Source organism: Apus apus, chromosome 9, assembly GCF_020740795.1.
Source record: "Apus apus isolate bApuApu2 chromosome 9, bApuApu2.pri.cur, whole genome shotgun sequence".
NCBI lineage: Eukaryota > Metazoa > Chordata > Aves > Apodiformes > Apodidae > Apus > Apus apus.
In genome coordinates, this window is record NC_067290.1 from 4,880,901 (window position 1) to 4,991,799 (window position 110,899).

Genomic DNA, 110,899 nt, shown 5'->3' on the forward strand with positions numbered 1-110,899 from the left:
CTCCAGAGAAGGAGACTCCACAACCTCTCTGGGCAGCCTGTTCCAGTGCTCTGTCACTCTCACAGAAAAGAAGTTTTTTCTGATGTTTACGTGGAACTTCCTGTGCTCCAGTTTGCATCCATTGCCCCTTGTCCTGTCACTGGACATCACTGAACAAAGCCTGGCTCTGTCCTCCTGACACTCACCCTTTACATATTTGTAAACACTGATGAGGTTGCCCCTCAGTCTCCCCCAAGCTCAAGAGACCCAGCTCCCTCAGCCTTTCCTCATCAGGGAGATGTTCCACTCCCTTCATCATCTCTGTGGCTCTGCGCTGGACTCTTTCAAGCAGTTCTCGGTCCTTTTTGAACTGAGGGGCCCAGAACTGGACCCAATATTCCAGATGTGGCCTCACCAGGGCAGAACAGAGGGGGAGGAGAACCTCTCTTGACCTACTAACCACACCTCTGTGTGGAGAAAGGATTGAGAACAGCCCTGAGGAGAAGGACTTGGGGGTGTCAAGGTGATTAAAAGCCCAACGTGAGCTGGCGACGTGCACTTGTAGCCCAGAAAACCAACCCTGTCCCGGGCAGCAGGGCCAGGGAGGGGATTCTGCCCCTCTACTCCGCTCTGGTGAGACTCCCACCTGGAGATCTGTGCCCAGTTCTGCAGCCCCCAAGACAGGCAGGACACGGAGCTGTTGGAGAGGGTCCAGAGGAGGCCCCGGAGATGCTGGGAGGGCTGGAGCAGCTCTGCTCTAGAGACAGGCTGGGAGAGTTGGGGGGTTCAGCCTGGAGGACAGAAGGCTCCAGGGAGACCTTAGAGCACCTTCCAGTGCCTGAAGGGGCTCCAGGAAAGCTGGGGAGGGGCTTGGGACAAGGGCAGGGAGGGATGGGATGAGAGGGAAGGGTTTTAAACTGGAAGAGGGAGGTTGAGGTGAGACATGAGGGGGGAATTCTGGAGTGTGAGGGTGGTGAGACCCTGGCCCAGGTTGCCCAGGGAAGCTGTGGCTGCCCCATCCCTGGCAGTGTTGAAGGGCAGGTTGGATGGGGCTGGGAGCAGCCTGGGCTGGCGGGAGGTGTCCCTGCCCGTGCAGGGGATGGATCGGGATCAGCTTTGCGGCCCCTCCCGCCATGACACCCCCCTTCCCCCCCCTCCCCAACCCCGCACTGCGCACGCGCAGCCCCCCCCCGCAGACCTCCGGGCCGACAGGGGGCGCTGGCCGGCGGAAGCGCGCCGCCGTTTCCGCCGGTCGCGGCTGAGTCAGCGGGCCGCGCCGCCGCCTGCCCCGCACCCGCCCCGCACCCGCCGCTGCCCCGGCCCGGCCCGGCCCGCGCGATGCCGCTGGAGAACCTGGAGGAGGAGGGGCTGCCCAAGAACCCCGACCTCCGCATCGCTCAGCTCCGCTTCCTCCTCAGCCTGCGGCCCCGCGCCCCCGACCCCGCCGCGCGCGACGAGCTGATGGCGGCCGTGCGGCTCCACAGTGAGCGCGGCCTGGCCCGGGGGGTGCGGGGCTCGGCCCGCCCCGGGGACGCGGGCTGGCTCTGCCTGGCTGTCTGGGGGGAGCTGGGCTGGCTGTCGGCGTTGCTGAGCCGCGGGGCGGGGGGGGGGACACGGGCAAGGGGGGGGGGGCTCCGGGACGGGGGGGACGTGACAGCGCGGGGGGCTCGTCCCCAGCTTGTCAGGGCCTGCTGGTGTGGGAAAGGGCGGGAGCTGAGCAGCAGGGGCCACGGGAGCCGGAGGCGGGGAGATAGGAAGGAAGGTGCTTGTGGGAGAGGTGCGGAGAGAGCAGGGAGAGAACAGAGTCAGCAAAAAGCAGCGTGACAGGCGAGGGCTGCTGCTGCAGGGCTCTGCCGTGTCTGGGTGGGGAAGGGATCTGATCACAGAAGGGGCTCGGTCGTGCTGCCCTTCGGTGCTCTGCTCCAGAAACACTGACATACCGGCTGCAGGCGGTGGCAGAAACCCTTCTGCTCCTCTTTCAGACATGGCCCCCTATTATGAAGCACTCTGCAAGTCTCTGGAGTGGCAGGTGGACACGGAGCTGCTGAGCAAAATGAAGAAAGCCAATGAGGAAGAGCTGAAACGTCTTGACAACGAGTTGGAGGATGCGGAAAAGATCTTGGGAGAGAGTGAAATCAGGGATGCAATGATGGCCAAAGCTGAGTACCTGTGCAGGATTGGGGACAAGGTTGGTTCATGGTGGAGGTTTTATGGACTCAGTCAGTGTTCTGTAACCCTCTGAGCTGGACAGGGTCCTGTCAGCACTGGGTGACTTACAGTGTGTTTTCCCTGTGGCACAACTCAGCCATGGGTGGGAGGTGGGGGAGGGTGTGACTGAAAATTAAATTATCTCTAAAACCCCAAAACAACAGGCAGGCCTTAAAAGAAAATATTTTTCTTGAAAAGGGAAAAAGCCGTTTTCCATTTGCAGGTGTTGTTTCTCACATACCTTGTTGTGTCTTTGCCCTTCTCTAAGCTATTTACACAGGGCAGCTTCATTTCATGTGGCCCTTAGAATTAAAAGCTGTATGAAAATGGGCTTTTTTAGCTGGATCGAACCTGTGGTCCTGTAAGATTATTCGGAATCCATGATGCTGAATTGCTGTGGGAAACTTAACATAAGTCACAACCACCAGTGGCAGACAGGGCGAGGACATTTCTTTGAAAAGACTCCAGGTGCTTTGAGCAGTCTCACAGCAGGAAACCCTGTCTTAGCAGGAAGGAGCTCTGACTGCTTTTCGCAAGACCTACGACAAAACTGTGGCCCTGGGACATCGCCTGGATATTGTGTTCTACCTGCTAAGGATTGGCTTGTTTTACATGGATAACGACCTCATCACACGGAACATTGAGAAGGCAAAGAGGTACTGCTGGGGTGGGGTTGTCTCAGTGCACTCGGGCACTTCTGAGACAAGCTGTAACAAAAGAAAGGGAAGATAAATAGCTTGTTGTCAAGACCTGGTTGAGATAGAACCCCAGGGTGATGGGTGGGTGTTAGCTTGTGCTGCAGAGCCTCCTGGTGCTGGTTTGTTTGGTTTGTTGTGAGGGGGAAGAGAAAAGAAAGGTTAAAATTGTGTGTCAGCTGTTTTCTAGAAGTTGACTTCATTTCAGTTGCTAGCCCACCCCTTGCTCTCACTTCCTGCTCTGTAGCTGTTGGAGGCGAAATAACTTGGGGGGGGATTAGATTGTACAAGACACAGAATCCAGCTGCTGTCAGTGGTACCCAGCTGGCTCTCTGAAGTGCCAGGGCTTTTCCTCTGGGGGCAAGAGCCCAGCATCAGCCTGAAGTGCTTTGCTGCAGCCACCCTTCCCTCCCTCCTGCTGCTGCTGTTCCCATGCTCTCAGCATCTTGGACTGCAGTGGTTCCTGTAGCATGGCTGCATTTCCAGTCTCTGCTGGTGCCATGAGACTCCAAGGCAGAGGGTCTTCCCAGTTACCGTGTTCCTTGGGCAAGGATTTTTTGTGATGCCTTCTCAGCAGGTTTTCTTTTGGCCTGTCCTCCTGCTTGTACCCACATCCATTTTGTGTTGATACAATTCCTGAAGAGTGGCAGCTCCTGTATTTTTCCCTATGCTGCTGGCTGGGCAGCTTTGATCTTAGCAGCCAAGGCAGTGGAAACATGTTGCCACACCTGAGATTGACAGTCATATTTGTGTGCACATCTCAAAAGGCTGCTGTCACAACTTCAGAGGCTGTAAACATTCCCTTCCAGTTGAAACTTGCCCTGTGCCAAACCTCTGGCCTCTCCTGTCCCAGGGAAGCCACTTTCCTACCCCGACAGGTGTACAAAGCCTCAACTGTTTCAGCAGCTGTACCCAAAATCATTCTCCAATCACACAGCTGATCTGCTCTGCTTCTTTCATGTAACTCACCATGTGACACGTGTACATGAGTAAGTATTTCTTCCTGTTCTGTTTGAAGTCTAATAGAAGAAGGAGGAGACTGGGACAGGAGAAACCGTCTCAAGGTGTACCAGGGCCTGTACTGCGTGGCTATCCGAGACTTCAAGCAGGCTGCAGAGCTCTTCCTTGACACAGTCTCCACCTTCACATCCTATGAACTCATGGATTACAAAACCTTTGTCACATACACGGTCTATGTCAGCATGATCGCGTTAGACAGGCCAGACCTGAGGGAAAAGGTAAGGAGAGCAGCTGGACACACGGGTCCTGACACACACAGCTCTTCTTCAACCTGTATCTCCAGGCAGAAAGTGAGGGTATTTCTTAGAATCATCGAGTGGTTTGGGTTGGAAGGGACCTTAAAGATCATCTAGATCCAACCCCCCTGCATGGGCAGGGACACCTCCCACCAGCCCAGGTTGCTCCAAGCCCCATCCAACCTGCCCTTCAACACTGCCAGGGATGGGGCAGCCACAGCTTCCCTGGGCAACTTGGGCCAGTGTCTCGCCACCCTCACACTAAAGAATTTCCTCCTCATGTCTCAGCTAAATCTCCCCTCTTGCAGTTTTTGATCCATGTCCTCTTGCCACAAGCCCTTGTCCCAAGCCCCTCCCCAGCTTTCCTGCGGCCCTGCCAGGTCCTGGAAGGCCACTGTGAGGCCCTTCTGGAGCCTTCTCATTTCCAGGCTGAACAGCCCCAGCTCTCTCAACCTGTCCTCATAGGAGAGGTGCTCCAGCCCTTCATTTAAACACGTTGTGTTTGTTTTCAGGTGATTAAAGGAGCAGAGATCCTGGAAGTGTTACACAGTTTGCCAGCTGTACGACAGTACCTCTTTTCTCTTTACGAATGCCGTTATTCAGCCTTTTTCCAGTCATTAGGTAAGGCTGGTTTTTCCTACAACACTATTTCAGGTGCTTCAGTTACTTGTTTCAGGTCATGCACAAGTTCTGTGGAGTAGCTACAGTCTAGAACTACAGCTGCTTTATGCAGAAGAAAAAAATAAATAAACAGTGACCTAAAAGTTGCTGCTGTTTGATTTTTAAAACAAACCAACCAACCTTTGCAGACACAGGGAGCTTTTTGAAAAGTTCCATCTGATTAGGGAGAAAAGCATTTGCAAATGGAGCACTGTCCCACCTGAACAGCCAGGTCAGGTGGGAAAGCTTTGAGAGGTTTTATGTTTGAAAGAAGTTATAAGACTTGTAGTCTAAAGACTCTGAAATCTCAGCCCGTAAAAGAAATTACACGGAAGGTTTCTGTTGATTTTACCATTGGCTTTCTGCTCTGCTTTCTGTGTAAAAGGGTAACACTGAAGAAAAGCTCTTCAGAAAACTCATTCTCACCAGCTCTCTGACTGCTTGTTTTCCTTCTGTGAGACACGGAAGGCAGGAAAAGAAAGAATTTAGACAAAGCAAAAAGGAACCCTTCATTTTGTGGAAGGACCAGGCCTGACGACATTAGGAGCTAAGGGCAACACTTTCCCATTTGCTTTATTTATCACTACCTGAGAACAAAACCTGTTAGGAGAAAAAGTCACTTCAGTACCTGGAAATCCTTGTAACTAATTTAAGAGCTACTACCAGAAAGTTACTCATATTTACTTGCCCAGCTTAAGGTAACAAAGTCTCTTCAAGCAGTTACATGCCAAGTGCTGCTCGCTGCCCCACACCACATTGCTCTTGCGTGACAGCACTTGCCCTCAAGTGGGGGTGGTCCCTCTGCAGTGGAGGGGAGAGGAGCTCAGCCCCCAAGAGGAGGATTCTGTGCTGACCAAGGGGTCACAGCAGCTTTGCCACCACGTCGTTTGCCCGTTGCTGCTGCTTCTGGCTCTGGAGCAGAGACAGAATTCCTTTCCTACACTGAAGTATGCACTACAGTGTAGTTACGTTCACACTGATGACTTATTAACTGGTGTTATGTGTTTTATTTACACAACTGATATTTGATGTTTCTTAGAGGTGACTGACTCATTCTCTTTTATTTTCTCCCCAGCTATTGTAGAGCAGGAGATGAAGAAGGACTGGCTGTTTGCACCCCACTACCGGTACTACGTGCGGGAGATGCGAATCCACGCCTACAGCCAGCTCCTGGAGTCCTACAGGTCACTGACACTAGGATACATGGCAGAAGCGTTTGGAGTTGGTGTAGAATTCATAGATCAGTAAGTTTATTTGGCTTTTTAAGTTCATAAACATCTCACTTTATACCTTTTAATAACTTATAATGATCCCGTTATGAATTAAAAAAAAATCTTCCTTCTACTTCGATTCTAAACGTGCCGAGTTACGTTCCTGTGGAAGGGCTTGGCTGAATTGAAAGGAACCTCATGTTTCAGGAAAGAAAAGAATTTTATTGCAATCTCTCATGACAAATGTTGCAGTATTTCTTTCTAAGTATTTATTTCTAAGTATTTCTTTCATTTCTAAATGCCAATTAGTCTTTTACTAAGAACTTCGTTCTTTTATTGACCTCCACTTAAGCTGTGAGGACTTGGTTCACAACTGTGTGAAAACAACTGCTACAGCTTTGGGGATCTGCACATTTTATGTACCCTACAAGTCTCCTGATTTAGTTTGGCTTGCTTTCTGCTACGTGGACAGGATCTCTTTCTTTTTCAAATCAAATATAAGCTACAGCCTCAATTTGCAATTATTTTCTAGTTTAAAACAAACAGATTTAGATAACGATGAGAACTAATGTAAGTGAGAAACTGACTTTTACTCAATGGACATGAAACATTTGGTTTCAGATGCCTTCACAAGGGTCATTCTTCTTTTATAGAGAACTTTCAGATTTTCTGTCATAGTAGTGTTACAGAATTAGGAATTCTGCTTGAAATACTCAGAAATGCATGAACAGGTATTTCAAGATAAACCAAATACCATTCAATTGAAAGGTAAATTATTTAAAATCATACTAATTCTTATGCTTCCCAGCAATTTATTACTAGTTGTAACCTGGTTTACTGTTGATCAGAAGAATAATTCCTTCTGCCATCAGTAATTGCTATAGACCACCAGCTGATTAAGCAAATTTATTTTAAAAAAAGCAGCATCTTTAGAGCTACTAGAGTAGGGAACATTCCTAATGAATTGACTGGCATGAAGATCTTTACCTTGGGATAAATTCTGAATGGGCACAGTACACAAGTGCTGCCTGTGAATTGGAAGAGTAGCTGGTGCTGAGCCCTGTGATAAATTTCACTCATTCAAGTGTGACACTTTGGCCCAAGAGGAAGAGTATTCAGATGGGCAAGAGTTATTATTTTTATGGGTAAAGAAGTTCAGTGTGGTGACACTGTTGTTTTGGAAGAGCAGTTTCAGTGCTGCTGGCTCTGCAAGTCCTTGGTGAAACATGATTTAACCAACTTTTTTTCCTTTCTTTACTTAGGGAGCTTTCAAGATTTATTGCAGCTGGGAGATTGCACTGCAAAATAGACAAAGTAAATGAGATTGTAGAAACCAACAGGTATGTTTATCAATTCCTAGAAGCAGTTTCTGACAGCCCAGCTGCATCCAGTGCATTCTGATGGCACTTACTGCAGATATGTAAGTGGCTTGCTGCAAGACATTTTCTCAGTTCTAAACCTTTTCTTTTTTTCCTTCCACAATTCCTAGGCCTGATAGCAAGAATTGGCAGTACCAAGAAACCATCAAGAAAGGAGATTTGCTGCTAAACAGAGTTCAGAAACTTTCCAGAGTAATTAATATGTAATTTTTTTAATGCGAGGGAATGCAAAATTTAGATGTTTAAAACATTTTGGAAGTAACCTATAAATATATTGTATAACTTGGTATACTGTAGGTAAAAAAATGACTAGAGAGAGGTAGTGTTTTTACTTTCCACTTCATTATGTACACAATGTTCTGTTTTGGTGTATGGATCCCAGTTCATTTATTAAATGTATGATACAGTTGGTGATCTCTTGTAACAACCTTTGTTCCTGTACTTGACTGTGCATACAGTGTTCAATATTTAATAGCAAAGCAGGGTCAAGATCTGTGAACAGAGAGAACTGAGGCAATTCTGTGCTTGCTTTTTTAATGCTTCTGTATTTGAATCAAAAGGGACACAAAGCAGTTGGCACGATAGTGAAGTAGCCAAAAATTGTGCACTGTCCAGAGGATGAAGCTCTTGTTGTGAGAGGATTACATCTTAGGGGAGGAGGAATAAGGATGCAAATGACTGTGGTGAAACAATAATATAACTGTGAAAACTGTAAGGGCTGTAACTTGGGGAACACCTTTAGCTCTCTTGAAGCAATGTTTTCACTAGCTGTTAAAGTCAGCACCTTAGCAAAGCACTACGTCTGTAGGTGTTTCTTCTGTTAGATTTGCAGATGTCACAGTGGTGGTAGGAACAGCAGAAGATACTATTGCAGTTTGACACAGCTGATCAAATGCTGTAGGGGGTTGCTTTCTTCACAGCTGCTGAGGAAGAACTATTTCAAGGAGGCTGCTGCCATAGTGATGACACATGGTTTCTGGCTGCAGCAGAGCCCGTGGCAGCAGCTGTTTGCCCTGCTGGCTGGGCCTGAGGTTTCTTTTTTCCTCCCAAAGAAAGTCTGTGACTTAGTCCTGTGAGCTGCTTGATGCCCCTGCACTGAGCAACAGAATCCATTTACTGTCTGTGACTTTAATGCTTGAAGTGACACCAACAGGTAGATGTCCCCACAGGATGATCCTGACATTTGGAAGCTACTGTGCTCAGCTAGGGCAGTGTGGAATTTCACATGTCCCCTCTTCTTACTGGGAGATCATGGAGGATCTCCTGCCTCTCAGTCACTGCCACCTGCCCCAGGTTAGACTCCTCAGCTGCAGTGCTGAGGGCCCATTAATAGTCTCTGTTGAACTGTTCTGAAACCCAAACTACAACCTAAGGATTCTTGGGTTTCTTTTACTAAAAGCTGGTTTGGTTTTCAGATCTTTTTTTTTTCTTTTCCTCATCAAGTAGGTATTTAGCTAGAGTTTAAAGACTTAAATTTCAGACAGTTCTGATTAAAAGAAAATCCTGATCTTCACTTTAGTATAGTGAGAGTAATAAGAGAACTCTAGTTAGTTTACCATGTGGTTAGTTATTGGTTCCATATATTGTGTGTTCCCACACATTTAACTTCTTACAAAGCTTTCATTAAATTTAGGCCAATATTCAGACTTTTCAGCCCTGCAATAATCTCTCTGGTTTTTGAGATCTGTTCCATATCAGATCGAGCACAGCTAGTTAGGAAGAATTTAGTTCTGGTTGCCTTTTGGTAACATCTTTTCTACCTTCCATACCTGCACATGCCAAGCCTGTCAGAAGGCCCCACTACAGCCAGTGTGGGCTTCACTGAACTGAGAGATTTCATTCCTGGTGCACAGATGAATTTCCCTTTCCAACATATTTGCATTTGAACTGCCCTTAATTACCTGTATCAAAACTTCATTAAATAAATCTCAGTATTTCCTATCTAGTTTATGCATCACCAAACATATTTTGAACTGTAAGTTGAAGGAATAGAAGCTTACTTGAGAAAACCAGGCTAACCAGGCTTCATTCACTCCAGAGAAATCTGCCTGCTCTTCTAGTGTAGGTAAGAGCAACATTAAAAACAAACCAGAAATGTCTACTTTGTATGGAAAATAAAAGGTTATCTAAAGATTGTTTGCTGGAGGGTATTTGCAGAGCTTTCACTTTTTTGCTCTAACCATCTCTTTCATCCTGTGAGAGCCAAACATTTCAGAATCCTGTGCTCTTAGAAAACAATGTTCAAAAGAGAAGTGCACACACCCCAGCAGAGTGAAGACCCCAACTTGCCTTGCTCCTTTCCTGATCTCAGCCTGTGTCCCACGGAGGAGGACTGGACAAACCTGCAGAGCTTCTTGACAAAGCTTTTTGGACCAAGACCCGGTAGGAAAGAGTCACAGCAATTTTACCTGGAGCTTGAAGGCCTTGTGCAGCTGTTTGGCGTCTCAGCCATGCCAAAGAGTGGGATGAAACTGGATGGTTTTAGACAAAAGCAGCACCTCCTGAAATCCACAGCTGGATGCACAAGGACAGCCAGAGCAGCTGTTTTCTGTGATCTCCTGAAAATAAGAAAAAAAGCAATCTGGTACATAAGTCTTTTTCCAAAGAAGGGTCCAGGGTGGTCAGGCCTGGAGCCTACCCAGGGCATTTTTTCTGTTCTATCTTAACTGCCTACTTCCAATTTCCATGTCAAATCAGCAGCAGTAGGATTTCTGGTTCCTTAAAACCCTGGAGTAACTTGAAGTTAACTTCCAGTGTCTTGTGACCACATTAGTTTTACCTTTGGTTAATTTCATCTCATGGTTTAACTGATGGTGAGTGGCACCCCAGTCAGCCCTTCATGCCTCAACTTGACACCTTTCCATGGATTTATAGTCCACATGCCAAAGTTGTACATTCTCTCTTGTAACTTAAGCTTGTGCAGTTCCTTGAGCTAATGCCATTCTCCAGTTTCACTTTGGAAAGCTGACTCCATCCTAGCACCAAGGGAACCAGAATCAGAGCCACGTTTCAAGGTGCAGCCACAGCATGGAGACCTTTCCCCCTTGCTCTGCAGGACCTGCACTGCTCTTCAGCTGTGGGAGGGCAGGAGAGCAAATGGGGTGTTGTGGGGTTCTGTCCATCAAGCTGTGCTACAAAATGGTTGAAAATCTAGTTTCTGTGCAAACACTCTTTGGCTCACCTGTCTCTGCTGGCCTGGCAAAGGCTCCTTTTCTTCTCTCACAGAACAGTTTAAGGTCTAGCCTTGCAGACAAGACACAGGGCACTTGGTTTTGAAAAAGGTCACCTGCTGTGGACAGGGACACAGGTGAAGGGAGCTCAACTGCAAGATGGAAGACAAAGAAAACTTCAGCACTGTCTTGGAGAGCAGCAAGGCACTGGCCCTGCTGCTGCTGAAGAAAGCTTTTGTACCCATTTGGCTGCAGATGTCAATGCCCATCATTCCCCATGGGCTTGGACAAGGCTTTTTGACTGGATTTTTCAGGCCAGTTTTCATCCTTTGTCAATAAAGTTTGACTCCAGGTTTGTTTGAACAACTTCAGAAAAAGGTCTTCTAGATGCCCCTAAAGTTTGATGGGCCAGAAATAAACAAAACCCAAACAAGCATATGCCACTTTTCCATGACAAAGATCCCACGCTGCTTGTTAGGAACAAATCCAGCAACTAATGCAGTTCTTAGCCAAAAAGCCCTGAGAAAAGCATTCAGTCAAATTCAGAGTCCCAGGGTGGATCCTACAAGCCACGTGTGTTTGATTATTCGTCGCAGCAGAACGTGATAATAACGAACCAGCAAGAATTTGCATTTCAATCAAGCCAATTGCAAACCCTGGTATTGGTTGGTTCAGTAGTTGGCACAAGCAGGAGCAGCCACTAGGAGCTTCAGCCTGCAAAGGCACCAGGTGCCAGGGCTGTAGGCAGCGAGGGCACAGGGCCAGCTGTGCACCCTGCCTCCACAGCTGCATGAGCTGCGGGTGCAGGAGCAGGATTTAGGGGTTTTTCTACCAAAGGCATGATGTAGCCTTTGAGCCCAACAAGCCCCCACCAGAACCTTTGGGTTGAAGGGACACACCGCTGGCTGCCATTTGTAATGCAAAGGGCATCAACAACACGTGCCTGTGCACGGAACCATCCACAGAGAACCTCCAACATCTGGAGTTGCATTGCAGGCACCATCGGGCTCAAAATCCCATACTGGCTCTTCCCAAATACAAACTGGAGCATTTTCCTACAAGTGGCATGAGAGAAACTGCTGTCTCTCCATCTCTCTAGCCAGTCAGTGCTCACTGGGTCAGCAGGTGTCTGTCATGACAAATGCCTTTACTGAATGGATGGAGTCACGGGGAGAAGCGAGAGCCCCCCCAGCAGCTCTGCTCTCTGTCCTGAGCAGGGGTCCTGGCCCCACACCCCAGGGTGCCAGCAACAGTGACACAGCCAAGGGGAAAGGGAGGACACTCCCAACCTGCAGAGCTCTGAGGTACCTCAAAGAACTCAGGGTTATGTGGAATAAATGCACCCATTTCCCCTCTTTCTTTAGATACAGACCCTCTTTTAAATGCACTGAAATGACAGAATCACAGAATGGTTCAGGTTGGCAGGGACCTTAAAGATCATCCAGTTCCAACGTCCCTGCATGGGCAGGGATGGGGCTTCCACAAATTCCCTGGGCAACCTGTTCCAGTCTCTCCACCCTCACTAAGGAATTTCTCCCTAACATCTAACCTAAATCTCCCCTCTTCCCATTTAAAACCCCTCATCCTACTACTTCATGCCCTTGTAAAAAGTCCCTCCCCAGCTTTCCTGCTGCAGCCCCTTGGGGTACTGGAAGGGCCACTACAAGGTCTCCAATGCAGAGCCAACCCTTCCATTTTGAAGCAAACAGCCCCGAGACACAAACTTGCCTGCATGTGATGGCCAGCAGAGCTCTGCTCCTCTCTCCTGCACGCTCCGTGCTGCAGCCACTTGTACAGCCCAGCACAACCAACTCCAGTGCCAACAGCTTGCAGGGTGGAGCAGAAATTAGAAGTTCCTGCTAGGAAAGAAAGGGATTTGCAGGAAGGTGAGACAAAAAAATCAAAACGTTCAGTCAACACAAAAGGTAAATGTATGAAAGTCAGAAGTTCTCATTCCAAAAAGGCAAAGCAGAACCTGCTTGCTGCCTGACCTCCTATTTATATCTTGCAGTATTTCTTCCAAGTACTAAGGAAAAGTTTGTTCTTACTGAGGAGAAGAAAAGGTGAAAGAGAGAATAAAGGAAGCATTGCCATGGATGTAACTATGAACTCCTTTCCCACTAACAGGAGTTTTACCAGTTTTACAACCTGCTCCTCAGAAGTCAGACACCACACACCAGTCCTGAGTCAGCTACAGAGAAAAGCCTGCAAGGGTATTTCTTTAACCTGTTGAATTCACACTCTGGATCTTTAAGCAGTGAAAAAATGGAACATGCTTTTTTTTTTAATTAAAAAAAAAAGGAAACATGATCATTTTAACACCCTGCATTTGAGGCTGGAAAAGCTGCCTCCCATGATTCCATCTAGAAGACAATAAAGTGTGAAACCTTAATGAACAACATGTTCTTTGCATGGGAAAAACTCTGCAGGGTTGACACAGGCACCTCTCAAAAGCAGGTATCAAAAACCTGGCAGTACATAAAGATGGGACCCTACCAGGCTGAATGAAGCCCCTCTGGTGATGCTGAGGTTCAGGGACACAATTTGAGCACATCCAATTCTCTGAAATCAGTTCACATAGGCACCGATACAGATAATGTTTTCCTTTAATGGTGAATGATTTTATAATGAAGCAGAAACATATAATGTATTCCATGCAACCAACCTCATTTATTGAAAAGTCCTAATTTTTATTGCCTTGTTTAGTAACATGTTTGTTCAACAAACTAACCTTTTTCATGAAGCAAAGCACAACTTTTTCTTATAAATAGTATAAATTATTTTATTTACAGAAACTTGTTACAAAACAAATAGACTATATATTTATTTTTTTCTTTTAAATATCCAAAGTAATTTTTTCTATCCCATGACATTTGTTCATGTACTATACAGCAGCCAACACAGAGTTCAGCTGATCAGATGCTCTCGATTATGTATACAAATTATCAAACTATTCACACATTTTTACACAGGAGATTGCTTTTAGAACCAGGCTCAACACCAAGCAAGATGCTTTCAAGGCCTACATTCACATTGACATTATGTAGTGCTCATTTGAAAATTATCTTTTAAAACGTAAAATATCTTACACAAAAGGTAAAAATGATTCTTTTTCTGCTGAACAGTGAAACATTTAAGAATCTTCCTAAGCCCAATTCCCTCCTCCAGGACAGAATGAGTAAAAGACGAGAGAGAGATTCCTTGGCAAGAGAACTCTTACAGGAAGACAACTGCCTTAGAAATGTCATGTGGAAATCACATCTTTATTTTTTTTTTCATGGTTTTAAGAGGTACTTACTTGTTTGTTGGTTTGGTTTTGTTTTCCTGGAATACCAGCTATTTTGAACGTTTTCTAAATGATTTCATTTAGGAATTTATACCCCTCCCCCAAAATGAGACAGTTAAATAAACCGCCGGTTAAAACCCCATTTCAAACCCTTGGCATATATAGGTGGAAAAAGCAAGCTCCAAAATTTCAACTGAACATTCAAGTCTTTTAAGGAGAAGCTGTCTAAACAGTCCAAGCTTAAAACTAGTTTATATAATCAGGCACTTTCAGTTTTTCCGTTAGTTTTCAACCACATGAGACCCACACGGATGCGCACGCACACACACGCACACAAACACTACAAAATCAAAATAAAAAGAGAAGCAGTGTGTCACTTCACTAAATGTAGTCTTCTGGGAATCAGGCAACTGATAAGCAATGCCACATCCACCCTTTCCAGCTCCCATCCCATGCCCGTGGTTCCCAAGGTAGGACCCGGGCAACAACTTCTGTGTGTATCCACTCCCAAGAGGTGGAAAGGGACACAGCTTTCCCAATCCACTCCCAAGAGGTGGAAAAGGACACAGCTTTCCCAAAAACAGAGGCATCCCTTAAGTTGCAAAGTAGGCATGTTGACTATTGGCTTGGCAGTGAACCACTTCAAATTATAAAAAGGTATTTGCTCTTTTTTTTTTTTTTCTTTTCTTTTTTTTTTTTAATTAAGTAATAAATAAATACTAGATGATCTCAATTGTACCAAAACTGGATATAAGAAAAAAAGACCTGTGCAAAAATACATATTTAAATATGTACAATCAATTAACAAAATATGTCTTCTGAAATAGGGATACTTCAATATTTATAATAGAACAAGAAATTCCAAAATAAAGATACAAAAGTATGTTTGCTTTTTTTTTTTTCTTGTATAATCCTTTGTTCATCATTGCAGCAATTTTTTAGGTTAAGAAAACTGCAGGAGTCATAACGAGAAGTTGGAAAGACTATAAAAACTGTATCTCTTAAATTAATACCAAAATCTGTCTAGAAACAACCCAGCCACTGCAAATTCAATTTTGCAAGGAAAATTAATTTTTAAGCTTCCTTAACTATTTACAGTAGGAACTATGTGACAATAAAAGCTTCAGGAACAATGTTCTGCTTAGAACCAAGATCTAAAACATAATGTTTAAGCAGGTCTATCCTCAAGAGCAGGGAGAATCCATGACATTCTAACTCCTTATTCCCAATGGCTTAAAACCACACGAGGCAGGGGCTGCAGACACTGGCTCTGTAGGAGCAGCCACCAGGAATGAGCTTTTTAACGTGTCTGAAGGAGCACGAATTTGCCATTTATGCTTTCAGATCAACAGAAGCTTAAAATAAATAAAAAAAACCACAACAGTGAGGAGTTCGATCACAAACTCCTCTAGCGTTCAATCTTGCCAAATCTGTGTCTATCAAGAGTCAAATTGCACTTGTGACTGACACTATCCTGAAGTGGAAGCTCTGCCCCAGGGACTTCAGAGCGTGGATTTTACTCCAAATGTGCAGGATTTAATACGCTTTGATCTCTCTTTGTGGCATATCACTTTGGTTCCTTTTCCTTTCAACCAATCACAGTTCTAACAAGCCTCTCAACAGGGCATCTTAATAAATACAAATCCTTTTGTTCCTGAAATGTCTGGTTTTTTTGTTTCTTAAAGTTTGCATAATAAGCATCTCTAGTACGTTGCTCTCTCGATGTGATCTTTTCGTATCAGTTCGAAGCTAAAGTGTCTGCATAGAGGCTTCTTGTTGTTTTGCTGTCTAACAATGACTTCCTAGCAAGTTCAGGTTAAACTGAAAGCATCGTTAGGTAAACAACTAAGCAACTGCTACTCAGAGTGGCTTTGGATTCCCTGATGTACCTACTTGCCACCAGACCTGGGGAGAAGGCTGGGCTACGCCAACAATGGGACAGGCTCAGATTGTCTCTTCTCAGCAATAGCTGGTGCCCCTTTAAGGCAGAAAAAAATACCTTCTTTGTTAGGAATTTCTTTTCCTTTCCTTTGCCCCTTAATAGAAGTTTTGTTAGTTTTGAGACTTCACCTGATGTTTCAAAACCTTCAAAACATCCAGATGAATCAAATCATTATACAATAAGCCCTTCAGCAGAATTCACTTTTGAAGCAAAACCAAGTATTTCATAAAAATTGACTGGACTATATAAAAGCTGTGTCAATCCCCCTTTATTCATAAAGCCTGGGTAGGCATGGGATGACTGGGATGCACACACCTGTGCTTCCCTGTGAACTCTGCTCTCAAATTGGCATTTTTTCCAGGATTTTGGAAAAAAAAAAAAATCTGAGTGGCTGAAAGTGAAACGTGTGAACAATTTAGTTACACCAACAAGGCATAAAATAACTGACTTCCATGGGGATTTTTAGAAAATATTTAAATATTTTAAATACTTAGCTTTAAAAAGGGCTGTTTTTAATGGCTGGAAGGCAAACCCAGCCTAATTGAAGCAATAGAGCTGTGGGGTTTTTTTTTAAATAACACAGGCCTATGGTTTACAGCATAGGTCAATAAATACAATCTTTGGGCACAGAGTTTGAGAGGTTATTTGCCTTTGTTTGATGGGTTTGGATTATTTTTTTTTAAAAAAAAAAACAAAATTAACTTCTCTTTCCTTCTGCAGTCAAATCTTAGTCAGAAGAAAACAGGTTTTGTATCATGCAAGCACAACATTTTTATACTTGTTTTCTGAGCAACAGCCTCAAACAAGTTTTTCTGGTCTTTGTTGGGTTTGTTTTGGTTGTGTTTTGTTTTTTAAACTCCTGATAGCTTCTTATCCCAAATTACTTGCAAAAGGCTGGGCAAAACACAGACTATTTTTTTGAATTGTGCTATTTTAATATTCCATTAAAGGAACATTGCTATAAAAACACTAAAGCCATATTCCCTTCTCGAGGGCTTCTTTCCATTGTGCCTCACGTCTTTTTTCCCCCTTGTCACGGGGTCCTCTCCATTGAGGGTGTCTGTCTGGTTAGCTATCACCTACAAAAGACACCATCAGTATAAAAATAAGTCCACAGTAACGTTTATTTCCCCCCAGAAAACAATCTCTGTCAAATAGTGGCAAGATGATGTACTCCTGTAAGTAAAATCTCACAGGTTTGTAGCAAACAGTCCAGGCCACCGTTAACACTGATAAGAGCAATTATGTGGCTGAACTTCAAATCCAGTGTCCATTTCTAGTATATTCACTGCTACAGACATGGCTTCAGGGAAATTCCTTGTTTAAGTGACAGTCCAGTAGATTTCCACACCTGAGGACCATGGGAAGTTGGGAAAACTCAAGGCATCTTGGAGTCCAAAAATCCAGATGGAGGTTTTGCTTGTAGTGAAAATTGTCCAGTTCATTTCTCACCACAGTGCATTCAGCTATCAGGGACGTGCCTTTGGCTTTGGAGGAAGCAAAAAGAAAGAGAAGGATGACTGAGCCAGGCTGTTACAGCAGGTGCACTTAAAAAGGTATCTTCTGGATAACAAGACCTATTTTGGGGAAATCAGCAGGCCCAGTGCCACACCAGTAACACGCAGTTGCCTCACCCAAGACTTGGCAATTCTCAAGCTAAAGCTCTTTCAACTTATAATGGCTTCATTTCCTTCCTCAATTAATCCGAATTATAATTCTCCTTGATTTATATTGCACAGTTGAAACAGTAAGTATTAGATAAGTAAAAAATAAATAAATTGAACCATCTGAACATTTTTCTCATGACAGTAAACACCACAGAATGTGAAAGTCTTCCTCTATGGCTGAAACTGAAAATTCAGACACCTTTCTGAAAAAGCTCTTACTGGCCTCCCAGCTCTCCAGATTTCAGGAGAGGAAACCAGATTTCACCAGAGGAAACAAAATTTCTCAAGTTCTTAACCCCAAAAACTCTAGTTCTAAAGCTGCTCTCTAAAATTCCGTCTTTTATACTGTCCTCAAGCTGTGTCAGATTGCTTTTACCCAACTGATCCTCCAGGCCAATTTGAATAGTTTTATTGGGAAGTCTAAGATACACCAGTTTCTAAATTATCTCTCGTCCTAATTTATCAAGGACTTTCTCTCCCAATACACTGATTTCCCAGTTTTGTTTAGAGAAACAAAACTGAAATTAATTTGAAAAATAGAATCTGATGTATTTGTGAGATCTGCTTCCTTTATAGTAAATCTGTTTGCTTTACCAATGAAAAAGGTTTCTATCTTATTTATAACATTTAATCTCATTATCACTAAGAAGTTTGTCAGTGACACCTTGGGATAATAGGCTTATTTTATCACAGTATCACAGTTCTGTTATCAAATTAATTATGTTTCATGGTGTAGAACGTTTACCACATGAACAAGAAGTCAGGCTGAGACACGTAGCTCAGTTCCATGGCTTGTTGGCAAGATTTACTTTATCAGTTCTTTTTACTATTTTTTTTTAAATGTCTGAATCTCATCTAAGAGCAATTCACAGGCAACATACCTAAGGAACTCTGAGCATCACATTTAGGGTTAATTAAAAAAAAAAAAAGCTACACTTCATGAGAATGTTTTGTAAAAAGTCTTGTGTAACTGTGCTATAAAGACACTCCAAATGAGAAGTGGGCAAAGAGAGAACTACCTTCGACTTGAAATTGGCTAGCAAATATTTAAGATAACACCTGTAATCAAAGCATGTGTAGAGACACGTCCACATTGGCTCAGTTCTAGACAAAATCTCATACCTGATGAAGAAGAGAATTGTTCATCAGTCCTTGTGTCCCTGGGATTGCACCAGTGTGTTTTGCATGAACATTGTTCACCGACGTCAATTTGGCAACTTTATTTGATTTGCTGCTGCTGCTGCTGTTGTTTATGCTGCTTGAACCAGGTGAGCACTTTCTTTTCTTTCCTATTAATTTGTCAAGGGAAGTATGTGAATGTGAAAAACCACTGTGTGAGTTTACAGTCAGGTCGCTGGACTGATGGACAAAGGGCCCCAAGGAGAGGGTGGAGTCGCTGCTGTTCATCATCACACTCATCCTCTTTATCGACTCTGCAGGGCTTCCAGTCGGAGGGCCCCTCCCTGATTGGTCATGTTTGAGGCTAACAGAGTTAGCTTTGCTAGTCATACAGTTGAGGCCAACGCTGTGGGATGAAGCTGTCACCGAGGGATGATAGGAGGTCCCAGAGTTTCCAGAGTTAACCACACAGTTTTTTCTAAAGGGCTCTGTGGAATGAGAAGGTGCTAGCAGTGCAGAACTGTTCTTGCGCTTCTTTCCTGAGCCGCCGCTGCTACTGACGCTGCCGGGACTGTTACAGGTGCCACTGCCAGCAGAAGATTCCTTAGGTTTAAAAGATTTGCTGGATTTCATTTTCTGAGGTTTGCCGGGCATAGGTGAAGGTACAGAGGAAAGCACTGTAGGTGTTGAAGGGGACGAAGACACTTGTCTTGATTGCATACTGCAGACAGGATCCACTGCGCCCAAAGTAGCAGGGTTGGCATTTAGTGTCGTTCCATGCGATGGTACCGATTTGTTGTTGAGAGACACACAGGAAGGAGACACCAGTGCTGGAGAGGACATAACCGTGGTGGGGAGGGGGAACCCTGCTGCACTGACACTGTACTGTGAAGCAGGCATCGAGTTTGTCCGATGTGGTGCACGAACTGATGCTGTGTTACTGCTAGATGCTGGAGGAATTTTCCTGCAGGTGAACAGAAACACAAGCAAAAACCTACATAGCTTCTGTTCTCCAGAACAACACCCAGTCTAATAGTGCTACAGTAAAGTGGTTGTACCTTGAGGGTGATCGATGCCACCAAAATACTCTACTAAATTAATAGTTAATTGTTGCAAAAAAAAAAAAAAAAAGTAAAGCAGACTATCAAACTTTGATCCAGCCCATCCAAACACAAGGCTACTGTTCTTTAAACTGGAATCACGGGCTTCATGCGTTTCTAACAAATACCAACAAGAGGAAGAACTCTTTCACTTCTACTCACTTCCACATCTGTGAATTAAGATGCTTCTCCAACATGAAGTCAAGTGCACATCGCATGTGGTTCCACCGCTTGTCAAACACGTAATACCCTCTTCCAATCTGCCGACTACCAAATGTGCAAAACTGAAAAGACAGGTGTTTATTGGGGTTTTCTGCTTTCACTAACAGCTCTCTGAACAACAATGCACTTGCTTCCCAATAAATATTGCTAAACGAATATGCTTCTGGATGTTTACATCAAGGATAAAATGACCATCAATTAGAATTTTTATTGCTGTGATACAACAGCGTCATTCAATTGTTGGCATCGGTGTATTGGGATTGTCTTCCCATCTGATACTCCTGTACTTAGGACCAAATGCAGCTGTCAAAATTGAATCACTTGGATTAAACACAGAAGGACAGTAGCATTTGTGTGTGTGTGTGTACAGAAACATAATAGATATGTAACTTCTCTTCCTGAGGAGCTATCAGCTACCTGCTCGTGGTCTGTTTTTAACAAAGGAGATCATTTAATATGCAAGCTAGGCAACACAGCTTGTGCTTTTGGTTAGACAACCAGCTATTGTCAAGATTTAAATATTAAGCCAACAGATTTCTGCTACCTTTATTGTGATGATTGGCATCTTGAGTAAAAAAAAGTGCATGAGTGTGGAAGTCCAATCACAGAACCTCACCAAAAATGCACTGTTTGCATGTCCTTATTCGAAAAGCACAGCTCCTTAGAGCAGTTACCAATTTCACTTTCAGTATTTTGGCATTTTTATTTCTTTTAGATTTGGGAAGTGAGGTTCAAACATATGTCTTTGGCACATGTCCTTTGCAACTACAGTGAAACCTGCCTATTAGGCAAATCAATAATTTTCTTAAGATGTAGGAAAAAAAATTCACGTACCCAATAGAAAACCACCCTCAAAGCCCCCAAGTAACTAGTTTACAAGTTCAGAGCCAGCAAAAGATGCAGGTTAACTTTTACTTGAAACGTACAGCGGCTGGTTGAGGATGATGACCTGAATAATGACAATCCAGTTTTTCAACAGGCTCTTCTTTTTCATCACATTCTCCCTCATCACTGGATAACCGAGATGCTGGCTCAGCTGCAGGCAAGGGAGGGTGTGGGGACTCGTGGACAGAAAGAGACTCACTAGGGGCATTTCCACTGTGCTGGGCTGGACAGCCTGGAGGCCTGGGGAAAGCAAGCATAAAAGGTGTTATTGAACTAAGTCTAGTTAAAAAGTCCAAGCTTAAGTGCTTATGGTTACTGACAGGAGGAAATCTACATTAATAGGTTTCTGATTTTGCCACAGTTTTGTAACACACCTACCAAGAGGAAGCACAGAGGGGATGGGGGCCCTGGAAAGCAGCATTGCCTAATTGCTGGTGAACTGCTTTCATTGATGCAAGTTGGCTTTTACTCTTTCAAACACCAAGCTCTCCCTGCTAGGAGTTACAGCTCAGCACATAATTGCTAATTCCTGATAGTCACCTGGCCTAGAGCAAAAACCCTGCCCCATCCAACAGATCCATATCACGCTTTCAAAATCCACCTGATGAAGCTCCCAGAATTAATTTCTTGCCATTGGATCTGCAGATTTTTCTTACCTTGGAAGACTGGGAGGGTGAGGTTTGGGTTTATTAGGTAATAAAGGCTTTGCTTCTGTAAGAGTAACTCCATGAGAATTTTGGTGCAGCTCCTGGGAAGTTTTAGTAGGTGAGGGATGTGGTTCCCTGAGAGGGGGCATCTGCTGATGATGATCCGAATGTCGAAGAAGTTCCTTTTCCCTGGTTTTGCTTTTGTGCTCAGCTAATAACACATCAAATCGTTTTCTTCGACCCTGTACAGCCCTCCGCTGGGTTAAGGAATGTGTCTGCAAAACCATGAATAAATCATTAATCTCAGGCTATTAAGCCTTGTGGAAATTAAACATGTAAAACATGTGTCTAGAGCTCAAGAGCAGAGAAAAACATCTCGCTTAGGGTTTAGTAAACAAAGGGAAGAATGGCTGAGAAAACAAACTTTAGAATTGTTTTGTGGGTGGCAACATCCCTGCCTGATACACAATAACAAAAACCAGCAACCAAGTAAAATGCTTCTTCTCAATTTCTTTTTTAAAGAAGAAACTATCAAAGTCCTTGTAAGGTTAAGACTAGAATAGAAAACCCCTTTTAGGTCGATATTTTGGTTGCCAACTGCTGCGCCACTAAAGATACTTTCACTCAAGAAAATATTTAACACAATAAGGTATAAAATCAGAGTTTTAATGGGAGATGTGAAAAATATTTATAAAAACACTTCGCTTCTTTCTAGATACAAATATACTCCTTGAAAACTAATGTAATCAAATAGATACTAAGGAATGCAAAAAATCACACAGTAGAATCCACAGTCAGTAGATTATTTTTTTTTTTGTCTCTGAGTGTCCTGAATGCTACAGATAGGAGGGAGTCTATGTGCCTAGATGGCACAAAACTCTTAGTAAAGTGAAATAGATGGGAGTTATTTTTCTGAATGGTTAAAGTCACAAACAATACTTTTTCCACCCAGCATAAAGAGTTTGATTGGGTTCATCTTAGTAGGTAAAAATTATTATCAGGCAATTCAAACACAAACAGAAATTCTGGAAAATATTTTATGAGTAGATAAAAGGAATTGCTGACAAATTCTTTTTACTTTCTCTCTTTTTTACACTTTTGATATGCCTAATTCTCCTGAAAAATCTTGAAGCTTTTCCTCCTCTATTAGCAAAACAATTGCCTCCCCCTGTAATTCCAAAAGGGCAATGTGTTCAAGTTCAGTTCCTCTGGGTCATTAGTACCAGCTTCATTTACCTTTGTTCCCTATGTGGTTTATTTACCAGATGCTTCCCCTACTGACAGCTTAGCTGCTTTGCAGGAAAGGAGCTAAATATTACAAAACTGCAGGGGATCTGGATTTTTGCTTCATCGGGATTAAGTCATACCCTTCTGACTCCCAACATTTTTGAGCCAGAGGACCCACTTCATCTTACTGAAAGCTTTGATTAATTCTTTAAATTAGTTTGACCTCTAGGCATATTCCATGACTTTTTCAGAAGACTAATTTCTAAGTCAGCTCTGCTGGTACATCAAATACCTCCTAAGTATCTGCTGAAGACCCTGCTAGGGGGAAAGGAGGGAGTGCAAGGAGCTTGATTTATTTAAACCCTAGATAAGCAAATAATACTTTTAATGCTCATAAGTAACTTTAAAATTCATTGTGTATGACCCAAAGGTTACCCCAAAAGGAACATGCTGGCTCCTTTACTACCTGCATGTGTAGTGACATAGTGACATAGTCATGTCCCATGTCAACATCTATGTTTAAAGAGTTTATATAAAAATACAAATCTCCAGGCTACTTTAAGAAATGTTTTTGAATAAATAGTTAACTGAACTTCAGAAATATTCCCTTCTTGGTTTTGGGCAACAAGTTTTGAGAGGAACCATTTACAGTGGTAATTACTAACAGCAAAAAGTTGTAGTTTTCTGTTTTCTGTCATATTTCTCAGGGAACTTAATTAAAATTTTACATAATCTCATTCTGATTAAGGTATCCTACCTTGCATGTCAAAGACCTAGTACAAGGTTTCCTGGTTTCCACATCAATGACACCACAGTATATATCAGGATCAAATTCTCTCTCTGGCAAAGGTACAGAGCATTGAAAAATTATCAAAAGACATTTTGAAACACTAACATTTACTTTCATTATTACAACCGCATTGGAAACTGTTTTCAAATGCAACACAGGCAAAAGTACAAATAAAAATGCACAATGAGATTGTACAAAGAACATTTTCTACACTCAGCAAGTTTATGGAGTGCTGCAATACAGATCTCAACTCTACAAACAGGATGGAAGAATGTACAGCTGTAAGGGACCCCAAAGGAAGAGTAGGTCTTGCACGTCAGGATTACAAGCCACCATTAATATAAACTGTGACAAACAAATGGTTGTGGCTTCTTGTTGGTTTTGGTGTTCTGCTTTCTGTGTGCATTTGGACCTTCCATATAGGAAGAAGGAAAAGAAAATCTTTGAAGATGGCTGAAGAGCAATATTGTAAAACTGTAAGAACTGACAGGCCTTTGAGGTCTGAATGGTTTCTGAAAGCAACTGCACACGTAGAGATGCTTGCATCCTGTAAGAGTATGTCAATTTATATATTTAAACTATATATAAAATATACCTCATAACAAGTTAGTGTTACAAAAATGTTTAATTTACTTCTGAAACTTATTCCTATATATTTCCATAGAAGTATTTATATATATACACACTACTAAGAGGAATACAGCAAATAGTAATTAAAAAAAATTACCTGACAATCTTTTATGTAAAAATTTCCTATTATTTGTATTTTCTTCAGGTTTCTTTTCCAAAAATGGAGGCACAGAGAGAAGACCTTTACCATTCAGTATCTGTCCAGGGGAAGGCAAGGGTGGCTTTGGTATTGAGGGACAATTAAGGCCAGTCTTTATTGAGGAACTCACAGTAGTAGAACAAGTTGGACCAACAGCAGCTTTCAGTTGGGCACCATCTATCTTTGGATGAATCTTTTCAACTTTGACAGATGGAGTCATACTATTATTTATGAAAAACAAAGGGGAGAAAATGGAAAATTGTATCATAGACTACAAAAATGACTTAAAATAGCTTATCGGTCAACCATACACTCATCTATTCACAACGTAAATGTAGACCTTCCTTTTTATTAACAGTTTTCCTATCCTTCTCTTTTTTATTTTCACATTTTCTATGATATCCATAATCTCTTCTGTCCTTTTTTCCATGTAAGTATTTCAGAGGGTCATCTGGGACTTCAGAAATTGTTACTTGGATTCCCACATACATCGTATCATCAAAGCAACTGGAACCAGCCTGTTATGTCCAGTGAGAAACTCCCCATTCTATGACAGTAAATGCCACTATCATGTATGCAATCTCACCTGTGCAGGTCAAAAGCCACCTGAATCAGAGCTACAACTCCCTTATGATCAAAGTTTGCAGATTAGAGCACAGAATTAAGAGCCTCTAATAAAAGGACTTATTTACAGCGACGTCAGATTCAGCTCTGCAAGAGCTCTTGGTCAACACAGTCATGAGTAGTATCTAACAGACTAGGCTGCTGGAAAAGGTCTGGAGGAGTTTGAACTTAGTATCTCTTAAATCAAAACCCCTCTGAAACACAAGGAAATTCTACGGGTACAGCAGTGCCTATGCAGGTGATAACAGGAATTCTTTGCACACTCACATTTTGTCATGGGGAACTTTGCTATGTTGTACCGGATGCATTAACCTGTTGTTTCCACTGATCTGCAGCTTCTCTTTGGGTGCTTTCAGCAACTTGGAATTTGATGATGATGCACTAGTACCTCCACTGGATGACCGATTGCTCCCACTTCCACTGCTACCTTTGTTTTTTGAAGGGAAAGATGAAATGAGGGAAAATACTGAAGAGGAGGGAGGAGTCAAAGGCGGCTTGCTGGAGGAGCTGTGTCTTCTTTCTGAAAAGGAGGGGGGAAAAAAGAGTTAAGCTCCCACACAGAAACAACTCTTAAATATTTCACGTTGTCATTTACTCCATTAAGTTTTTCTTTATTGGTTTGGGAGGTCTCCTGCCACACGAAGAGCATAGAGGATTCAAGCCTCTGTAATCCGTGAGGCTCCATGCACTGCTGGTCTCCAGTAGGTTACAGGAGTTCCTTAACTCTGGAAGCTTCATTCCCCAGCCACTAAAGCTTAGCTTTTAATAACACTCCCTATTGCTAGTGTTAACCCATTGGGTTTTGGGGTGTTGTGAGGATTTTCTCTGGTGTGCTTAATTTTCCTCTTATTTTATTCTCTTCACTTTTTCATAGTATAACCAGTTCAGGGAGGATTTCTATTTAGGAACAACATCAAAAGGAGCAACAGATATTCTTCTACCAAAAAAGATAATCTGAATATTTGAGTTAAGAGTGGTCAGGTTCCATCAATGAATGTGTTCGAAAATTAAATATTTAATTAACATGAAAACATTAACACACTGCTGGCACCATTCCAGTTGAAATGGTGTAGACTATAAAGGTATTTCTTTAGAACAACGACTTCTCAGCCACAAAATACATGACAGCTTCGGGGAGCACCCAGCTCTGCCTACACATGGACATGTTAATGGCCCATTTGCTCAGCTGATACTGGGACATCTGTGATTCCTCGATGATCTGTGTAATCAACACCTGCTTAAGAGACATTTCTGGCAATCAGGTTTATGCAAACCACAATTCTAAGAGAGAACCAAGAATCAGCAAGTCCCTCAGGGGAGTGGAAAGGCACCTTTGCCCTCAACAGGTAACACCTCTTTCTCTGCCAAGTACAGTTCAAGGTGCCCAAATCCAGCACCAACCAATCCCAGGATCAACTTACAGATTTTTACTTAAATTTACTTCAACTGTGAAAGAAGCAGGCTACTCATGAAGTTACAACAACTACAGCCAAGACTGAAAGCCTTGGCCTGAAAGTCTAACGGAACCCGTCCACAGGTCTGTGACAGTCTGGAAAACGGAAATTTATACCTCCACGTTCTGTTGATATGACCTGTTTTCACCCCCAACTCCTAAGCACAGCAATCACACCTCTCAGATGATGACCAACCAGGCCTCCATTCGTAGCTGGAAGCCACCAAAGAGACAGCACCAACCCTGCACCAGTGTCACCAGGTACATCACCCACTGCGCGGCTCCTGCAGGCAGGACTAAGAGCAGCAACCAGGGGAAAAGGAGTCCAGTGGAGGGTAAAACACAGGACTTAACATCAGGCAAGCTAGTTTCATATGGGGGGAGAGGAAGTATTTTAAATATGTTCATTATCTCAGGAAAAAAAAAAATACAAGGAAAAGCACAGAGTTTAGATTAGGAAACTCGAGTCAAGAAGTTATCTCAGATGGAACCAAGTGATGGGTGTTTCTGTTTCATTGCAAAACGGGTGCAAACTACCTAGAAAGCCCAGGAAAGGAGTCATCTCTGTTTAATTAGCATTTACCCGAAAGCTCGGAGAGGTCATGTGAAATGCCCAACAGAAACACACAACAAAAGCAGTAACCGATCACCCATCTCAAGAAACAACTGCTTGAAAATCACAGCATTTAGAAGGACTAGTTATCTGTGAGGTTCAGGATCATCTGCCTAGTTTTCTAGAACCAGATGCCATTGACGAGTTTGTAAGTGAAGTATGTTAGCATATTTATGTTCTGGTAAATCGTTGTGCTTCTAACATGACATCCTGCTCACTGCCAAATGTCTTTTTATAGCAATGGCAAGAATCCCTGAGCAGCTCTGAGAAGTTACTATTTGAGGGCCATTAGTTCAGCGATGCTACACCCTGTGAGATTATCCCGTGGGATAATGAGAACAATTGCTCAACACTCTTCCACCTTCTGTGTATTTAGAAAATTCAAAGTCCAAGTTCTTATCACAGTTACAAATAATCTCTATTGAACCAGAGGGTGACTAATACAATCCTCGGGAGCTTGTTCTTTTGTTTTGGGTTTTTGTTTGTTTGCTTTGTTTTTGTTTTGGTTTGTGGTGGTTTGTTGTTTGGGTTTTTTTGTGTGTTTGTTTTTGTTTTTTTTTATAAGAGAGGGTGTTACTTCCTTGGAGAAAAACTGGAAGAGAGAAAGAGACTAGAACAAGACTAACTTCTTGCGTCCCATCATTAGGAATAAGTTCGACAAAATATGAAACTGAACTATTCATCCAAATTATATTAACACTTCTTTTTTTGGCAACTTTAACTGCCACTGGTAACTGGTTCTGGTACTAAACCGAGATGTTACTATTTGCATGAATGTTTCACAGCATCAATCTCAATACAAACAAGTTAATATAAATAGGAAGTGTTTTAAACTGTTGCTAAGCAAAAATAACTACCTAAGAGAATTGTGGCTGATCACCAAGATCACCATCTACCTGTCAGACAGAATTTCCACTCTACAAACATATGATTTGGAAAAAAAACAACAACAAAAACAAAAAACAAACAACTGCAACACAACCACAAACAAAGGCCAAATTAACTTTTTTGAGATTTTTGGGGACAATTTCTGATAAGGATTTGCTTATCTTTAATGTTTCTGATTTTTTGGAAATTATTATTCTTAAATGGAAACCGCTTAAGGTCTGTTTTGTAAAACCATCTCAAGACCATCTTATTAGTAAAAGCTAATATTTTTTAAGCCAGACGTGTTAAGCGTGACACTCTTGACCCAATGAACATATTTATTGACAGACTGACATAGTCTTTTAATGGAAAAATTGCTACACAAACTGTCACTGAATAATCAAGACCACCATGCTTATTACACTAAGCATATTATAATGATAAATTCTACTAATCAGCTGCCAATCTAGTAAGGCTCCCATTTGCCATTAACTCTGACTCAGCCTGAAAACATTTAAAAATCTAATTATCTCCAGGTGTTCAGGTTTTGAACAGTTGTTTTCCCTTCACATAACTTTTGAAAGAAACACAAGTTTTTAGTCTCACGATTCCTGTACAACACATCAAAGTGATATTTCAAATACTGTGCCTGTGTAATATGGTTCTAAACTCTTAAGTTTGGGGGGAGGATTTTTTGGGAAGAGAAGGGCAGCACAGAGAATTAGAAAGCTGTGAAAAGAGACTGTCCCAGCAAAGGTTGTCTCTGCTTGGTGTCAGAAATACTTGTTAAATATGAATTTAGTAAAATACAGGTGATAGCTTGTATGCTACTGGTTATGCAGCTGAGCAAGAATTATAAATACAGACTGACCAAGCACACAGGACTTCCTGATAAAATGGATATTGATAATTTAAATGAGAACTTAAAAACAAACAAACAAACAAACAAACAACAAACAGCTTCACTTGCTGGCTGCCACTTTTCTTGGGTTTACAATCTTATTTTCCATTGTGTTTTTCCTACTAAACATGCACTACTGAAAAATGCAAAAAAAAAGTAACCTGAAAAGGGAAGAAAAGGAAAAAAAAATGTCTTTGGCTACCAAGTCTTATTCTTCCATCAATGGGTAATCACTTGGGACTTATTGTGATTTATAACCTTATATCTATATTAAATTATATAATCTTTTATAGAGAAAAATATTCCAGTTTTCATAAAGCACTGTTTCTTCCCTGTATGCTTAACAAAAAAAGAAAAGAGTAACAATACTCTTAAAATTTTTCAAAATATTCCAAGTCTACACTCACTTCCCAAAATTTGCAAAGTGACCTGTGCCAGTGCTAGCAGAGCTCAGTGAAAATGAAGCACCCCCATTCAAACACACACAAATTTAGCTCAGTGAAATATGTTGCAACCTCAGAAAAACAGCTTGAACATAGATTAGCTGAGGTGTAAGGGAATCATCCAGACTGTGGAATTAAATGTGTAGGTTGAAACAAAGTATAAAGAAAAGTTTACGTGATTATTTCACATCTCTGTCACCATCAGCATGATAAAAGCATGACTTAAACCAAAACTTGTCTTTTTCCCCATCATACTGAGCTACTGTTTGACTTGAGGGTTCAGAATTTCTTTAGTACAGCCATATTACAACAACCATCTTCTACGCATTTATTTTCCCTCAGTATCACAATTACATTTCTTGAATGATTGCAGAGACCTAATTTACTTCTCTTCTGATTTCACCAGAGGGATGAGATCCATGACATGGCAGGAGGGACCTTCCCACAGCTACAGTTCTTCTGCAGCAGCAACTAAAATCCCTTTTGCGGCTCTAACCCAAATGCCTGCACTGGGCTCTGATCCACCAGCACTCTGACCTCACCATGATGAAGAAAAAGAGAAAAAACCCCATCAGATCCATGAGGATTTTACAGGGGAAGCTCGGGAGCTAGAACAATGACAGGCATAGCAGGCAATTCACTCTTCCTTTGATGCCATCCTGGCAGGTGCAGCTGCTTGGGAGCAACCGCCTGTGCGGGATCTTGATCTGCTGCTCACTCACTCGCTGCTGCTTCATTATCCCGCTCTAATCACAGGCCTTAGATACCAAGGATTCTGCCTTAATCTTCCACTGATGTCCCTTTAATCATCCCATCACTTCTGTTTGCCCTGTAAGTCAGGATAAGGTCGTGCCATCTTCCATTGTGCGGTGTTTAAACTTGCACTCTTAGCTGATCAGACAGCATCTAAACAAAGTCAGATTTTTTAACTCCAGCAAGAAAGTTAAAGAGTATTTACAGAGTGTGTGACAGCCTGCCAGGGCTTGACTGGCACCAGCCCAATCTTTCATGTCCCTGGAGAGAATTCTTACTATTTCATAGAAAAACATGGTTTTGCAACTGAGAGCTGATATTATTGTTTATCACTCAGTCTTAGCCAAACCACAGAGACTCTGACTGATAGTCATGTATGCTCATGGCACTCCATTCACAGGAAAATAACACTTCAGCAGAAGAGAAAGGAGAAAAAAAGGCAGCATGTAACTGATATTGCAGCATACCAAACACAAGTCAAGGTGGCACATAGGTAGGCATTACATTGCTTTATCTGTGTGCATCACTCACCACAAAAATCTTCCTGAGTTCTTCAATATTACAAAGAAATACTAATAGGTATAAACTATTTATCTGAGAAATAGGTTGATGTAATATCTTTTATACATACTATAGCCAGGTTAGTAATATTGATGCAACCTTATGTCCTGCACTTCCTCACTTCAAAAATAGTCAGCACAACTGCACTACCAAATACTTCTGCTGGTGTAGATACCATCCTGTAAGGAGGCAGCTAAGTAACACCAATAAAACTTTACTTGAAACATGTTTCCCTTCTCAAAAATGACAAGTTCGAAGGGTGTATTTTAAAAGCAAGAATTCATATCCAAAGCTTGATCTATGAACAGGTTTGCTTTTCTTTAGCAGAGATTAAAAACGTGCTGTTTTTGTAGTACACCTCTGTTCAAACATTCTTACATTTACATTGAGGCCATTGATATCCAAGAAGATAAAATCTTAGGGCAAAAGAATTGAAGTTGAAATCATACATTACAGAGCAAAACATAACTACAAATATCAAAGATTTTTAAAATTCCCTACAACATTTTATGTCACATTAAAGTAATTTGTGGAGGCTTCAGGTTGGTAAGAGCTATGCAGCGTTTATGCTGTCCCACAATGAGAACTTAGAACATTGTCTTCCTGTCTGAAAATCCTTTGTTGAAGCCAACAGGCAAATCAAGCAAATGCATCAAGACCTTTCTAACAGCTGACTTGGTATGTTCCAACATGGTATATGTTAGCTCCTAGGACATTTTTACTTCCCAAATGAGGGCTGTAGCGCCACTCAGTTCTACATGTCATCTGCATCTTCGTTTAACTGCAGCATTGGTGCACTGGTCCAGCAGTCCTTGTCATGGCAAATGTCCCACTGTTCCAGGTACAAATTCCTGCACTATTCCCTAGTCAATCATCTTCAAAACACACACTCCAAGTTTCTCTATAAGGCATATAAAATCTGGCTATGCTTTAACTAGGGTGCACTGATTTCTTATTAAAACTCGTAATTACAGAGAAAAAAATCTTCCTTAAGATATGCTTTGGTTACAAATGCTCAGTTCAGAATCCAGATCTCTCTTATATACAAATATGTGGGTTTCAGTCTATCATTCCAGTTCCAAAATCCATCCACAGCAATTCAAGCTGATTTAAGACATGTAAATAAAACGTATCTGGATGTTTATGATGGTCCAGCTCACTTCTTCCTCATTAAGTCCAAACTTAAATGCAACGAAAGCCATGGATTGTTTTTTATGATGTATTTGTATTTTAACTAAAAATTGCATCTAACCCACTTATATCAGTCTAGAAGACCTAGACTGACAGATTTTAGCTCAATTTTCACTTTGGCTTGTTTTTAAAAGCAGGTGAAAAAGCTGGGAATTGGAAAACATCCTGTGAGAAGTATCCTGGTTTTCACCTTCCTCAGGCTCCCGAAGCCACTTCAACTCTCTGAAGTTTCCCAACATTTAAATTTGAATACTTGCAAATTATTTACTTAACTCCCAAGAGGTGCTATGATGGTTAGTTAACCACATCCCTCTGAGCAGAAACAGATGCAAATATTAGCTATTAGAATAATTATTTTATTTATTTCATTAGTTTTAGAAAAGCACTGGCTACTTTTAAAACCATTAAACCAATTACACAGCTTTTGATTTCTAAATATGTATATTTCTAATTCACTAGAGATTTCCTTTCAAGAACCAAACCCCATTTTTCTATCTTTGTCACCAGCCCTTTCAAACCCCCTCATTTTCAGTGCACTTGAGTAGTTCTGTGCTCAATTACCACATAATTTAATATTCCTCTTTTAAAATGCATAGGGTTTGTGCCTGAGAGATGTAGAATAATGTCTGAAGCATCAACCAGCACGTAGTGCCATCCCCAGCCTGCAGACAGATTTTTGCTGTGTCTTGCAGCTGCCTTGGGCATTGACAGTCTGGAACTAGGGATGCTTCCATCAGTTCACTTCAGCTATTCAGAGCCTCGTGGAGAGCACTGAAACTCTCAAGAGCAACATGGTAAAAGTGATGGAGGCAGGACATGGAGTTATTCACTGAGCAGAACCAGAAGCAAAATGGAGCTTGGGAACCTGACTGATTGGAGGTCCCCTGTCATCGAGCACAGGAGGATGTTTTCCTCATCCTTCTCTATCCCTCCCTTTGTAAACCCAAAGACTTAACTCCTCAAAAAAACTCCAGCAGAATATCCAACAATAATTTTCTCATACACTTTCCCAAGCAACTTGCTAAGAGGAGGGGGACAGATTTCTCACCAGGGAACTGGCCCTGGATTTTCTGGTCAGTAGCTGTTTTGTAATGTCAAGTGTTGGAACATAAATATTGCAAAGCTATTACAGAAGGACAGTCAGGTTTCTTGGATGGTAATGGGGCTATGGAGAGATTATAATGTTCACATTATGAGCACTGATCTCTGTAGCTTGTTGCTGATATGACATTACCTGCACAGTCTGATTAAAAAGTATTGAATAGATCATTCTTTTCCTATTAAAAAAAGTTGCTTGGAATAAATTTCAGAAAAGTTTTGGTGCTAATAAACAAAACCATTGTACCACAATGCAGCACGGGTCAGCTTCCTCAAAAGTACAGCTGGAAAACTGCTGTCTTATATGTAGTTACCCTGAATGACAATTAAGAAAAGCTTCAGTTTTTCAAAATAAGCCTAAAGCAAATTAAAAAAAAATAGAGAAAACAGTTATTCCAAAGTTTAATAAAAAGTTGAATAAAGGCAAGTCTAATAAAGAACTGTGTGTCAGAAGCATGGGAGTAAAGAATTAAGGGAAGAACCACCACCTAATGTCTGATTTTCTCTCTCTGCCCATTTTCTACCCAGAAATCAGGTTTACACCTTGAACACCACGTTCTTCCCCTTCAGCATCAACAATGCTCCTTACAAGACCTTATCACACAGGATTATAATATTGTGCAACGTATTCAGATGAGTTCACATATCCAAATGCCTGTCTAGCTTTCATCTTGCTAATGCTTCTATTCATGCCACAATCCGGAATTTTAATGTTTTCCCCTCTAGCTATTTTTTTTTTAACATGTAGCAAACTTTAATGGTTGTACTTTGACTGTCAGACTCAGCTGTGCTGTTTGTGACCCAAAATACAAAGGAGGTTATGGGATAACTGATGAAGTTCTAGAGACTGGTAGAAAAAACAGGCCTTGAAATGGAAAGCTCTCCATAGGAAAGAGATCAAGAAGAGTGAATTGACTTTGCTTTGAGCAGAAGAATAAGTGGAAATATCACAGGATATACAGAAATAGTAGTGTCAGCTAAGTAAATCACTGCCTTTGCATTTGTCATTAAGAAACAACAGGATAAAAAGACACCGAGCACAAACATTTTCCTCACATACTGCGTGACTAACTAGTGACATCCACTGCCACATGACACAAAAGCTTTGCAAGATTAAAAAAAGATAAACACGTACATTGCTACTCAGAACTAGCCACGTGCCAACTGCAACTGCCCCTCCTCTCCCACAAGGTGTTCCTGCTACAGCAGAGATGAGGAAACACTGGCTGCTGGAGCAAGAAGGAAGCTCTGATGTTACCCATCCTTCACATGTGTCCCCATATGTGCAGCACCAACCACGTGCACCCTGTGGATGTGACAACCCTTAAGCTTCCCCGCAGCACATGGGACAAAAGCCTCTCTATGCCTCTACACCTCTGGGCAATGCTCAATTGCAAGAAAACCTCCTGGAGAAATGACAACAGCACGACAGATCCAGGCTGAGGTTCTGCCTGCACAGCTAACACCCTATTTTCTGTTTTGAAGCCTTTAAACACAAGAAATGTTCTGTTTTTCAGGATGGAAAATGAAGACAGGAAGCAAGCCTGTGTGTGGTATGGCAAACTGCAATATTTTTAAATGATGTTTCAAGGCCTGCATAGCTTTCCAACATTTGAAATATCTTGGAACATAAATACTCAATCTGCAACATCAATAAAAAAACAGAATAAATATTTGGGGTTCCTTGTTTTAAATCAGATCCTTAACATATTTTACAGTGATTTGAGGTGTTTACTCATTAGTCATTTTTCAATTATAAAAAAGGATCATTATAGCTTATTTAACTAACAACATTCAATCACAATTGGTGTAAAACTACTGTTTTCATGTTTAAAAACACTGACCATGTTAACCATACACTAATTAAAATTTTACAGCAGCACTAGCACAGCAAAATCTCACAGAAATCACTAATACAGTCGAACGAGGGCACAAACCTACCATGCTTGGACAATAATTTCTTTCAAATCAAATAAACCAGTCCTTTCACATTTCATTTAGAAAGACCCAAGCAACGCTGTAATTAGGATGTGCAGCCTAAAATATGTGTGCAACTTTAACCTTTTAAATAAAAACACAACTGCACTTGACACATCCAGGCTGCGTCTGCATTTCCCACATCCTCCAAAGCTGAAATATAAGGGCACAGACCATCCCCAGCCAGCCATCTGCAGAGCTGTAACAAGGAATGTATTTGCCCTCTGATTCATAAATTACACGGGTGAGTGTGCTGAACACACTCTTAATAGTTTCTTTCTTTAATTAACACTTTGATTAACAGCTGCCAATTTATCTCGAAGCCTGACGGGACTGCAAGTGGCTGCCTAAGCTTTTACAGCTATTTGCTCCCCTTGCACTCTCCCTCCTGAGGGCTTTTCAGGGATGTTCAAGTTTCTGTGAGGAAACACCTTGGTACTAGTGGATCTGGGGGCTCTGGAGAAAGGTGCCTGCTCCCCACACAGGACTGGGCAGCAGGGCATGGAGCAGAGCCCACCCGTTTGTCTCCATCTGCAGCAAATTCATTGCTTGCCTGCTTCTGGAGCCAGGCCAGACAGCTCCAATGACATTCCAGAGGCTCCCACAGCACCTTGCAGCATGCAGTGCCTCTCTGTGAGATGATCCAGGGCACTATGCAGCTCCATCAGGACTGGGGTGCAGAGCAGCCTCGGTGCCCTGCAGGAACAGCTGCCCCTGGAGCTCAGGCCTCTGGTAACACCAGCCAAGCTGTTACCTCCAAGCTGCTGCTGACAAGGGGCACTGGAGCTATGGAGGTGACATGAGTGGCAGTCAGACACAGCCGTGGCAGCAGGACATGCAGATGGAGGCTAATCCCCTCTGTGATTCCCACCATGACCTGCCAGGCCCATGCTGGTGGCACCAGGATGGCTCTTTTGATGAAAGTGCTGGTCACCCACTGCCCCACACTGGGACAGTTCCTCCACAGATGTGTCCCCAGAGCTGCAGCTCCCTGGGCTGTTGGTGGCCAGGAGGTACATGGCCCCTGAGACCTCGGCAGAGCACTGGAGAACACTCCTGGTGTGCTCCTCTGGCCGCAATCACTCCAGTGTCACTGTCCTGATCTTCTAGGTAGGTCTTGACACCCTAAACTTCCAGACTCCAAAGTCTGAACATTAAGGTCTGATTTCCAGCCAATATCAGCACATGGATAGAAAATCTAATTTTCACCAAATTACTAATTTCTAGACCACTTCCTAAGTAATCCCTTACAAAAATTACAATGTATGTACCAACAAAAAATAATAGAAAAAAAAAAAAAGAGCTTGTGACTTTTGCTCTTATTTTAAATCACCATAATCAAAGCTGAACTTTCTGGTCTTTTCTCGCTTATCAAATTACACCCAAATTTATTTTTAAAACCAAGCAGCTCACTTTTTCAATATAGTAAGTTTGCCAAGAGGAAAGGCAGTTGGTTTATACCAATGCCTTTGTGTGTTAGTGTCAGGATGTGAGCATATTACTCTCTTTTCATTAAGAAGGGTTAAACAGAAGCACGGAGCAACATTTCAGCAGACTGGGTTTTGTTTGTGGTTTGTGTTGGATTTTTTCCCCTCCAAGGAACATGCAGAAACCCAGAGATTACTGCTCCAATTAACAAGCTTAAACATTAATATTAAATCCTAAACCACAAATACTAACTTTTCCATATCTATGAACTAGGAATATGAGACAGCCATCAGCTCCTCTTTTGCTCTGAATTTCAAGAGAAGTTGACAGCTCACCTACCCATTTTATTGTAAGGACAACTCAGGAATACAAACACATTTCCTTGGATTATGCTGTTTTTAAAATATATCTCCTTCCATCACTAAAATTAGTACCAGAGGCTTGCATGTTTATGCAGGATTTGTTTCTATTGTACACTCTTCTACTTGACACCCATAATTAAAACTGGGTAAGTCTCCAACAGATTTTAGTGGTTCACAGAATTCTTGACTTTAAAACACTATGTGGGGAACCAGAAATGTCTTTTAAAAAACTAGAATTTAGTCTTTGATTCAGCCTACTCTTATTTTAGGATCAAGAGGGAAGTAACTCGGTTTGTTGCTTGTTCCAGAAATAAACTGACCAAGATCAGGTAATTTGATTCTTACATGGAATAAGAGAGAAAGCTGTCTTCCTTCTAAGTTAGAGTGAGGACAAAGAACCCAACTGCTGAGAAATCCCAGCAGCTGGGCATCAAGGCAGGAGCTGGAATGGAAGGGAGAGGCATGACAGTACATTCACACCGAGAGAAAGCAGCACCCGCCCATGGGAAGGCACACAATGGCCCAGACAGAATGCAATGGGATTTTATGCTTGCTTATGCTATAGTGGCAGCATATATGCCAACTGTCTCAATCTGTGCATGTTTTTATTTATTATTTTCCAATGACTAAAAGCTTCTAAGTAACTTCACACAGTAAACACCGATAGGTTTTCACCTTGGGATAGACTGTGTGTGTGCCATGTTTAAATCACTCGCTGTGAGTGCAACTGACACACACAAATTTTTACTTAATGTGGTAAAGACAACCTGTTACATAAGGCAATGAAATAACAAAGTTCTTTTCCTGGTACTAAATATTTTTTTATTTTTATTTTCTATCAACAGTAATTAAACTAATTTTATAAAATCCCCCAAATATTAACAACATTAGATTCAGTATAAACACTTACACCATCAGTTAATACCAGAGTTCAGAGGCCTAAAATTAGCTTTGCAAGCTGTGATAATACTTTGTGCAGATACATACACCTGCACGCACTGCTTATTCCCAGGGAACAAGGCTGAAGTGACAAGACTCCTGCTCTAACTTCAGGACAGCACAGACAGGGCATATGGGAGAGAAGCAGTCCAGTATCAATCACTGCAGAGATTTCCAGGTCTTTGGAGTTGTAAGCTTAACCAAGGACAACTGGAATTGTGTTGAAACCATTGCAATCCAAGGAAGTTTACTTCCTAGTAGTCAGAATAATGTAAAGAACAGCATCAACCCCCTCATTTCTTCATTTCCTCACTGAACACATGCAATGTGAAAAGATATTTATATCACATGTGATACTATGTACACAAGCAGCAGCTCCTCAGTATAAACAGTTACTGTAGGATATTAAGAAATGCAAAAAAAAAAAAAATTAAAATCATTTAACAACCTGAAATGTTCTCCATATTTTGCATTGACAAACTGATTTTTAAGATTGGCTGCATAATTTTATAGTTTTTTTTTGTTACATTATATATTCTTGTTTGGTTGTGTGAAGTGAGATAAAAAGCAGCTTTATCATGTCTCCTTCCACTTGTCTACATTTTAGGGTTCTGCATTTTGAATGTAGGTTAATTTTATGAAAACTGAAGAGCTGTATTTGAGATAGTGTGCTCTCCTACCCCCCTGCTGAGACATCCTAAAGACATTGGGGGTTGTCATTAGCATTAAAATCAGCATTCAGACAGCAAAGGTGGGACCTCTCAGTGCTGTTACTGAAAGGAGGCAGGAAGATCTTCCCTAGGCAGTCTCCACGCACACACTCCAGCCTAACTGTGGCATGTGAATGTCTAATAGAAAAAAACAAACCAAAACAAACGGCAAAACATGACATGAAACCTGAAACTGTGTGTGTGCACAGAGCAGGAGGTGTTGCAACGGAGGGAGAGCGATGGCAAAACACACAGGACAAAGCCACATATGACCAGGCTTCATTATCTCCACTGCACACGAAACAACTCATTTATCCTTTCTCAAAATTCTGCAATCTCCAGCACCGGTTTCCCAATCACTTTAAGCTGGCTGATGAGAGCTAACACTGCCACAGCAAAACCTGCTCCTGCCCTCTCCCCCAGTCCTGACCACTCCGTTCCTGCCTTCGCACCATCTGCTCCCTCCCTAACAAAGAGCAAACCCATCCGTGCAAAGACCTCACAAACAGCAGCTCTTCCCGTGCCCAAGCTAGCAATTAACTGGGAGAGGACTAGCAGGAATTAAAGTGTGAGTTGATCCCAGGGAATGGGCTGGAGGCCTGTGTCACTGGGGATGGCAAAGGAGCGGGTTGTGAGCTGCAGTAACGACTCATTCGCCAGTTTGTGGAAGTTTTGAGGGGTACCTAAAAAAAAATACCATCTTGACTTCCAAGGAATTTCATCTGATTGATATCAACACTGCATAAGATGGGCTTGCTTACACTGCAGCCTGTTTATATTTACATTTAGTACTGTCTAAAATGATTTTGTTGTAAATATTTTGCTTTACGAGATTGTTTGGTTACTGGCTACTATTATTATTCTTCCTGGAAGGAGGAGAATGATGGGCCTGGAGCCAACACCCAACTTCTTTAAGTTGATCAATCAAGAAGTCCCGAGGGGTTACTTGGAAAATTGACTTTGCTGCTCTGGGAGAGAACCCTGCCACGTGCTGTGTGACACCACAAAAACAGCCTCAGTGAAGGGAGCAGCAAAAGCATATAAAAAGTAATGCTACTGACTTATATTTAAAACCTTACGTACCACAAAACACACACACATATCAGGCAAGATTTCTGGTTTTGGTCTTTTCCAAGTGGGCACACTTAGAAGTTCCTCAGGTTTCAGAATAGTGGAGTGAGTCCAAACTAAAACAGATGACTGAGTATAGAGGAGCAACTTGACAGGCTTGTTTGTGCACAATCAAGTGACAGCATTTTACGCCTTAGTATCAACTCTGCTTACACAAGGTGCTTGTTTATACCAGATCTATAAAAAAACCCACAACTGCTACCCATGTAGCATGTGCATATACACTGAGAGTGAAGGCCTCTATAAAGACTTATGACATTTTCATGGACATTTAGTACATTAGATTTCAAGAGTACAGCTGCAGCTATCGTGGACCACTGCCACCTGGACAACTGGGACAGGGCAGAGGAAATAGCAAGCAGCCCAGGAGCTTGGCAGGGCTTTCAGTACATCCTAAGTAGCTGCCAAGTCTCCAGCCTTCCTGGGTACATCTTGTGATCACAGGAAGATGTGATGGGTATGGTCTTAAAGGTTGGTACCCGTCCTCATTCTGAGCACTGACCCTATGGAGAGTGTGCTGGACTGGCCACTATCAAACTTAAATTGCACTAGCTGTCATTCTCAATCCTTAACAAGCAGGATGTGAGCATCAAGCCTTGCAATACTACACACATATGTAAGTTTATAACATTTCTATGGCTATCAAAGCAGTCGTGGGTATGTTTAGAAGCTGGCTGGTGGATAGCTTTGTGACCCACACAATGCCCTTTGGTGAAAGAGTACATGGCTCGGTGATGGACAGCAGACTGAACTGTGTCAATTAAAAACCTTTCCTTTGACCTCAGAGGCCAGGAGAGGGCCAGGATGGCATGCTTCCAGGCATATACATGGTTATGTGTGGCCTGTCACAGGCTGGAAGCCAAAATGAAATTGAAGAAAATGAGTGCTAGCTATTCCCATGCCAATGATGAGAAGTGCCAGAGCCTTACAGACTACTGTAAGGCTTCTCATTATGATCTAGAACAGTGAAAGAAAACAATTACTTTACCAAGTCCACCCTAATGCAGCTGAACTTCAAAATGCTTGGCTTATGAACTCAAATGAAGACTTCAGCCACAAAGTAACAAAGGAGACAGCCAATCTTCCTCTGAGCAAGGAGAGAAGCCTTGAATTCCATGAGAACGTTTATGGAGAAGAATGAAGAGCTTTGAAAACTATCAAAGTATAACACACAAAACTAGTGACCAGATCAAATGCATCTCTACAAATAACTCACAAACACTTGACAGTTTCAGGATCAAGGTGGAAGCGTGCACTGAAAGAGGTACACCTTCTACCTCATCCACAGAATTAGCTGCAATGCAGTGCAGAAACCAGGGCTTTTCTCACCACCAGGTATGACCACCAGGTTCTTTGCAGCTGGAGAGGTCATGCACAGAGGACAAGGCACAAGACAACTTCTGTTTGGCAGAGGAAGAAAATCCTATATGGGGTAAAAACATAAGAAGGTGATCTGGCTAAAAGAGGTTTCCTTAGGAAAAGCTACTCTACATAGAATTGAGAGTTAAAGACTTTCTGACAATCTTGCCAAACAACAAGACAAAACTCAGTTATGTAGGAACTGCTTCAACTCTCCAGGAGCTTGGCCTAATTGGATCCTTTACAAAGCAGTGTAAAGAGGGAGAGTTTCATACCAATGTGGGCAACCCATTATTTGGTGAACAGAGAAAAGGAAAGAGGAGAAGAATCACTTGATGACTCTTCATTCTCTAATACAACCTGGGGAAACAAAATGTAATTGCAGAACTCTCAGACACTGCAGAACTACTTGTATGAAGCAGCAGAACAGACACTGATGGCCTTTACTCCTACATCACTTTGCTGTTGTTCAAAGGATTAACCTGTTCCCTGCAGCACTACAACTGGAGGAACATCTACATACAGTATAGAGGAAAAAAACTGATTTCCTATACAAGCACTACATTACGTTTTTGCTTCATCAATGGCAAATAATAGAGCTTGGAAGTATTTTGGCTGTTACTGCCTGAGATAGCTCATGATGGCCTATTTACTCAATAGAGGTATCACAGACTTATGTAAAATTTCCTACCATATTTGTCTATTGCTGTTTGTTATTTTCTACATTTTAAAAATATATTTGCAAATGGTTTAAAGTTTCACATTGTTATGGAGCTCTTACAGAGCTGGGTACTGCAAGAGCTAACTCAAGACTGCCATTGAAAAGCTGTTTGAATCTTTGTTAAACATAGCCACAGAACAACATTTAGGAATCTGAACAGACTTCCAGGCCTTTTACATTATTTGGATATAATTATTTAGTGCTCAACTGAATTAATCCTAATTAGGAGCTTTAAAAGTTGGCATTAATCGTGGTCTTTGGAAAGTGAATTTCAGCCTGCAATTTTTAATATAAGTCACGTGGTTATCGATTGGCACTCATCAAAAAACTTACAGGTTTCATTGTATACAAAGTGTTATACACTCCCTCTTCTGGTAATGTCTTAAAAACACAGTTTCTAGGCTTTACATTTAACCCATGTTAGATTTTAAGTGTATCATATTGCATGGAAGAAAACACCGAAACAAACAAAGTAGTATCATGTCAATACCTGCAAGTATGTTTCTAAAAAGCTAGCAGACTGGTGACTCAAAAATGAGTAAATAAATGTCAAGTGAAAATTACATGACATAGTGCCTAAGTAAACTCGGCAGCAGCTACTTTGTAACTGTGCCTAAAACCAAAATGTTATTGATTTCATTTTGTAAGAATAATATTGTCTCAAGTTCTTCCAAAAGCACAACACTCACATGCAGGCCAGGTTACCAAGAGGTGCACTGTTGCTGTAGGTAGCAGCAGAGCTTGCAGAAGGCTGCCTGCTTTTTCTGAGGCAGCACATGAAGTTCCTACAAAACACTGCTTTTATGTAGGTCTGGCATGGGTCACTTTTGTCCACCTAGTAGACTACCTCCTTTTCTCTCCACTTGCAGAGAACTGGTGGGCATTCCTCTTACTGCAAAAACTGCTGCAAGCTACATGTACATCCTACTCTCTGAAAAAAAATTACTGAGAGTACAGAAAATGAGAATTTTCAAATAAGTAGTCCAGGATGTATAAGAAAACAAACATAACACGACATTAATAAGTGCATGTGCGTGCTTATATCCCTCTCTTTCCTTGATGGTCAGTGCCTGATAAGAGCTGGGAAAGGTGCTCCAAGAAGGGCACATTGTTCCCCTCACCAAAATGTGCAAAATCCAAGAATGCCATGACTTTACACAGACCACACTAACAGGATTGATGCCAAAGCATTAAGAGAGGAAAAACTAGTGAAAAAGCTTTTGTTTGTTTTGCCCTGCTAAACCTCTCCTCCTTTCTTCCACTTTTCCTCCTCAAAACAGAGTGAAAAAAACCCCAGCACTGAACCTACTTCATTCTCCCTCCTGCAAGGTCATTTTCTCCCACCTTCCTTACTTTGCTTCCTCCTTATTGTCTTCATCTATTTCTTTTTATGTGTCTTTTACTGAAGTTCTTTGTTTCACATTTCCTTTTTTAGCTATTCCCCCCATGTCCTCTTTCCCCCCTCAGACACACCCACCCAGACTGCAAACCACTTAATTCTAGCTGTGCTGCCCCAGCCCTGCCAAAGCTGCCATCCTCCTGCCCACTGCTGCCCCAGCCAGGTGCTGCACAGCTCCGCTCTGCCACCAGTGGTATTTTGGCAAAAAAAAATAATAATAATGTAATGGATGGTTACTGCTGAGAATTCCTATCTGACCTTTGTAGCTGTGCTTGCAGAGAAAGAGAGACTATGTGCAAATCCTTTGTCTTCCAAATGCAGCGGTTTGAGAGTCGACTGGCGGGATGTGAGGGTACAGTCTGTGCAACTTAAAACTCCACAGAAAAAAAGAAAAAGGCAAAAACCAAACTGTCTTCTTCATGACAGTTCAATGCTCAACACTCAAACTTCCCAGAATACTCCTCCCTGGAATCACAAAGCGCTGCGGTCTTCATCTGAGGTTTGCAGTTCTTGGAATCATCAACGTAGTTCACGAGAACGCAGACGCTTCCCCCAAAAATAAATGAGGAAGTCCTTACAAATAATTGATCTGCACGTGGGTAGCTTTTGTAATTAAACCACTCTCCGACACCAAGTTCACATCTTGATGGCTCTGACGCATTCCCAGCTCCCCTCCGTGGCAGCAGAAATCCTGCCTCGTTTTTTTTAACTCCAACACAGCACCTCCCCTGCTCTTAAACAGGTCGCAGCTTCACTCTCCTGCGCTCAGCTTAGGGCTGGTTGCCAAGGCCTGCGTGCCCAGGGCCTGCCCTCGCTCTGCGTGCCACCTCCTCTGGCCGAGCTCCAGCTTGAAGGAGTGGCTTAGGCGTTAGAAAGAGCCCTTTTAGCTGTGAAGGAATCCTTCCAAGGATGTGGAGCACGCAAGCTGATGCAGAACGGCCTTCCCTGAACCTGCAGAAGATCTGCAGTGACGGTGACGAGAGCTGTGCTCTGCTCCACGTGCCGTTTCATCACTCAAAACCGATGATGAAACTTAACACTGACTGCTTTTAGATTGGTTAACTCTCATTGCCAATCATCTTTAATCATAGACCTGATGCAACTATCCCAGCTGGCTTCTTCCAAGTAGTCATATATACTCAACAGCTTCTTTTTATGAGAACTACATGTTCTCTTTAGACCTCACTCAAATAAATTGATCAATACACTTTGCCCTCTTGCTGAACAGCTCTTTCTGTAAGGCACAGTGAATGTGGCACTGCTTCCTCTTTTCCCACAAAGATAAATATCTTTGTTTTCCTTTCTCTCCACCTATTCTTCCCCCATCAATGTTTACCTCAAAAAGGGAGCAGTCAGCCCCAGTCTCCAAGCATCTAGCAAGGAGATCACTATAAAAGAACACTGAACCCTTGTATAATTTTGTATGTTAAGACTTGCTTTAAATACTTTAACACGGTAGTAAGAATAGAATGAAAAGAGATATTCTCTATCCAGCTAGTAATAAAACACAAGGATTTCTGCATGTAGGTCTTCTGCTGTGGCAGAACAGCATGACATTCACTTCACACTAATCAAAGGTAAGAAAAGCCAAAAGCACACCAAAGCACTTGGAGTTTGCAGGACTTTAGCCCACACAGTGCTGCAGGCAGAATAACCCCAGTTACATGGTAAGAGGTAAATGGAACAATTTCTTCTTTAAATATGAAGCTGAACATCATCTTTTTTATTAGATGATACTTCAAATTGCTTTATGCCTTCAACCAGAGCCTGACAAATCTATGCATCCACAAAGAAGGAGGAAGTTTTACCAGACAACTGCCAACTTCTCAAACAGACTCCCCGTGCTTTCATGCAGCAGACAAAGACCACAGCCATTACACTTACAAAAATGATCTCCTGCATGTGAACTGTCTGTGATAATTAACCACAGCACCCAACTTCATCACTCTTTATGACCTGCATGACAGAACTTGTTGGTGACTTTAAATCTCACGTTTGGTGTTCAGCTAATGGCTCTGGGGTACACATTTCAAAGCTGAAATATAGTTACAGAGTTTCTTTCCAAGTGGTAAGACTTCCCTATTTAACGATGCATTATTTAAAAATAACTAAATAATCAGCTGAAACCTTTTTTTTTTTTTCTGAAGTGAATCATGTGTTGACCTCTGAGCCCATTCCCTTCTGGGAATATGCCAGGATGACTCTTGCAAAAGCTACAGAATTTCACAAATCGCTGCCAAGAAGAAATTAAACTAGTTGTTGCTGGACCTGGAGACTAAGATCCAACTACTGGAATCTGCACTGTGCAAACTTCTGTGAAAGGACTGTGTATTTAAACAGAAGGTGCTGAAGCTTCCAATGATAATATGTTAAATAATATACATTAATTCAAGCCATAATATGCCATATGCCACCTGTGCACGTTTGGCAATATGCTTGGCAGATTACTCCAGCACATCTGTGACATAACTACAGAGTATTGAAATTTTGTTTTGGTTATTAGTCTACTACAGAAGACTACTGATACCCAGGAAGATTCCTATGTTTTATATAAAACAATTTCATACTGCTTTAAAAAGATATTAGAGAACAGCAGGCACTTAATAACAGAAACAAATTGTTTGCTGCCAAAAGTATGCAGGCCATAATGAAGGCTTATCCCTCCAAAATGCAGATGAGCTCAGGCAAGCTCCTATGAGGGAAAAAAACCTCAAAGCCAACAAAAAAACCAAAACAAAACAACACAAAGGTAAAAAATCAAACCAAATCCTCAGGTCCAATGGCTCTAGAACAAGATTCAGTACATTCCTTTCTTTTTTGTATCTGCCTCACATGCTGCCTTGTACAGACACTTTATCTTTGACTCAGTAATCCATGCTGAACACACTCTCTATTCTAAACAAGCAACATCTGCAGAACTTGAGAAAAAAGAACTTAAAAATATTAAGCACTGATGTCAGATTTTTTTCAGGACAACTAGCCAATGACACATCTGAGATAAGAGGGTAGGACAAATCTATATTCTGTTCACAGTATGTCACAAGAAACCAAATATGTAATGCTGCAGGGACTGTAATATTACACGACATATGATAAATCAATATAACAGCATAGATCACTTATCCCAATCAAAATCACAACAAATATCACATGTTCTCTCCAAGTCAAGCACTTAACATCAAGAAAAACCCTTCTAACTAGCCAAAAGTAGCAAACCTGCTAACTAAAGGTGGGTGTGAGAACTGGCTGAGGGAGGAAGGAGTACAGTGCCACAATTAGATGAAGGGGATTCATGAGAGGCCTTAACACTGACTTACAGGATGGACCCAAGGAAGTGACACAAGCAAACACCTCTCTCTCCTGCCAGAATCTCCCCTCTGAGTCTCTCTAGGCTGAGTATAAGGTTGTGTGATGACCTTCTCTATTCCAATCTCACAGCCTCCTAGGAATCACAAAAGGTGCATAACTGTCTATTATCCTGTTCCTGAATCCTGTACTTCAGGTTTAAATATGCAGTTATCAGAAACTGAACTGCTGAAGTGATTCCCCACCAGCTCAGAGAGCAGCAGCAAGTGAAGCTCACAGTATTGCTCACCTTTGCCACTGTGTGCCCAACCTGTGCAGGTGAATTCAAACAGTAGACATAGCTTGTTAATGACTCAGCGGCCCAACACACTATCATCTCCTCTTGCCAATATGTACTGTATTAATGGTTTTCACAATCACTCCATGACTCACAGGCACTGTCAGTTTTACAGGTAGCCTTCATCATCATTGCTGAGAGCTTAACCCCACTTTGTATTTACAGAGACTAAGACACAGAGGAAACAAACAGCTCTGCAAAATCCTAGGAAAAGTCAGAAGGAAGAAACCCCACATCTCTACACTGATGCTACTTCCACTTTGCTGAGCTATCTCCTCTCTGAGCCACAAAGCAGCCCAGATGGTGCAGAGAAGCATTTCTCCCCAGACAGGAGGTTGATAACCACAGGGAGATGTGATAAACCCGTGGAACGGCTGAAATACCAAGCAAAGGTCACACGGCCCCAAACCCACGTCACTTCAAGGCTCCCAAGAACAACCTGAAATAACTGTCACGATGGCTTCCTCAAAGAGCAACCTTTTGGTGCAGCATGGGAACACATCTAGCACGTTTTTGTCAGAAAGAGAGATAGGAAATGAAAGGGCACAGGCACAGCCCACTGTCTGCCAAGAGGGAGAGTTTACGTGGCACAGAAGCTGGAGAGGCTGGCACACGATCATGCAGAGTGTAGAGAAATCCTGCAGCTGGAGAAAAAGACTCCTTTTGGAAGAGGTCATTGTGACAAGCAATCTCAGGTACTTCACCCTCACGACTGAATGCCTGAACATTATACCTTTTTTCCATTTTTCACATCTGAATTGATCTTCAGCCATCCAAGGAAGATGCCAATCCCATGAAAGCATAACAAGCAGCAGCAAAAATACTGGCAATAAAGGACTTAAAACCTTTGTCCAGCCACACAAATGAAGCAGCTGAGATCTGACACAAAAGAGGATTTATCTTGAAACAACTCTCCTTGGCTGGCTGGCCTGCTCCTGCCCTGCCAGATCCCCAGCATCACTGCCACCCTATGCAAAAAGGGAAAAAACCACTTGAGTGTACTGACAGTCAGCTGCTGTACACATGCCAGAAGAAACACCACAGGCAGACTTCAGATATTTAATTATATTAGATTGCTTTAAAAATCTCACCTACATATGGTGTTAAACATATTAGCCTGTGGCACCGGATTTCACAAATCAATGACAGTTTATAGACTCATAGTACAGAACAAATTATTAAAATGGCAATTCATACTCCAAATGCATGCTTAGATCACCTTAAAAAGTAGAATTTGATCTTAAATTAGTATCTCTTTTAGTCAAACACATGAAATATTGAAGTATCCTTTAAACACAAAAATCTATGATTTGTATCACATTTGACCTTTTTCAGTAAAGGTCAAATATCCTGATGAACAAGGTCACAATTAAATTATTTCTGACTACTTATGGTCCAGGAAAAAAAGGCCAGTATATGCCCTGCAATGAACTTTCTGCCTACCTAGCTAAGTAGTTTATCACAAATATGCTTTGGAATAAATTAATTAGCTCGTTAGTTTAGCTAATAGTTTGCTTAGCCCTCCTTTGACAAAAGTGACATTTTAAAAGAGCATATTCTACTTCGGAAAACAAAATCCCACGTGACAAGTTTCAAAGAACACCAAGTACAAGTGACACATAACACCAGGAGCTGCAGAATATTTTAAGAGATTACTATTTCTCCAGTAACAAAAATAACTTTAAAAGATCCTAAGAACATCACAAAGGTACAGCTTCATGGATGCACTGTAATGTTTCAGAACTGGAAGTAATCTCTCCTTTATCAATCCCTGAAATAATGGCACAAATGAAACACCTAACTCAGGGCAAACTGACTGTGATGAAGCCAAAGAGGGTTTTACTTCATTATCACAATAGTGTAGCTTTTGTTTTAAAAGAACTGTGTGCTTTGAGAACTTCAGCAATTTCCTTCTCCTGAAGTACACTATGCTAAAAAAAAAAAAAAAAAAAAAAAAATCACAACAAAAAACCAACCCACAACCAAAAAACCCCACTGTTGCCTGGTAATCAATCACCTGCCATATTTATCAGCTTTCACATCCAATTTGCTAAACCGAGGGACAACAGTGTAAAGATTTCAGGAATGTGAAGGCTGATAAAAAGCAATGAGAGCTAGCACTACCCAAAACCACCAAGTCAGCCTTCTTACCTTGCTGAGGCTACTCCTCTGGCAAGCTAAGGTCCTCTAATAACGTCCACCCCACCCAAGCCTGTTTTTCTCATCAGAATGACCCCGCCTGTTTCCTCTGCTCGCCGCAGCCCTCATCCAGCCTCTTCATTGTTCAGAACGGCCTTAAGAAACACTAAGAATAACCTCGGTCATTTCCATCCACTTCTCCTACATTTGTCTCAAAGTATTAACCTGCCACTGATGTGTTTACATTCAAGAAAGTTTCACATTTAGAGATCATGCACCTAAGATGCGATATGGAACAGGAACATGACGTTAGTATTTTTTTTTTTTAATATATTTTTTTTTTTTCCATACCTTTTGTAATTCCATCTTCACTCTGTCCCTTCTCAATGGCATGCAGTGCTTACAGGAGGGCTTGAATTAACTTCATGTAACAAGTTTAAAACTGGCACAAGGTGCATCACAATCCCCCATGTTCTCATGTCCCTAGTCAACAAGCAATGCTGTACCTATTCAGTTCTTGAACTGCTTCTTCAATCTTCCCTCAAGGCTGTCACACCAACAACTAAGATACTAGTTCCTGCAGTACAGATACCAGGTTGTACAACAGTATTTGGTGACCACCTGCTCGCTCCAGAAAGACAACAACCCCAAATGTCAGACACCCACAGCTCTCCATCACTACCAACCTAAGCTAGTTCCATATTGCTGAGCTCATGATGGAAGATTCCATGTGCCAACACTCAGAACTGGTCACTATCCAGTCCTTACCCATAAATTTATTTTTAACTGTCAGAATCAATTTAGTATGGTATTTTAGAAGGATTTATTGGACATCCCAAATTTATATTCAGTGACAGGTGAGGAATCACACTGGCACAGGGTAAACTTGCTGTTGGCTGATATAAAGGCTTAGAGCAACCAGAGTAAGAAAACCAAAGTAAGGAAAGTAAGATGCCCCTTTCTTCTTCTAGCTCCCTGCAGCTCTGAAGACCCACCTCCACAGAATTGTGGGTTTAAAAAAATTAGTAGTTCCATCCACAGGGTAATAAACAAAGTAAGAATTAGGTCAACAAAACCTATTCAGGCTCTTCTGAGTCACTCTTGTGTGACACAACTGCGGAATCCAGCAGCAAGGGTACAGTATAATCCATAAGACATTGTAACTCAAAACCAAACGAGAGGTGGAAAGGATAAGAAGTTCACCCTCTGCACAGCATAGGAAGACCCTTTCCCAGTCTCTAAGAGGCAGAAACAAGTATATATTTTCTTGCCAAAGGCCTGGATTATTTAAGGTGCAAGAAAAGTTATCCCTTGTTCGCAGCACTAGAAGAGGCTCCGACCCACACCCACCATATTCTATCCTTTTAAACACCAAGACAATCAGTAGGTGCACTGGCCTAGAAAAAAGGAAACATGGACAAATATGCACACACAGAGGGAAGAAGTAGTTCAGAAGATGCCCTGTCCAACTTTTTTATTAGCACTTGGTCAGAAAACATCTCACGAATTGGTCGTAAAATATTTGAATTTTTCAAGAAACAAAAAGCTCAATACCAAAAACCTCCTATCCAAATATTGGCTTTTGAAATTGGTTGAGGTTAATTTCTAGTCTTGAGTGTGGAAAAGAACTGCCAGCCTCCCCCAGTTAGGTTGTAGGAAGTAAACTGAGCACTTGAACTTGCATAACTTCACATTTTCTCAGTCCTATCTAAACACTGGCTAGCACCAACCAACACAACAAGAGCTTCCTAGCATAGTTTATATACAAAACCATTGGGCCAGTAAAACAAACACAAATTGATACTTCTGAAAATAAATAAATAAGCTCACTGGCCAGTGGAAACACACCATGTTTTACAAGAGAATTTGTAAGTTTAGGTTTTAGCTTAAGTTCACAGTTCACACTGTAACAGAACAGTGTAAAAAAATCTATATAAACACACCAGGAGAAATGACACACACAGACACAAACACTACATATCCTCTCTGTGAAATACACTATACACATGTAATTTCAAAATTGAACTGTATGTATGCAGCATTTCAAGCAGGCATTCAAAAAATTTAAAGGAACAAGATTTTTATGTAACTGCATTACAATGTACATAAAATGATTAAACACAGGTTATGTTCTTTGACATTATTCATCATGAAATCTTCCACGTACCATCAATTTAAAAAAAAAATTAAAAATTGCCAGGCTTAATCCTGATTTAACCTCACCCTTAATTATTAAAAATAGTTCAGCACTTACCATAATGTGATTGAAATGCCTGTGGTTTTACGACCTGATTACAGTGGTTACACATCACCAAATAGAAATCATCATGAGCCGGGCAAAGACCAAATATTGGCATATCTAAAAACAAAAAGACAAAATGGCATCTCTCAGCTGCTGACAATTATTGAAAAACAGTTTAATTACAGAGCCATGACACTAGTGTTGAATCATAATTGTAATACATTTGTATCAAATTTGAAAATGAGGAAAAAAGGAGCACATAATGCAATAGATAATTTTGTGCTGGGGTATTACAAAAACAAAAATCTTCCTACAAAGATAAATGTAAAATGAGTGATTACTTGTAGAAAACATCTATTAGAAAACTGATTTAGAACTGATTATCTTACACCAGATGCAAGAACGTAATAAAAAAGACTGACTTGAAATGGAAAACACAACGTAAGAGCGGATGTTTTATGTATTCTGAAAGGGGTTTGGATTTTATTCCAATTTCATTAAATGAATTAAAATATGAACTTTATTTTCTATTTATTTTTTAAAAAGCCATTTTAAACACACAGTTGTTTACCAGGCAGTATTACATGCCTAATGGTTTTATTTGTTTAACAGTGCATTATAGTCCAGCCATCTGCTGCCAGAGATCTGTGTAACAGCTATATAAGAGAGAGAAATAGAGATAACAATATGTCAGAGCATGTGTGGATTTCAGAGATAACACACATACTTGCAGACTTTTGCTAATCTTTTTTTAAGAACACAGTTTCTTCAGAATATAGTTTAACAGTTAAAACTGCATTCAGAGACTACTGGAGCATCAAATACATTTGTTACACAACTTAAAGATACATTACATTTATATCACTAAAAAATCTTAGTCAATCATAAGAAGACAGAAAAAACTGCAAACATTCATTATTGCCAAACCTGTGGCTAAGGGATCTATAACACTATCTAGAAGTTTAGAACTGATGTAAGATAAATCTATATTTTTAATAAGAAAATAAGTTATCTTAACAGTAACTTAGAAATTAAGTTAAACTTATTTACCTCTGTGCTAGAACTGATCCCGGAGTTTTGTTTTAAAGCTACTAATTTGCCTATGTGTTTTTAACACCATCCATATTTCTGCTCATGAATGAAACACCAATTACGAAATAAATTGAGTGGGCTGAATCTGAAGAGTAAATATGCCATAATAAGGTAACCACTGGCAGAGTGATGCTGTCAGGCCTGCAGAGCCCCACAGACTCCACTTTGTTCCTCGCAGACAAAAGAAGGGATTCGCACCGAACGGCTTCCAGAACTAAGGGCTCCCTTTGCAGGAAGTGTTTCACCATAAAAAAGATATTTTTCTTTAAAAAAAATCACCATCTATCCCAGGTTTTCCAAAAACCTCATAGCGCTACATCAAAATTAAGCACGATACTGGCAATATCAGCTGCAACTGGATTTTGTGGTTGGATGCAAATACAATGACCATGGATACCTGACATGGCTGTGATGGAAGCCATAGGCACATTACTGCAGCTGAAGTTACACTAAATAAACTAATACAAATCTGATTTGCACTTCATTAAGTAGTGACTCTTGCTTATCTGTTTATATGATAGTTATTTTTAAAAGTATTAAGACCTCAGGCACACCTAACTCACTGCAAAAACTAGTACATACATGCTGGGAGGGGAATCAGATAGGAATAATAAACTTCTGTTTTTGAGTATCTAGTTTCTGTGATGTAATATTAAGCTAGGTAAGAAAAACAAAGTGTAAACTTGAATGCCATTGCTAACACTTCGTGCAGGAACTCTTTGGGCAAGCCTGCATAAAAGAAGTTCCCACGTGGCAAGCAAAAACTCCGGGGTCACTTCCATCTGACCACTAACACACCGTGATGCACGGGACAGGACCAGCACGCACTGCCTGCTACTCACATGGTTAATAACACTCAGGCTACTACTGTGCAACATCTAACCAACTGTAAATCCACACCTTGGAACCTGTTCTCATAACTGTACCTTTTCAGACAACACTGGGTTTGCAGACTTTACACCAGCCTGTGCAGCATACAGGAGACTGTTCCCACAAGGAAAAATTGCCTCCTTCTGTGTCTCTTGCAAGACACTTGACACTAGTCTGAAACAGCATGCTCACTCTAAGCACTCTTATGAATATTTGCTGGTAACACAGAGCTGAAATTTTAAACAAGTGAAACAAATTGCCAAAGATTAATGTACACAAAAATGTTTTTCTGTTTCAATTTGGGGATCCCAAGAAATGTGAATTATTTACAAGTGTCCTTTACAGCGTGAAGCACATCTTCAGAGCTTCAAAAATCCAAGTGACAGAAAGCAATGCCAAAACACTAGGAAAGGCACAGACTCTCAAAGAACCATTCTAAGAGTAAACCAGCTTGACACAGAAAAAAGGATTTGCTGCACACACAAAATTACAAGCAAGATTTCAGAGGAAGAAGTCACGCTCAAGACTCCAGCCAGATCACACAAATCAATGTCAAACCTTCTACCCCTGCAGCACTTTCCTCCAGTACTGATAACAGAGCAGGAACCAAATATAACCAATGAGGGAGCAGTGAAGGTTAGAGCCCTAAATGCAATTCCTTTTGTTTTTCTCTTGTAAGGGAAAACAAACCATAGCTTTTTCTTAGCAAAGCATTTCTTTAAAATAGCTCCAACCAAATGTTTTTGTGAGAGGAACCCATAGGGTCCCAAATAAGCCTGGAACCCACCTACGCTGAACACACAAGCTCAGCCCACCAATTGGATACTGAGGGGAAAAGTAGTACCAACGCTTCACAGGGACCTGAGCATTAGTTTTAACAATGAGTTTGGCACTGTAAGGAGTGTGACTCAACCAAAAACCAGCTAAGAACACTGGAAGAGAACTGAACCCAGATTCCCAAACCCAGTAGCCTCAGCCTTAGGTAAGTTCCCATGGTTTAACGTGCTTCACTGTCGGTTTCAGTCAAGCAGAGCACCAGCAGGTTTCGGGGAAATCTCACTTCTGTTTGTGTTCCAACAGGGCAAACATCTATGCAGCACTGTTTTAAGAATGACAAATTAGACCACGCAAATGTTAGAAATAACATGTAGAACATTTTAACAGAACTTACGTAAGCACATAGCCAGGGTAGGTGATGAATGCCTAATTTTTCTGTTCACCCTCAACCACGTATGAAAGTTCACAAGTCTTGCAGTTGATATTCTAACGTCTAATACTTTATAGTTATGTCATTTAATGACATGCAAATTCTCTATTTAAAAGTCTAATGAAGTTTATAGTATTTCACCAGTGTCATTTCAAACACACTGTTCCTGCAAGTTTAAGGATTACTTTTTGGAATACTTCGCTGTAAATGTAAAGCCTGTGCCCCTCAAGGAAGAGCCTAGCAACCGTGATTCATATGTTCCTCTTTCAAAGCTGGGCTCATTTAACTCTCTCCATCTGGGAATGTTTTTCAAGGTCAAACTAAAAATTTAAACCAAGGCCTCAAACCTTCCATTATTTTTCCATAAATGCAGTATTTACTCAGTTTCAACATACAAATACTGTTATAGGAGCTGCTAGTTACACTAATTCTACTAGAACTATAAAGGAAAACAACTTTATTTACCTCCATAATATGGAACCTCTAAACACTGTAATTTCCAGAATTCACTTCTGCTTTCAAATGTAACTTATTTGCACTGTTTTTGAAGAGGTAACTTTAAATGATACGTTGCTGTACTCTTCACCAAGACTAGGACAAGCCTGTGCCACAGACAATTCCGAGGTATCTTAACTGCATTATTTGTTAAGTATGTAATACAAAAAATCCTTCTTATTTGAGAAAGGCCAATACAGCACCATTTCTAATAAAAAAGGAAGAACAATAATGGACCATCTGGCATACTATACATCAAGTAACAGGGAGCTCAGCATGTCCAAAATACTCTCTGAAAAACTGAGCTGCCACCTCCTCTTCTCCAGAAGGATGCAGAAGCACATAGGCCATCTAGCAATCCCCTAGTATTTCCAGCATTCTCTTTCAGGACAGTTACACTACATCAGTTTATGCTTGTGGTCATTAAAAGTAACTGTGTCTGTGTAGTCTTAATTCTATTACTTACCTTCATAGACAACAGGAAAAAAAAAACAGGCTAAAAAGCCAGAAGTTAAGACAAGAGGTCAGCAGTTTGCATTTATCAAGCCACCAGAATCACCACAGATCCACTGCATATTTTTTATGGCACTTTTTTTTTTTTTTAAAAAAAAAGCCCCCAAATCTATCAGATTTCTTACAAATCTTGTTGTCTCTCTTCATATTGGAACCAGGCCACAGTCAGACTATTCCAGCATCTAATAAGACAACACCTCTTCTAGAAATAAAATGAAGTATCACCAAAACAAGTGAGGCCAAGATCTTCACCTAGAGTTGGCTGTCCTGGAGAAGAGGGTGAAAGAAGCCCTAATCCTGGCTTCTTGCAGAAACCAGAACACAAGTTTCCTATTTTGCAGAAGTTTGCTCACCACGACTGAAAAAAACAAGGAAAGTGAAAACTGAAACAAAGGAAGAGAAAGCAAAACTAGCAAGGGCAGAAGTGAAAGGGTGAAGAACAAACTCCACCAGAGTTAGGGCAAAAGAATAGAAAGCTTGATGAAAAATGACAAGAATACATAAAGTACTGCAGAAATATTTTTAACCAGAACAATGCTAATGCTCACTTCTTCCTCTGCTTATGAAGGTTATTTTTAAAAATCTGATTTATCAAATAGATACATAGTTTGCCATTTAGTGTAGTTTGACAACAGACATTTCATGCTGATGCCCCATGTGAACAGTGAAACTGTTCTGACTACAGAAGTCCCCACAGTACAACATAACACACCTTCAGCACAACACCAACCTGATTACACTTCCAGAATATGTTTAATCACAATAGCTAATATTTGATGCATTAAAACATGATGCCCTAGACCATTAACTTTACACTCACACAGATATAACTCACTATTATCTTTACAACTCCTCAAACACAATTTGTTTTTTCTTTTCACTGGGTCCTCATCCAAAGCCACCCTAAATAAATGTACCAACTTTTATCAATTCACTAGGCTTTCCATTAAGACATCAGGAGCTGTTTTGGAGGTACTGAATAAGGAAATTGTAAACACATCCCATTATTTTGAAATGTTGCCAAATCTCAATTGTTTGCACTATTCAGTACAAGGGCCAAGTAAGTTCAAATAATGTTCACAACACCTATCTTGAATACATTTGCTCCACACTAGCTAGCTGTGTTTTCTCTTCTCATTAGAAGAGAATTAGTCTTGATCATACTAAAGGAAAAAAATGTGAGTACACCTTGTTCTAACTTAACTAGCAGATCTCTTCTCTAAAGGCATGCTTTTATTAGAATTTTTCTTTAAGATAACACTACTCTTCCCCAGCTCCTGAAAATCACTTGAAAAAGGGAGGAAAAAACACAACTGCAGTAACCCAAAACTAGCTGACATCTGGAAGGAAAAGAAGCTTTGTGCCACTTCCCATAATTTGCTCATAATGCTTGTCCCAGGTACTGGCAGATCCTGTTAAAGTAATAAAAGTATCACAGAATCACTTAGGTTGGAAAAGACCTTCAAGATCATTGAGCCCTACTCCACCAAGTCCAGCACTAAGCCATATTCCCAAGCACCACATCTAGAGGACTTTTAAACACTCAACCACCTCCCTGGGCAGCGTGTTCCAATGTTTGACAGCCCTTTCAGTGAAAAAGTTCTTCCTAATGTCTAGTCTCAGCCTCCCCTGGTGCAGCTTGAGGCCATTTCCTCTTGTTCTATCACCAGTTACTTGTGACAAGAGACCAGCACCTACCTTTTACAACCTCCTTTCAGGTAGTTGCAAAGGGTGACGAAGACTCCCCTCAGCCTCCTTTTCTTCAGACTAAACAGCCCCAGCTCCCTCAGTCACTCCTCATAAGTCACCAGCTTTGTTGCCCTTCTTTCGACACACCTCAGCACCTCGATGTCTTTCTTGCACTGAGGTGCCCAAAACTGGACACAGAATTCGAGGTGTGGCCTCACCAGTGCCAAGTACAGAGGGACAATCACCTCCCTGGTCCTGCTGGCCATGCTATTTCTAATACAGGCCAGGATGCCATTGGCCTTCTTGGCCACCTGGGCACACTGCTAAATATTTAAATTCTTTTACCCTTTGTGGTTGTGGAGAACAGGAACGTCAATTTAATATCTGAAAGCAGACAAAACCTCCCAAACTACTGTTTTTAAGAGCCTGTAATTTGGAGGAGGCATGAGGAGACTAACCAGCACTGAGCACCACATGAAACAGCCTGTGCCAAACCCAGGCAGATTTCAGACAGAAAGCTCAGCTTGGTTAAAACCAGACTAACAGCTTGTAGTCAGCCCAAAAAGCTAAAATTCTGCCAAGAAATCTGCACACCAGGTGAGTTCTGCTGGAACTATTGCTGACATGAGTTGTCAGTAACAAGTAATCTTCAGGTGCAAGGAGGATCTCAGATGTAAGCCCGAGGCAGCAAGATTTCTGCACAAACAGCACTACCAGGGATCTCAACTAACTTACCACAAGTAAAGCTCCCATTCATTCTAAGTCACACAATCCCTTATTTTAACTGATTTTAACGTTTAAAAAATTTGACCTCAATTAGCATCTCAAAATTTACCATTCTTATACAAATCCTTTACTTTCTGCAACTAAAATATTTTCTACACAATATTTTTCCAAACTGTTTTCCAGAAACACTCAGGTGCTTATCCTTCATGAACACATCTGTTCTTGTATACTTATCAATGTTGAAATGAAGTTAAACTGCTGGCAATTTTTTTATTGTGTACTATGCAAGATGATAACAATAAAAGAAGAATATTCCTCAACAGATCCTGTGAACAAAATAACTAAAACCATATGGCATTCAGAGTGCTCTGGTTTACACAAGTTTTACACCAAAATAAGAGATTCTAGTAAAATGCACATACTTGAGGGTTTTCTGCAAAATTTCAAGTAATTAACTTCTGTATTAATAGAACACAAGTATTTTATGAACTGTATGTGCAGGCATAACAAACTTGTGCCTGCAAAGAATATATGCATAATCAAACAAACATATCAAATTCACATACAGAAACACTTAAAAAAAAAAATCTGTCCCATAAGGTTTGTGCTCATGCTGCCTCAGATACAAAAGCACCTTTTAATACAAAATAAAGCAAAACAAAAGGACATTGCTGTACCCAAGCTGTTTCATTTAGGTTCATTGCTGAAGGATTTTCTGCAAGGTTACCTATTTTTTCAATATCTTGCCAATTCTGCTTGGTACATTAAGTAACTTTTTTTTTTGCACACACAGCTTGGAAGGCCCAGCTATTTGAGGAGACATTTGAAAGGCACAGCTCTCCTTGGGTTCTCAGCTCAAGTGCATGAACTCTGTCTCACCGTGCAGTTGCTGACTGATCGGATGAAGGAAGGAACAGCTGAAAACTGGATTAAATGTTTTTACTGCATTTTCCACTTTGGCAAATAGAGCAATTACACAGCATTTCATTGAAGTCCTAAGAATACCCAAACCTCAGAGTTTTGGCTCAGAGAAATAACTTTCACTGCAAGACTAAAAAAACCCCACAGTTTAGTTTAACTAGGCACAGGAGCTGCATGACAAGATTTGATCCCCGTCATGCTCTTTACTAGTGCTACAAGGCTCATCTCTCAAAGCAGGGTCCTCTCTACCCAGTCTCCTGTTGATTGTTTCAAAAGGACAGTCTCTTTTTCCAAAGTCACAGGTCTGTAGTTTTTACTTTGCTTTCCTCAATTCAAGGCAGAATATCTAGCCCAGAGAAACCTGAAAGGCTGAAGAAGGACCTACCTCTCCTGGCTCACGTGCTCCATGGGTTCAGCCACGCTGCATTTCCAAGATCTCATCCCCTGCACTGCCACCTCCAGCAAGAATACTTGCCACATGCTGCTGGCAGCAACGCCCCTCCCTGCCACCCAAGTGGCAAATCCAAACCCCAATCCTTTTGCAAGGCTCTGAGCTCACAATCAGTGCAGTTCTCCTGCAGTCTCTCCCCGTCTCTCTGCCAGGATGCAGAGTGCAGCACTTGCCAGGCCCTACGTCTGCTGTTTTCTAAAATTTAACAGTTTTGGGAAATTTCTCTATCGTGCCCACTGATAAAAACTGGGCAGCAGATAGCAACAAGAAGTGTGTCATGCACACATGCACCTGCAGTCTAGTGTGCAGCTGGGACTTCTAATTTTAGGCTCAAAAGATTTGAATGTTCCTGTAATTATCACATACTAAAGCAGACATCTAAGTGTTTAGTTAAATTCTTTGTATACAAATTCATTTACATGTAATTAATCTTTCAGGAAATCTAACACAAAAAGGATGTAAAATTTTTCATTCAAAACTATTACGCAGGTTTTCTGAGTTTATTACACAGAATAATACAAAATTTCAGTGAGCAAGTCTACAGAAGATTGTCTGTAGAGAGACTGATTAATAAATTTCTCAATGAAACAAGCAAAGTACTCAAAGCTTTTCAGCAGATGACAAAGTCTCCCCCCACACACTGTATTCTCTTACATCAGGTTTTCATCAGCAATTTGAATGAAGTCAGTCATCTGCAGAAACTATTCCCATTTACTCATTAATGAGTCTTCAGAGCTGAAGATATTTTAAATTTCTCCAGCCAATTTGTATAGTATTGTGCAAGTGCTGAACATGGAATCTGTCATGTAAGAAATCTTCATTCAAAGTCATGCATTATTTTTAGATGATATGATCTCATCGTGCCACTACTGTATTTTAAGGAAGCCAACACATTATTACTTATGGCTTTGTGTAAAAACAAAACACAACGCTGTTACATATCCAACCCTAAAATAACTTAAGAAACCTTCAAAGTCGAGTTTAATGACACAAAAATTAAGTAGAATTTAGGAAATAAAACAGCTGGAGTTTACATAGTAAATAACATGAAAGTGTACACAGGAACACTTCAGTTATTAAACAGAAAATCAGTGTCTATTAGGAGGAGGAGGGAAATTCTGGATAAGCAACTAGTCACAAACATAGCCTCACTTAAGATGAAATAAATCATCCATAGAATAGTCTAAATGGTCTCTTAAGTCATGCACCCTTAAAACACGCTACTATTACGAATTGTTTTAGCATCAACAGGTTTGGTATTTTTCTCCCCTTTCACACACAGCACTCTGTGTAGCCTGCAGCAGCTGCACTTTTGTAGTAGGAAAAAGGAAGTTTGTTTTATTTAAACCTAAACTTCCAGTTGACATAAAACTGCTCATTGCAGCAAAAGTATTTTGAGACACCATGACTGCAAATGGTGGATGGGTTCCAAGCTTCTCGCCCTCAAACATCCCTTATCTACACATGCTTTTGAGGAAAAAAAAATGGCCTGTGTGGTTTTTGCCATCTCTCCCTATGCACTGTCCTTATGACCACAATGCAGCTGGGTGCTGGCTGTATCTCAGCACCTCAGTAACTGAGGAAGCAGAGTGGGAACAACATTTCCCTTAGAGATTTATACATTTTCTTACTGAGAACTGGTGGAATACCAGGTACTCAGGACTACATCTTCTGAGACAGGAGAAAACAACAGAACTTAGTAATAATAAAGAAATAAAAAAGTGACAGACACCAGAGTCACTACAGTCGTTAAAAATATAAGCTTTTTCAAAACAATAAAAATAAGAACGACAGTTATGCATCTCTTGCATTGTGGTATCATTACAAGCTTCATATTAAAAGCACGATCAATTAGCACCTTATTTTCCTGCCACACAGGACACATACAGCTTTCAACCTCCTCCCTGCTGACCATGGTCCCCGCGTAACAGTAGCATGGATTACTTTTTAACTCTCCAAAGAAAATGCATCTCTGCACAAAGAATACTATGCACACATTTTATATCATCCACCTGATACCTGAGGGAGCAAATCAGCACACACACAAAGAGAAAATAATACAGACGACCTGTCAGCTGAATGCTATTTCAGTACTTATTAGGCAACCCAACTACCTAAAAACCACCCTACCCCTGCCACTCCCATTCTTCATTCATTGGAACATCTTCAAAAATACTGTTTCAATCATGTCTAATACAGCTATAAGGAAACTGATGCCTGTCGATTTTCACATACCAACTTACATTTCTGCATCCCTCTCAATTTGGCAGGCACTATTAGTTTGGTTTTTTTTCCATTCATATTTACTTTCTTTGCTTTACAGATTTACAAGCAGTTGATTTGATACAGTAAAAAAAAATAATAAATGCAAGTTGCACAGCAACAGGCATATAAATGTACTATAGCAAAAATAATGCCAAAAGTACTGTGATATTTAATAACATTAAAATATAAAGTGGAAATTGAAACAGTGTTTTTGTTCTTGTAGTGCAGTGAAAAAGCTAACCCACTTCTTATATATTTGAACACACACGTAGTGATACAAAGTATTTTAAACTTAGCTCCTGCATACCTTTAGACAACTAAATATGGCTATTTCAGTTATCTAGGTGAGGCTCTGATAAACCATAAGTCTTTACTGTCACAGTATGTATGTTCCAGCACATCCAGAGCTACAGTCATCAGAGCTTCCTTTCCAAGAGGGGATCTGTTCACAAGTGTTCAGCTTTAAACCAGTGCTAGCTGTCCCCTGTCACACAGTTATATTAACTAAATAGGTAACTGCTGAAGAAAACCAGGCTACCTGTTCATGGTATAAGATCAATAATTCCACTTCTAACTGTTTGTGATACAACACAAACCCAGTCCAGCCTAAAACTCTTTAGAGAAATGACATTATTATTATGGAAGCTTAAATTATTCTACAGTAGAAATTTAGGTTTTCCCTTTGCAAATCATCTTCCTTTTAGAATAAGCCCATCAATATTCTTATTTCAAGATCTACTGCTTCACTGCTAAGAGAGATTTGCCTTATTTTAGGAACCCACCTTCACAAAATTTTCCAGAGCTCCATCTCCAAACATTACACATAAAATACAGAATATCCGTTGCAGAATAAAAGAGCTTTGAAAACACTGGGTCAACAAATCTGTACCAGATATTATTCTTCCATATCTGGCACTAGTTATCTGCTACTGAAATCACCCATTTCACCCTTAAATAGAAATCTGTTGGGAAGCACTTCAACTTTTAATCTTTTTAAACTGAGATGCATTCAGAAATGAAGATCACTTAGATTCTGTGACACATGCAGAAGATCTCAAAGGCCTGACATGCTTTAAAGTAATTTTTCTACTCATTCATAGTCTGGGCCTCTATAACATAACCAGAACACCAGCCCAGGTTGTGATGTACACAGAAGACAATACCTTGAGCAAAACAAAAGTAAAGGAGAAAAGAATTTGCTCAGACTACTGAACATACTGTTTTGGTTGGTTTTGTCTAACTCACATTTTTGACATACTTCTAAGGCTACTTCTCTCCTCTGGCCTCTCTGCAGCTAGCAGCACTCTGATCACACTTGGGAAGAAGGTATACGGCTACATATGAATGGACCTAAATATACAGAAGAGGTGACAAAAACCCCACCTTTTATCCCTTACATAGGCCAGCTAGGAAGGAAAATCCTCTACTCTTAGAAAAAAAAGAAACAAACTGAATTGGGCAAAACTTTTAGTTTGTACATATCTCATGTCTAAAAGGACATAAACCCAATACATGTGATAACACGAGCATCAAGACAAAGTCATCCTTATATAGATACAAGAAGATCAGACATATTCAGTTTATGACTGTGCTATGAGACACAGGCAAGTGGTGTCCTGCATCCCCTGAGAACCCCACAGATCTCAACTGGTGGTCCTGATGCTCTGTGTTACAAGACTGGCCTGTTTGCAAAGGTCTCTGGAGGAGGTGTCACAGAAGACACACTGAGTCAGCATTAAACAAGAGGCACAGCACAGAATACTTGGTATTTTAAAATAAGGGACAGAAAAGAACCCTTGAGAGCATTAGTTAACTGCCCTAGATGACTCAGGATAACTACAGTAATATTAAATAGATAACAGAAAATTGAAACGTAAACAAGATCCTTTGATATGACAACAAATTTGTAGAGTTTGTAGAGTTTACCATCCCCCAGCACACCTACAAATAACACATCCACCTTCCTAAAGCAGACAAAAGATCACTACTGCAAACATATCTAGGATAACAAAACCATGGTTTACAACAGAAACAGATCCTTTGCCAGGCACAGCAGTTGCACCCACAAGAATTTCAGGACCTAGGCCCAGGTCTTCAGCTCCAAACCCGCCGGGAGACTTCAGCAATCTCTACTGCTGCCTATCCAGGGTAGGCAGGAAGCCAAAGCCACTGCTGCCAAACTTGTTGAGCCAGTCTTCCCAGTGCTGGCCCACAATGCACCACTTTGTGTTTGGAAATGGCTCAAAAGCTTTTGCTTCCAGCAACAGCACTGAGCACTTGGGGAAAGATGCCAGAGGAGTCCAAGAAAGGGTATCGCAGGGCCACCATTACAGTATGGACACCCCAAATGCCATCATCCCCAGTGACATCACCCTGAATCACCATGTTGACAACTGACAGAGTGCTTCCCATGAAGCCCAGATCTCACACCACCACTCTCAGGAGTGCAAGAAAACTCTTTGCATGATTAAATTATAAATAAAGCTGCTGATGCTGCACCTTACTATCATGCCTTCCCATTTTACAACGAGGATCCACCACCTCTGCAGACTGTGATTTTGGTCCTTTCCCAGGACAGGGAGCCTTCCCTCACATCATCCTGGCGATCTGTGATGACTCTTGACAGTGTTGAGAAAACCACTGGCTTGCACAGAGAACCCTTTTTTCATCCCAAGAAGTTGTAAACAAGCCTCAGACGAGACTCACTGACAGCATGCTGAAGATTTTTTACTCCTGTGCTCTACCTACTCCGCAGATAAAAATAGCATTCTTGTCTCCAGGGCTATCAAGCTAACACTCCAGATCATTAAATTCAGGCCACAAAACCAACAGAAGATACTTGCAAGTTTTATTCCAGCAAATGACACAGTGGTCTATGCCCCTCCATTTGAGGGCACGAGCTGACAGGCAGGCAGAACCAAAGGGAAACTTCCCCAATGAGGTCTGATACATTCTGGATTTCTCCAAACACCCCATGGAAATAGCGGTGTTGAAATAGCCAGGCAAAGCAACCCAAGTCAGCTGGCTATTAAAGCAGGTTCTACAGAAGGAATCACAGAATCCTAGGGGTTGGAAGGGACCTTGAAAGATCATCCAGTCCAACCCCCCTGCCACAGCAGGGTCACCCGGAGCACATCACACAGGAACATGTCCAGGTGGGTTTGAATGTCTCCAGAGAAGGAGACTCCACAACCTCTGTGGGCAGCCTGTCCCAGGGCTCTGTCACTCTCACAGGAAAGAAGTTCTTCCTGATATTCACATGGAACCTCCTATATTCCAGTTTGCATCCACTGCCCCTTGTCCTATCATCGGACATCACTGAACAAAGCCTGGCTCTGTCCTCCTGACACTCACCCTTTACATACTTGTAAACATTGATGAGGTCCCCCCTCAGTCTCCTCCAAGTTCAAGAGACCCAGCTCCCTCAGCCTTTCCTCATCAGGGAGATGCTCCACTCCATCATCTCTGTGGCTCTGTGCTGGACTCTTTCAAGCAGTCCCCTGTCCTTCTTGAACTGAGGGGCCCAGAACTGGACACAATATTCCAGATGTGGCCTCACCAGGGCAGAAGGAACAACAGATAAGGAGAAGGCTTTGCCCAGCCTAGATACATATCAAAACATAATCAAACTGTATCAGGTATAGTTCAGGTACCAGGTATTTACCCCAGAGTCTCATAATACAACTGGTGGTAGAAGTCTTCCTTGAATTGCACGAAAAAAGAGGATTCAGGACAAAACAAATTGTAATCGATTATATTTCATATACTGCACTAGCTTTGGTGGGCAACACAGGTATATTGAATTTGGCTCAAATTCTTTCCTCTGTAAACTACAAACAACAACGTGGAAATCTAGCATGATTTCTAGACAGTTGCTTTGAGTACAAACTACACAGGGATAAAAAATGAAATCACTTTCCAAAACTCATCTTTAAGTACTTGTGTGAAGTAAATGTTGCCTGTCAGGAAATTAATTTAAACCTTTAGTCTCAAATACTTTCACTTAGTGCCAGTGAGAGCAGGACAACTGCCATCTCTCTTAGCAGAGCAGAACAGACACATTCACAGATTCCATGTTTAAAAAAAAAAAAAAAAAAAAAAAAAATCACCTGGAGGAAACATCCTAAAATCCTAAATTATATTCCTTACAAATGAAAGCCCAGCAAAGCCTTCTAGTTGTCAGAGGCAAGTTAAGCTACTTTATATATTTCTAGAGTTATTATAATCAAAGAGGAATGAAACAGATAATTTTAACATTTCCTGGGAAAAGTGGGAAAATTACTGGGAAAATTTATTATTTTTAAATCTGCTTTCCAAATTATTTTACGTGGCTGTATCCATAATCCAACCCCCACACTGTCTGACTATTGGGAATATTTCTTGCTTCTTTGACATATCCAGCAAAAATACAACCAGTGAACCCAAATCTTCAGAGTTTGAGGCCTCTGGATATTCCACACTACTACAGATTCCTTCTGAATGGATAACAAGGATTATGGTTCACATTTACATACACTGTACAGTTGATACCTCTTTCTCCTTTTGGCATAATTTACAACAGCCCTGCATTAAGAGATAAAAATAAATGATGGTGCAACTTTTCCTCAGCAGAGTAACCCAGATTCAAGTGGTCTTCTCTCCAGCTCACAAAGTTACTGAGAATCCCCTCAGGAATTTCAGTCAAAGAAACTTTTCATTTCTATTACCTGGCTTTCTGACATAGCTAAATACTGAAAATATATTTTTTAAAATATACCAACCAATATGTTAAGTAATATAAAGTAGCTCTTACTTGCTGTTTAAGTTTTCACGAGACACTTCTTACAACTGATTTTGATTTACTCTGTAGTCATTCACTGATACAACACCTCTAACACTCTTAAAGATAACCAAGTTACAAGACTACAATGCTATACAATCATCTAGGTAGCCATGTAAAAATCAGATCAGATTAACTCTACAAAGATATGTAATCAAGCACAGCTCAACAGATCGTAGGATTACCAGACCAAATACCTGCTGGGAAATTCAGTATCTCCTTCAAGCAATCATCACCTCCTTTTGGAAACAACTGTGAAGTTGGAATGAAACCATTATTTCACAAACGTTTCACTCAGCAGAGATGGAGGAGCTGCTTCATCTAGTACTACTGGGAGGAAAAGAAAAAGATTGTAGAACCACACCCTAGGTGTACACTGATAGAGATTTTCTTCTGTATTTTAGCCTGAAACAATAGCCAGAGGGTGTCATTTAGGCTATATACACCTTGACAAAGCAAGGGCCACAGTACCTAGGGAATGACAATGAAATGTTTGCATAGCCAAGCAGGGCTGTCTGATCACCAGATTGCAGGGAACGGGCCGTCTAGCACATGCAAACCTCTCTTTGCCTGCCCAACCCCATAATCTGGTCCTGTGTCCTTCCCTCCAGTGACAGGGAAAACCCTTGTTGACTTCAGTGGCTCACGACAAGACCTCACATCCCCAGATACCACTTAATAAACTGGCAGAACTCGTTTTCCCACTGACAACATCTCCTACGTCCTTTATGCAGTCAATGAAAAAAGCGCAGACAGAAAACTGAAATTCTGAAGAGCAAAAGGTAACGGAATTGGATGTTGAAGGAAAAAAAACCATCCAATTAACTGTGCATTCAGCATATTGCTTTTCAAATTTAACTCGTTAAAGCTTCTACACTTCATTTTAATGAAAGCTGCTGTAGGACTTTCCGGCAATTATAGCAGTGTGAAATTGTGCAAGAAACTTCCTTGCAAATAAAACCGTGAGATCTCTAGATTTCAGAACAGGAGTGCACATGATGGACTTACAGTCTCAAAGCTCCTTCCTATCAGGTTTTAGCCCTTCAGTTGCTTTGCATACATTTTTTCAGTGCCAGTGAGAACACTGCATTTTCTATTACACTACCAACAGCTGATGGAAGATGCAGGTCCTGCTTAGTCACAGAAAAGCAGATCAAGAACACTGCGTTCGTTTTCTGGCTATCATAATCCCACCAGAAGAGAAGGGAGGCATAACCAATTACCCTTTCACCTTTTATTATCAATGAAGTTTGTCTATGGGCTACGCTGAAGCTATCAAAAGGGGAAATCGGGGTGGGGGTGAACTTGTAAATAAATGATCTTTCTCATGGGCAAACAGGTTACCACAAAACAGCTTATGCCATAAGGGCTGACAAGCAGAGCTTGCACACAAATAACTGAGCATTCGAGTATTTCCAATCTAAGTGAGCCAATAACCTAGAATATCTACCATCACAGTGGCCATTTCCAAAGCTAGCAACGATGACTCCAAGTGATGTGGGAGCAGCTGGTGTGCAGTTTACTTTGATGAAGTCATACCCCGTAGTAACTGGGGTTACCATGAGAATCTGACTTGCCACAAGGATCAGCCTGGGAGCCACCGTCCCACTGGGCCTGGCTCACAGCTGCACACAACCTGCACAAGCAGGGAGAACTTCTGGCTGTGCAAAGTCTTCTAGCAACAGGAGCACTGATTTCAAGAAATCCACTGCTTTCATGGAAACTGCTTGTACAGTTGTGCTGCTCTTCTGCATTATCCTTTGAATTCCCTTAGCCAGATTTTAACGTTTGCTACTCAAATCTTGAAGTGTGAGCACAAAGCTGTTTTCATCTCTGGGCTGTCACCTACACTGTAAGGATGTCTAGGAAATAATGGTGAGCATCATACAGATGGACAGCTTCCACAGCAGTAGTGATTTTACTCATTAAAACGGAAGAGAAACAATTTTTCAGCATCTTACAGACTATAAAGAATATATGATTACCAATGAAATACTACCAGGATTTGCTAAAGACAAAATCTTCTGCCTTCTAAGTGCTAAGAGATCACGTGTCCCCAGCTGGCCTCTGGTCCTTCCAGCCACAGGCTAAGGTTTAAGAACTGCATGCATTTTCTTTTATAGATCCATTGCAATGGAAGAAATAGCTTTTAAAATATTACCTTAATCTGCATCCTCTTAACCCAATTTATTCAAAAGTACCCTTCACCAAGCCTTTTTGCTTTTCCTACTCTACTTAGGTGACAGTGTTATCAACTCACGTGAAAGTCTGACTTCTACATAATATTTATTGTACTGCTCTTCTCTTACTGAGCATTTGTTGTTAAATATAGAACTGAAACTATACAAAAAGCAATATTTAATCAAGCATAATCAAGACATCACCTTGTCTGTATAGAGATAACCTAGATAACCATACATACCACTTAAGAAGTGTTAGATAACAGTGAGTTTCTGACTTATGTGTATAGACAAATATTTCAAAGGTTCTTATAAAAAATTATATCCTGCTTCCTCACATATTACAGATAGATTGAGGCAGTTTTGTGGCTGCAGTTCCAGTGACAGTCCTGAAAGCCTTGCAATATCACACTAATACTATGGCAATATCTAAGACCTGCAAAGTATCTTTAAAGCATAAAAGATGACACAGTTCTAACATCACAAATTCTATTTATAACATGTGACTCATCTCACCAGAAATAATTAAATATTGTAACCAGAACTTGGATTTAAGGGAAAATATAAAAAGAAGAAAATGAGGGCCAGTCACTGCCTATAATCTCAAAAGCAGCATCCTTTCAAATTGCATGTTTTTCAAGCTATCTCATAAAATCTCTACCATTTCCTTAAACAGTTCAATGCATTTTCCAAGTCAGATTGTAATTGTTTTACAATAATCAGCCCACAAATCCTTAAAACGCTTTGTGTAAATAGTCAATTAAAATGCAATGAAATGAAGAGGAGATTTATCTGATTACAGACTGTGAATAGCTATGCAAAACATCAAAAAAGAAGCATGGCACTGTGTACTGCTACCTTACAATATTTATTTTTATCTATCACAAATTCTCACAGTGTATTTGCCAGCAGTCAAGGACTATAGAGCTCTCTAAGCATCTTTGACATGATTTAAGACAACAAAAATCTACTCAATTGAGCACCTCCCAAGGCTGAATAAAAACAAATTTAAATTTGAAATAAGATGCTGTCTCTTAGTTGTATTTACAACTTAATATTGGAACAAAAGTTTCACTAATGCTTTAATTATTAATTGAATCTGCTGCTGGGAAAATTCTAGAGCTTGAAGCTCTGTGATAAAGGTGCTTCCAGTGAGCCCTCCTGGCCTGGTCCTGGATTTCACTGCACAACCCTGCCCAGCACAGGCTCAAGGGTTCACTGCACAGCTCTCAGGTCTCTCACAGCTCTGGAAACTTCCATTAATAGCAGTTAATATAATAAAATCTCAAAGCTTCTGCTGAATGCCTTAGAGGTTCACGAAGTCTATTTCCCCCAGGACATTTTAATTGTCCAAGACCAGAAGTTCACCTGTTGTTGAACTGTTGTCAAGTGATATAATGCTGAACAGAATTTGCTCCCACCTGCTCTCCTGACAGATCCCTACAGTCATGAAAGCCTTCTGGAGTGTCTTCCTAAGGTGCCTACCAAAGCATGATGATCTCCATTACCACAGAAAACTCAACCCTTGTTTTATTAAGACCAGTACAGTCTAAATACTGCAAGACTGGTACCAGACTACATCACCACACAGCCAGCCTCAGTTCTGGCCTGAGATAACCTCTGAGCACATCTAATGCATCAGGGACCATCACTCAACCAACCTCACCCTGCAACAAAGTAACTGCCTCCTCTGTATCTCCTTCCACAACCATCCAGAAGACCACCTCATCTGAAATAGCTCAGTTACATACAGAGAGCAATCAGAAACCTCCTTGGGATTCCCAGAAGCACTAAGTACAAACAGAACATATGCTGTACAGGTGGCAAAGACCTCTTTTTAACCAAGATTCAACAATCTGATCAATGACAATTGATGAAATCAATTCAAGACCAAGTTACAAACGTTCTGTACTCCTCCTATACTTTGTTGCCAGTTATCTATAAACTGTGATGACAGTACTAGTGAAGTGCTTGAAATAAGTAATACCAAGGGATTCACCTCTCAAAGGATGTATCACAAACACACCTACAAGAAAGGGGGCTGTAGTGTCACTGAAAGGATGAGATGCTTAAACTCTTGTAAAGACATCTCACGGTTTTAACATGCACTGAATAATCTATCAAAACCAAAACCTCATTTTTAAATTGCCCAACCTAATCTGTTTTGTTTTCCATTCTGAGATGCTATAGATTCCTTTGCATTTTTATTAACATGCATATTTCAAAATTCTTTTGGGAGTCAATATAAGAATCTAACACTTTCACCCCAATCACTCCACATATTAACAAGTATTACTGCAAAAATAATGAAGACATCTTTGCTAAAAGCAGATAGGTCCTTTCTTTCTCCCTCCCCAACACAGCCTTGAGGGTGGTGGTTTGCTTTCCTGCTTTTGTTTTCAACAACATACAAGACAGCTGGTAGCAACTGGAAATTTACTGTAGGAAGAGTCAGAGTTCCTCTGGGAGTGAGGGAGGGTTAAGCCCCCAGTCCCAATGAATGACTTGAGGTCTCACAGTTTCTGCTCAGAGCTTTTCTTCTTCCACAGAGCAAAACGAACCAACCTGTTGTCAAATTTTGCAAGAAGCAAAAAGTTGACTCTGTTGAAGTCTGCCAAAGTTACCCCAAGGGAAACTCAATGCTTACGCAGTTCTACTTAAGAGATCACCTTCATCAAAAGAATGGGCTAGACATTTTTTTTTAAAAGAAAACTAAATTAAACACAGGTTAGGAAGAATCTCCTGAAAAACACAACTTGTTTGCCAAAATGTTTCAAGCACTAATTACAGAGTTTGACTCCAAGAACAATTTTCTTCAAATGAAAAAGTGTCAGAGGCTACAGACACGTCAACCCCCTTTTGAGACCTGCACCTCCAAGATGAAGTGAGTGTAGGTGAGCACACTGGCTGTATCTGACAGCACACAAGTTTGAAAAATGTACTTCAGCAAAGTCTTGTTTTAGGATATAAGAAAAATGGATGAACAGGACTAGATTTTCTGCCGCGCTGTTTTAGAATGCATTTACAGATTATAATGAAACAAACTAATGCTTGCTTTGTCACAGCAAAAGTCATGTGGGCAGGGGAATCACACCCTCAGCTGGTTCACAAGCAGTAAGAAATTGACTGTATGAGCTAAAAGATTCTGTTGTGTGAACTACATATGAAGATAACTGCAGCACAGTTGCTTCCAACACACTCTTACATCGATAGCTTTGCTCATCGAGAGAAGACTTCATTGTACAAAGCCAAACTAAATGTTAAAGAGTACTTTAAAATAAAATTTCCACATGATGGATGCCCTTTTCCCTCTTGGGGATATTCCATACCAAAAGCAAGGGAAGTCCATTAAGCCTTTACCTTATTCCTGCAGCTCTAATTTCTACACAGAAGTTCAGCATGGACTGTTACTGCCTCAAAAAGTAACGTGGGAAAACAACCAATTAGTTTCTCACTTTGGTGAAGGTCTGCAAGGATTCCACCAGGAACGACTACATATTATGGATTAGCAGAATAGAAAGAATATAAGAACACTGAAAGAGAAACAGGGAACTGTGAGACACAAATATTGGGAATTTGGGAAGTCTAAATTCAATTTCTAGTTCTTACTTTGATGTGAGCTTGGTTATGTCAAGGAGGGTTAGATACAGAAAAAAGTGTTTGAGACTGTGAACTAATTTTAGTTTCCTGATCCCTACGTGGAACTAGCATCACTGGCAGGTATTAAGGACTCAATCAGGCTTCACAACCACCAGCATGCTGAGAGGAGCTGCCTGATCAGCAAATAGGAAATGCCAGTGACAAAGGTGTGTCTGAAATCCTGCCTCTCTTCACAGCTTGCACATGTTGTCCTGGAATTACACGTTTATGTCCTTTACTCCTTTAAAAGAATAACAGGCATCATTATTTTCCTTTAAAGCATAAGAAAAGGAGAAGCTGGTAATGTTAAGCCCCTTTTTAACACAGTGTTATGACAACGGGAACACTTCATTCAGCAGACCCAGACCCCACTGCCTGCAAGGCTAAAATCCACCCCTCTCCACCGGGCAGGCTGACGATGAAGCTATTCCCACTAAAAGATGCAGAGAAACAGTATGTGGGGAAGGAAACTATTACAACCCATAACCCAGTGGGCACACAGGCCAGTGGGAGCCTGACCTGAAAGCTGAATGTTGTTAAAGAAAGAAAACAGTTCTTGGTTTTGAATTCAATTCTAATAAGTAGACTGTAAAGTCATGTTTCCTCCTTCGCTCCCTCTCCAGGCCATGAATATTTAATTCTTTTATGCAAACTGGAAGAGTTGCAATGCAAGGTTAAATTAGCCTAAATAACCTTGAAATGCTTTTGTGAAGTTGGGCCTCTGAGTCAACTCCCAATCTGTAGAGAAAGAACTTCCTTACACAGGGAGTTCTGTTGATTGCCGTGTTTAAAACACCCTGTGGTACCACGACAGAAGTCGTGAGGTGAGAGTCGACCGGACAAAATTTACACCTTTGGTTCACCTTTGTGTTAGGATCCAAGGTTTAGACAGTCCAATTATGTAATAAATGCTCATTCCTCAATTTTTAATGCAAAATTCTTCTCGGCAAAAGGAATCAGCTACATTATTCTCCAGATTTTATTTGATAACACGACGCATACACATGCTGCCACGTTTTGCTGCTCCCCTAGTTCATTAAGTGCAAGTTCCTCTTCATTAATGCTTTTTCTTTTGCTTTATTTTGCAGCAGGCCCAGCTCCCTACAGACCAGCTACAGGTATATGCCAAGTCAGTTGTCTCATTCATAGATCATAAAGCAACCAAAATAAATAGACCTCTGGAAGCCTGACAGAGCTACAAAGTTTCACTTTTAATTCTCAAAGTGTTTTATGAACTTCCTTCAGATCATTCACATGGTTGGAGTCAGTGTGGAGAAGCTGCATCTCAATGGTCAGCCTATGCAAAAACAGTTTCATGATCTCTCTCCAGAGGGGGAGGGGGGGAAAAAAAGATTACTCTCCACCCTGCCAGCTAATCTTTAAAATCTGGAAACCTTAGATGCTTGCATTTTAAGAGGTAGAAATAAGAAAGAATGTGCGAAAATCCTTATTAGTAAAATCTTTACTAGGATAATGTGTATGCTTATTGTTATAAATTCTGTTTTAGCACTTGAATGATTTGCCTATTCAGGGAAGTAAATTAAATATTCAACACAACTATTAGACTGTAACTTGGCAATGAAGTAATAAAGCTATCTTTCAAATGCCCAAGAACTTATACATCCACTTGGAAGATGGCAAAATGGCACAAGTGCTTCTGAACGCTGCAGCACAGCTGCCTATTGCATCTCCCTCTTACAGGTCAGTGACCACTGACTCTGGTTCTAGAAGTGGATTTTTACCAAATTTTAGCAACAGTAGCAATTCTATATTCAATAGGCATTTTGATTCAGCCTCAGGATAGAACATTACCTCTCAGTCTTACTATCCCGTGCCACCTGGCTTCAGTTTCATTGCTGTGTGTAGCTCACAAGTAGGGAAGTGCTGAACCAGATCATCTCCTGAGGTTCCTGGCAAGTCCTGCCTTCTACGATCATAAACCAAGTTGAAAACTCCATCCTCCATTTCTAACAATGTCAAATACATGAGTCAGGCCTAACTGATCTAGTATGTAAAACGAGGCCTATTCTATAGCATACTTCTCAGGAAGCCTAATGGAACTGTGCTGGGGCCAACAAAAATCAAAGTTTTAGAACATTGCTCTGCTATAAAACAACTCTTAAACAAACAAACAAAGGGAACACCACAAATCAGATTCTTCACCATTTTTTTTCCATTCCCTTTTACAAACTTACCAATCATCTACAGCTTTCATTCATTATTTGCTTACAAGTTCCAGTAGCATTGTTACTCTTGAAACAAACTGGGCCACTAATTGGCTTTTGCTAACCACCAGTGAAAGGTCACTCTCGTTTAGCAGTGCACTTCAGAATTAAACATAACACACCGACACAACACAGAAAGGGATCAGTGTTCACAGACTCGCACAGATGATAGCGAGAATCAAAATATCTCAGCCCAAGAGAATCTGCCACCAGTGCTGGTCCCACAGCTGCCTCAGGATTACTTGTGGCTGAATAAATAAATAAATGAAATCCAACTACAGACAGGGTAAACACGAAAGCAACCTATGCCCTACCTGACTTTGTCGAGATTGTATATTAATTTAATAATAACGCTCATCACGTCACTGCCTGACAGGCCTTGAGTCCCAGATGCAAAGTGTCAGGACTGAAAAATCGGTCTCCTCTTTCCCATCCACGTCCTCTCGCAACTAGTCAGGAGGAGGAAAACTTCTCCCTGCGCTCTCCAAGAACGACTCGCACTCACCTTCTCGGCAGAGTCGCATCGCTTCTCGGTTTCTTCCATATTCCTTGAAACTTTCTTCTAATGCTGTTCCTGAAAGGGGAAAAAAAAAAAAAAAAGCCACAAGGTCTCAGCCCAGGCACGGAGCGGAGCGCAGGGCTGACCCCCGCTGCTGGAACCCATTTCCCTACGGGAACAAACCAGCACATCAGGGACGGGCGCTGCTCCCGCCGCGGCAACCGGCACCGCTTCGGAGAGCCCGGGACCCACCGGAGCGGGGCCGGGGCCACCCGGAGCCTCCTGCCTGCGGCGGGGGCTGCCTCACCTGCCGCGGGGGCTGCCTCACCTGCGGCGGGGGCTGCCTCACCTGCGGCGGGGGCTGCCTCACCTGCCGCGGGGGCTGCCTCACCTGCGGCGGGGGCTGCCTCACCTGCCGCGGGGGCTGCCTCACCTGCCGCGGGGGCTGCCCCCGCCCCGAGCTGAATCCAGGGCAGGAGGTGCCGGCCTCCGGGAACGGCTCAGACCTCCTCGCACCGTGTCCCGGATTACGGGAACTAGGGCAGGCGTCTCTTTCCAGCCCCCGGGGCCGGGGGGCCGCCGCCTCGGTCACCGCGTACCGGACAACGAGGAGGAACGGACCCAACCTCCGGGGGCCCCCGCCGTGTCGTAGCTGGGGGGGGGGGGGGGGGGGGGGGGCCCGCACCCGGGGGCACCCCGAGGGCCAAACCGCTGAAGAGGCGTCGGAAGGCGGACGGGGGGGGGGTAAAGGAGGGGTGGGTGAAGGAACCGAGCCGCTCACCGTCGTTCCCGTGAAGTTTAGCAGCATCGACCCAATGGCTCCAGGGTTGCCCCAGCATCGCCTCGGGGCTGGGCAGGGACCTGCGCTCCCCGACGGCCGCCATTGCCGCTGCGGCGGTGGCGGCGGGGCCGGGGCCGCTCCCGCCTCCTCCGCCTCCTCCGCCTCCCTGGCCGTGGCGGGGCCGCCGCTGCCGCTGCCTGCCCGGGGCCGCCGCGCTGCGCTGCTCCCTCCTGACGTCACCCGCGGCCCGCGCCGACATTCTTTCCGCTGCTATAATGTAACGAGAAAAGGGGGGGGGGGGGGGGGAGAAAGTCATCGGGCTCTTAAGGTGGCGCCGCGCTTTTTAAGGAAGCGCTGTCAGCCCCGCTTTTCGCCTCCCCCTCCCGGCGGGGTTGGGGTGGGGGGGATGAAGGGGGAAACCTGCGGCCTTTAGGGCGGTGTCGAACTCACCTCTGCGGCGGCCCGGGGGGCAGGAGTCGGGTGCCCATTATTGTACGGGGCGCGCTCCCTTCCTCTTCACCGTGTAGGTGAGGCGCGTTTGGGTGTTTTGCGCTAACAAAGCAGCGGAAGGAGGACAAGGGGGGTACTCGGGGGGGGGGGGGGGTAGGGGAGGTGGGCAAAGCTACGCCGCCCGCCAGGCTCTCCCCGGCTCCATGAGCCGCCTTTTTCTCTCGCCGCACCACGGCCCCGCGACCCTACGAAAACAACGGCCGCATCACAACCCCGACTGGCACCCGCTGCCCCGGGAAGGGGAGGGCGAGGGGTAAGGGAAAGTGGGGGGGGAAGGGGGGGGGGGGGGAAAGGGTTGGGGAACGGAAGAACGGACGCGACGCAGCGGGGCGGAGCCGGGGCTTGCGCGAGCCCCGCCCATCCTCACCGGTCCACCTTAAACCCGGTGCCTCCTTAAAAGCAGCCGGGAGCAGGAAACTCGCTCCGGGCGGGCGGCGGCCCCGGGCCGGGGGGGGGGGGAGACGCCGCCCGCCCGGAGCGAGTTTCCTGCTCTCCCCTGCCTTCGTTATCCTAACCTGCCTCCCAGGGACGGGTCCTGTCATTTCTTTTCCCACAACACGTTTGTTTTGGTTTGTTTTTTTTTTTTGTTTGTTTAAATCGTTATTTTTAACCTAAAGTTTCGGGCTGGCGTCGGGCGGTGTGAAAAAAAAGTGAGGATTTTCCTGCCCGAAAAACAAAACAACAAACACAACGAAACAACAAACAAACCACAAAGTAAAAAAAAAACAACACAAAAAAAACACAAACCCACAACAAACTCTCAGCAACAAAATTTCAGTTCTGCAGAAATCGAGTTATTTGATTTAAAAAAAAAAGAACAAACAAGCAAGAAACGACTCTGGGTTTAGAATCCACCGATGGATGTTCTTCCCCCATCGACAAAAATGTTGAAGTACCCGTGTCAGGCTGAACTCTTGGGCCATGATATGCTAAGGCTTCTGGGCACACCTGATGCTCCTTGTCAGGAGCAGCACCAACAAAGAGATTTTAAAACCCACACATCAATCTGATCTGCTGCCTCCTCTGCAGGTTGGTTAGGTGGAAAGCACAGGACTCAGTGCCGTCCAGGGAACAGCTGGAGGATCAGGTGTGTGTACTTGGAAAACCAGACACCAGAAATCAAGACTGTAAATAAATGTCACAGTCCTGCAGTGAGGTGTGTGCAGGCCCAGCTCCACTGCTCCCACTCCAAGTGTGGAACTGTACCCAGCTACAGGTGTTACTTTCCAAATCCACACACATATAAGATGCATAAATCCAAGCTGGTCAGATAATCGCCATATGGGATAGGTTGTAATGACAAGAACAGTTTCAGTGTTCCACACAACTGATAATTTATGTCACACTCAATCTTGTAAAACTGCAGAGCTAACAAGGAATAGCAAGTGAGATTTTTCCTCTCCTCTTGATCACTAACTTAACTCCTTAAAAACAGGCAAACACCATGAGATTTAGATAAAGAGCAGTAACGACTTGTACTGCAGGCATTTATAGCAGGATTCATTAACAAAGGGTATCAGGTTCCTGAGCTGCGCCCTGATCTTTCAGTTACATGTGTTTGTAACTGTACTGTAGCTTCTTCCCAAAACAGTGGAACTCCAGCCTAGGTCTGAGCATGAGTAAAGGTGTTTATCTGAGAGGAGTCTCAAGATAAATAAGGAATGGAGGGCATTACTGTTTCACTGTCAAATAGTATACTTTGTAATACAGAAAACTACTTACAATTAAAGCTAAGAACATGACTGGAAGAAAACTGTCAGTCAGGTGCTGAACAATTTCTGAACAGAACCCTGAAAGGAAAATAAAAACCTAGAAGCCATTTCTTTCAAGCTTAGTTGAAGTGTTCCACAAATGGAGTCTAATACAAGATCCACAGCTGAATTCAGACTCCAGCAAGGATAAGGCAAGGTACAGACAGAATTATACTCTCAGTGTGAAATATTCTCATTTCTATGCCAAACTTGAATTCAGTTACACAGCTCTCCTTTGTTCTTGAAGATGTCAGGAAGCTGCCTCAAGCTGCACTTTGAAAAAGATCCCCGATGCATCCAAGTGTCCATCAAATTCATAAAGGCTTTTGCTCTCATTGCTTTTCCATAGGTCATAAAGCAAACGTAGTGAGGGGTGATGCCACAGAGCCACAGAACACCAAGTGGCAGGTAGTGACAGATTATACCACATAATATGTTCACACATCACGTGGCTCTTTTCTTTAAATACTACTGATTATGGACATCAAATCACGCAAAAGTAAAATGGCTTCATTTGGCAAAACTACACTGGTTAACTAACTGCTTTAAAAAGCAGATATATTTTCAACTTTTCACTTTCTAAGGTTGACTCTCACCAAGTTACTCAAAAGTGCCTCTTTCTTCATAAGTGCCAGCCAAACGGTTAAAGAACACCACCTTTATTTCATACATCTTTCATGATCTCATTTCTTGCTCTTTCCAACGGGTTGCTACATTTCTTGCCCTCCCTCTTTCATGACTTTTCTTTTCCCCCCCCCTCTTGTATTCCCACTCAAGATCTAATTCTGCAGCCTGGGCCTCAGGCTGCCCGTTAGTAAAATATTTTCCCACTATGTCGTGAATACATCAGTATTCCAGCAGAGGGAGGAAAAGTGGCAGCAGAAAGATCAGTTCATCAGTTCAATGCACCAGACAGATTAGTCAGAGAGCAGCAACGGGGGCAGATGCAAAACCAATTTTACAAGGGCTGGAGGTGGAAAGAATTTCATTTTTCCACAAACTCACTATACTGAGTATATTTTTTTTAACCACACAAGTCCAATTCTCTTAAGTTGTTTCCATAGGGCTATTCACAGATGCACTGATGATTCTAGGAGAAAATACATAAAACCCTCACATTTCAGCATGTTAAAGGGACGTGAGAATTGAGAACACATGTACAAGTTGTAGGCTTTGAGCAGAGGTGACTATTACAAACCTGAGACATCCAGGCCAAGAGTACAATTATCCAAAAGTTCCCTTGGTAATCAGCTGAGAGCCAGGGATACTTTGGGGATGAGTTTGGTCCCTCCTGGTCCAAAGCACTTTTCCAAAAAGCCCTCCTCTTCCCACTGACCACAGAAGTCACCAAGGATGACCATGCACATAAATCAAGCTCCTCCATTAGGCACCCAGAATTAAGTGAGATGAATCTGGTCAGAAGTGAGCAGAACACTCAAGTGTGGAAAGTGCTGCCTAAAAGCCAGTGTTCCTGAAAATAATCAAAAGTGGCCCAGAAATGCTACAATTCAAAGGGCTTAACTGAGGAAGCAAAATAGCCCAAGTAGTAGCATTGGGACTGAGATGGTGTGTGAATAACCACAGATTGCTTGTATGTGTGAATGAGAACAGCTATTCAGAGAATGGAGAGAAAAAACATGGGGGGATGAGTTAGGCTCGGATAAAAGTGGAGAAGGAAAAATGTGAGGCAGGCAAAGAGCAGAAAACAGTGGATGATGTAGAGAAAACAGCCAAGTAATGGGGTGAAGAAAGCACAAACAAATAAACAAAAAATATAACACAGCCTGCAAAGGGCAAGACACAACCAAGTCAAGAAGAGGAAACAACACACAGCAAAAAGGAAAAAAACCAACCCACATAGTTGTAAAGCTCACTGAGTAAATTTAACAACATATTAAACATGGCTGGTGACACTATGATCAAATGTATGCCTACAAACAGCATGCAACTGCTTCAAACTGCAGAGGATGGTTAGTCTGTGGCATGACTCTGCAGGCACATATTTTTTCATCTGCACCAGCAGGTTTCATTCCTTCACCAGCTGGCCTGGGCCAGCTGTTCAAACAGGGAGCACCTACCTCAGCTGCTGGGTTAGAATCTTTTAAGATAGCCTCCATATAGCACCTGAGATAGGATAATTCTCAGCTGGAATGAAAAAGGAAGGATGGCTCTGCAGGTGAACTCTTTTAAGAACAGAAGGAGTAAAATGGCCTGATTCTCCCATCATTTTCCACAATGAAAGTGAAAGGATACAAGAATGGAAGTGTGAAAGGAAAAACCAGGGAGAACCTCTGAGGGTGTCGCTTCATCAGCACTCAGAAAAAAGAAAAATGGTGAATTCATTAAAAAGTCTGTCAATCAAAAGATCTGAGGGGCATTATGGCATTAAAGGAAATCAAAGAAGATCATTCTAGCCAAAAGGTATGAAATTACATTTTGTGTATTTTAAAATATGTCTCCAGCATAAGAATGTAATTGGACAAGTAGGGAAGCACGAGATTAAAAGTTCATATAAATAAGCATGGCCAGATGATGAGAGAACTAGGCAGCCACAATAAAACAGGCCACTCTGTTTAAACCCCACTATAGAAAAATATTAATCCATTAAGAAAAAAAAAAAATTATGGTAATCTGTAATCACTTTCACCTCCAGTGAAATCAAGCAACTTCTCCTGTGTATCTGCCTATACACAGGACTGTCATCCTGCAGAATAATCATCCTGAGCAGAACACAATAAAAAATTATACAACAAACCACACCAGCCTATTATCCTTTTCCCACCAATCCTGGAAACAGGATATATACTTTTATTTATGAGCAACACTTCAAAGGGGGAGCTGAAGATGCTCCAAAGTGCTGGAATACAGCTACTTTAAATAGTGGTATATTAAATTGTTGTGGATACTTGATACTAGCTACCAGTAGCAGAGGAAGGAAGAATACTGTTAAGATTAGAAAACTTATGAGGAGAGGGAATGGGGGAATACAGGCTGATAAATGTATGTAAATCTGAGAAGAATTCTGCATCAGAATGCAGTGGATGCCTCCAGACTTCACAATGACTATGCTGAAGACAACATAAAATTTTTACAACCAAATTATAGACCCATATTCAGTATCTAACAGAACATTGTAAGCACTTTCTTCTCTACTTAACTCTCAAACACGTCTTAAATGCAAGTCAAGTTTATGCAAAAATTGATGTTGCAATCTAAAACTGGACAAGGAGCATAAGGAACATAGGAACACAGAACCTTGTCCTGCTCAGATGTCACTAAATACTGTCAATTCTCAAAGAGACTTTTACAGAAAAAAACACCAAATAGTGACACAGTTCTCAAGTGTTAAAGGTAAACAGGTAAAATCATGCAAATTATTTGGAAATCAAACCAATATTTATGCATTTTACATAAGGTATTGAAATCACCTCTTGAATTTGGAAATGTTAAAACATCCAACTACCCTGCAAGGGCAGGGACAACTCAGGCTGCTCAGAGCCCCATCCAACCTGCCCTTGGATTCTTCCAAGGATGGGGCTTCCAGAGCTTCTCTGGGCAACCTTTGCCAGGGTCAAATGATGCCCACCTATGATGTGAAGCTGCCTGAGTCCTCTTACCTACAGAAGTTTGACATTCTGATGAACATCAAATCAGGGATCCCGAGAAGCCTGGCACATGAGAATTTAAATTTATACCTTTTTTCTCACATTTGGCTGCTGCTTGCTGATGGTACCTGCACTGACCATACACTTAGCAAGTTAGCAACAAAATACCATATAAACTGGACATGGACAAGTCCTTGGAACTTGTCCCATGCAAACAAGGTTGCTAAGGGAGTTAGGCTGAAAGGTCACAGATGTGGACCAGGAGATTGGTGGCACCCTGACTAAACTGCTGTGTTCAAAGGCTGGTAATGTCTCAAAATCAAACTGTGATCAGTCATAAATGGAAGGGGGCGGATACTGGGCTAAATCCTATTCAATATCTTCTAAAATTATCTGGCTGATGGGAGTAAATGCATCCTCACCAAATCTGCAGATCACAGGAAACTTGGAAGAAAGGTAGATGCATCTGGAGGAAGTGTCACTGTGTACAGTGACTGACAGGCTGGAAGACTGGGCCAGTTCAAGGAATATTAAAAAAAACTGTATAGAGTCCAAAAGAAGGCCACCGAAGTGATTAAAAGGCTGGAAAACTTACTGAAGAAATGAGAAAGAACTGGGTTTTTTTGGTCTAAAGAAGATGTGGGACGTAATCACAGTCTTCCAACACATAAGAGACAGTTACAGAGAAGATGGAAGTACTCTCTTCACAAGAAACACAGTGACAGGCACAAGTTGCTTCAGAAGTCCTCTCTGGATACAAGAAAAAAATACCCACTGTAAGAACAATTAAATATTAGAACAGGGTGCCCGGAGAAATGGTGGACTTTCCCTTGCTGGAAATACTTAACAGCTGGCTTGATCAAGCCTTGGATAACCTGATTTCAACAGAAGGTTGGAGAAGATGATGTTAAGATCTTCCAATCTAGACCTTCTAATGATTATATGAAAATCTGATAGATGTTGTGGCCCTGTTTAGTGATAAGGAGCAAGGAAGTAGATAAGAACAATGACCATTTTAGTTTGCAACCCCGGGCACACTGGGTTCACTAATCCACACACTCCTCAGGCTGCTGGAAAACCCAGGGGAAGAATTTTGGTACAGAAACCTCAGATGTTACAATGTTGCCTATTGCAAGAGCCACACCATGACAAACATTCCTTGCTCTTGAGCCCGGAAAGATTCTGTCACTTCTGTTGTGCAGACCAGCTCCATGCTAACTTTAATGGCCCTTTTTGCTGCAATCTATTTTAAGATATATTAAAAGATGATTTGCACAGGCAATACTAGCCAGGCTGTAACAGGCTGGATGTCATGCCAAAAGTATACAAAACGGTGAAATGAGTATGATAATAAAGAGATAAATGTAAAGGAAATGGAGAAAGAAACAGGTATTATTTCAATGAACTAGCAATACCTGATAAAATAATCTGCACTAGCAGCTTTTGGGCCAAAATTTCAATTTATCATCATCTTCTCTTTTTCCTTACATTCTGTCAGGAACACTAGTCACAGAGAAGAACCCCACTGTGTTAGGCAGCTGTACAGTCTTTGCCTCAGTTTACAACTCTGCTTTCTGAACTTGTAAGGTAACTGGTATGGCATATACCAGAGCCTAACAGCCTTCAAATGCTTTCAAGCATCATGGAAATGTGGAAATAGGACAAAATATAATTTTTCAGAAGTTTACTTTGTCTAAAATACAACAAATACATTAAAAATAGGTCAGTTTGCCACATCTTAACTTGTCCAAATCACTTAATCTAAGGGAATGGGACATAAATCCAACTTACTTTTATCTTTTTAATTTTGTCTGCTCCATGCATTGAACTCTCTTTACACTGATTGTAAGGTTGCTTTATTTCCCACTGCAACATATATTAAACACCTGCATTTTAAAAAAGAAAAAAAAAAAAGGCTCCCCACTGCATCTGGTAACACTTTTGCTTTGCAACCCTGCTAATATCCTGTTCTCCACGCTTCTCACAGCTAAAGTATGTGAATATTATGCTTAGGGAAAAGACTTGGGTAAGCATATCACAGTACCTTGCAAGTATGGTGAATCGCTGGGTTGATTTATCAATTGATCTTCATCTGTTCAGATTTTGGAAGCTTTTTCTATCTTGTACCTGATTAATTCTGAAAGAAAACAAAAAAGAGTACAGCAATAAGCCATTCTGAAACCTTATCTCCACTTCAGAACTACAACTGTATCTACTTAAAAAACTGATAAGAAGCACTTTTATCAATTTTACAAGCACAGTTTCTGCAAGGGATTTAAAACTGAAAGGTAAGCAGGGAGCTCTTATGCACTCATATGTGCAGAGCAGCTCTTTAAATGGCAGCCTGACACTACCAGAAAGGTATGCATTGGGTGAAATCTCAATCTTCAGCCCAGTTACTGCACTTATATCGACTAGTACAGAGCAGATTTCCAAGCAGACAAGTTGTGCCTGTATCACAAGCTGGTAACACGACAGCACGGGATTTTCCACATGGGATTTTTCCAGAATACAGCACGACTCCAACAACAGGGGCTCCCGGTGCACAGGCATTGATGTTTTTACCACCATGTCAAAGAACGTGGATAGCTAAAAATGATCCCTCACGTAAGAGTCATTAGGGACTACTGCTGTATTGCTGATGAAGATTTTAACAAAAATCAGAGAGATGAACAGATCGAGGCCTTTTCCACAAAAGGAACCTTTAAAACTTCAAGCTCAGGTTTTTAAAATCCTTTCATTCGCTGTTTATAAACTTACTATATCAACAAAATTCAAGCCAGGTTTGCTTTGGTTTAGCATAAATCAATGCCTACTTGGTTAAAGCTAAACCAAAGCCTTGTTAAAATAAAGATCAACCATCCTTGTGCACAGGTTATACTAAAGATCAATAGTTTCTTTTTATATGTGCTCTGAAATGAAGTTGGTGATTTTTTTTCATCTACTAAAAAGTCAAGAACATAGATATAAATAAGCCAGTACAGCACTGGGACCAGATGACACTCCAAAGAAAACTACTATTTTCCCCTCCAAGGATTAAAGTCCAGACAAGAGGAATGCAGTCCAAGAGGACACCCAAGCTGTTCCACAGTCTGTAGGGCTCTGCCCCAGTGGAAGGTGGAGAACTAAAGCTGTTCCTGCCTTCTGCTGCTGCTCTGGGAAGCTGTTTGCAAACTGAGCTGATGTCTTTAAAGTCTTCTTATGCACTAAGTATAAACACCATTTTTTTTTTCCCTTCTCTTTTAAACTGCAGGTTAGCAGCTGACACACCCTGACTGAGATCACCTACAGATATACCTACTATTTCTAACTTTTACTCTGCCCAGTGACATACTTGATTCTAAGAAGTACATCCAAACTTAATTACATTCTACTTACTTCATAAAATCTGAAGTTTTCTTGTCTTCAGTGGACATTTGAGAGTAAGTCCAGTGTTAATCTCTCTCTCCTTTGCAGTCATTGCTCTGCTTTATGGTTAATAAAACTGATCTTTAACAAATTTCTACACTAATAAGTCTCCAAAAACATATTTCCTTGTTAAACACACAAATCTCATTGAATACTACAGTATAAACTTTTCTCTTCAACTCTTGCTGCTCACTAGGAAAGGCAATGCAGTATTTGTCAAAAATCCTTCTTCTCCTTGGTTTGTTTAGGACAGGAGACTCTGAATTCATATGGACCATCACCTTCACAGATCAGTCAGTGTTTAGATTCCAAGTCCCAATCCCTTGAAGCATATCACCTCCCTGCTGTGGAAGTAACTCACTCCTTTATCCCCACCCCATCTTGATGGGATCAGAGAGCTCTGCATGCAAAATGGCTTGTGGTTTGTTTTTTTTTTATCCTGACATAAATGCTATTTGTTACATAAAAGGCAAGTTCCATTGCTTCATACAAAAATGAAGAGAAAAACTATCCATACGACTTCTCCAAAGACTTAAACATCTAGAAATAGGGCAGTAAGTAAGTGGCAAGTACAAAAAACAGACCAGATGAGAGCGATGGAAGAATCAGCAAATTTATGTGGAGGAGAGAGCAGAACATACTATGTCACCACCTGTGAATTTTGCTGTAGGGATTACATCTGGAGTTGAGTTTGAGGGAAGCTAGGAGAGGAAATTTCAAAAGAGGAAAGTGACAGCTTAACGACCCTTTAAAGAGAACGCTTTCTCTGGATAATGGGTGGCAAAGAACACGAATGATTCTTGTTCAGAATTTACAGCAGGTCAATTACAGCCACAACTGGCTGCAAAGAGAAATGCAAGGAAGCCAGGGGAAGCCAGCTCTCTCTCCAGAAGGTAAGCACTTCAGTACCCTGGAAAAAGGAGAGCATCCAGAGATGGAAAGATGGCAAAAATAGCCAAAATACCATCCCAAGAAAACAGAAAGAGGCCTGCATTTTCAAACCAGCAAAGCAGACTTAGCGTTATGTCACTCTCAATGCCTGACTCTCAAAGAAACTTAGTTGCAATTGCTACTTAATACTTTGAGGAGTTCCTGATTTGCAAGACCAGAAACCACACCTAGCAGAGCAAAAGGTACATCCCAGTCAAAATTGTATCTACACAGACGTGTATATTAAAGGCATAATGTGTATTACCCATTTGAGGGAAACATACTTACATGAAAATTTTAATTGCAAAGCAACTCATTAAAATAATGGCAATGTAAATGTACTTGATAAAGCATCCCCAGCTTCTGAAAGTATCAAAACTAAGGTCTCAGTTATCCAAACTCCTTTAACTCTTACTTTTCAGCTGTCAGAAACAGGGACTAAACAAAGTACCTTAATTTTAGAACATTCTTTCTCCTTTGTTAGTTACTGTATATTTAAGATCAAATGCAGTGTCTAGATTTACAAATTTGGACACGTTAGGTATAACCACCCCAATACTGGGCTTCCATTAGACATTCTGTTGCTGGTGATAACTGAATGAGGTTTTATTCTGCTCCTTGGAAAAATGGTGCAGGGGACGTGTTGAAGGAACACGAGCTGGCCAGCAGAAGGCACGTGGCTGCTAGTACATCAGAGCCATTCTCAGGCCAAGCTCAGTTTTGCTGGAGGCTGACTCAGGACCTGCCAACTACACAATCTCAGGGGGTCAAAGATGGTGTAAGAACTGTAGGGCCTACCAGGACATAATTGGCCCTCCTACTCTCTGTGGAAGACACAATTCTGTACATCTTCATGGATTAAAAAAGAAATATCAGCTACATACTTCAAAAGAGTTAGATACGAAACCTCTGCAAATACCAATTACAAAATTGCAGCATTTCAATATTTTATATAGTTCCTATCTATAGCAATACAAAATATTTTTCAGAATTACCTAAATACTTCCTATTATCTGTGCAAACCAAGATGCAACAGAATGCTCAGTGCAAAGTATAATAATGATGCAAGTTATTCTGAAACTATTTCTAGCATGCATAGGTATCTTCATAGATAAAGAGAAGAGTCAAGCTTAAATAACTAATATCTTAGTTACTAAATAACTAATATCCTGGTCAATGGAGGTGCAACAACAACTTTTGGGTAATTCTAAATAAATTGATAAAAATGGCAAAATAATGACACATAGCAAAGTGCACTTGAGGGGTCTTAACCTTGACTACTCTCATTTTCCTTTGTCTAATGGCAACAGGAAAATATTTGCATTCATTATTTTGCTCAACAAATCATGATACCACTTCGTTTATCTTCCTCTTTTAACATAGCACTTTTCTGTAAGCAGTAAGATTAACAAGGTCCTAAGAAGCCTTTGGATATTGCACTTCAGCTGTTTAAGTACAACCACACACAGCACTGAACAGACAGGTTAAAAAAAATACTTGGTTTCAGAAATAATGAAAGATATTCCATAAGTGAGTATCTTGTCTTATATTTCAACACACCTGCATCTTGCAGTATGATTTATGCCACCATTTGGAAGTTAAATCCATAAAACACATTGCTGTATCTAAGATAAATAAGGACAGCTGAAATTATATTTATACGTTTCTTTAAAGATGGTATTTATAGACAACTGTTGAGAAGAAAAAGATATGCTCTGCATTTTATGGCACAGGAATATTTCATACCAATTGCAACTTGTATTACATCAGAAACACAAAACAAAAGACTAGTAGCAAGTAAGAAGACACAAGACATTAGGATTTTCAATTTTTAAAAATAAACAAAATCCTGATTGGCTCATTTAGAAGGGTACTTGAAGTAAAACAGTGATGTTAAAAAGAATACACAAATGCATAATATAAACACATTTTTCAAGTCAGAAAGACACAGCTAATCAAGACAATGCAGAATACATGATTAACATGATTTGCAAAATTTATCACTGAGCTTCTCTGTTAAAGGTAATATTATGCAAACTACACCATCACAGTTATTGCAGATTAAAGTCTCAAATTAGCTCCTCATGTATATCATTATTGTGAGTGGTTGCATTTTATCTGTCTAATTTTAAATTACTGCAGGCAGATGAAAGTCATCTTAAAATCTGACTCATAATTTAGGTACCATACCACTAACCTTAACAGAGATGCTGGTTCTTACACAGGTACAACACTATTCTCAATGTAAACAAAGGACACTGCCATGCACCCCAGGCTAAGGATGTCAGCATTTTTCAAACACCTTTCTGACTGTTCCATTTTATAGTGATGCAATATGACCTACATTTTCAGTGGCCAAAGAGAGTCAGAAAGGGAGGAGATAGAGAAAAGAAAGACAGACAGACCTTTGCTGTCCTTATCCTCCATTAACTACAGCTTTAACTGTCCCTCATGGGGATGGTAATGGGCAAGAATAAAAGCAGAATAAGCCTGTGGTAAATTCTGAACGAGATGTTGAAAGACAGGCTAGCATAAGAAACAGCAAGACTTTTTTTTGTTTTTTTAATATACAATCCTGTGAACAAGTACATAGTAATGCTCTCAACAGGAAAGAACAGCAGAATCAATAATTTTATAATCAGCTGCTAGCACCAAACTATCTGTCATACAGATGCTTATTTTACCAACTTATATTTCCCATCGTGTTCCTACTGCTTCATTTCTACATATTCCCTTTAGATCTCTAAACAAAACACAAAATAAACCACACCATTATCATCATTTTTACAGAGAAATTGAAGAAGGAGCAGAGATTTGCCCACTGTTACCTACCAGGCCCAAGGCAGGGCTGGGAACAGAAAGCATCACTCTTCATTACCTCTGCACTGTGCCATCTATTATGGACTGGGATATCTGTCATCCTAATATATAATATTGACATAAAACCAAAATTAGCTCTATCTTGTCTTTCTTGCACATGAACTTCACACAGAAAAGTATGCTAGAATACTGCTAACTCTCAGAAAGCTTTCCCTCACCAGCAATACACCACATTTCACAAACTGGCTCTGGAAATGCACTTGAATGTGAATGTAACACTTCTCATAAAATGCCAGTGGTATTTTTCACTATAAACATATAAAAATAAAGACTTAATTAAAGCTTTGATTGATTTTTCATTCTCCTGCAACTGAGACACCTTTCCTTTCAAAAATCAGCAGTTTTCCACAGTTAAACTAGTACATTAGGAAAAGAAAAGCTTGTTGCTAGGATTCTATTAAGCAAAAATCAAGATCATCTGACTTTCAGTTATTCGTTTTTAGTGCAAAAAATGTCCTGCAGAATATTTGCAAAGCACTGACAGGAGCACAGCCCCTTTACTAATGCTGGTAGTTAATACAATAAGCAATACAACAGTAAATAATGTTCTTGTTATTGAAACTGAAGGCCAAAGGTTATCTTAAGTACACCTCTGTAAACTCAGAATGACTCCAAGGGGCTCCTTGGGATTGCACATACATAAATGTAATTTGGCACTGCATTTGACACCACAGATCAATAAAATGTATAGATTCATTCTTGCTTTTGAACTGTATTTATTATAACAACAGCTTTCTTATCAAGCAGTATTCATCCCATGAAGTGCAAACATCCCTACACAGCAAGTGCTGAGAAACTGCTGTTCCTTTGCTCAACTGCTGCTGCCTCTTCCAACTGCAAAGCTGCATCAAACTGTTCAGCAGTGATGAGTTAGAAAGGCAAACAGCACCTGTACAAAGAAAGGGAGACAAAAACCATCAAAACTGATCCTGCTTTAAAGCAGAGAGCGAAGGGTCAAGAGACAGACTGTTAACTGCTAAGGAATTACCTGTAATGTTATGGGAAGGAGTTTAGAAACTGAGAAGGTGGTCACTGCTCAGTGAGGAGGGGCAGGCAGAGGGTGGTAGAAGGTGCAGTATCTGAAGCAAAAGGGCTGTCGTTGTCTCCAACAACACATGCTCATGTGACTGTGAGGACATCCTCATTTGTTAAAATGACATTATGACCAAACATTCCTCCACCCCTATTATCCCTGGTTGCACCTTGGTCAAACTATTTTACTCTTTGCAACTGCATTTAGTGGGAAACTGGTATTTCTCCCATCATAAACAAGTCTATTTCTGCTAAACTAGGACATAGCCTTGCCAATATAAATGTCTGCACTCTTGTCAGCATTACTAAAGCTCACTTCTGTGAATGTTTCACTGCAACATTTTCTCAGTTTCTCTTTCCTTCCTCCCTTCCTTCCTTCCTCCCTTCCTTCCTCCCTCCCTTCCTTCCTCCCTCCCTTCCTTCCTCCCTCCCTTCCTTCCTCCCTCCCTTCCTTCCTCCCTCCCTTCCTCCCTCCCTTCCTCCCTCCCTTCCTCCCTCCCTCCCTTCCTTCCTTCCTTCCTTCCTTCCTTCCTTCCTTCCTTCCTTCCTTCCTTCCTTCCTTCCTTCCTTCCTTCCTTCCTTCCTTCCTTCCTTCCTTCCTTCCTTCCTTCCTTCCTTCCTTCCTTCCTTCCTTCCTCCCTCCCTCCCTCCCTCCCTTTTCTTTATCTCTGTTGCATTTGGAAGTGAGAGAAGCTGGGGTGACACTTCTACTGCTGCCCAACACCATAAAAATTCCAATTAGAGAAGCCAAGCTGTGCAGAGACTTGCACAGGGTCCAAGCCAAGCAACCCAGAACCATCCTTCCCTTTGCCTTCCAGTGACTGCCATCTAGAGTCAGAGTGCACAGCCTGGCAGGGAACACAGGACTGATAACAAGGAGCAAAACGTTAGAGCAGTGAGAGAAACGTTAATCCCATTCAGAAAAACACCCCCAACAATTCACATTCTGGAATGTTACAACTAACTCAAAAAAATTAAATTACTTGCGTTTCTCTTAACACGTGTTCTGACTCATGAGCTTTTGGCTCCTGCTTCCAAGCTTTTCTCTGAAAATTGCAACTGCATTTTGCTATAAACACTTAAGTTGCACATGTGGGGAAAAGATATAGAAAGCAGCTCTATTCTGCTTTTCGAGTAAATCCCGTATTTCAGATTTTTTGCTAAGAAACATACTAGGCCATGCTAAGCAACTGAACAGAAAACTTCATCATCAGCTGAAGATGCAACAGTGACCTTTCAGACTACCTGTGTAAAAACGCTGAGAAAGCTTTAATATTCATGACATTAGTGATACTAATGAGATCAAAACCATCTTTCTATTCACAAGAAACTTAATTGAAAAACCTCATTGTTCTCATTTTAAGAAAAACCTTCATACTGACTCCAACATAAGTTAAATGTCTGCAGAAGCCCATGCCAACAATGCTTCTTACACACTGCAAATTTGACACATATTTATATGCTATATTAATTCACAGCTGCTTATATAAAAATATCCATAAAAATAATATCTTTTTCTAACTACTACTACTTATGTAGCTATTAATAGGGCACTCAACGCTCGAGCATTAATCAAACAACCACTCAATACTCTTTAACTGAATAAAGGGAAGGATTTTTTCGTTATTATTTGTCTGGAGAGTATAGTAATTTTCATTTTAACATATTCCCAGCAGCAGTTATCTTCGCTGCAAACCATTCACAGATACAAAGCCATAACTGTTTAAGTAAGTGCTAGCATACTCTTTAGCTATTAAAACCATTTATTAGCTATGCTAATAATGCCTTGAGAAGAAATCAGTTTCCTCATTCTTCTGTACACAGTCGAGACAATGGGCAATGAAGGATTATAAAAACACAAGATTTCTTCTCACATTTATCATTGCAACAGATGAACAACCTCCAGGTCACAAGGCATATACCCCCCTCCCCCCTTCCTGCTAATCACCCTAAGATATTAATATTTCCTAAGGGGATCATATTCACAGGTAGAATGAAACTATGTGGGATTACAACACCTTGCTGCTGAACATGGGTACCTACATATGAGCCCGATGTCAAGCTGTAGTCTGTTGACATCAGCAATCCCTACGTCCCGCATGCACGAAGCCACCCGAGACAACTGCTCATTCTGATCCACACTCAGGCCACACTTCCCAACAAGGCACTCCACAAATCCTCCCAGTTCTTCCATGTAAAACAGTAACTGCAGATAAGAGTATCACTTAAATGAGAGCAGGACAGGTACTTGCTATAGCATTGTCCTGGAGGATGATGTGGAAGAAACACTCCCCAAAACACCAAACCCATTGAAAAACACAACCTTTACTTGAAAACTATCATAGCCCTTCTTACAAATTCCAGTCACAGAGATGGAAAAGAGGTTTCAGCATGTATCAGTCGTGTTCTCTGATCCTATTAAAACCTGTGCAAACAGAGGCCTGTTAACCCCAGGAGAAATGGAAGGCAGTCCTCACTCAGCCCCAGGGCATGATAACTAAACTATTTGGTGGGAACAATACAGGTCAACGAACCTGTTCTTAAAGACCCCAGGCAATGGAAGTGCTGTTGTCCCCTAAGTGATCCTTCCAGCTTTTTCATACTTCCACTACTAAACTGTTTGTCCATGTGGAATCATCACTGCTGCAATTTGACCTGTTTCTTTCCTTACCCACCATAAGCACCCCTGCTTTGCAATGCTCCTCAACAGCTCTGTCCTCTTGCTCTTCCAAGTCCTCCCTTACAGAACTGTTTTCTTTTGTCACTTGTCAGGGCAACTGCTTAAAGATCTGAAAAACAGGATGCACAAACATCTCCATACTTCCCATTTTCCAATTTCATTCTATTCAGACCCTGTTGTCCTGCCTGTGTGCAGTTAATTAATATGTTATTTCAAACCTAAAGGAGACTAAACAGTCTGATTTTCAGGAACTCAAGATTCTTAATAATGTTGTTTTTTTTAATGTAACAAAGTTTAGGAAGTTCAGCTGGAACAGAGTAGGCACTCCTTCTATATGTACTGTTTTGTACTTATAAATAAACCATGCAAAAGTATACATGATATTCCAATCACTTTAAAAATTCATGTCATGCTCCTGAGAGAATAAAACGTCATTATTATGACATTAAAAAAAAAAAAAAATCCCATATGTTTTGTTTTCATATACATGCACACAATTCTATTTCAGGATATGTCATTGTTCAATACCATCCTAACTTTACATATGTGTATATATATATACACACACACACACCAAAAACCACAAGCAGATCTCAACAATGAAAAAAAAACAACCCATAACTGCCAAAGTGACACTGGAATGAAACTGAAGTGAAAACATTTACAATGAACCACAAAATCACAGGTGCATACTTGTAGCTGTTATTAGCATGCCTTTGTTTCACTCTCATCTCTTACAAGCCAATCTTTACTCACTGAAGATATAAAACCCAATTTATCTGCCTTGTCTCTTTTATTAGTTCAATTATCTCCCTGCATAATCGACATTTCATTTTTTATTAAAATAAAGGCAAAAGGCACAAAAGAACTTCTCATGGTTCTCAAATGTTCTGCACTAAAGTTTTGCAAAAGAAAAAACAACAAACAAACCTGAATGCTTGTTTAAACCAAGTCTCTACTAAAACATAATTGTAAGACAAGTTACCTTAGGACTTTTGTAAATACTATTAACAGAAAGAACATGTTTGGCTTAATGTTTTGGGCATGCACATAACTACTATTATATCTCAGCTGAAAATCTACGTACAACTACAAATACATATGTAAATACACACACTTTCTAGTAAACTTTTTTTTGGTCACATTTCTCTTTTTCCCAATGTTTGACATCAGTTTCTCTATTTAGCTTTTGTAACTCACCAAAACAGTTTAGGAAGCATATGATTTTATTCCACAATTTGTTGCCTGTACTTTTCAAGTCCAAATTCTATCCCTGCAAATACAATTTGGAAATCACCAGGAAGGCACTCATACATCTTTGAACAGATTCTGAAAAATTATCTCGCACGTTCTCATCTTGCACTTCTGAAACGACTCATTTGCTTTTATTAATTATTTCCTTAAACACCTTAGTCCTCAGTCATCTCATAACTTCTGTGTTGGGCTACCAACATGTTCAGTCAATCTTTCTGACAGCAACACCACTTCATACTAGTTAGCAGCCTGGTGATTACAAAATTCCCTCTGATGGAAAGAATTATGGGCATTAATCCCATCAGGAAGGAGGATAGCTGGGTTGAAGTCTCCACACATGTGGTGAGCAGTCTAGTGCACAACAGCTCTGCTAATGACGAAAAGGGAACCAGAACCATTGCCACCTCCTGGGTTTTGAAAGCAAAGATTGACCTTTGCTCCCTTTTTGAAAGAAAGGGCTTATGATCCTAATTTCAAGAGAGCATGAATCCAAAATGCTCCCTAGAGAAAGGTGCTTAGCCCTGGATATAGGCAGGATTTAAGCACATTCCTACTTCTGCTACCGGGTAGAAAATGTGCAGATTCATCATCCTTCAAGCTGCTGCAGCTGGTATAATTTTAATGAAACACCAGCAAATACTAAAGCATCTGACCCCCTCCACCTTCAAGGAAACATCACCCATCTGGCCTCAGGCAGCCTAACCTTCCTTCAGCACAGCCAGCTTGAGAATGGTAAGGAAATGCCACAACCTGGATCTGCCCCTTCTGGATCTGAGAGTCTCTGCTGGAAAAGACTGGTTAGATTCTCATCATACATCTCTTAAAATGCTTGTTTAAACCATCTGCTTTGATGGCAACTGAAGCAACAATTTAGAAGCTACATTTGGCCAACTGAAAAAAGAAACTGAGGAGAGGTGCCCTCTTCCCAAGAAGACCACAACTTCTCTTAGGGTTTTACCCTGCTTCCAGGCGCTATTGGTAGAATATTGACAGTCTGAAAAAGTTATGTATTTTCATTCAACATAGGATATACTAAAACCTAAAACTGGGCAGGCATCATCAAAGCCTGTGACCGTGCCTCTGATTATTTCTGTTCCACTGCTCAGGCTTCTACTTCACTCAGAAATCAAGGGGTGAGAACATGCTTCAATGTATCATGTTTTATGGGAACTGTAAATTGTAGCTGTGCTTTAACACTACCCACTGACAGAGTTACTCTATTAAAAGAAAGCAAACCATAAAATAATCCAAAGCAAAATATAAACCAAATTTAAAAGGGGAAACAGATGTTTGCCGATTTACACCTGATCCTCTCTTGTCTTCTGAGATGGGAGCATTTCTTCCAACATGTCCCCGTGATGCAAGCAAGCTTAAAACCTTGTAAAATTTCCAGGTCTTCATTTACAGATTTGGACTGCTTAAAAACAACAAAAAAAAACACCACCAAAAATAAACAAAACAAGCCCAGCCAACCAACTTTTATTAAACTGTGAAAAGCTGACTCAGAAGCTGCGCAATAATAGCTCTGATTCAGCTTTCTTAGCAGAGTCAAAGCATCTGGCCATGTGATGCAGAAAACACTGCTCTGAAGTGGGGCAAGAGCTGCTCTCCTAAGGAGGAAATGCCTGTTTTCCCTTGTCATCTTTGTGCAAAAATTTCCCCAGTAGCACTAACGGTTCTTTATTTAAACGTGATAGGAGTAAATATGATATTCACAGCCCTCTTATTGCTAACCCAACGTTTCAAGCCACAATTGAACACAAACATTTAACCATCTGGCCCGACGCCAACAAAGACAACTTCTTAAGTCAGTGATAAAACCTCATTCAACATCCAATTCTTCCTCTGAAAACTCTCATGTGCCACCAATGATTTTCAGGGCACAATGTAAATGCTCCCAAACCCATGAAGTGAAGGACTGGGGAAGAAAAAATAAAAATATACCTTTTTTTTTGTTGTTGTTCAATTTAAAAATTAGTAAAGAAAGCCACACTGAAAACATCCCGCCAACATCCTGCCAACAAACTAAGAGGCTACCAGATAACTGACTAATCCTGCAGAAAACAATTTCAGAAGAATAAATGGCTGCTTCCTTAGAAAAGACATGAAACATGAACTGCCACCCCAAAATTACCCCGTGCTCCTTTTAAATCCCAGCACACAGACACCATGTGGGATCTCTGAGCCCTCACCCAGGCAGCTGAAGTCTAGTGTTAATGATGTTGAGATTAGAAGCAAAATCTACCCATCTAATCTGTCTTGCAGCAGGTTCCTAACACTGAATTTCCTGAGATACCTGCTAAAAAGCCTTGACTTGCTTGCCAAGTGGGAACTTACAAAGTCACTGAGAAGAGGTATCATGACCACTTCTAGCTTCTGATAATTCCACTGCCTCCATTAAAGCACCTTTCGACACACACACAAGACAGGTTTTCATTTGCTGGGCACAACCCTGCACCTGTCAGCTCAGTTTTCTACTCTGAATACCTCAATTTCCAGTATCAGGTAGTTTCAACTTGAGTTGTATAGGCTGTAATAAATTAGTGGCAGACCATCTTCAATTGTACAATAATTGATCTTCATGCTTCATAAATATTCGGTAGGATCCAGGTATGAAATATAGAAAGCTGTTACATAAGGCCTGTCAAAATATCTGAAAAAGGGCAATATCAGAATGCCACCTGTATAATGTAGATTATTCAGGAACAGAGCCCTGACTTAAGGAAAAAGATATTTGAAAGGACCACGCAGCTTTATCAATTTATTCAACTACTTAGATAAGCTTTTGTCTCTCTTCATGAGAAAAGAAGTAGAAACAAAATGTCTTTCTAACAAAGTATTTCCAGGACTTGCATTTTGCAAAGTGCTTCTGTCAAAAACTCTGGAAATGTACATGCTTCTCTCAGTTCCAAAATGAAAAGCACGAAATAAAAACAATCCTGTAGCCCACCAACTGGTGGTTATAGTATTATCTGGTAAGAGCCTTGTTTTTAAAGTACGGTGTTTACATTAAATCAAGCTTGGTAAAGCAGGCAACAGACAGCAACACTGACTACTGTTTGGACAATAAAATCTCCCATTTTAAAATTATTGTTGTGGTCACCACAGTCACAACAAGCATTTTCACTCTCCGTTCTCTCGTTATGTTGTAATTCTGTGAAAATGTGCTAGCTCTGCAGAAACACAAGGTTCCATGTTAGGAAAGCTTTTTACAAGGCTAAGAACCACATTGCTTGGTATCTAAAAACCTACTACTTTTTTTATCCTGATGCCTGGATTGAAGAATTTCAGGCATATTGTTTTATTATCTGCAGAACTAGACAGCCAGTGTTCCACTGTCTAAGAATTTTTCCAGAATGAGACGACAAGCTCTTGAAACACTGATACTACTTTTCAGCAAATGCTGAGGCTAAAGACTGCAAAGAAAACATAACACTCCAACATAATTTAAAATGAGAAAAAGACGGGGTGACACCAACAGGTCCTGAGTTTTGCACAAAATCATGGTGCACAATCAACAAAGAAATAATGGCCAGTTGTTAAAAGTAAAACTAAAAAGCTAAACATAGGCTGACAGAAAATAGGTCTCGCTAAATAAATTTGGTATCACTTTCTTACAAGAATATAGGTTGGACTGGATAAAAATACCTTGTAGTTTCTGACCTACTATACTTAGATCTCTGTAAGATTTAGTGCCACACAGCAGTCTGATTTAGAAGTTATTCAACACGAAGAAAACCTGGAATCTAAAACCACCTCATAAATTATTAGGGAGGCTTAGGAAAAATATTTGAAATCCACCTCATCAATAGTTAAAGCTCTTTTCTAAGCTCTAAAAATCATAGCTCATTATAGCCTTGAATACTATAAAAAGCTTCTTCCCCTTTAACTTCTTTTACAGATGGAAAAAAAATATACATGCACAGTTAAAGAAAAGGGAAGAATGTATAAAGTCACTTTAAACTTTGCCTTTCATAGTTGTTTTTTTTTCCAGGAAAGAAAACTTCAACATTAACAGATTTCCTCAATAAATAAAAAAAATCTGGTGTACTTAAAAGCCATTTTTCAGCAAAGAAAGGGTACTGATGTAAAATCTGAGCCAGTTCCACACATATGCAACATCTTGCAGTACTAAACTTACCTAGCTTATACTTCTTGTATTCAGAGTCACCTGGAAACATTACAGAGGATCATTTAACACTTTTGACAAGGACAGGTGTGCAACAAATTATTATGTATAAGCTCCTTCGGGGTGCTACCATATGGCACACATAAAGGAATTAAAGGAAAGAGGGAAAACTACATCACATTTAGCTTGGCTGAAAGCTTGCACGCACGGATACTTACTCCAAAAAGAGCTGGCACAGAGTAAGGTGCTATGCCCTCTAAAAGGCATTTTTTTTTTTCCTGTTGCAATACAGATGCCTTAAGGAACCTCCAATGCTACTCAGGATTTCTGCCAGTCAGTTGAAGGATTATATAAAAGACACTAGCAGATAGAATCTGCACAGAATACACAGACTGGTGCAGGACTAACAAATAGGAGTAGGTCAACCCTCTCCAGAGATCTACATCACACAAGACACTGAATTAATGGAAAAAACATGCCTGTTTATATGCCCAGTGCAACACACTCTCCTTATATGTGAAACAAAGGTTGTTTCATACTTACAAGATGAGGAGCTCTACTTGGACATGGAGCAAATTAAAAGAAAACTCAAAAAACACCACGAATACTCAAGTGCTTATAGAAACCCAGAAAGGTGGAACTGACTTCCTGAGCAGAAATATGTCTAAAATGGCAAAAGATCACAGGAAAGAGAACAGCACATCAATAAGTAGCTTTAGTGAGATTCTTGATTACGTATCTACCAAGTTCTCCTTCCCATTCTAAAAGAGAAAAGTTAATGAACACTGATGATGCCTGAAAGGCCTGTCTTAAAAAGAAAATAATGGCTTTGTTCTCTGAATTGTTCTTATGAGCCAAAGACCCAGAACAGAGAATTTGTAAGAATCTTGTGATTAGTAACACATATGAAGACAAGAACAGCATGAATGTAAATATTATTAACTAATCAACTGGAGTGCTGTATTCCAAATTAATTACTTGAGGACTATCTGTCATTGTGGAGAGTTTAGTAAGAGTATCTGACCAACACAGGAATGACAAACAAAAAGAAAATATTATACTGGATTAAATGACAGAAAACAACACTGAAGTATTCTAATGTGATCAAATAAATAACTGTGGATTTCCACCTACAATAGTCTTCAGTTCAGATCAATTTCTTTCTGCGGAAGAAAGACAAAGGGCTCAAAAACCAGAAAGAGCTCAGAGAAGGGCAAGAAGAATACTAAGTCTTGATAAGACTGGATGCTTCATGGTGCTTCAGACTTCCAAGAGGTGAAGAGGGAAAGGCAGCAACAAACCACACTGAACGAAATGTATGTAGAACAGCTTAGCTAGGTTGTCCTCTCAGCCCTTGCCAAAATACTAGGGTTATACCACAGTGACCAAAGCTGAGATTTTTGTCAAACCAACTATATTACAGGACAAGAAATTCAGTCCACAAAAGTGAGGGGTTTTAATAGCACATACATAGCTCGTGAATTTATGGCCTATTTTTGGCCCAAACTTTGTACAGTTAAATATAGTTAGGCTTTCACATAAAACTATATCACTCAGTAATCACATAATAATAATAATACTAATAAAAAATTCAAGAATGGAAATCACTTATCCAGGTTTTCTATGTTGGAAACTATTCTCAAAAGGTCAGGTGGAGTTTTAATGACCACTCTCTGCAATGCTTTCCCAACGGACCCCTCCAAACGATCTGACCAGTTGCCTATTGAAGATAAAAGTACTGGCTTGAAACAATCTACAAACCCATAAATAGCTGTTAAATGCTGCTATCCCGAACAAAAAAGTGGCTTGCAACCAGTCCCAGCTCTAGAAACAGGTAAGCTCCGATTGTAGCAGACATCCATGTTGTTCTATTCTTACCCTGATTTTCTCCAGTACCCTAAAATTACCAACGCCAAGAGCCAAGCAGAACAAGCCCATGGGTTACATCAGTGTCCAACCCAAAGGGAAGAGGGGATGAATACGAGGGTGTCAGGCTCTAGACATACACCTCACCTCCCATGATATGCACAGCACCATCGCCAGCTTCAGCACTGCCCAAGCGTCCAAGCCTGTAGACCAAACAGCCTCAAACTAAACACTCGGTATTCAGTAACACCTCCGTATCTCCTTCCAACAGACACATCCAGCCTTTTTTTCCAATGCCAGTTTAGTTTCGTCAGGGTAGGAAGAAACAGCGTTCGCTCCTACCCGGTCACGACAGCCAAACTCCTCCAGAAACGCATCAGGGTCGTTCTCTTTCGCACCCTGTGGCCCCTGCCGCTCATCCTCCCGGCACGGAGCGGGGGAACGTGCCCAGGGAGAGCCCGGGGGAGGCCAGCCCGGCTCCATCGCGCTCGCCCCACCAGCAAGCCCCTCCGCACCCCGGCCAGGGAGCGGGCACCCAGCCCCTTCAGCCGCAGGGACCGGCCAGATGCGGCGGCGGGTCCCACCAGCCTCCCCGCCCCGCCGCGCAGCTGCCGGGCCCCGCGGTGGGACCATCCACCTCCTCCCCCGTCCCGCCGCCACCGCCTCCCCCAGGGCTGGAGCCTGGACGAAGGGAAACCGGGGCCGCCAAGGGCAACGCAGACGGTGGTCCCGGGAGGACGCTGCGAGGTGGCAGCGCGGCGGGAGAGGCCACCGAGACGCGCTCCCAACCGGGCGGCCTCCCCACCCCGGCGCGTCGAGGGCGAGGGAGCATGTGGCGGGGGCACAGCGGGGGCCGGGGGGCGCGGTGGCGGGGGGCGGGGAGGTGGAGCCTGGCTGCGGGGCCCGCCGCTTCCCTCCCCCGTCGGCCCCTCACCTGGCGGGGCCGCCCCTCGCCAGGGGGCCGGTGCCGCGCGGGGCGCAGGCCTCGCCCGCCGGCCCTCCCCGCCGCCGCCGCCGCCGCCGCCGCCGCCGAGCCCCGCGTCCGCCGCCACCGGCTCAGGCCCCAGCCGCCGCTGCCTCCGCCGGCTGCATTGTGGGAAGCTGACCTCACTCGCTGCTGCCGCCGCCCCGCCGGCTTCGGCACTCGGCGCCATGGCGGCCGTGACCGACGGTGAGACCTCTTCTCTGCCTCTTTTCCCCTCTCCTCCTCCCTCCATCCCCGCGCCCCGACACCCCCCCCCCCCTCCCCGGCCCGGCCCGCGCTCCCCGCTCGGCTCCCCTCAGCGCCGGGCCCGCCTCTCTCTCTCTCTCTCTCTCCCCTCTCTCTTCCCGCCCGCCGCGGGGTTTGCCCGCCGGCTGCCCCGCCGCACGGCCCCGGGCCTCGCTCCACGGCTCCCCCGAGCCCCGCGCTCTCACCCCCGCAGCCCGGCCTCCTCCATCCTGGCCCCGACCCCTCAGCTCGGCCTCCATCCTGGCCCCGACCCCTCAGCTCGGCCTCCATCCTGGCCCCGACCCCGCAGCCCGGCCTCCATCCCGGCCCCGCTCCCGCGCCTTCATGCCGGGGCACCCCCGGGGCACCCCCAGGCCTTTCCCTCCGGGCCCCTTAACCCGCCCTGCTCCGGCCCCAGGCCCTGGGGCGCCCCTGATCTAACAGTTCCTCCCTGCTCAGCCCGGGCTCGGCTCTGGGATGCGGCCCTGCCCTTCCACTGGAGGGTTGTTTTGTTTTTTCCCCAGATGAAGTTATCCGCAAGCGGCTGCTGATCGATGGCGATGGTGCTGGTGACGACAGGCGGATCAATTTGTTGGTGAAGAGTTTCATTAAGTGGTGCAATTCCGGATCTCAAGAGGAAGGGTATTTGTTTTTCTGTTTGGTTCTGGGTTTGTTTTGGTGGTGTGGTTTTGTTGTTGTGTGTGTTTTTTTTTTTTTCCCCAGTTTTGTAACTGCTCAGCTCACGTCAGTGGAAAACTGGGGCTCCAGCCGCTTTGAAAAGATCTGCGTTAAAAATGTAAAAAGGGCTGCTTTCCAGTACCCTGGTGGTGTTCCCAGTGTTCCCACCTCCTGGGGTAGGAGATGAGGAGTAGAGGCGGGTCAGAAACGACTGAAGGCTGCAGGCTGTGCCGTGAGATCTGCTCCAGTGCCCTCGGGATTGTCATGCCTGATCCCGCCGGGAGTCCCGCTGTTACAACAGGAGCATGACTGGAATATTTTAGTTGGCAGTTCTGCCTTGGTTCCGTGAGGGAAGGGTAGCACGACTGCTAGTATTTTTTTTTTGCTGCTGCGTTTCTGTTGTTGAAAAAGAAAATAAATCATCAAAAAAACTCCAGGGTGAAGGAGTAAGGGATGAGTCGTAGTGTGGGGTTCTGCTGTGGGTGCACACAGTGCTGGATATAAATTCCTGGAGGACACAGGAACTGGGGGGTGTGTGTGTAAGGAGCACTGCAGTACTGAAATCCTGAGCTGGGTGGTCAGAGCCAGCCCTAGCTGGGAAGTTTGTAAATCCTGGATCAATCTGCCCCTTGCCTTAATACTCACTTTACACCTATAAGGATGGTGGGATCAGTGGGTGTAATGTTTCTAATGGCACTGTCAGAAATCATACATTCAATCCCTGAAACATCTTATTTCTGTAATAATCGGTGATTAACTGCTCCTTCTGCTACATGGGGCTTTGTTTTCTTGTTTCCTAGAGGCTTTTTTATGCTGCTTAAGAATAAACATCTCCTCTGTTTTCAGTTACAGCCAGTACCAACGAATGCTGAGCACTTTATCACAGTGTGAATTTTCAATGGGAAAAACTCTTCTGGTGTATGATATGAACCTGAGAGAAATGGAAAATTATGAAAAAATTTATAAGGATATAGGTAAGGCTGAGAAAATATTACTGTTTTCCATTTGACAATTTCTCCTTTATGAACAGACTTGAGCCAGTTCTGGTGAACTATAGTATAGATATCTGATGAGTGGTTTGATTTTAGTTTTTTTCCTTTTTCTTACTACATAGCACTCAGACATAAGCTGTAAGCATCTTATCAATATATAAAATACATACAAATGGAAGCTTTTTTTAACCTATTGAAGTGTGTGTAGTTTTGAAGTTCCCATGTCACAAATGGCTCTTTTTATAGTTTAGCGAGAAGGTTTCTTTGCATGTATTGTTTGATTTCTATGTAATTCCATACATTATTTTTTTTTTTTAAAGAAAACAGTATAGCTGCAGCACATGAGAAGATTTCTGAATGCAAAAAACAAATCCTGCAAGCAAAAAGGATTAGAAAAAATCGCCAGGGTAAGGAGCAACATCTCTGTTTATACTCGTCAGTTTCATTACTTTGTTGCCTTGTAAAATACATTGTATCAAAGATCCAAACTTGTGGAAGTGCAAGGGAGCATGCTGACATCATGAATATCATTATTTTGCCTGGTGGGTTCCACACCCACTGCTGAAGGTTTGTGGTGGATGAGGCAGGCAGGATTGAAGTAGTAGATCTCAATGAAATGCTTTCAGACCAAAAGAAAAACCCCAAATGTATCCTGTCAGAATTCAGGTGACTTGGGAAGAATTAAAGCACATTATTAATAGTGAGACAGAAGTTGAATAGATACAGACCCAGCACTGAAGATTATGAGTGTATTCCTTCATCTCTTAAGGGAATTGGCATACACAGTGGTGCCAGTTAAGACACTCAGGAGCTCTCTCTATATCCTTACTGAATGCCTATTACAAGAGGTGTATTTTTTCCCTACTGTTAACAGTGTGTGCTGATAACTTCAATTGAAACTTAAAGCATTTCCCTGTAATGCTGTCTTGAAGATTAGCAATTGAGGAGCAAACATTTGTTTTTTCTTGATAAATGCAAAAAAGAAAATGCTTATAACAGATGAAAGATTTTAAATACAACTGTTTGGTCAATTTTGTGGAGAATTTTAGACTTAACTGGGAATTAAAGAGAACCTTAACCAGCAGGAATGTAAAGTTCTTAGGTCTTCTCAAACATAAGTCTGAAGTGTTTGCTTTTTGGTATGTTCTGTCCAGCCTGCAGAACAGATTGTTCCATGTGAATGAGGCAGTTGATGTATGTACAGTCTTACTGTCAGGAAATGGCAATGTTAGTTGCCTGTATAACCATAATATCGTTCTTAATGTGTAATGCAGTTTTAAAAAAAAAATCCCCTTGTTTCTCATGGGGCATTTTATACATTTTTGAAAAATCTCAAGTGTGTAGAGGTAACATCAGCCTCATTTTCTGTACATATACATTAGATTGTATCTAAAACCAATGCTTATGAATCTTACATGAGGAAAGGCTGGGAGAGCTGGGACTCCTTAGCCTAGAGAAGAGAAGGCTGAGGGGGAGACCTTATTAATGCCTGTAAGTATCTTAAGGGTGGGTGCAGGGAGGTTGGAGCCAGACTCTGTTTAGTAATTCCCAGTGACAGGATGAGTGACAATGGGCACAGGCTGAAACATGGGAAGTTCCATTTAAATATGAAGAAAAACTTCTTTGCTATGAGTGTGACAAAGCACTGGAACAGGCTGCCCAGGGGAGTTGGGGAGTCCCATTCTCTGGAGATATTCAAGACCCACCTGGATGCAGCCTTGAGTAATGTGCTCTAGAGGATCCTGCTTTAGTGGGGGATTTGAACTAGAGGATCTCTAGACGTCCCTTCCAGCTCTGAGATTCTGTGATACACAAAAAAGCAAGTGTGCAGCAATGCAGAGCTGTCTAAAGGTCTTATTTTCTGACCTCATCCTTTACAAATCACTAGCACTGGGTAAGTTTGAGTGAGTAGATAATAGTCTACTACCACAAAGTTCTTAAAAAAAATCTTAAGTTTATTTTAAATGTCTCTTGATGTAATCATCTACTTTGAAATGTTATAGCATGGTATAAATTATATACCATTTTATATATGGATATTTGCAGGTACTTTTTTAATACATGTAAGGTGTTATGTACAAAGTTTAAAAATGTTACAAGTTTTCCAAGAAGAAGAAAGAATCTGTACCATTCTGTAGTATCTGATTTTTGCTTCTAGAATCTATACTTTCAGAATTATTTAGACAAACTATTTAAATTTCTTTCAGAATATGATGCATTAGCCAAAGTCATACAGCAGCATCCAGACAGACATGAAACGCTGAAGTAAGTATGAGACTGGGTTCATTTATAGTTAGCCAGCAAGTTTGAGGTTACCAGATTGGACATTTCCTTGGTTTCCATTTGACCTTTCTTTTGACAAAAGAAAAGCTTGGATTTCATTTTAAAAACGTGCTCTTATCAGCTTTCTTTCATTAATCTCCATCTGTGAGGATTCAGAAGCATTGCTAATCATTTTGTAGTTGAAATTTTTCTGTGGCTAAGGTGAATAAGTGAACTCAGATGTAAATGCACACCTAATGTCAGTTTACCAGGGGTGAGTTGCTCAGAAAAGAGAGATAGTGGGGAAGTGCTGCAAGTTGTGCCAGCAAGGGATTCAGCAGTCACACAAAATATATAACACACAAGCAAGGAAGGTGGAATGAGACGAAGCAGGAGAAAGCTCTTTGGGTTTTTATTTTGTTGTTTTCCTTGTAGTAGTTGCTCCTGCATGCCTGGTTAAAAAAATTACTGTGTTGTGCACTACAGTGTAACCTGCCCTGGCATGCAGGGTAGATCTACCTGTTGTCCAGCTCATCTTGCACATCACTTACAGTATTGCTTGTGTTACTGTTGGGTCTGGATCACCATCTCTGCTTTTGGGCAGTTGCAGGGAGATAATGTTTTTAACTGCATCAAGCCACAGAAACATTCCAGGACTCATTGCATCAATGGCCTGATTAAAGATATAGATACGAGGTTACTATTCATCATTAAGAATTACTGAAAGTGATTTCCTTTCAGATAACTCAATTGAATAAGAAGGGAAACAACTAAATGATAATGCTTTTTTTCTTAGACAATGCCAGGTTGCTTAGGTTTGGAGGGGTTGTTCTAATTTTACTTAACACATCCAGGCATAAGTTTCTTAACCAAAGCTAGAAATGGTGATAAGTTTCAGCTAATAAATTTGGCATTTTGTCTTTTCTTAAATTTAAAAATCTCTTTAGGAGAGTGTATTACAATTAGAAATACCAGTGTGTTCATCCACTGGAAGAATGGCTACAGGGTGTATGCCCTTGTGTCCTTAGTATCTGTAATCAAAGATACAGACTTGAGCTGTAGCAGAGTATGATCCCACATTTTGTAGGTGGGGAAACAGGACAGTAAAAGAACAGAACATTTTTAAAGGCAGCTTGGTTCATAGGTATTTTAGCTTTAACTGACCTTTCCAAGTGAATAGACTTTAAATATAGGAACTAGATGATGTCTTCATCCAGTGTTTTAATTAGAAAGCTTCCTCTCTGTCCAATTTGAGAAAGATATACAGAAAATCCTACTATGAACCAAAAAGGACCACCCTTAAATCAGAATGGAGGAAGCCTCACTAACAATGTCAGGCTTTTCATGGAACTCTTAATCACTAAAAACACTTGAGAAAACTTCTTGTGAGAAGAAATGTCATGGTTTATTGCAAGAGTTACATTTATAGCTTTTGCAGGTTGTATGGCACAATAGGGACAAAGTTCAGAAAAATACTTTTAAGGGACTGTTTCTTGGAACAACTAGTCGTAGAGCACAAAAGAAGAGAGGGTGTTATTGGCTTAGTCAAAAGTAATGCACAGGAGCCAATTCAGGAAGTGACAGGAGCTGAATTACTAAATGTCAGTGCCCACAGTGTCATTAGATGCAGCATCAGAGGAGCTGTTAACAGGAACAAGAAATGACACTTGAGTCTTAGAAAAGGGGATAGAAAAATGAGAAGGCTAGGCAAAGGTTCTCTGGAGCAGAAAGTAAAAGAAGTCAAATTCCAGATGTGGTTTGGATGTGACTAAAAAAGAATGTTCTCACTGTCTGCTTATACCTGACAGCATGGTAAAAACAGCAAGATTTGGCCAAACAAACATTTCAACAATTTGAAATTAAATACTAGAGAAATCATTATATAAACTGAAAAGCTATTATCCTGTTAGCCATTATAGGAATGGATAATGTCACACCCAGCCCTATTTCAGGCATTCTCCTCAAGGTACCAAGCATACTGGCTCAAAAAAAGAGCACCCTCAGGTGACACTAAAACAAACCTTTTTCCCAGCCATCATGGGTCACTTAGGTTTGGAGGCTCTTCCCTGCCCAGACTAGTTGCAGCAGCTCTCTGTGCTTCAGAAAAAAAGCCCTCTTATTCCCTTTCTGACCCCTGTATGGCTCTGCCTTGTAATTAATCAGAGATGGTCAGCCTCAATCTACTTCACCTGTAAAGAAACAGATTGTTCTAATTACATGGAGTATAGATTATAGTAGGCATTAGAGGAAAAGCAGAAGAGCCAAACTGGAAGTTTGAGTGCAAGAGTTAATGCTCCATCCTCATTTGAAAGCTAGTGCACATTCTGGTACCTGTTCTTCTTTGCCCTATCTGAAAAAGAATTGTGGTGGGCCCAAGTGAGAACAGAAAACAGTCAAATGCTTGCAAGAAGATCCTGAAGAGATGTTGAAAGGTGATGTATTTCAAAAGGATATGATAAATGAAGGTTAAAGGAAACATGCAACATGTTTCTTAATGCCAGAGGCAATCCATTAAAATAAAAACTGACATTTAAGAAGGAAACTAGTATTTATGTGGATCATAATGTTACATTCTGTGTGCTGGGTCATAAGTTGTATCATGCAGTTTAATAAACATGGGTTATTTAGTGTATTTCTACAGTGAAATCTACATGTTACCCACTACTCTGTGTGGTCAGGCAATTTTGGCAGAGCTAAGGTACTTTACTGTGTTTGGTCAATTGTTGTGTTTGTATGTTGGATATGTAGGTTTATAAAATACAGTCTCCTGCTGATGCTCTGTTTTTATTTACTTTCTTATGTCAACATTAAGAAATCTGTGAAGTTGTGGAGCCTATGAAAATGCCATGGGTGTTTAATGTAGCCCAGTTCTTTAACTTTCACTGTATGGCCAATAATATGTTTGTGGCAGGACTGACTTGTCACAGTCCAAATGCCCTGTGTACAACTGTGTTCCAGCTTGGAGGCCTTGTTTGCTGTAAAGTTCTGAAGTTGCAAGTTTATCACATGATAGTTAAACATTTAAGTGAAGTGGCCTTACTTCTCTGTAATTTCATTTGTTATGCTTTGTTTAACTGCACTCTTGATATAATGGTTCTTTTTCCTTCCCTTAGTTCACATCTATTTTTCAAGGGGTTTACAGAACTTTTTAAAGATGCTATGGCAATTTCCTTGCAGGCAGCTAGAAGCTTTGGGAAAAGAACTGCAACATCTTTCTCACATTAAAGAAAATGTTGAAGATAAGGTAGGTTTTTCAAAGAGATGGCTATATAATTATTAGGAATGTAATTAATAGAGACTCTGCAATGGGTTGTTTCACTGTGTGTCCTCTGTTTCCTAAAATATCTATTTTATCATTCAGTTGGAGCTGAGAAGAAAGCAGTTTCATGTTCTGCTGAGCACCATCCATGAACTTCAGCAAACCCTGGAAAGTAAGTGGTGTTCTTAAGTAATATATATATAGCTGGGTAGGGTTTCAGCAGATCAAAAGGAATCACAGCTTCCAGCAGTGGGCTGGCTATGTGCAATTAAGGTTGGTGACCTCTTGCATTGACAGCAGTTTTTTTCTCCACAGTAGTCCACAGCCTGAGACTGCTCAGAAGTTTTTTTCTTCTACAAACTAGCCACATGTCATTTCCTGACTAGCTTCAGATGAATCTGTAGGCAGCAAACTTCTTTAAAATGTGGGGATGGGGAATAGCAACTTGAGATTGTTGTTCTTGCTGGCTTTTTAAACAGAAAAAAACCTACTTCTTACAGAAAAATATTCTTTTGTACATAGTTCCTAAACTTACTTGGAGCATTCCTGGTTCAGTAGTTTTGAGCATGTCACTGCCATCATGGTATCATTTGAGGCTTTACTGGAAAGAAATGGGAGTACAGGAAAGGTAAAGGACTTACCTGCTCAGACAGTCTGCAATAGAGCAGGGACTAAAACTTGTTGTACACAAGAGCTAAACTCAGGGATTTAGTCACACTCACCTGTTGTCATACAATTACTTAATATTTTCAAATCAGCACTTTTCATGCTTTACTGTGGATAATATTTTAAATTTTCTTTGCTGGGGTTTTGCCATGTTTTTCCAAGATGGAATGAATTGTATAGCTTTTGTGCATGACCTGATTAACACACAGAGATGGCTGTAAGAGCAGACTTTCATTCTCTAAGGCCATCTAGATCTTCTTAAGCAGAATGAACTGTTAATCCTTGGTGCACTTCAACAGAAGGTGGTTGTTACTCTGTGCTACTAACACTTGCTTAAGTATTGGTCTCTAAAATGCATTTTCACATGAATGTATAGATTACCTTTCAGCTTCTAGAATTTTGTGAAGTAACATTTTAGTGGAAGGTACCATTTCAGTTTGAAATAAACCATGGAGAGGCAAAGAGAAGTCATGTAATTTGACACAGCCTAGTCCTGTTTGCTTGAATGGATACTATAAGAATTACTCCATGTTTCCTGTAATAGCTGTTACAGATGACAGCCTTAAAAACTTTGCAGGATTGTTGTTTTGTTTGAACATAGCATGTTGTTTAATGAAATACTCAACCACATATTTAAGGCAATCAGTGTAAAATATTTACAGGGAACACAGCTCTGCAATGTAATCTGTAAATAACCAAGCATGTTTGACTAATGGCAATATTGATTTTTAGATGATGAAAAACTTTCAGAAGCTGAAGAATCTCAAGAAACTCAGATGGAAACAGAGACTAAACAGTAGATGTGACATGAAGACTGACTTTACTATTGAAGAATGTCCAAGTGTCTTCATGCTGTGTTGAAACCAACAGTAAGAGATGGAGCTGAAAAGGAGTTTTCTACTGGTTCTGTGATTTTCTATAAAATAATACTTGGTTTACTTATGCTTCAGGGCCAAACAGTTAGAGATCTGTGCAGACAGGCACTTGGCATGAATCCACCCACAAACTTGATAATTTGTGACAAGAAATACATTTTGTTTTACCAAGGATGAAGCTTCTGCACAATACTTGTGAACTAAGGTGTCTGAACAACATTGCCAATTGAAAAAGCATTTTCAAAGGGTTTCCTGTTTTTTAGTAGGCATTGAGCCTAGTAGTAAGGGCTCCTTAACACTGGACTGAGGGCAACACATCTGTGTGTGATTTCCAGCTTCCATACCCTTGTCCAGGCAGGGCCTAAAACTGTGCTAAGTAGAGGTTTAATTTTTTTTTAAGTAACTGCTGTTTTATAACTTATCTGTGACTAGGTTAGAATTTGCTGGTCTTGTATAAGACAAATTACTTCTATGTAATGAATGCTGGTGCAGGGCTGTAAAACAACAGACTAGCTTTATTTTTTCCTTAAGGTGATGTAAAGAACTGCAGTGATCTGAGCCTCACTGTAGTGTGTTCTGTGTCACCACATCAGAAGTCATAGTTTGAAATGACCATTTAAAAGCTTTGTTCTTGGAGAACCAGGAATCTAATCCTGATTCTATTTGTATTCTTCTTCTGGTTTTTATCTGTCAATTGACTTACAAAATACATCTTTGTTCCTGAAACTGATGGTGGGACCCTTTGTTTTTCATGACAAACTGAAGCAGTAGAGCAATGATCATAATGTTAAAGAATCTCAGATACTTTTATTATTAAGAGGGAGGGTGGAATCTCTCCAGCTGTATCACCCTGCAGTCTGAGAAGTCTCTTGGGAGGTAGGAAGGGTGAAACCTGCATTTCCTAACAAAAGAGAACTGAGCATGCTTTAAGCCTTTGTAAGGCAGGGAAGGAACAAGGGACAGGAGTAGATCCTGTCACCACCTGTTTGCCATGTTCGAAAACACTGCAAGGTTTTGGGTAAAGCAACAAGATTTGAATCTCACTCACACTGTGTCATAAGCACATGTGGTTGAAGTAAAATAATCACGTTACACAGAGCAGAGCCTCCTCCTCAAACTAGGTGATAGGTGAGGGGGATTCCCAGGATTGTGACTTTGGACTTGCATAGTCTAGATGCTGTATCATTCCCGCTCTTTGGCTGCAGATCTTTGTGTACTGGGCTGAGCAGACATATCTGATCTTGTTTTGCTCACATTTCATGTTTGCTACAGGCAAGCCAGATGAACAAGTCACACAACTTCAGTAGCATAGAGCAGCCCTGGACTAATAAGCTGTCAAAAGTCATCTAGTTCAGCGCCGGCCAACTCAGAACTCAGGGGAAACTCAGGTTTGCCTCACAGAACCTGTGTAGACATGCTTCTCCTGCACTAGGGATTTTGCAGGCTGAGGAGGGGTGAACAGACAAAAGGGATTTAATATGAAAAATGCACTGTCAAGAAGTGTTTAATGTTCTGTGTCTTTTCCCCCTCCTAACAACAGTGAATAGTAAAATATTTGGTAAAGCAACAACACGACATTATTGGCAAATCAGGGAGGAGTCACTTTCATGAAGGTATGAATTATGAAGATACTAAATGACAAAGTCTCAAGACACTGTAAAAGCATATTACTATTTTTGTGGTTGAAAGACCTTCCACAAAGTACCTGGATTATATTTGGGTGCAGAGGTGGATGGTATTCACCAGCTGAAATATAACATCATTGACATGAAAC

General features: G+C 41.4%; 3 protein-coding genes across 5 annotated transcripts; 2 read left to right on the forward strand and 1 right to left on the reverse strand.

Moving 5' to 3' along the window:
- Window positions 1-1,216: 1,216 nt before the first annotated feature.
- On the forward strand, window positions 1,217-7,802 carry PSMD6 (proteasome 26S subunit, non-ATPase 6). Its single transcript, XM_051627799.1, has 8 exons — window positions 1,217-1,462; window positions 1,962-2,167; window positions 2,698-2,843; window positions 3,901-4,120; window positions 4,651-4,759; window positions 5,874-6,042; window positions 7,272-7,349; window positions 7,499-7,802. The coding sequence occupies exons 1-8, from the start codon at window positions 1,318-1,320 to the stop codon at window positions 7,593-7,595; spliced, it is 1,170 nt and encodes a 389-aa protein (XP_051483759.1). The 5' UTR covers window positions 1,217-1,317; the 3' UTR covers window positions 7,596-7,802.
- A 5,344-nt stretch (window positions 7,803-13,146) lies between these two features.
- On the reverse strand, window positions 13,147-100,175 carry ATXN7 (ataxin 7). 3 transcript variants are annotated; one of them, XM_051627796.1, is made up of 13 exons: window positions 100,118-100,175; window positions 83,049-83,141; window positions 75,139-75,408; window positions 74,364-74,432; window positions 50,779-50,883; window positions 25,104-25,356; window positions 24,171-24,433; window positions 23,411-23,493; window positions 21,436-21,701; window positions 20,821-21,019; window positions 19,835-19,956; window positions 18,576-19,536; window positions 13,147-17,273 (listed from the first exon to the last, which is right to left on the reverse strand). In XM_051627796.1, exons 3-13 carry the CDS (start codon window positions 75,395-75,397, stop codon window positions 17,256-17,258), a joined length of 2,598 nt encoding a protein of 865 aa, XP_051483756.1. In that variant the 5' UTR covers window positions 75,398-75,408; window positions 83,049-83,141; window positions 100,118-100,175; the 3' UTR covers window positions 13,147-17,255. The 3 variants fall into 3 exon arrangements, with proteins under 3 accessions (XP_051483756.1, XP_051483758.1, XP_051483757.1); XM_051627798.1 differs by lacking the exon at window positions 50,779-50,883; XM_051627797.1 differs by lacking the exons at window positions 83,049-83,141; window positions 100,118-100,175 and adding an exon at window positions 75,589-75,697.
- Window positions 100,176-100,268: 93 nt separating this feature from the next.
- On the forward strand, window positions 100,269-109,851 carry THOC7 (THO complex subunit 7). The gene is made up of 8 exons (XM_051627800.1): window positions 100,269-100,354; window positions 100,918-101,035; window positions 101,918-102,045; window positions 102,384-102,470; window positions 104,271-104,328; window positions 107,503-107,569; window positions 107,687-107,756; window positions 108,983-109,851. The coding sequence occupies exons 1-8, from the start codon at window positions 100,336-100,338 to the stop codon at window positions 109,048-109,050; spliced, it is 615 nt and encodes a 204-aa protein (XP_051483760.1). The 5' UTR covers window positions 100,269-100,335; the 3' UTR covers window positions 109,051-109,851.
- Window positions 109,852-110,899: the final 1,048 nt, after the last annotated feature.

Coding starts and splice junctions, on each gene's coding strand:
- PSMD6 (XM_051627799.1), top strand. CDS start 1,318: ATGCCGCTGGAGAACCTGGAGGAGGAGGGGCTGCCCAAGAACCCCGAC. Junction 1,463..1,961: donor GGCGGCCGTGCGGCTCCACA/GTGAGCGCGGCC, acceptor CTCCTCTTTCAG/ACATGGCCCCCTATTATGAA. Junction 6,043..7,271: donor GGTGTAGAATTCATAGATCA/GTAAGTTTATTT, acceptor TTCTTTACTTAG/GGAGCTTTCAAGATTTATTG.
- ATXN7 (XM_051627796.1), bottom strand. CDS start 75,397: ATGTCGGCGCGGGCCGCGGGTGACGTCAGGAGGGAGCAGCGCAGCGCG. Junction 23,494..24,170: donor TTTACATAAAAGATTGTCAG/GTAATTTTTTTT, acceptor TACCTTTGCCAG/AGAGAGAATTTGATCCTGAT. Junction 21,020..21,435: donor CACCCTCCCAGTCTTCCAAG/GTAAGAAAAATC, acceptor TGCTTTCCCCAG/GCCTCCAGGCTGTCCAGCCC.
- THOC7 (XM_051627800.1), top strand. Junction 104,329..107,502: donor GACAGACATGAAACGCTGAA/GTAAGTATGAGA, acceptor ATTTCCTTGCAG/GCAGCTAGAAGCTTTGGGAA. Junction 107,757..108,982: donor ACTTCAGCAAACCCTGGAAA/GTAAGTGGTGTT, acceptor ATTGATTTTTAG/ATGATGAAAAACTTTCAGAA.